At 29.9% G+C, this 144,179-nt stretch overlaps 9 protein-coding genes, 2 long non-coding RNA genes and 2 pseudogenes across 11 annotated transcripts; 3 read left to right on the top strand and 10 right to left on the bottom strand.

The window, feature by feature from the left end:
* Positions 1 to 2,499: 2,499 nt before the first annotated feature.
* LOC149890488 (uncharacterized) lies at positions 2,500 to 12,045 on the bottom strand. The gene is made up of 18 exons (XM_090081923.1): positions 11,863 to 12,045; positions 11,658 to 11,711; positions 11,280 to 11,376; positions 11,004 to 11,169; positions 10,716 to 10,908; positions 10,564 to 10,602; positions 9,953 to 10,102; positions 9,435 to 9,497; positions 9,211 to 9,276; positions 9,082 to 9,126; positions 8,792 to 8,863; positions 8,552 to 8,608; positions 7,367 to 8,447; positions 5,298 to 5,840; positions 5,013 to 5,150; positions 4,512 to 4,571; positions 3,843 to 3,929; positions 2,500 to 3,507 (listed from the first exon to the last, which is right to left on the bottom strand). Exons 5-18 carry the CDS (start codon positions 10,833 to 10,835, stop codon positions 3,368 to 3,370), a joined length of 2,661 nt encoding a protein of 886 aa, XP_089938049.1. The 5' UTR covers positions 10,836 to 10,908; positions 11,004 to 11,169; positions 11,280 to 11,376; positions 11,658 to 11,711; positions 11,863 to 12,045; the 3' UTR covers positions 2,500 to 3,367.
* On the bottom strand, positions 10,903 to 14,177 carry LOC149890487 (uncharacterized). Its single transcript, XM_090081034.1, has 8 exons — positions 13,498 to 14,177; positions 12,314 to 13,186; positions 12,171 to 12,209; positions 11,863 to 11,907; positions 11,658 to 11,711; positions 11,280 to 11,376; positions 11,039 to 11,169; positions 10,903 to 10,908 (listed from the first exon to the last, which is right to left on the bottom strand). The coding sequence occupies exons 1-8, from the start codon at positions 13,507 to 13,509 to the stop codon at positions 10,903 to 10,905; spliced, it is 1,257 nt and encodes a 418-aa protein (XP_089937160.1). The 5' UTR covers positions 13,510 to 14,177.
* Positions 14,178 to 36,293: 22,116 nt separating this feature from the next.
* On the bottom strand, positions 36,294 to 40,271 carry LOC149890486 (uncharacterized). Its single transcript, XM_090082753.1, has 6 exons — positions 40,152 to 40,271; positions 39,787 to 40,048; positions 39,539 to 39,567; positions 39,416 to 39,461; positions 39,114 to 39,306; positions 36,294 to 36,704 (listed from the first exon to the last, which is right to left on the bottom strand). The coding sequence occupies exons 1-6, from the start codon at positions 40,176 to 40,178 to the stop codon at positions 36,500 to 36,502; spliced, it is 762 nt and encodes a 253-aa protein (XP_089938879.1). The 5' UTR covers positions 40,179 to 40,271; the 3' UTR covers positions 36,294 to 36,499.
* A 2,019-nt stretch (positions 40,272 to 42,290) lies between these two features.
* Positions 42,291 to 47,936, top strand: LOC149890485 (uncharacterized). The gene is made up of 3 exons (XR_016451026.1): positions 42,291 to 43,084; positions 43,192 to 44,629; positions 46,001 to 47,936. It is a non-coding gene; the product is annotated as an uncharacterized LOC149890485 (long non-coding RNA).
* Positions 47,937 to 51,858: 3,922 nt separating this feature from the next.
* Positions 51,859 to 60,595, bottom strand: LOC149890484 (uncharacterized). The gene is made up of 6 exons (XM_090082631.1): positions 60,525 to 60,595; positions 56,067 to 56,420; positions 55,819 to 55,847; positions 55,696 to 55,741; positions 55,394 to 55,586; positions 51,859 to 52,146 (listed from the first exon to the last, which is right to left on the bottom strand). Exons 2-6 carry the CDS (start codon positions 56,308 to 56,310, stop codon positions 51,942 to 51,944), a joined length of 717 nt encoding a protein of 238 aa, XP_089938757.1. The 5' UTR covers positions 56,311 to 56,420; positions 60,525 to 60,595; the 3' UTR covers positions 51,859 to 51,941.
* Positions 60,596 to 77,728: 17,133 nt separating this feature from the next.
* Positions 77,729 to 79,226, bottom strand: LOC149890483 (uncharacterized; annotated as a pseudogene).
* A 2,695-nt stretch (positions 79,227 to 81,921) lies between these two features.
* LOC149890482 (uncharacterized) lies at positions 81,922 to 83,093 on the bottom strand (annotated as a pseudogene).
* An 11,252-nt stretch (positions 83,094 to 94,345) lies between these two features.
* Positions 94,346 to 104,673, bottom strand: LOC149890481 (uncharacterized). Its single transcript, XR_016451173.1, has 4 exons — positions 104,616 to 104,673; positions 104,406 to 104,462; positions 100,266 to 100,322; positions 94,346 to 94,456 (listed from the first exon to the last, which is right to left on the bottom strand). It is a non-coding gene; the product is annotated as an uncharacterized LOC149890481 (long non-coding RNA).
* Positions 104,674 to 105,554: 881 nt separating this feature from the next.
* Positions 105,555 to 108,545, bottom strand: LOC149890480 (uncharacterized). Its single transcript, XM_090081027.1, has one exon. It carries the CDS (start codon positions 108,543 to 108,545, stop codon positions 105,555 to 105,557), a length of 2,991 nt encoding a protein of 996 aa, XP_089937153.1.
* LOC149890479 (uncharacterized) lies at positions 107,627 to 109,437 on the bottom strand. Its single transcript, XM_090083362.1, has one exon. The coding sequence runs from the start codon at positions 109,380 to 109,382 to the stop codon at positions 108,642 to 108,644; it is 741 nt and encodes a 246-aa protein (XP_089939488.1). The 5' UTR covers positions 109,383 to 109,437; the 3' UTR covers positions 107,627 to 108,641.
* Positions 109,438 to 113,127: 3,690 nt separating this feature from the next.
* LOC149890478 (uncharacterized) lies at positions 113,128 to 115,657 on the top strand. Its single transcript, XM_090082929.1, has one exon. It carries the CDS (start codon positions 114,225 to 114,227, stop codon positions 114,858 to 114,860), a length of 636 nt encoding a protein of 211 aa, XP_089939055.1. The 5' UTR covers positions 113,128 to 114,224; the 3' UTR covers positions 114,861 to 115,657.
* Positions 115,658 to 126,508: 10,851 nt separating this feature from the next.
* LOC149890477 (uncharacterized) lies at positions 126,509 to 127,822 on the bottom strand. The gene is made up of 3 exons (XM_090082752.1): positions 127,613 to 127,822; positions 127,188 to 127,377; positions 126,509 to 126,716 (listed from the first exon to the last, which is right to left on the bottom strand). The coding sequence occupies exons 1-3, from the start codon at positions 127,802 to 127,804 to the stop codon at positions 126,646 to 126,648; spliced, it is 453 nt and encodes a 150-aa protein (XP_089938878.1). The 5' UTR covers positions 127,805 to 127,822; the 3' UTR covers positions 126,509 to 126,645.
* Positions 127,823 to 131,615: 3,793 nt separating this feature from the next.
* LOC149890476 (uncharacterized) lies at positions 131,616 to 132,511 on the top strand. Its single transcript, XM_090081026.1, has 2 exons — positions 131,616 to 131,702; positions 131,888 to 132,511. The coding sequence occupies exons 1-2, from the start codon at positions 131,616 to 131,618 to the stop codon at positions 132,509 to 132,511; spliced, it is 711 nt and encodes a 236-aa protein (XP_089937152.1).
* Positions 132,512 to 144,179: the final 11,668 nt, after the last annotated feature.

Genomic DNA, 144,179 nt, shown 5'->3' with positions numbered 1-144,179 from the left:
TTGGCGCCAAATTTAAGCGCACTAATTTTAACCGTTTTCTGTTTTGTTACGTTAAGTTTTTGAAGACAATGACTTTGGAAAAAAAATTTCAGTTAATAACTTTTTATGAATGAAAAGCTTTATTATGTTCAAAAAAAGGACATTGCAGCGCTTCTATTTAACAAATTAACTTTATAAACAATTTATTTAGATAAACAGAGAACTGGATACAAATATTTTGTTTTACCTATCCTTCATATGTAGTAATAATAAAATATTATTTATCGTAAACCTAATTATATCTACGCTTTCCCATATTTTTCTAAAGTATATATAAAAGGTGATCAGTGTCCTTCTATTTTTGTAGGAGAGCGCCACGAAAATATAAATTTTAATTACATTTGGCGCGAACTCTCCTTCTTAAATAGGAGGACATGGGTCAGCTTAAGATATCGTCAGCTGAGAATATATATATATATATATATATATATATATATATATATATATATATATATATATATATATATATATATATATATATACTTCTAAGAGCGCTATTAGGTCTACATGGTAAAAAAACCGCGTTAAGGGCGACACTGTGTTTTAGCTAAAATATTCATTAAATTTTAATTTTGGCCTATTTACGTCTTTGATTATAGCTTTTATGTAAACTTGATATAAAAAAAAAGTTTTAATAATATTTTCTAAAAACTTCGTGTAGCCCTTAATTTTTCTGATTTTTTTATGTAGACCTTAATAAAAAATATCTTTAAAAGCTATACTAGGACTACACGTATATAAAAGTTCATTTTTATGCGTCCCATGTTTCCGACTGCAAAACAACTTCCTTTATAAAATTAATTAATAAGAATTAATGAAACCGCATTTTTTTGATTTTTTTTGTTTGTTTGTTTGGTTATTATCAAAAGAATTACTAAATAAAAAAAAATAGATAAATAAATACACGGAATTGTCTGATTATGTTCATGTTGTCTCCTGGTCGATATTTTTTGCAAAAAAAACAAAATAAAAAAAATGTTATACGACTCATTATTTATAAACCTTTATAACTTTTATACACTTTGTTTATACTGTTTGGAATAAATTAATTTTTTTTTTAAAGTTTGAAAACAGTTCTGCAAACAGTAAATGGACGTCAATAAACACGAAGCCGTAAGTAGCTTATTTTTTTATTAAATTGCTTGAATGTTCATCATACGAGAAAAAAATTGTCTCGAAAGTATTTCTGAAAGTTATATCTTTACTCGATTAAAATTGAATATCTTTATAATATCTTAATCAGCTTTATTTATTTATTTATTTAGGCAACATGTAAAAAGTAAAAAGTAAAAATAAAATTTGTTAGGAAAGGATAGCATTTAAGATGATCATTGAAATAAATGATGATGAAAAGAAGAAGAGAAAGAAAAAAATTAAAACAATTAATAGTTAATAGCTTTCAAAATTTGAATACGTGCTCACTTTACCCTAGTTGTGGAATTAAACGGTGGTGTAGATTATGGCTGTTAGTGCTGTAGTCTCTTCGAAACCCCACTGTGACACAATTATGGCTGAGGACATATATTTATTACAAAGCACAGATGTTTTTCTTTTTCCCCATCTCATCCCCTACAATTTATTATTAGCATAAAATTTAGTGTAAAAAAAAATTTTTGTGTATATTATTTCGTAAGTGTTGTCTAGTCTTCTTTGTTAGCAGTAATACAGTGAAGGAAGTTTTTGTTTGGAAAATGCGTATATATTTAAAATAACAACAACTTATCCTGAAGTTCGCGTGGCATAGTGGATGGTTCTAATACTGATCAAACCGCGTTTAAGATTCGAATTAAACCTTAAACGCGGTTTGATCAGTATTAGAACCATAGAAACCATTTTGTAAACCTGCGTTATACAAAAATGTTTCTTTAGGGTTATTTAAATTTTAAATTCTTTTAACCGCGCTCATCAAACTTTAGTACGTGTTAACATTGTAAAAAGACAAGCATATATAAAACAATCCGGTGTTTTGTTGTGTATGTTTGTCAACTATGCGTAGCAATTAAACTTATTCATCTTCGTGAGTCTAGACATCTCCCCAAAAACATTTTTACTATTTCTAATCTTAAAACTTATTTTATTTCTTCCGAGAGGCAGCTACTCCTCGGTCTCAACTAGTATATGCAAATACAAAGGAAATAGAATTTCTGATATTATGAAATGATGTTTAAGAAAATCATAGGATAATGACGATAAAAGGTAAAAGAGAAAGAAAACAGTTTACTGCAATAATTAAAAAATGTTTAAACACAATTTGGGATGTTTTTAAAAATGAGCAAATAGCTTATGTTGCAGTCAGTTTTAGTTTTCTTTTAAATGTTGTTCAAATTCTGGCGTGTTTGAAAAAATGTAAAAATTATCACCAACATGCAAAATTTTACTTTTAAATAGATAAAGTTCGCTTCTAATCTTAAATTTAAATTTAATAAAGAAATATTTTCACTCAAAGCACGATTTCCTAATTAGAAAATTATTTTACGGATAGATGTGTAAAGTTAAAAAAGTTGCACTAAGTTTTATAACTTAGGTCAATTAATGAATTATTATGATATTACATTTGAACTTTACTTTGTGTCACAAGTCATGAAAGATTACCAAGTAATGAAAAAAGGAGCCACTATCAAAAGATTAATAGAAAAAGTTTAAAGCGACCATGTAAAAAAACAATAGCATGTCAGCTTTCTTTTTTGAATCTTGATCAAAAATTTTTATTTTGTCATTTTGAAAAAAATTTAAGCCAATTTGCAAAACACTTTGTTTGCATAAGCCTACATAAATTTGAAATCGTTTGACTTAGAAATTAAAAATTAGAAGAACAAGTTTTTATTTGAGGAAAAAGGTACGTGGCACGAAAAAAAAAACTTGAATATGAAAATTAAGTTTTTTATGAGCCCGACTTTTAATATCTAACGAATTTTAAAATCCGCCACCAGATTTGTAGGCTTTTTGTAACAACTTTTATGCTTCAAAAACATCTTTCCCTATTACAAGAAAAAGACCTCTCCGTTCAAATGTTTAAAAAATTTCGGTTGCCGTGAAATAAAAAACAAAGTACTTTGAGAACTTTTATAATAAATTCAACAGCATTACAAGGAAAGAAATTAGCACGATGCGATAATCTTTGACGCGCTTTTGTTTGTTAGCAGTTCAAGTTAATACACATATTTTCCAATTCTGATTATTTGCTGCTGTAGCATTAATTAAAGCATCTGTTAGACAAAGGCAAAGTGTTAAAGCAAATCTAGGTGACTAAACTCAAATACAAGCAAGTAATTCATTTTTAGGATCCCTAATAGAATCAAAAAGCGCAAGAAAGGAAAAATAACTATGATTATAAAATGGTAATATCTTTTAAACGTTCTTTCTTTTTATTTAAACTTTTCATTCGTTCATTTGTAAGTTTGGTTCGAGCTGTTTTATATGGAATTTCCTTCAAAAACTCTTCCAAAAACTCAAGCAACTCTTGTTTACCTAAAAAAAAAAAAAAAGTTAGAGATCATCTTTGCTAGCACATCCAAATGAAAAAACAGTTAGTGTTCTAAATCTTTTTTTTTTCATGATGTAGTTTGAAATATTGCCTTTTTATATCTCTTATTTGTTTATTTTATATTTTTTATTAGTTAAGCAGAAATTAAGATTATCAATAATTATTTATAAATGAATATCTATAATTTATATAGAACTATGGTTTTAAAATATTTATTTGTTATTTTTTATGCTCATGATTATGTTTCAGATTGTAAAACATAATCAAAAGCATAGTTCTTAGCGTAAAAGATTTCATAGTTTTTAAAAATGGAGATTACTTGGCATTTTGTTGTCATCAATGCAACTTTGAAATTTGTCCAGCAGTATTTTTTCATCTCTTTGCACCCAAACATGATACTCTCTTTCTAAAATATAAAATGAAAAAAATGATAATAATAATTAGAGCATTTGTGCAAAATAAAAAAGAAATATTTTTCAAAAAAAAGATACACACACATATATATATGTATTTATACTCTACACCACTATCATGTTTACATGATACTTGTGTAGAGTATATATATAACTATTAGGAGAAGTTTAGTCATGTTAAATCTGGTTTATTTGTTATGACTTTTTTAAAATGTTTAATATATTTTAATTTTTTCATTTATTCTGTATGTTTTGTTTTTGTTTTTTTTATTTTAGCAAATAAAAATGTGATGAATAACACTGGAGCGCCATGTGTCTTGAGGTATTTCTCTTTTATTTCAGTCATTTGTTTTTTAGTTTTGTTTTGTTTGTTTAATCTTTAAAAAGCTTTAAAATATTTGTTTTTTTTCTAAGCCAATAATTGTTGGCTGCCAAATTTTATGGAAACATTATTTATTATAAATATGATTCTCTAGTTTACAGATAGTTTTATTTATATCTCAGAAACATTCAAACAGTTAACCATTTCAAAAAAACTAATTAAAAATTATATTTGTTACTAAATAATTAGATACCTGCCAAATCTTTTTGTGGTTCTTCCACTTTTTGTCTCTTTTTGTTTCTTTTCACAATTTCTAAGAGAACAAATGATACAAGTTACAAAAAACCATACTTTTCAACAATACTAAAATCTGACAGTCAAATTAAGAACAGTGTTTAAAATTTTGAATGTAGATCATTCAGTTACACTGAGGTAATTTTTGACCTTTTATATGATTTCAAAAGGTAGCTAAAATTTAAATAAGAATGCGAAACTTTTGAAACAAAGTACTTTTATTTATTAAAAGCTGAATTAAATGAAAAAGTTTTAGCCAAAATATAAGATAAAATTTATGGGATATTATGGAAACTAAAGTAAAAACAGTAAATTTAGAAACATTAGAACAGCTCTTAAATGTTTAAATTTCTGCATAAGTTTGGACTTTTTGTGCAAATTTATGCAAAAAGACTTTTTCTTATATTATTAAGAAAACATAAAATACTTTACCACAAATTTAACAAAAACTGTAAACTACCTTTTTGACTTTCAGCTGATGAATCTGCATAAGCTTTATCTATGTCATTTTTAGGTTCAACATCAGCTTTGTTAGATACAAGATTAATAGTTTGAGGGAAACTTGAGCTCTCATTAAGTGTCTTGGAACAACTTCCATCTTTTTAAGAAAATAAAATCAAAAAGATATAAGTTAAAATTTTTTTTTTTTTCTAGTTTTTTCTAAGAGCTGAGCTTAAGTGCTCTTTTTCCTACATCAAACATCTGTATGATAAATTCTCAAATTATAATAAAAAGTTAAACCTACTTGAGTCAAAATTAAGAAGATGTCTTCCAACTTTAGTTATCTCCATCAAGGCAAGTGGTACTTGGTAGGTGTTTTCATTTATTTCTTTTGAATGGCCCATATGCTTAAAAAATACTGCTCTATCCTTTTCAGGTAAATCAAGGGCAGAAAATAATGTACTCACTCTATGTCGATTTGTAGTGGCTTTCAAGTTTTCTGGTTTTTTTAGATTTAATTTTTGAATGACACTATGAACAGCATTCCAACCAGATGTATGTCCTTCAGAATTTCTTGTACATGCAAATAAAAACTTATTTCCTTCTGGTATATTTACCTCTCTTCTTATATCGCTATTAGCTATAATTTTTAATGCTGGAAGGGTATCTGGAGGAATAAGAACAGGAACTAGATGATTGTTTCCTTTTCCAGACATAAAAGTTATTTTTAAAGTTTCAACTAGCTTTTGATCAATCTCATCTAGATCAAGCAAGCGTTGTTTGTCTATCCATGTGTTTTCAATAGCTTGTTGGTATTCATCAAGATGAAGCCTGGCTGGTTCACCACCTTATATGTAAAATGCAAATATAAAATTTAAAGTTTGTTTTATATAACTACTTTTATATAAAAAAAAAAAGCTTCAAAATTTTAATTTTTTCTACTTGGATTATCCTTTTATTTGTTTTTCTAATATATACCACATTTTGTATATATAAACACTAAATATAATATTAAGACATTTGAATAAGGACAATAATGATAATAATAGAAGTAATAATGATGATAATAATAATAGTAATGATGATAATAATAATAATAATAATAATAATAATAATAATAATAATAATAATAATAATAATAATAATAATAATAATAATAATAATAATAATAATAATAATAATAATAATAATAATAATAATAATAACAATAATAACAATAATAGTAATAATAGTATCGATAAAAATAATAAAAATAATAATAATAATAATAATAATAATAATAATAATAATAATAATAATAATAATAATAATAATAACAAAAATAATAATAATAATAATAATAATAATAATACTAATAATAATAATACTAATACTAATAATAATAATAATAATAATAATAATAATAATAATAATAATAATAATAATAATAATAATAATAATAATAATAATAATAATAATAATAATAATAATAATAATGATAATAATAATAATAATAGTAATAATAGTAATAATAAAGATAATAATAGTAGTAATAATAAATAGTAATATTAAAAATAATATTATTAAATAAAATATATAAAGTTATAATGATATTATTAAATAAAATAAATTAAAAGATAAATAATAATAATAATTATTATTATTACTATTACTGTTATTATTATTATAAAAGAAAAAAAAAAAAAAGATATTTATTGACACTTAGCCTTTATATTTTTGCCATATATTTATAATAATGATCAACCATTTCATATGTTTATTCTACTAGGTTTGTTTAGTTTACCAATATAATTAATTATTTGTATTATTTAAATCTGTTAATATTCTATTCGAAGAACAATTTTACTTTAATCAAAGAAAAATCTCAAATACTGTTTTATGAGGATTCTTGTTTTATTTTTTTTTTATTTTTTTAGCAGAAACTATTGATTTATTAATCATGTGTTATAATTCTTGACCTTGTTATATCACTTAAAAAGTAGGCATAGATTTTAAAAAAAGATCTTGTATACAATTAACATAAAAAATGAAGTAAACAGACTTTAAAGCCACAAAGCTTGTGAGAACAACAAGCTTTTATGTCAATCTCATAAATATTAGTTGAAAACCTTTATGTTTTACAAAATATCTTTTATAGTAAAAAACCACAAGGTTATGTTGCTAAATTAACACTATTTAAAATTACATTAAATCAGTTACAAGCTCTAATTTTTTTTTTCTTAAGCTTAGATAAAATTGTATTTGTAATTATAACAAACTAAGATTATGCAAGTTATATGGAAGTAGTTCATCCTGAAATGATATGATGTTAATAGCTGGTATTATTTTAGAATTTGTTAAATAGTATAAAAAACAATAGTTGTAATTCCATACCTCTTCTAGCATTTAGCAATGTAAGTCTTGCACATGCGCAATCCCGAAGCTCAACAAAACATTCAGAGTCAAACCATTGGTAGGAATCTTTTGCTAAATCTGCCATTTTTGTAATTACAAAATTGCGAAAAGCAATCACATCTTCTTCAACTGGAAGTTCAGATGGTTTACGGGATTTTACGTTTTTGTTTTTATTTAGTTGGTAAGTGGCATCTCCAAAGATAAAGTCCTCCCACATTTCTAAAACACTAACAAACTTGTCAGTTTCACTAGCATCATTGTCATTTGCTTCTGATAAATATAATGCTTTAAGAACTTTTGCAGCACGTTTTATTAAATAAAATAAATTTTGTTTTAAACCAGCTTTGATGCCTGAATCTGCCTTTTTTGTAAAAATATCTATTGCTTCTCTTAAGGCAAAGAAGTTAGAGCGCAAAAACATACTACTAGAATCTTTACTTTGTGTTGGTAAGTTTTTGAAGTGTAAAAATAGGTTGTAAAGATGTGCCAATTGTCTCATGGCGTTTCTGACAGAGCTTCTTGCTTCCATAACTTTATCAAGTTTCCTCTTTTCTTTATCATAAAAGACTGAACCAATTTTAAGAATTGTTATGTCTTTTAGGCAAATCTGACCAATTTTATCTGTTCGAAAATGTGATAAAATGTTTTTTTTAAATTCATCACTTAATCTTGCTTCTTCAGGTAATCTTAGAAGCCCCACTGGAACAGGAAGAACTTTTTGACATGAGTGTTTTTGACACGACTTCACATGATTGTGCCAGAATCGTTTTGAAACAAACACAAGGCATTGACTGCAATAACTAATTTCTTTATATTTTTGAGCCTCTCGTTCTCTTTCATATTTTGGTTCCGCTTTTCCAGCTTCAGCTACATTGACTTCCAAAATCCCTTTTCTTTTAAACATTCCAAAAGCTTCATCTCTTTCTTTTTTTGATTTAATTGATGATGCAACTTCAACTTCTGGATGACTTTTGTGCATAAGCTTTATGTGTCTTGTTAAATATGATGTAAACTTTTTACAAAAAATGCAAAATCGATGTGGCTTCTTTTTTCTTACATTCTAAAGTTTAGAATTTTAAATTTCAATTTCTGAAAATTTTGGGATTTAACTTTATTCAGATTGATTTATAAATTGTGTAAAAAAAATGTATTTTTCAAAGGTACCTTAACTTTTTTAGGCATTTCTTCATCAGGCAATGTTGGTTGGCTGTTTTGACCTACCTAGAATATTTAACAATAGTATGAAGTAAGAGATGTTTTCTTTTTTAATAGTTTTTCTTGATTTTATTTCATATAATGCTAAGAAAGATTTATTATGTTTAGTATAAAATCAGTGTTTTTCTTAGTTTTTAAAATGTTAAGTATTTAAAATATTTTTTATTAAAAAGTCAACTTAATTTTTACCTGAGATTTGTCTGTCACATCATCTATCATAAAAGTGCTTGAAGCTATTTTGGCATTTTTAATATCGGATATCTGCAAAGAAATGTGATTAAGATATTTGCTACATTAATCAAAAATAAATCAAACAGCAATAAACTTAACTTGATTTTGATCACTTTAAACATGGAAAAGTTATTCATAATCAAATAACATTTAAAAAATTAAATTAAATAACACATTTTGTGTATTTAAAAAAACATTTTGTGTATTTAAAACTGTTTTCAGCTTAACAAATAAAATAATAAATTTACCTCTAAAACTAAGTTGTAGTTAAGAGCTTCAAAATCAATGTCATCCTAAAAAATCATTAGCATTTTGTTTAAATCAAATCATATCATAAATGCAAAGTGGTAGTAAATTAAAGTTAAAACTTCACATACCTCACTGGAATCTGATCTTGATGTGCTTTCATTTTCTAGAGTATCAATTCTTTCTTCATCACAGGACTTTAAATTAAATTTTTAAAAATCTATATCATTTGTTGCACATAAAATATTTCCATTAAAGTTTGAAATGCTGAATATTTTTGCTCTCAAATGATCAATTAGTTTTAATCAATCTTCAAATATTAAAAAGCATGAATTTGTTTACAAAAGCAGTATACCTGTGGAGTTTGGGGTAAAGACTCTCTTTCACTTTGATGTTCTTGGGTGATTGATGAAAAAATCTATTGTAAATAAAATAAAAAGATGTTTCTTTTTTCTTTTTTTTTTTTTTGATAATTGATAAAGTCACTAACCAAAACCAATGATGAAAAAAGTATAATAACAATTGAAAAAGAAATAGAATTAACAGAATCAAAGTAGAAATCTAGTCAAATATCTTTTGAATTTTCATTATGAGTTTGAGTTTGCTTATAAATACTAGGTTTTAAAAAATATTACTCCCTATATTTAAAATATCCTTACTTTATTAAGAATATTTTTAGGGTTAGAGTACATCAGATGAACCTTTAAGATTAAATACAAGAAGTAATATAATTAAAATAATGAATCTGTTATAAGTATGTTGCAAAACATGTGAAGGAAGTTTTTTTTTTTTGCCAAAAAAATTTTGCTTTTAAATAATAATATCATGTATGTTTGTTATATATTCATTTAGTCTTTTTTTAGAAATATTTACTTGAATATTGTCTTTTTCATCACAATCTGTAGCTGCCAATTTTGTGACTTTATTAAACTGTACATCACTTCTGACTTCTTTGTCTTTATCTAACTGTGCACTTTTCTCAACTGGTTCTATGCCATTTTTCGGTCTTTGTAATTTTTCAATCTAAATGTTTGTTGTTTTTTTTTCAATAAAAAAAAAAAGATCAATTTTCTCATATAAAATAAACACTTTTTGATTATACTTTTTTAGTAACAAGAGTGAATATAACATAAATATAAAAAAAATTTCAAAAATATCTTGTTTTTTTAAATTGACTTTGAGATAACAAGAAAATAATGCTTCAAAATCAAAAATTAACTTTAGAACTAAAAAAATCAGTAAATTGTTCTCAAAAATAAATCTTTCTCACTTAAGTTATTATTCATCCTTGTGAAGAAAAAAAAAAGTGTAATTTATGATAGCCCGAAAAACAGAACGGCTCTAACAATGTGAAAATGATTTTAGAGGTAGGGTGCAGCAAACTTTGTTTATTACAAAACAATTTATTTGGGTATTATTAAATAGTTGTGCACACAGTTATTATCTTATAAAGTGTGGATAAAATTTTTAAAAGGTTTTTTTACCTTTGATATTCTTTTTTGCTCTGTCTTCATTTGAAATTCCTGAGTTAAAAAAAGGTTTTTTTGTAACATTTTAAGTAAATCACCAGGGAATGCAAATAATTGGCAAAATATAAAAATAAGTAGGTAAAACTTGAGAAGAAAATAAAAAAAACCTCAGCATGCCACTTTAGATTATCAACTCCATAAAAGTAGAGAATTTCATCACCAACACAAATGTCTTTCAAAGCAAATAAACATAAATGAGGAACATCACAATGCAAAATCTTTTTCATGTATGCATTTGCAAAGTATTTTGAGTCATTAACATAGCGTCCTAAGTATTCATTGTATGGAGTTGCATCAATGCTAAATAAAAATTTTTGTTTTAAAAGAATATCAATATAAATAAAGAAAACATTATAAAATTTAGATGAATTTTAGAATAAAATTTAGTTTAGTACCAGTATTCAATATTTTTGTGTAAAAAGTCATAAACATAACTGCCAGCATTTGTTTCTTCGTATAACTTTTCTTTATTTTCCAGTGTGCTTTTTGCAACGAAATCCCCCCTATATTCTACTATGAATTCTCCTTTTTTTAAGCTTTTGCATGCAAACACTCCAAAACCTATACAAGTAAAACCATATTTGATATCTGTTATGTAAAATTTCATTCTGATATAATTTTTTTTACATTAGAAAGTTTGTAGAAATATATTTTCTGACAAGTTTTCTGACCTTTTGTTTGGTTAATAAATTCTCTTTTTAAATAACTTGGATCTTCCTTTAATGAAATATAGTGCTTTGCTGCCTCAATTGGAGAAAGTCGTTTTCTCTAAAATTATAATTTTTAATCACTGAGTTTCTCCTAAAAAATTGGCTTGCTATTTACAATATAAAAACATAGGACAGTCAAAATGTTTTTTTTTTTTCCCTCTGGATTTATATGAATAAAATTCTGCAGCAAAAGTAAATTTTAATATAAAGTTTATTATAATTATTACAATATATATTTTAATTATTATAAATATTATAATGATAATTACTAAAGTCTAAGTTATATGAATGCTCTTTGTTGTTATCATTGTTGAGTTAGTAACCTAATGGGTTTGTTACCTGACTTTTATTTACTATCTTCTCTTCATGATATGGCTGAATGCTACTTGATACCTATAATTGTATTTTTGATATAGTTAGGAAAAAAGTTGTGTGCTATTGAAGGGTTATTTTCAGAACTACTTCTTTAAAAGTGAATTACTCAAAAGTCTGTAGAAGTTGCAAGTTTTCTTGCTTGCATGTTCTATTTAAAAAAAAAACAAACCTGCAATGTTGATGTATTTATGTCACATGCTTGAATTGGTGCACCCTAATTTAATATAAGTATTTATAATGAACTGTGTTAAATAACATTTGGAATATTGTACTACTCTTGTTACTCTCACATTGCATGAAATAAATTTTCAGAAGTTTTATTTTTAGCCTAGTATAAAGGTGGGCGTGGTAGTCAATTTTTAACGAATAGGTATGTGAGGATGCATATTAAAAAAACAACTTTTGAATTAAATAAATTACAAGTTTGCAATAAAAATGTTTGTTAATTCTATAGCTAAAACATGAAAGGTCACCTACCACGTCAGATGTTATTATACTTGACACTGTTTCTCTCCACTAAAAAAATTGTTTTTAATGAGCTTGTTATATATATCTTTAGTATATTTTTATATCTAAATTTCAAAGTCAAAGTGAAATTAAAGCTTTTCTTTTTTTATTACCTCAGATATGGTTGGTCTAGCCGTTGGATTGTCTTGCCATGTAGTCTCGATCAGGTTAGTAACTTTAACCACATTAATTGTATTTTCCGTATATAAACCGGTAATGTGGCTTATGTTTGGTCGTTTTCCAGATTTGATTGCATCAAGCAAAAGTATATCTTTAAACAATGGTATAACACCATGCCATGCTGTGGAAAAACTGCTAAAAAGCTCGAATGCAGTTATTGCAAGAGCGTACATATCGGATTTTTTGTTTGGAGATTCCACCTCACAATTACACAGTTCAGGACTTGTGTAGGCAAGGGTCATTCCTTGATTGTTGGGCTTCGTCATATTACATGTAACTGTTGCTTTTATATCAACAAAGTCATCAAAGTCGCTGACTTTTAAAGTTACATTGTACTGATGCCCTGTCACTAAAATGTTTGAAAGCTTGATATCTCTATGAACTATATTGTGTTCGTGCAAATATTCAATTCCTTCTGACATTTGTAAAAGAAAATCTAATCTTTGTTGAAATAAAAAAATTTTCTCTTCATTTAGGAGATCAATGAGCTGAGACAGATTATTGACTTCCATTTGTTCAATATTAGTGGCGCATAATTCAAAAAACAAAGCGGTTGGCCTTACAGAATAACCTAGAAAGTTTACAACATTTTTATGTTGTAGTTTTTTTAATTTTGTTGCAATTAGCATTGTTTTTCTTTGAGAAAATTGGGTTTTAATCAACTTCACGGCCGTTTGTTTGTTTCCTAAGCTATACTTGAAGACTGAAGCTGATGTTCCTTCACCTATTTTGGAAACCAAGTTTATAGGCATATCAAATACTTCATAGTTTTTTATGCAGTCCGTTTCAGCAACATCTTTTACAAGCTGTAATATAAATCAGTAATAATAACGTTTAAAGTTTAATTATGCTAAATTTATAAATTAGTGACGTAACAACTTATGATGAGATAGTAGTGAATGCTGCGCTGAATTTTTGAAAATATTAGTGATCCAAAACCTTTATTATCTTAGATTTTCTTGTCAGATATTACCAGATTTATAATTACTCAGTTGATTATTAATCAGTTAAGTAATGTTAAAAATTTGATAAGTAAGTAATGAAATTTAATAATATCTGATTATCCAAGAAATTTTATCTATATAATAATACTATATTAAAAAGTAAATTTGCTTACCGTAGAACTCATTTTCAATAGTCCTCAGAACTTCGGAAAACAGTTAAAAATATTTCTAAATATAAAGTTTTAAGTTAATGTTGCTTTTGATGTGGCATGTATAATTTTAAAGTAGAAAAAACATTAATTTCTCTACTTCTTAATGTAAAACCATGTTAAGCAGATGTTTAGTTGTTTATTATACTTTATTTTAATTTTGTTCACTGTACTAATAAACCAAGAGAGCGTGTTTATGACAGTAATGATAAATAAAATTTTTTGTTAGTTTTATTTATTTTTGTAAGTAATCCAGTCAACTACGTTAAATTACAGGTGAATAAAAGATTTTACATCTCTTTAAAAAATTTTCCAAAGTTTGAAACTTATAAGAAATTCAAATTATATGCCATGAAATTCGGTTTCCAAATTTGCACATTACAGTAGCTAATGTAGAAATTAGGCAAAATTTATAATGAGATCCATAAACATTTTTTAAAAACTCAACAAGTGTTTTTTTTAACGCTCAAGCTTCAATGTTTAACTGAAATCCACGTCTATTTTTTATTATAAACACTTGTTTTTGAAAACATTTCCAATTATTTGAAAGATGATAGTAAATATAGAATAAACATAACTTAAAAATGGGTTTCATTTATAACCAGGTAATCTCAACTTGGGTTACCTTTATTACTGTTCTAAGATTCTTGATATTAGGTTACAGTAATTTTGAAATACTTTATAAAAAATCAAGAAACAATTCGCGAGGTTAGAATTGTTTTGTTCCATCTCCCGTTTTAAAAGTTGGGAGAAAATGAGTTGTTAATTTTAGTTAGCGATAATAACTTTTAAAACACGCTTTATTTTACACATTTTTTTCTAAATAATTTGCTTAAACAAATTATTTAAAGCATAAGTTGTTGTTGTTTTTTTTTAAATTACAGCTAAAACTTTAAACAATTATTACTTTAAGAAAAAATCAAAAACTTTCTCCCAACGTTTAAACATGGAGATAGAGCAAAATTATTATAACCTCGCGAATTGTCTAACACAAAACTTTTAAAAATAAGAAATACCTTTCTATCACTTACTCTTCACAGTCTTCTTCGGTCACATATGCCTCATGATATCTCCTAAAGGCTATTTAAACGTTTTCAAGGAGTCAATTTCACGTTTTTAAAATGAGAATTAAAGTAAATCGGAAACATTTTGAAAAGAATGAAGTCAAATTCCAGTGATGGATAGAAACCAACTTCTAAGTTTACCGACTTATTAAGCAGATGAATTATTAAATTAACGACTTTTAAATTTCATAACAGCTTTTTAACAGTAAAAGGTTACTCGAAAGGTATTAGAGTCTTTGTTTGCTTTTCTTTTGTTAACCCGTTCTTAATTTATTTACTTCTACTTAATTGTTCTTAAATCCAATTTCCACTTTCACTCTTAATTAGGTTAAAAATCTGATTTCACTTCCTCAAACTGTTATGCAAAATATCACTAGTTAAATTTAAGTTTTCTGGTTCGGAAACTAAGTGTTACTAACAACTGCCTCATTTTTAATATCGCAAATATTATTCCTTTGTGAGCTTTTTTAAAAGTGTTGTTAATCTTCAATAGTATCTTTGAGAAGTCATTTGATATCTCAATTTAAAATTCTTTCTTGAACTTTACTAGTTAGTTTACTGTTACAAGAATCAACAGTTTAGAAAATCTTGAAGCAAGTACTAAAAGATGATAATTTACCCACAACATTTTCACTACTCAAAAATATATAATACTGCATTCATTTCTTATAGATGACTTTAAGTCAGCGAAGTTCTTTACTTTTTAGTAAAATTGCGGAACAGCCATAAATTAACTGTTCTTGTCATTCATAATTATGAGGCAGACTTTTACTTCAGTTTCTGAAATAAAAGCGTTTTATATTTTTAAATTACGAATAATTGCATCTTTTTTAGTTCGTTGTAATTTATCTAGTCACAATTATGTAAGAACAAATAGAAAAACGCACACAATATTTCAATTGTTTAACAGTTGGTTTATACATAATCGTAACACTTTGCAACTTGTAATTTAATCGTTGGTTACAGGAGTGTAACAATTTATCTCGCTGCGCATGTTTACGAGTGAACGCCGACTACTAAAACTCATAAATTATTGTCAAAAAACTATTCTTCTTTAAACCCTTATATATTCGTCGAATTGATTGGTCTTCGTTAATTCTACCGAAAATCGAAATAGGTTTTTTTCCATAATTTGTAACAAGTTATTAGGTTTCATCAATAGTAACTCGTTCTTTCGAGAAATGTTTCTTATTAATCACAAGAATTACAGATGACGAATGAAATTTTTTAGCGTTTCTCTCCTTGTAAAAAAACTGCTGCTAAAGTTGAACTCGGCACTGATATTGGGTCACACTTTGAAACTATATTTTTAAACAAATGCAAATAAAAATCAAATAGCACAAGAAGTTTGGAAACCCATGGAAAATACTGAAGGTTATATTCACTGTTTTAAGTTTGGCAAATTAGCAAATTCGAGTTCACGTTGAGCACACGAACACTGAGAACAAACTATTTTTGCAAAGATTTTTTTAGTTCATTACAAAATTTTTTTAGTTCATTACAAAAGCTGTAAAAAGTTTCATTTTAGTAATTAAATTTATCTTTAATTTAATTTTTTAATATGAACTAGAAATATAAAAGTTCTTGGAATCTTTTCCATTTTATATTTTTAGTTTTAAAAAAAGATTGAAGGTATTGATATTCTATAGAAGGTATTGATATTCTATAGAAGGTATTGATATTCTACTGTAGGAGCGCGACACGAAAAGACATAGCTGCTTATACAGTAGCAAATAAAATCCTGGAATTGATAGTTAGCTTTTTCTATACATAAATAAAAAAAATCCGAAAGAGGAAATTAGCTTCCCGTAAAAATAAAAATTTAATAAATCTGGAAATCTCTATGTGCGGAAGCCGCTGTAATCAATTCTGATGGAATATTAATAAAAATTTAGCATAGTTAAATGTATAAAAGCATTCACTTAAACTATTACGGCTACAAACAAAACAAAACTTAAGTTTTTTGTTGTGAAAAGTAAAACTTAAATATAAAAAACTCATTTATCATAAAAATGTGACCTATGGAAAATACTGAAGGTTACATTCACTGTTTTAAGTTTGGCAAATTAGCAAATTCAAATTCACGTTGAGTACACGAACACTGAGAACAAACTATTTTTGCAAAGATTTTTAGTTCATTATAAAAGCTGTAAAAAGTTTCATTTTAGTAATTAAATTTATTTGTAATTTAATTTTTTAATATGAATTAGGAATATAAAAGTTCTTGGGATGTTTTCCATTTTATATTTTTAGTTTTAAAAAAGTTATGTTAACTCGACTTAGATGTTTTTTTTATGACAGCGCTAAAAAAGTTGACACAAGCGCCTTATTAGTATTGCTGTACCTATTTTTGTTTAAGTTGTTCCTATTGTTAGTATTACTGTTTCTAAAATTTATTAATATTATTTTGTTATTATTATTATTTTTATTATTTTTATTATGATTATTATTATTATTATTATTATTATTATTATTATTATTATTATTATTATTATTATTATTATTATTATTATTATTATTATTATTATTATTATTATTATTATTACTATTATTATTGTTCTTATTCTTATTATTATTATTATTATTATTATTATTATTATTATTATTATTATTATTATTATTATTATTATTATTATTAATATTATTATTATTATTATTATTATTATTATTATTATTATTATTATTATTATTATTATTATTATTATTATTATTATTATTATTATTATTATTATTATTATTATTATTATTATTATTAATATTATTATTATTATTATTATTATTATTATTATTATTATTATTATTATTATTATTATTATTATTATTATTATTATTATTATTATTATTATTATTATTATTATTATTATTATTATTATTATTATTATTACATTTATTATCAGCGTTATAACATAGCATAATACTCATGACAAAACACATAACTCATAACAAAACAACATTAATTTGTTAATAACGTTTTAGTGATTTAATTTACCTAAGAGTTTTGTTAAGTGTATTGTAAACTCTGGAAAACTTAAATTTTTTAGCTATAAGAAATATGGAAGCATTAAATTAAATTTTTTTCCTTCTTTTTTTGAAGCTTAGCATAATTTTGAGTCCATTTTAGGGAGTATATTACAGATACCGTTATTTTTTTCTCTTAATGTCTTTTCGAAAGATAATAGAATATATTGAAGTTAGCATTCATGGGCGCCGGCAGGCAAGGGCAAGAGGGGGCATTTGCCCCCTCCTGGAAAAACAAAATAACAAACTTAATATTCATAAAATTTCTTTTAACTGTTAAAAGATTTTATTTCGATATCTCATCAATTTAACTCATTTATAGTTTACTCATTTTAATGTAAACTACTACCGTTTAAAATCAAATATTACCATCAAATGCAATGACTTCCACGATGGCCGAAGCTTTTTTATAAAGGCATATTTTATGAATACAATAGATAAAGGAGAAGTATAGAAAACAAAAAAAAGAGAGGAAGAAAAATAAAGGAAAATATAGGAAATAATAATAATAATAAAAAGAAATCGAATTACAATAACAAAGAAAAATAAAGGAAAATATAGGAAATAATAATAATAATAAAAAGAAATCGAATTACAATAACAAAGTTCTTATACAAACAAATAAACTTCGAACTAACGAAGAAAGATGTCAATGTGTCAGTTTCATTTACTTTTTTATGCTGTTGTTTTTTTGTTTGTTGGCAAAATGTTTCTTGTTTGTATTGTATTTCTATTTATTTATTTTTTCCAATTTATTGTGCTATATTCATTTTAATAATACTATTACCTTGTGTTTTTTGCTTGCTAAATGTTGATTATTATAATTATATATATTTAATTTGATTAACTTGCATTAACCTGCGTATTTTAATTTTTGTTTTGTTTTTTGGAATATGTCTAATTTGTATGTAATAAATCATTTAATGTTTTTTAACTAATCATTATATTAATATAAAATTTAGCATTATTAGGTATAATTTAGCATTATTAGCAATCTGAGCGTTTGTCTGGCCTTTGCATGATGAGCGTGCATTGTGAAAAAATACGCTCCAGAAAATCTGAATTTATGGAACAAATTGTAAATAAGTTTGGAAGTGAACGCAGACGACTACAATTTCTATTTACTGAATAACAATGATTTAATTCTTGTGTTTTTATTTTTATATTTTCTTTAATTTTTTGTTGTCACTGGTCTTATAAAATGACTTGACAAATTGATACATTTATGTAGTTTTTGAAATATCACATTTTGTTTTGCCCCCCCCCCCCCCCTTGTAAAAAATCCTGCCGGCGCCCATGTTAGCATTCATAAGTAACATATTCCAGGTAGCTGTTTCCCAATTCTTTTTACCTTGAACTTGACATTGTAACTATGGATTTTAATTAAACTTCTCTATTACGGAGATGTTTAATAACTACGTGATTTTCCATATATTCATAATTATTATTTTTCGTGTGAACTCTATATTTCGCGTGAACTCTATTTTCGTGTGAACTCTGTTTCGCCATTAAGCTTATCATTTACACTCTCATTTTTTTGATTGTCTTAAAATACGGGGGCAGGTAGGGAGAGAATGAAAGCATTAATTAAATAATAATACTCATAGAAGTTGGAGCGCGACACGAAAAAGCATAGTTGCTTATACAGAAGCAAATAAAATCCTGGAATTGATAGTTAGCTTTTTCTATACATAAGTAAAAACTTCTGTAAGAGGAAATTAGCTTCCCGTAAAAATAAAAATTTAATAAACCTGGAAATCTTTATGTGCGGAAGCCGCTGTAATCAATTCTGATGGAATATTGATAAAAATTTAGCATAGCTAAATGTATAAAAGTATTCATTTAAACTATTACGGCTACAAACAAAACAAAACTTAGTTTTTTTTTATTGTGAAAAGTAAAACTTAAATATAAAAAACTCATCATAAAAATGCTACGTTTTTGGGTTTGTTCATTTGAACGCGCAATTTATCTAAATCTATTTAAGAACTCATGAGAGAAAGAGAGAGAGAGAGAGAGAGAGAGAGAGAGAGAGAGAGAGAGAGAGAGAGAGAGAGAGAGAGAGAGTTAAAGTTGTTATGTTCAACTGAACGCCTTGTTTTCACATTTGATATTACATTTTTTATCCACAGCAAAATTTCAAGCTTGACATTCTGCTTTACTTTCTAAATTTTTCTTGATAAAAATTAAATAAAAGCTTTATTGTTTTTTCTTTATTAGAATAGATTTTTTTTATAATGCAGCTGCTACTACATTATAATTCAAATCTATTCAAAATGTATTCAACTAAAAAACTGAAATACTATCCCTTATGAAATAGTTTCTGAAATTAAGTTTTCCATGTTTCACTAAATTGTCTAAAACTCTTTCTTTCTCTAGAATATTTTTTACCGAGGTATAATTATATTTAGTAACATTTATGTATTGAATACTAAGTGCAACAGTTGCGCCTTAAGTATTGCAAATTTCTGAAACAGGTTTGATAACATCTTCATGATTAAGTTTAAAATTATTTTTTCGCATTAAAGAATATTTTAGTGTAATTCCCGTCACTTGTTTTTGAAAATGATAAATTGTCCTTTCTTATTGGAAATTATAGATTTTTTAACTTGACTTATAAGAAAAGTTTTCGTTTGAAATTTGTCGTGATTTTGTTTCGTTATAGGCTTTCTACATTTGGAGTCTAAAAACACTTTCTGCACGTATTTGTACCAATTTAAATTAAATAATATTTACAAACGGATATTATTTATAAAAAAAGACGCCATTTATAACTTGACATTCTCTATATAGTTCACCGAAGTCACACTATTTTTTGTATATAATAATAAATTAACGAAATTGCCTTTTCTTTGTCATCTGTAATTGCATTACTGAAATTCAGTATCATCTGTAATTGCATCATTGTACATCAGTACGCAGATTACTACTAAAAAAATAAACTATACTCTTCTAAAAAAATACAGATTATTAATGAAAATTAGAACATAAATATCTTATCGGAACAAATGATTACAAAAGTGTTTCAATAAAACTTCAAAAGGTAATTTCATTCTTAGTTCATTCGAAGTTTTTTTTTTGAAATCTCATTATGATTAAGTTTCTTCCTTTACAATAACAACGATATTTTTTTTATTATTTTTTTAAGTAGCTAGCTACTTTAGAGTGGAATTTTATAAAATGTTTCGCAGTTTGAAAATTTTTAGAACACCATTAAAAAGTAGAACAGTTAAATAAATCCCATCATCATTATAAATATAATTAATAGTAAAAAATTTTCAAAAATTAAAATTGTGAGCATATTACTAATACCATTATATTAGCTATACCATTATGTTACTTATTGCTATACTGTTTAAATAAAAACCAATGCAAGTTTTATTTTAATCACTATCCATTAATAATCCCATTCTGAACAACTTTTTAAAATGAAATTAAGCACATTTTTTAAATATAATTAGTAAGTCTGAATACATATATGGATCCACCATTTATCTAATGAGATTAGCCTTAGCTCTGATTCAGTTTTCCATATAAAACCTAGCATATAAAAATGTCTTTGTTTTCGATGAGTTTTTCATGTAGTTTTGTTTCGTTTGTTAATATGCGTGATTCTTTAAATTTAGATTGATTTTATCATTTCTTATTTAAAGTCAGCTAAGAAATTACTTCGATTATCGCTGTAGGATATTACAAACTCATTTCGTGTAGCCCTTATCTGCAACTTGAAACACTCAAAATATATATGCAATTTAAGGACGAGTCGCTTTAAAATTTTATTTATATTGTGTGACGTTAATCTCCAATTTCAATTGCTCAAAAGTGTATATGCCTTTGAAGACAACACCGTGTAAAAATTTACAAAATTCGTGTAGACCTTATATTTTTAAGTACTCGAAAGTATATATGCAGTTTAAGGCGACAACCTGTAAAATATTGTTAGTTTCGTGTAGATCTAATCTCCAATTTTAAACATTTTTTTTATTGTATTATATTTGGATTGTATATCTTTATTTCATTAGTAATTATAATATATAGCATTTGGTATATTTACTTACATCTAATTTAATCCATAAAATATGCTTGTTTATATATATAGTATATTTATTATATATTTATATATTAAATTTTTCATTGAGTTTTCCTTATATTTATTTATCATTTATTATATTTGTATTTATTATACTTTATTTATTATACATTATTTAGGGTGGCCATCTGCGAGTATTGTGAGGTGGGACTTTTTATAATTTACTTATGGGTATATTTCAGGGAATGGGGATGGGGTTTTGGTATTTCGCATAGGTTAGGAGGTTCGGGTTAAAAATGTGTGGGGATATGGGGAAGCCTCTTGGTTCTGTGTAGCACTCTGACTTATTCTTGTTAACACGCGTACTTTTCTTTACGTGCAAACTTTTGTTTTAACTCTAATAATAACAGTCCTTTTTCTTTAATATACCGTAATCGTTATTGAAATCTCTACACTTGAAAATTATATAAATACTTATTCTTCTAAACTCCTTTTATAAAATCAAACCTCCGGTCTACTTATATTCCGAAGAACCTAAAACTTTGTACCAACTCTTCTCTTCGTAATTCTTGAAGTTGAGTCTTGTATCCCCTCCATACGTATCTCTTAACTAACTCCTGACTGACCACTGACTGACTCTCATTTACCGACTAAACCCAACTAAATCTCCCTTTTTATATTGGTTCCAATGCTTCGGGCGTTGGCGTCTTTTCATTTTTTATTCGTTATTGTGTAAATTATTAATTAATGGCTTTAGGTGGTTTTATTTTTATTAACGACACCTTGTTTTACTTAGAATTAGCTTCCTCACAGTATTTAGCCAGGACAGTCTCGTATTTTTAAAAAATGTCCCGCGTCCTTTATTTGACCACATTTGTCCCGTATTTTTAAATTAATTAGTACAAATTTCACTTTTGAATTTTTAATGAAAATTTTAACGTTTTTTTTAAAATCAATTTGCAAATAATGATGTCGTCAATCATTTCTATTTGAAAAACTAAGTTTGTCATTTTATTAAATCAAAATATTGTTTTATAAATTAAACTTCTTTTGTCTTACTAAAATAATGTTTTCATCAAATAAATTAGTCAAGGAACAGTTTTGATGTTGTATCAAAGTAGCAAATGTAAAAATCGACTTGATATTAGACAATTGATTCATTGACAACAATTAATTACAAATCTAAATTAAAATGCTTACATTTTCATAATCCAATTAAGGAAAATGTTTCCTTCCTTAATAATGTTATTTCAAAAGAAAAATATATAAAGTAAAAGTAAATTTATTTTTAAAACCTAATTTATTTGAAAAAATATCTCACAGTTATTATTGAGTTTCTCAGCCATTAAATTAAATTTTAAATTAGACAAAAAAATTTTTTTTTGAAGCACAATAACGTTGTACTTGAGATTGCATTCTCAATTTTTTTTACTTAAACGCACTTTTGTCATTCATTAAGAAATAAATTATATCTGAAAATGTTAAGGAACTTTTTAAAAATAACTACAAAATTTAAAATATTTTGAAAAACAAATTAAAAACTACTTTTTGCTTCAATATATTTACAATTAAGTTTTTTTAGCTAATGTCCCGTATTTTTAGCAAAAATCCCGTATTTTTTGCCAATTTTCCCGTTTTTTTTGAAAAAAATCGAAGGCCACCCTAACTTTATATATTGTTTATTGTATTTTATTTATACTTTATCTTTTATTTCTTTAGAATAATTACTTGAAAATATATAAGTTGTTCAATTGATTTCGTGTAGACCTAATCTGCAATATTAGATACTCGAAAGTATATATGCAGTTTAAGGCGACACGCTGTAAAATGTATAAAATTCGTGTAGACCTTATCTCCATTTTTAAGTACTCGAAAGTATATATGCAGTTTAAGGCGACAAGCTGTAAATAATTTGTTAGTTCCGTGTAGACCTAATCTTCAATTTTAAACTTTTTTTTTTTAAATTGTTTTATGTTTGTAATATACATTTTTTTTTTTATTTGTGTCTATAATATATAGCATATAGTATAATTATTTGCATCTAATTTAATTCACAAAATAATTTGTTTTTATATGGCATATTTATTATATATTTCTATATTATATTATTTTTCTTTGAGTTTTCATCATATTTTTTTATCATTTACTATATTTATCATTTGTTATATGTATTCATTATACTTTATTTGTTATACTTTATTTATTGTTTATTGTATTTTATTTATACTTTTTCTTTTATTTCTTTCGAATAATTACTTGAAAATATATAAGTTGTTCAATTGATTTCGTGTAGACCTAATCTGCAATATTAGATACTCGAAAGTATATATGCAGTTTAAGGCGACACGCTGTAAAATATTGTTAGTTCCGTGTAGACCTAATCTCCAATTTTAAACATTTTTTTTTTAATTGTTTTATATTCGTAATATATATATTTATTTGATTTGTATTGACGATATACATCATGTATTCATTATGATTTGCATACATATATCGTATTTTATAAATTTATACTTCTTACTATTTTGCATATTGTGCATTTATTTTTACATAGTATATTTAATATATTTATTCTATATTTATTATTTATTCCTATTGTAATTTATCTATTATTCATCATTTTTTATTTATATATATTACTTTTCATTCATCAAAAATTTCGACTATCTAATCGAATGAATATTAGTAGCGTAATCTCAAATTTGAAGTATTCAAAATTATATGCAGTTTAAGGCGACATCATTGCAAAATAATATCGATATCGCAGCTTTATATTCTTATTGAAGTACAATAGAACAAATATGTAGCATTGGATGAAGTTATTGCATTATTTTGTTCAGAAATAACAGGTTGGTGTTAAGTTAAACACAGTTTTTAAGTATACAAGGAAGTGTCCATTGCAAGCATCATTTCTTGTTAAGCACGGTAAAAATGTAAAGAAACTATGATGATGTGGATAGATTTATATAGAAACCTTGATAATTATTGAATTGGTATAACTAATATTGTTTACATTGATATAACATAATATTGTTTAAAAAAACTAATTTAAAAAAGATTTTCATTACTTAAAAATCTACGCATTACTTTTAAATTATGAAATGACGTAACTTTGATTCCGTGCCAAATTGAATTTTTTTTGGCGTAAGAAAATGTATATCTTGTTTATTTCGATACACACTCGTTTTCAAGACAAAACAAAATATTTTTTAGATAATTATTCTAAAAGTCTTTATTAAACAGTTTTTATTTTTTTGATATAGACTTAAATAACATAAATAATTGTTATAAATATTCGTGTAGGCCTAATCTTCACTTTTAAGGATTTGTACGATATACATGCTTAATAATAAATCGCTGGTTTTTAGCGAAATTTTAAATAAAAAACAAAAATATTAAATGGAAACTCTATAAATGATCAAAGAAAACCACACAGATTGTGAAAAAAGTATCAGCTAAAAAAAATTAGTCAGAAAAATTATGCTTGAATTAAGGTCTACACGAAATATGTCGCCCTTAGTTATATGTAGACCTAATATAGCAAACTTTCACATTTCGTGTAGACGTAAACTGCTCTTATATATATATATATATATATATATATATATATATATATATATATATATATATATATATATATATATATATATATATATATATACAGCAGTGGCCAAAAATTAAAGACCACTCTTTTTTTTTTCAAAATTTATTTTTAACCTTAGTATAATTTTATTTTGGAAAAAGGTATCAAAAAAAGAAAAACATTTTTAGAAAGAATTTTTATTGTATTTTATATTTATTATAAAAGAATTTATAATTTTTTTACAAAATAATGTTAAAAAATTAAAAAACTGACTAGTAAAAAATATAAATGGGAAAAAAAATTGGACAAAATTTTAAGACCAGTTTCAAAAATATTTCAAAAAGCAATAAAAAAATAATTTAGAAACGTGTTGTTCCTCCATTTGTTTTCAAGCACTCTTGTACTCGCTCTGGCATTGAATTCATTAAAGTTTTGATTACTTCATCAGGCACATTTTTCAAATGATGAGAGATAGAAGATTTCAAATCTTCCAAATTGTAAAGTTGTTCTTTACCAAGCTTTTGATCAAGCCATGACCATAAATTCTCTATTGGATTCAAGTCTGGTCTATTGGCAGGCCATGGAAGCACTTGAATTTTATTAGAATTGAACCAATCGCTAACAACATGTGCTTTATGACAGGACGCATTATCTTGCTGGAAAATAAATCCAACTTGCAACTGCCATAAATCAATGCTAGGAATAAGCGAGTTTTCCAAAATTTTGATTTACCTTTCTTTGTTGAGTCTACTATCGAATAAATGAAAAATGCCAACTCCATAGGCACTCATACAGGCCCAAATGCCTATTGAACCACTGCCTTGTTTTGTTCGTTTCAAAATGCATGATTCATCGAACCGTTCGCTTGGAAGTCTACACAACATTACGCGACCTTTTCTGTTGTCTACCTCCACGTTCATTTCATCACTAAAGACCACACTGCTCCACGGATTTGTTGACCAATTTTTATGTAGTTTGCACCACTCTTTCCTGGCAAATTTTTGTTTTTTATTTAAGCGTGGTTTTTTTGCAGCAGCACGCCATAAATAATTTAAATTGTGGAGGACCCTTTGCACAGTTCTAGGGCTTGCTTTCAAACCATTTGACAGTGTCCATTTCGTAGACAAGTCTGTAGATGATGCTTGTCTGTTTTCTTTCATTAATCTCACTAACAAGCGAACATCACGGTCATTTGAAATTCTATTGCATCCAGTCCTATGACGATCATTAATTGACCGGGTCTCTTTGTATCGTTGAATTATGTTAATAATGCAAGGGTGAGACCTTCCGAGCTTTTCTGCTATTTGTCTGATGCTATAGCCTTCTTCTTTTAATACAAGAGCCACGTATCTGTCTTTTTCTTTGATCTTTACACACATTTTTGCAATATTTTTATATCCTTATTGCAATTCAAAAAATAAATGTTTATTTGATATCGAAACTCAGGTTTCAATATTTTATTTTATAGCCAACGTAATAAGCAATTAAGACAGTTAAAAAAAATAATGGATTATTATTTTTAATAAGTGAAAATTAAAGATTTGAAAGTGGTCGTTAAATTTTGTCCAATTTATTTAAAGAAGATTTATAAGTACTCATCAGTTTTTTAATAAATTTAACGCTATTTAATTAGAATTAGATTTAAAAAATTACACCACTTTAATCCGTATGTTTTAATTAACAAGATATTAAAAAAAAAAAAAATTAATATGTCAATTAGAATTTTCTTACTTTTAATTTAAAGATTAAGAAACCAACTAAAAAATGAGTGGTCTTTAACTTTTGGCAACTGCTGTATATATATATATATATATATATATATATATATATATATATATATATATATATATATATATATATATATATATATTAATTTTTTTATTTTTTTTTATTTGCATAATTGCATTTTTTTTTATTTTATGCATTTTGATCGGAATTCAAACTCAGAATTCAATTCTACATAAGAAAAAGTCTATCCGCAGGTGTGATATTCAACTTTAAAAAATCTCTGCATTTTAGGGACTACCTAAAAAGGTATATATAACTATTTTATATACTCACTTCAATTATAATATGATCTTAACGATTATCATTTCTCTTAATATGATTCTTTATGTAATATCTAAACTAATGTAATATCTTAATGTAATATCTTAATGTAATATCTTAATGTAATATCTAAACTAATAATTAAATTCCAAAAGGAAAAAAGTTTCAACTCGCTTAAGAGATCTTTCTCCAATGGCCGCGTGCATCTAGAGAACGCGCTTTTTTAAAGCCTAGTAACTAATGACGAAACGACGTTGAGCATTAAACATTACACATTAAACGTTTCTGTACTAATTATATTATAAATGTAAGATGTATTACTTATATCTCATACTGCAATGGTATAATAGAGTAAGTAAAGTCTCAAGAATGTTTTTATATTGTTTTTATATTTTTATATTGTTAATTTTCACAATACACATTTACTAAAAAGATAGTAGATACAAAAGCTAGGGCAAAAGAAGATAATAGATACAGATAAAAACTTAAAAAAACTGTTCACTCTCGAAATCCGAATCCATCTCTAATGGTTCAGGAACCACATTCCTCACAGTTTCCGAGACTGGTAAATTTTGATACCAGCTATACCAATCCATAATCAACAGGAATGGATCAAAGCGGGAGAATACGAAAATGCTACTTCTCCAGCAACAAAGGAAAAAGCATTTTAAAAACAGACTATTAGAAGCAAAATTCAAGTTAAATTTCATAGAAAACCACACAGATTTAACGTCGGAAAACTCCAATTCCTTTGAAAATTTAAACAAACCCAAAGTTTTAAATAAGGAAAAAAAAAGCAACTGATAATATTACTCAAAACCCAATAGAAACGATAAAAATTTGTAAAAAACTATTTTATGATAGCGCTTTAACACTGATCAAAGATATGCAAAATATGCAAAAAGAAGTCATAGGAGAAAAAAAGGCAGATACTGTAATTATTAAACAATTTGTTGTTAGATGCTTATGTAAAAAACAACTTTATGACGACGCTGAAAACGAGTTCAGAGATGAAGAAAACCAGCAAAAAGAGATTTTAGGTACAAAACATGCAGATACACTAATTAACAAATACTGGATAGCTAGGGGTAATAGGAAAAATAACAATATGAAAACGCTAAAAAACTGCTAAGATGTGTGAAAGTAACCAAAAAGAAATATTAGGAAAGAAACATACAGACACATTAAATGCAAAATATTGGGTTGCTAGGTGCTTATATGAAAAACAACAATTTTGTAACGGAGAGGATTTTTGTTGAATTTATTTTATTTTAAGATTAATGTGTGACAATGGTTGTATTGAGTGTATAAAGTTGTGTTATGATGGACGGAGTTTATAATTGATTTTCTTTCGGGTGAGGTTGGTTCTATGTAAGTCTAATGGCAGTGTAACGCAGAATAGTCTAATGGGAACTGTCATGTGAGAATGAAAAAATAAAAATGCATGTAATAACGCAGATTGAAAGTTACTCAAATATCTTTCCATACCAATTCTTCTCATAAGTTTCTCTTGATTATCTTGATAAATTCTTTTCATGAAATTCTCTTTAAATCTTTAAAAATCCTTTTCTCATAAAACCTCTTTACAATTTCTTAAAATTCTTTTCTCTTAAAATCCTCTTCTAAAATCTTCAAAATTACTTTCTCCTCAGATTCTTTGATAAGGAGAATCTCTCAAAATCTCTTGAAACTTTTTTCTCATAAAGTCCTCTTCTATTCAATCTCTTCTCCTCCTTCTCCTCTTCCTTAACCATGTCCTCTTTTTTGAGCTTTTTATAGTGTTCGGTTGTTTACAGTTGCGTTACTATTCATCAATTACTTACATGCATGGTTGAATAAGTCTCCTTGTGTATGTATTTTCTTACTTGTTGTTTTTAACTTTTCTTCTTTTAGCTTTATCATCTATTTATATGACAAGTTCAATAAGTCTGCGTGTGTCCACCAGGTGTTTTGGCTTACTCGCTCTTTTCTTCGTTCGAATGTTGTATATTTGAGTCGGGTAAAACTTAATGATAATGTTTACAATTTTCTCATCTTCTCTCCTCACAATATGATAAAGCTGAGGAACTGTTTAGAGAGGGGGAAAATATGCAAAATGATGATTTCGAAGCGAAATATGCAGATACACTAAATTCTAAAGACCAGAATGCAATAAGCATATATGAGAGCAACGTTATGGAAATGCTGAAAAACTGTTTAGAGATGAAAAAAATACAGAGAAAAAAATTTCAGGGGAAAAACATGCAGATCCACTTAAAACACTAAATACTAGATTGCTAGGTGATTACATAAAAACAGCAATATGATAATACTGAAAAACTGTTCAGAGATGTTGAAACTATGCTAAGGATGTTTTAGGGTAGAAACATGTATACACGTTAGATACTGAGTACTGGATTGCTAATTGCTTTTTTAAAAAACAACATTATCATAACACAGATATTCCGTTTAGAGATGAAGAAATTAAGCAAAACGAAGTTTTAGGAGAAAAACATGCTGATACATTAGCTACAAAATACTGGATTGCAAGATGATTGCATAGAAAAAAACAATTTTATAATGCTGAAAAACTTTTAATAAATGTGGCGAGTATGCAAAAAGATGTTTTAGGTGAAAAAGCTCCAGATACACTAAATACAAAACACTGGATTGCTAGCTGCTGAAAAACTGTGACACATGCAGATACACTAAATACAAAGCACTGCATTGCAGGGTGCTTTCATGATAAACAGCAATATCAGAAAGCTGAAATGCAGTTTTTAAATGTGGAAGTTATGCATAGAGAGGTTTTAAGTGAGAAACATGCTGATTCACTAAATACAAAGCGCTGGATTACGAGGTGCTTACATAGAAAAAAACAATTTAACAACGTCGAAAACCTGTTAAGAGATATGGCAAAAATGTGGAAAGAGGTTTTAGCAGAGAACCATACAGATACACTAGCTACTAAATACTGGATTGCAAGTTGTCTAAACAAAAAGAAACTTTATGACAGTGCTGAAGCGCTCTTCAGAAATGTGGAAAGTATGCAAAAAAATGTTTTTGGTGAGAAACTTGCGTATACACTAGATGCTAGGTACTGGATTGCAAGTTGCTTGTATAATAAACGGCAGTTTGATAAGGCCGGAAAACTGTTTAGCGATGTTGAAAGTATGCAAAAGGAAGCATTAGGAAAGAAGCATGCAGATACTTTAAATACTAAACAGTGGATTGCTTGTTGCTTACATAAAAAGCAGTATTTTAATAGGGTATTAAAACATTTTTGAGAAGTAAAAATTATGCGAAAGGAAGTGTTAGTAGAAGAACATGCAGATACACTGAATTGCAAATACTGGATTGCTAGCTGTTTATACAAAAAATAACTGTATGATATTGCTGAAAAACTGCTTAGAGATGTAGAACGTTTGTATTAAGTTTATTTAGGAGAGAAATAAGCATCAACGCTAAACAATAAATACTGGATTGCGAGCTGTCTACATGGAAAACACCAATGTGATATAGCTGAAATCCTTTTTAGAGATGCAGAAGTTATGCAAAAGGAGGTTTTAGGAAAAAGACATGTAAATACAGTAAGTACTAAATACTGGATTGCTCGGTACTTTTTTGAAAGACGTCAGTATGATAACACTGAAAAAATCTCAACAGATGTAGAGATAATGCGAATAGAGGTTTTAGGAGATAATCATGCAGATACGCATAAAATGAAAAGTTGGATGTCACGTTGTCAAAAGAGAATGCAGCATTTCAAATCGTTAAAACGTTTATTTTGATGTAGAAATAATGGTAAAATATTAGTTTGAAAGACAAACATTTTCATACACTCTATAAGTTAAACAATTGAAAAGGTATTTAAAGATTTAAAATTTTACTAAGAAAATTGTTTTCGGAAGAAAGTAAATCATTCTCTTTAATCTGTTTGTTTGGTTGCTATTTGCTTGTACGAAAATGTTTTATTTTATATCTCTAAAAAAGCATTTCTGAGGCAGAAATTGCTGAATTATCTAATGCATAAATTTTTGCTGTTTAAAATGGTGAAACAATGTTTAGAGATGATGAAACTATGGAAAACGTTTTTTTTACGAGATGAACATGCAGTTACATTTATTGCTATGTTTTATATTGCATATTGCTATATTAAAAAAAAAAACAGTAATATAATGCTGAATAAGTATTTTAAAATTCAGAAAGGATGCGAGAAATATATTTAGTTTATGAAAGTTTTCATACGTTACATACTTTTGAATGATGTAAAATAGTGTAAGAGATTTAGGGACTATGTAAAAAGAAGAAGAATGATATTGTTAAACCAAAACACTAATGATAATTCCGGATTACAAACAATTAATATGAAGACATCAAATTAACAAAGCTGAATCAATGTTTAATTAAGTAGGAAATGTTCTATTCGGAAATTGACATGAAAAAAAAAAAATGCTTATTGACGAGCTTTTACATCCTGGTTGGTTAATAAGGTTGGCATTCCTGTTAACACCCCATTTAAGTATTGAATTTCTTTCTTTTACGCCACACTTCCTCCAATATCTCGGTGTAACTTTGGTACCTTACAGTATTAAACGACTTAATGTGGTTTGCGTAACGCAACTTAAAAGGTGGATCACTAATCCTAATACATACTTTATCTAAGACATGTACCAGAAAAAATCTGCGCGGACATTTGTTTAAATATTGTATTTCGATGTTAAATGTTATATATAATTTGAAAGTACAAATGTTAATGTTATTAAATTTCACTTAAGAAGGTTTGTGAAGTTTCGTACTTGAGAACGTTTTACACTCGACATCAGCTTTTGCACAGTCTTCGACTGGACTTTCTTGGTAACTCTAATCCATTTATTTTTGAAGCCTTTAATTAATTTTGAAGCCTATAAAGTTTTTGGTTTCTTTTACTTTGAACCTTAGTTTTCTTTTGACAAGAGCCCAATATCTTTCGATACGACGTAGTTCGGGACAATTCGGTGGATTGCAGTGTTTTTCAACGCAATCTACTTTATGTTCTCTAAGCCAGTTTAAAGTTGTCCCAGAGTAATGACATGATGCTAAATCGGGCCAAAATAACGTGTTACCCGTGTGTGTTCTTAAAAACGGCAAAAGACGTTTCTTGAGGCATTCTTTTATGTATAGTTTGGTGTTAATTGTTCCCGTAGTCACAAAATAAGAGCTTCTTTCACCACATTCACAAATTGCTTGCCAAACTAATAATTTTTTAGCGAATTTTTGCATTCCAATACAATTGGAATTCAGCTTCTTGCAACTAATTGCTGAATAATATTGGTGTCCTGGAGGAGATCAGAAATATGATGCACAATAAGTTTTATCGTCCATAATCAAACAAGGTTTTTTACCACATCGTTTTTTATAGAACAGCTTTGAACATCGAATTGCAACATTTTCTTGCTTTTCTTCACGACGAGGAGCTTTTTTCTTTTTATAAGATCTAAAGCACAATTTCTCTTTACTCTTTGTATAGTATAGTTCTCAAAGGAATGTGCAGCTCTTTAGAAAGTGTTTTGTGTGATACATTAGGATTTTCAACGAGAAAATGTAAAAATTTTTCTCTCTTCTTATCTTGATTTGATGACACTTCAATTAAAACTAATTGTTTTAATAACAGAGCTGTTAAAATTTTGAATAACATTAACACGATGACATTTTAAAAATTAGCTATTTAAATTGATAGACGGTTTCCTTAAACACCACATCAGAACACGCGCAGATTTTTTTTTGGTAAATTTCTTAATTAGTTGGGAAGGTCGGAAGGTCGAAAGAAATAACAATTCGGTAAATTCGGTCTAGGGGACAATGCAAATTGCTGATACAATTATGGATTATATAACGGCATGCAGCTATAACTAACTTTTTTATTTAGCCCTGCGCCCACTTGATTTCTTTTAAAAACAGTTTTGTCAATGTTTTAGTAGGACACTTTTCGCTTCTAACATACTGTGGCACCGAAACGCCGCAATTTACAAAGCGTCACTGTTCATTAGGAGATTTTAAAACTAATAAAGCTTTAACAGAGCAAGAGACGGGAGTTGTGGAGGTTTGCCTGACGACACGAAAACACGATTTGCAGTCTGATGGTGGAGCAAAAAAAAAATCTCTTCGACAGTCTGCAAGAAACTCCACTTGAAAAATAAAAACATCTTAACATCTGGAAGTTTTACCAAAACAACAAAACAACTCAAGCTATAACTCCGAGTGGCCACAGAGAAGTCAACGCCTGAAAAACCTGTTGATCATACTGCCTACAAAGCAATTATTATCGATGCTATTAATTCACTTTTAGAAAACAAAAGGTAGTCAAGACAAGAACTTCAAGGTCAACAACAAGGTGGGTGAAAACGTCGATTCGCAAGACAAGATTAAGCTAAAACTTTTGGAGGCTGTAAAATAAAGTTTTCTGCCAATTGTACTGCAACATTTTCGCCAAAAATATTTATGCCACAAAACTAGTTGAGAACAATCTTAAAAGATGTCTAGAGTTAGAATTATGTTAAAGCTCGTAAAGGATTTTGCATGATTCTAGCGGAAATTGTCTTATAGCTGCATCAAGTAACGTAAAATTAGTTAGTAACAAAAAACAAGGGCTATTACGTCGATTTAAGGTATTGATTTCAAACAAATCGTTTCCCAACCAAAACATTTGTAGTAATCTCTAATAAATGTATAATGTATGTGGGTGGACAGTTTTTTTCTGATGAGTTAGAAAATGCCCGTTAAATGGATAGCTTCTAAGGTATCTTTGAGCGGTAACTCCTAGCAGGTTGATTAAAGTTGACTCAAGTACTATGGAGCGCCCCAAAACCAATCAAGCACCAAAAAGTGAGAGGGAGAGCATTCCATAACCTGTGGGGATATGACGGTCATATCATCATGCAAGGTCCTTAGATGAGTGTCTAAAACACCAAAAAGTGATGAGACATACGCAAGTCACAATCCGGAATGAAGGGCATCAGATTTCCTACGAGAAGGGCATCAGGTTTCTACGAGAAAATGAAAAACCCCTAAACCCGAACGACACCAAAAAATGGGTAGAGCCATATCAAATCATAACCCATGGCTACGGCCTAGCGCTATACGTTGAGTGATCTTATCCGGTGGTAACCCATCAGGAAATATGTATAGCTCTTTTCCGACGAAGCCTCTGGCTGGTCCTTCAGTAAGACTATAATGTGCGAGCCACCCCTCCAATCTAAGGACTGAATCTATAGTGTTTGTAGTCATAGACAAGATAGGGTTGGTAGTGCTCGATGCCCACCTTCCAGTTCGCCTGGCACGTACATATAACGCACGAGAGACCCAGATGATATTATTTGTTTCTCTAGACCAATTACTCTCCAAGCAGGCTGTAAGGGTGCCTGAGAGACCTTCAAAGAATTGATTTGCGTCTTTGGGTTTCACACCTAACAATCTGGTTGGCTTGTTGCTGAGGGAGACTAGCATTGATGGCAGTGACCTCAGCCACTTAACGATCTTTCGGAAGAGCCATTTCCCGTCAGCAGCATCTCCTTTGTGTACTGCGTGCTGTCTCTCAGCAAGAGTGCTATGGAAGCGTCCAACTATCCCTTTAAGGTCCAGGGCGGGACTGGGGTTTAAACCACAGATTGCTGGCATGGGAGGCAAAAGGTTTAACCACAAGACCACAATGCCTCCTAAACAAAAAAGACTCTGGAAAAAAGAAGGTGTACAAAGCTTGCATAACAACAGCAAGCTCTGGATATCTTCCGAAAGACAGCAAGCGATGTCCAGCAAGTGTGTTCTTAAATATCGAGCTGATTTGGTCTGCCACGCAGGTAACCTTTTCACTCTCTTCACAGCGACAATCGCTAAATTCAAAGCTACCGCATCTTTCATCACCACAACCGCAGCCAATACTATTATGATCCAAATCAAAGCTAGTGCAATGATAGCCACCATCATCAAAACTTTAACCGAACTCATAGTTAATGCTGCAGCAGCTGTCACTGCTATTGCAGGAATTAGAGACCTCTCTTGTCGATTTCTTCTTTGATTTACTCTTTTGCTCCTCATTTTGCTGACGGACCATGCCCTTTCTCTAGATGGCATCAATTATTTCCTGGCTTATACCAAGCTCAACTAGGTGTCACCGAAACGTATTCAGCATGTTAATGCAGGTATGCATAATTTTATAGCGAGCAACGATTGCCTCAATTACAGCTCTGACTTTGCCGCTATCCTATTTAACATAAAAATCTACGCCTGTCATCTCCTTTATTTAAGCAATTGATTTTAAAAGGATTGATGATAAATTATGGTCTACTGACGCGAGGTCAGTAGACCATAGTTTCTCAGACGTTTTTTTAACAGACCACGTGTCAATCCTTGTAGTCCAGCAACATATTTTTTAAACCTCTCTCTATTAGATTACCTCTTGGTCAAAACTACAACAAACATGTTATGCCGTTGACCACTTGCCATCTTTTTTGTAAAAGCTTAAAGTTGATTTTTCTTGCTCAATAAAATCAAAACACTTTTTCAGTATCGTGAGAAGAAAAAATGAAAGTATCTTTTAAAATCATCTTTAGGTTTCGGTTGATTCAAATTAAAACACACAACCGTAAAAAAAAGTGCGAGCCAATCGAGTCCCCAGATGGACATACACACCAGATGAGACAAAAGCTTAGCGTTAAAAAACTTCATCTTTAAAATTTCAAGCTGAAGCTCAACTTACTAAAAGAGGAAAAAATATCTACAACGCTTCAGAGTTACATTCAGATGGTATAGATTGTCGATTTGTTTACAATTTAACTATTTTCTTTGGTAAATACATTATAGATATAGAGTCAAATAGAACAACTAACAAAAAGAAAATTTTCACACTTAAAGTTGGTGCTAAAAGATATTTACAAACTGAACCTCTACATGTAACACACAAAAAGTAAGATAAATTCAAAATATTTAAGTATGAAAAAATTCTTGATTTCTAATTTGTAATACTTCGTTATTTTTTAATGATACTTTTTTTTTTTTTTACTTATTATGTTATTATTGTGTCTTGCTTGTTATTACACTTATTATTACTGAATTTATCATTGCACAAACATGCTATACTTATGCCTCTAAGTATTTCTAAAACAATTTAAGTGCACTGAATTCTTACTTAAAGCTAAACAATAGTTAAATGGTAAATAGGTTTCTTAAGATAATAATAAAAAAAAACTATATATAGTCTGCAAAAACCTAAATAAAGTTCGCAAAAATCGAATCTCTTTTAATCTCGCACGAACAAGATCTTCCAAGTAGTAACGTGAATTGCTGATTTGTATTAGTATTTATCACTGTGACAGCAGCCATATTTGTTGTGCAAGAACCTTCCCCTGAGAAGCAGGATTCATAAAAGTTATCGTCTTGACAAGTGATGTAAAAATGCTGACGAGGTGTGAAACTAAACATATACTTAAAATTAATTATTCAAATAGCATTTGGTATTTTTCAAAAACTTTTTAAAATTTATATTAAAAGTTCAAAAGGTGGTTAGGGTTTCTTTACTATAAATACTGACGCTTTAACTGTTATAAAAGCTTCAGCAACCGAAAAAGGCGAACATATTTTTTTCTCTCCTGTAACTTTTTGGTTCACTTTTGAATAAACAATCCATTGCTTGCTTAATTTAACTAACTGATCTGATAATCCAACCCAACGGTGATCCAATCCAAAGGTGATTGGTTTTATCGAAGAAGATTTCGAAAAGGTTTTTTCTACTGATTACAAGATATTAAGTCTTAAGTATTTATTTTTTAAACTTGAAATGACCAAGAATAGATGTTGATTGTATAAATTCCTTTGCATCAACTCTAACTTTTACGATTCCAACATATCGTTGCTACCTTCACTCATTTCTGAAACTCTTCCTATTGGCTATTTTTTTCTGGGCTTATCTGAAAAAATAACTAATATGATGTCATCTTTTTTAATCTCTGAATATTGACAATTCCGTTTATACCGTTGTAATAGCTAAGGAAGCAACTTTTACACCCATCTTTTCCAAAAGTAGCAAAACAAAAGCTTCTTCGGATGGTAGTCTTAAGTTATCAATTGAATCTGGAGCAAATTGTCTTTCAATTTTTCCCGTCAAAAAATGATTAATAGTCAGTGGTTAATCATCTCCAATATTAGCACTTTGATTTGTTAGTGGTGTAGAGCTTAAAAAACGTTTGGTACCTGTAAAGGTTATACGAAATTCTATACTTGTCAAATCAGCTTTTCTAGGTACTGCAGTAATCGCTCGTTTTGCAGCTTTTATGATTATTTCAAATGCATCAACGAGGCGTGATTCTGAAAGAGGGTTGAAACTCTATTTTATTCCTTTATTGTTTGTTGAGCAATTAGTTTTAGTTTTATCTAAGTTTTAAGAAGTACTTTGATTTACTTCTTCCTTTTGAAAAAAATGCCTGGTATTATAAAAAATAGTGAAACAGTAAATTTATACGAAAAAGTCTTGATTGATTGTATCAAAATAAGAGCAAAATAAATTTAGTCAATGCTACCTTTTTGTTCCAACAAATGGCGCGCTTAACCAACATGTCAGCTATATTGCTATCTTCAAATGCTATTAAGCTTTTTGACGCCTTTTTTTTTCTTAATCGCATCGCTTTGAATCTCGTTCGCCTAAGTGGATTGGTGAAAACTTTGTTCTACTGAACCGCTTTTGTTGGTTACTTGATTTATCAATATAGTGGTTAAACATCTATTCAATGACTAACTCCAAAGCATCTGAAGAGTCGTTATTTATCTTTTCAATTTCTTCATTGAGGTTTCGTGTTCTTTATCGTCTAGGAGCTCATAATTGTTTGACAATTCAACTCAAGGACTTCTTCTTGAGAATTATAACTCGGACTTTGTCTTTACTCGAGGTTTATCATTGCCAGGCACTTGAATGAACTGGTAACTTGTTTGATTTAAAGGAAGATTTTAAAATAATTTTTTTTTTGGTTTCAATGTCGATACTCCTTTTGAACAGCTGTTTGATCTTCAATTTTGTGTTTTAAAGATTTTTTATTTCTTATTTCTTTTGCGTTCTTCCTTTAAAGAAACTTCCCTCTGCTGCCAGCTTTTAATTCAATGGTGATCAAAGAATAATATCAATTGTGTACAGTTTGTTGACTTTGTCGAAGATGTTAACGAAGGAATGTTTTTATCTGCATTTTATAGCTTTTATTAAAAAAAAAGGGATTAAGTGTAAATTAAGCTTATTTATAATGTCTGCACGCTCTCATTTAAAGGCTGTTGCTGTGAAGGCGTTTTTAAATTTAGAATAATGCTATTTTTATGATAGCAAGCACTTACCACAAAAAAAACACAGGTTTTTGTTGAAATCTCTTCTGATCTATCAATGCTAGTTGTATGTAAATTAAATTACGTTTACGTAAAACCTATAAGTTTCTTTTTTCTTCTGCTTTAATTTAAAGGATATCAATCTTTAAAAACTCAGGGAGCATTAACATGCTGTTGCCAACAGCTTTTTTACAAGCTGATTACAATAACTTTATGTATTGTTATATAAATTTATCGTTATGTAATCGCATTTATTCAATATATCCATTTCCGTATTTTCTTAATACTTTACTTTTTTTCTCTATGTAACTACTCTTTATGCTGTCATTTGTTTTTCAAGCATTAAAGAAGATAATGGGTTTTAGAACTCTTTATTTTGCTATTTCTCTTTTTTAGATTTTGGAAATGACAACAAATTAGAAAAATGGTATGAATACAAGCGCATTACAAATCCCGAGTTAAAAGATTCACGTCTCATGATTTGTAGTGCACCTTCGTTATTAGTTTGCTATTTATTTACCTCGATGGAAGTGTGATTTGGTGGACACATTCCTTGCATAGGTTGTAGGTGGTTCCACCCGTATTCAACGTTTTTTTAGGTGTACAACAAGAATTATCGTTACAAAAAGCAATTGTTGTGCCGGTCGGCAATCCGTCAGGTACTCTCCACGTAAGTGTACTTCTCTTTTTTCGAAATACTTTCAAATTCCCAACTTTTTATTGAAACAAAAAAACAAAAAAACAAAAAAACAAGAGTGGCATAGAAAGCGTTTCTAATAATTTAAATCTAATTTTTTTATATTAACAATAATCATGACTCACGCATTATAGTTTGTGTTGTTCCTTCTACATCCTGTAGTACATTAAGCTGTAAAAATGTAAGTGTTTGTGAGTAGTTGAAGAAACAGAAATGTTTTAAAAACTATCCGACGTGCAAAGGTTTACCTGAGTATCTCTCTTTTTTCTTGACAATGCTAAAATTAGATTTGCATAGCTAACAATTATATTAAAAGTTCATTTATTTAAAAAACACTAAAACCTCTATAACCACTAGAATTCTTAGAAATGCAAAAGCATTTCTTTGAACTTTATGCAACAACTGTGAACATAATTTTCTGCCTAAACATGAATGGTACAAGCATGTTGCAGGGGAATTATTTAAGATACGTGCAATAAACGTTTGGGTGGCTTACTTGGACAGTAAAGCGTGTTCTGAAACATCTCATTTTTAAGCAATGTCGACATGGAGAGCACTGTTCCCAAGGTGGCGTAGGCTCGAAAGCAACTATATTCAGCATAGTCTTTATATATCTTTTCGATGCTATTATCATATTTGGTGGTATTCAAGGAACCTTCTACAAACAATGTTTCCTGTGAAACTATTAAACCAAAAAACCAGCCAAACAATCCAAACCAAATAGCAATTGATCTTGACATTTCCTCACTCTTCTTTAACTTTGAAATTTTAGAAACAGAAAGTTGAACGAAATTTGAAAGCTATGGTTGACTGTTTATAGCTCAATTGATTGAAAAAAAAAATTAAAACAACAAAAGTTACTTTATTTTCCTGAAATATTACCAACATGTTTTATTCTATAAAGACTATAATCTAAATAAGATTTATTTTCTCATATCAAAAAGATTTTGCTAAACTAAAAATAGGTATCCAAACCAAATCCCATGTCATTTTTAAAATACAACTTTAAACCTTTATTTAAGCCGAGTTTTAGAAGGATTTTTTTCCGCTATTGTTAACGGAAAATTTCTAGAGTTATGAAATAGAATAAGAGGCTTTTAATACAGACTCTTTCAGACTATGTTCGTTATTAAAAGGGTAAGTTTTTACTGGCGCGGCACTTAAGCTAGACTAAAAAAGCTGGCTTTGTAACTTATATGAAAAACCTGACGATGCACAAAAACGTTGCATCAATAAAAAAAAGTTGGTCTTCAAGAATTGCATTGAGATATTACTCATACTTTAAAAATTTTAAAAGACATTTTCAGAGCATATTTAAAATTTCAAAGACTTTTCAATACCCCCTTGTTTAAGACTTTTTGAAATGCTTTTGCATAACGTACTTTCTGCAATACTCTCGTTTAAAGTACTTTTCGCAATGCTCATGCTTCAAAAAACGTTTACCTTACATTTAACAGTGCTTCACGGTTAAAGCAAGAGAAAATTGCAGGCTGTCTGGTTCTGGCAGTTGTCAAATAATAAAAGTTAAGACCCAGACACCAAAACTTGAATTTCCTGTTTCACACTATGAGCATGGGATACATATGAAAGAGTTTGAAATGCTTGAAAATGCAAGACCAGGTAAGTATGATTAAGTTCTTATATAAACTAAAAGTTTAAACTATTTGTCTCATATGAGTTTAGTAGTTGATAAGCGTTATCTTTTTGATTAAGAGAGTTTGGCCTCTTTAAACAACTAAAAACAATCTTAAAAACAAACTTTTCTGAAAGATAAGTGCTACATTTGATGATAAATAGTGAATCATTCAATATCTGTTGTCAAATTTGCAATATGTGTAAATAAAAATGAGAACTTTACTCAATTCACCAAGTGAAGTTTTCAGGGTTTCGTTTTTTACTTCTTTTATCGATTTAGTGGTTTAAAAAGTTACAGGAAGAAATTATTCAATAAAAAAAGTTACAAGAAAAAACCTCATAGAATTTTGATTCAAGAGACGTTCGTTTGATGTCGATGAAATATTAACAATTATAATCAATTTTAAAGTATTAAAAACTTATAGTATAAAGTCCTTAATTAAAACACTTAATAACTTTGACATTTAAAAGAAATATTGATTAAATTAAAAAAAAAACCTTTCATTGTAACTTATAAAAAGCTGCAGTAAAGTTTGCGATGAGTTTTTTGAAAATATGTAAACGACTAATTGCTAACTTTGAAAATAAAAAACTTTCATAAGATTTGCTTCTTAGTATGTTACTTATCTGGCCTACAAATTGCAAATCCCAGTTTCCAGTTTTAAATTTAAAAACTTTTAAAACTGTTTCAAATTTTTTTTCGAATAATTAAAGAATCTTGAATACGGAAATAAGTAAAATGAGGAAGTTTGGGAAAATAAACACAATCGATCTTTCTTTATATATTCAAAATGAATAATAAAAGCTCTCCTAATAATGGTAATCCGCTGAAATGAAATGTTTTCTTTAAAAAGAAAATAAAGTCTATAATAAAAAAATAAATGAAAACTTGCTCATTTAAAGTAATAAGCTTTCATTTTTGGTTACTTTGGTTTAAAAAAAGATTTTGAATTGATTCTTTTTTAAGAAAATAAACAGAGTTTTGTAGTTAAATGGTTTATGTATATATATATCTAACACACACACACACACATACACACACACACACACACACTCACACACAAACACACTGTACTTATATATAGACAAATAAATATATGTAAATATGCACATTTGTATATATGTATATATATGTATGTATGTATGTATGTATGTATGTATGTATGTATGTATGTATGTATGTATGTATGTATGTATGTATGTATGTATGTATGTATGTATGTATGTATGTATGTATGTATGTATGTATGTATGTATGTATGTATGTATGTATGTATGTATGTATGTATGTATGTATGTATGTATGTATGTATGTATGTATGTATGTATGTATGTATGTATGTATGTATGTATGTATGTATGTATGTATGTATGTATGTATGTATGTATGTATGTATGTATGTATGTATGTATGTATGTATGTATGTATGTATGTATGTATGTATGTATGTATGTATGTATGTATGTATGTATGTATATATTTTCAATGACTGATGAAGCTACATCAATTTACAATTACATTTTCGTTTACACAATTTGCTTAAGCAATTATGCCTTGTGAAATTTATTTAAATGTTTTATTTTATACTAATACATTTATAAAATACATTCAAAGTATAGATTTGAAAAAGACTTAGATTATATTGATTGAAAAATGTATGCATGAAATTATATATTTTTTAATGAAATTGGAAAATTGAGTTGTGCAATGAAAGTTGTTGTTTGAGTGTATAAAAAGGTATGTAACAAATACCGTTATGTAATAAAATTGACACAACTTGTGTACAAATTTTGTATCCTATGTTGATTAGGTTTGAATACTGGTTTTGTCAACAGATTTAAGTTTATTATTAAATTGAAAAAGTAAATTTTAAAATGTTGACGGTTGAGTGCTGAATGAAGCATAAAAAATTACAAAAAAGATGCATTCAAACTTTTAATTTAGATTTGATTCAATTTAAAATGGAAAACAAATTTCATTTAGATGATATAGTTAAGTTGCTGGTGGAAGTCAGAAATAGAATGATGTCATAAAGCCTCAAATTCAATGTATTTGACAGCAACGAAGTGCTATTTTAAAGCGTTTTGATTTATAGATCGCAACAGTTAATCCCAAATTGGCTGAAAATGTAATTTTGCAATTGCAAACATTTGAACAGGTGCAAAATTTTGAAAAGAAATTTTGACAGTCCATGCTGGACAAGTTGTAGATAAGGAATATTTTGTTCCAATGACAAACTTAAACTATTTTTTCTTTAAGTTTCAGATACACAATATCTTGGTCTTCAAGGAGGTGTTACTTTGAAAAAGATTGTCAGACAAATAATGAAAATGGTCATTACTAATGATTTGGTAAACAGTTTTAATTTCATGGGCTAATATCGGACAAGATAAGCGATATTGCGCCGACATTTGTAAACAACAATGCGCCATTCTTATCATACTTATTTTGGCAAGTATTAGCATGTCAATAATGCGCTAATATTGTTTGTCTTACATTGGAATACAAATATTGTCATATATTGACATTTTCATATTTGTACACATGCTTAACTTTATTGAATATCGATAATGGCCTTCAGTATACATTTTGAAGTTATTAACTTTGACAACTATACCGTAGATTTCCCTAATTCCGAACAGTCCCTAATTCCGAACAGCTTATTGCTACATCTTTATTTTTGTGGGATTTTTAAAAGGAAGCTGATTAATAACTTGAAAGACTAGGGTAATGAGAATATAAACAAATATTTTCAAAATACATATTGGTACCATTAAACTTTTTAATTGCAAGCAAAACACTTTTTAAAACCCCGAAAAACCAACAATATAAAACCGACTTAAAAAGAAACAGGCAATTTAAATTGCGAACTGTTCGATGTAAAATTTGAAGGTGATTATTTATCTGAAAAAAAAAAGCCAAAAAATAGCAATACTTTGTAAGATATCTAAAAAACAGTACTTTTCTGCATAATTTAAACGTTTACCAAATTCTGAACAGATTTTGGAATGCACTTTTTTTTTGCAAAAGTTAGCGTTTTCACGCGCAAGTAATTAACAACAATATTTAACAATAGTAACGACACCAACTTAGAAACTTATAAACGCTTTTAACCTTTTTATTGAATTTCTAAACGTCTTTTTTATCTTAACATTTGTTAACAAAAAAGCTTCCTATTTAATTAATGGGGAAGCATTCGCTAAGGATGCAACCAACTTAATACTTATAACTGAGACTTTTTCTGGTTAACTGACAGAAACAGGCAGTGACTGGAAGGTTTTTTTTTTAACGGATTACAAAAAGCTAATGGAAGACAGGATCTAATAAATAGATAATGGACACTCTGCACCAACACAATGTTATACCCTCACATTAAAATAAAAGTAATTTTAGATTTTAAAAATCTTTTTACCTAACTCGAATCTAGAGGTGTACGCAAGTATAAACTAGTTATTTTTTTAACTTGAATGTCATTTGTGGGATTTGATACGTACGTTAAGAAAAAGGAACACGGGTACCCAATCCCGAACGATAACTTTACTTTTTAAATTTAAAAATTAACAACATTTTTATAATAAATATATTTGTTGCTTAATTTGGTTCGATTCAGTTTAGATTCCAGTTTATTTATTTAAAAAAATTGATATGAAATTCATAAAGCAGGCGGAGTTATTCAACTTGTTCGAAATTAGGGAAATATACGGTAAGTAGTTTCTACATTATGTATCTATAGCTTAACTTGTGATGTTATTTTTAAGTTAATAATTTTAAGGTTTTTTCAAATGTCATTGTATAAAAAAATATACAAGAAATGTCATTTACTTTTTTTTGTTGATAAATTATATTTATTTATCATAATATAAAAAAGATCAGGAACTTTAAATGATTTTTGAAAAGTGTGCTTTAGATGTTAATTGCGATTCCTAAAAAAGTCTGCAATAGTTAAATAACATTTACTTAAAACTTCAGTTAAGGTTGAAGCTGTATTATTATACATCTATTTATAGACACAAAGTAATCATTGAAAATAATAAACTATAACAATTTATGTCATATATTTTACTATAGTTTATAATTTTGTTTCCATATATAAACATACATATATATATACATACATACATATATATATATATATATATGTATATATATATATATATATATATATATATATATATATATATATATGTATATATATATATATATATATATACATATATATATACATACATATATATATATACATATATATATATATATATATATATACATATATATATATATATATGCATATGGCGCTACTCGACTTTTGCACCCACCCACTCACCCCCACCCCCTAAACTATAACAATTTATGTCATGTATTATACTATAGTTTATAATTTTGTTTCCATATATAAACATACATATATATATACATACATATATATATATATATATATATATATATATATATATATATATATATATATATATATATATATATATATACATATATATATATATATATATATATATATATATATATATATATATATATATATATATATATATATATATATATATATATATTTATGCGGATTAAGAATCGTATAAAAACATAGCTCTCAAAATCAACGGAAAGTGCTCTTATCTGAAGCTGAAAGTACAAAAATATACGACAAATCCCTAATATTCGCCATCTTGAATAAACTATCTTAATGGTTTGTTTTGTTTTCTAAAGCAAAACATTTCTAACCTGATTTTTACTATAAAAAAGTGTTTTTTGACGCGAATGCTCTTTCAAGTGTAATCAGGCATACAGGCGATATATAAAACATGTTACTCTTGTAAAACATATAATTCCTTCTTGTGAATTATAGTTTTACAACTGAATTTTAAACTATTTTTTCAGTAGAAATTGTTACCTACAGTGTCCGACAAAAAAAAAGCTTAGTTAAACTCTCAAAAACTTACAACATAAAGGAATGACAATGAAATATTCTTCACAATATATATATATATATATATATATATATATTTTAACACTATTTCAGGAAGAAATAACTCATTTCAATAGTGTATCTTTAATATTCTAGAAATATCATTGGGCAATCTACAACCACATGTGTACGTCATTTTATAATTTGTCAATTAGAGCTTGACATGTCGAATTCCGGATGAATTTTAGGCGAGTTGTGAAAAAAAGTATTTATTGTGAGCGAAAACGTAATCCTAAATTATTTTTCTTGCTTCAATTGTCGCTTTTTCTATCAAAGCACCCAAGTCGAACATGGCGCCAGACAACTCAAAAAAATATAATAAAACAATTCACTGAGTTTGAAAAGGGTCAAATTGTGGCATGGCATGAAAGTGGATACACTGACCATGAAATTGGAAAAAAATTGAATAGATGATGCACTTGAATTCGAAGATTTTTATTAAGTATTATTTGACGGGAAGCTTTAAACGCAAAGAAGGGAGCGTAAGAAGGCGTAAAACAGCTGCCAGAGAGGGCAGATTGATTATAAGAGAGATTCGAAAGAATATAGTAGTATATATAGTAATATATATTTGTTACAACAAAAATAATAATAATTGACAAAATACAAATTATAGGTTGTCAGATTACAGTTAGTTTTTGTGAAGCTCATATTGCAACTTTTTCTAAGGAAAGCTGCGAGCTGTAGTAACATTAAAGCTTATCGAGGTTCGCTTTTAAACTGTTGACAGTTGGAGAACTAATTACTTTATCTGGTAACATGTTCCATGCCTTGGCAATGCGGTTGTTAAAAAAGTGGAAACGAGCTAAATTGTTGCTGTACTTCTCACGGTGATGAATTTCTCTGTGATTTGCTCTTGGTGGAATTGTGATGAGGGGAAAGTGCCAGTTGACTATGTCGATGTTATTAGTAAGTTTATATTTTTGAATGAGGTCACCTCTTTTACGACGTTCAACTAGAGAAGATAGGCCAAGATGTAAACATCTGGACATGTAGTCTAACTTTTTCAGTTTGTCTGGTACTTTTGTTGTTCTACGCTGTATTTACTCAAATGTTGACGAACGGACGGTTTTTCGAAGGATCCATTCTATTGGGAAATTTAAATCTTCCTGGAGCGTTAAATAACCATTTATTTCTGAAAGTAATCGGAAAAAAAGAGTTCAATAGGCAAAGCAATATCAGAATTGGACAATCGAACAATGGAAAAATGTTTTATGGAGTGATGAATCACCATTTTTGTTTGTACTTCAGTGCACGGTCGTGTGTTTGGCGGATACATAATGAACGTTACGTTCCATTAGTAACACAGCCAACAGTAAAGCACTATAAAAAGGCGAATGTATGGGGATGTTTTACTTCATCGGGTGTTGGTCATTTGTATAAAATTCCTGGCATTATGGACAGTAAAATGTACAAACAAATCTTAATTCATCAACTGATACCTAGTGCAAATGAGCTCTTTAAAGATAAAAGTTGGGTCTTTCAGCAAGATAATGACCAGAGACATACGGCAAACAATGTGAAAAATTATTTGAAGAACAAAAAAGTAGTGGTTCTTTTTTGGCGAGCTCAAAGTCCAGATTTGAACCCTATCGAGAATCTCTGGAGTATATTGGATCATGGAATCAAGACAAGAGCTCCAAAAAATGACAAAGAGTTGTTTCAAATTCTTCAAAATCAATGGAAGAGCATTTCTGGGCAACTCTTACAATCACTTGTTGACAGTATGCCTCGTCGATGCAAGGCAGTGATCAAAAACCGTGGCTTCACTACAAAGTATTATTTTGGTCTATTTCGTTATTTCCATAAAAATTCTCAAATTTTCGTCATTTTTTTCTTGTTTTTTTTCTATCTAGAATTTTCACATATATTTTTTTGGGAGTTAAAATTTTAAAAGTTATAAAAAATCAAAATTATATAAACTTCTTTGTTATGTTTTCTGGATTTTATTCAATTCAATTTATACAAACATAGTAGATTATTATGTTGTTGGTTTTTTATGCAACCTAACATTTATTTCACCAATATTTTATTTTACGATTAACTTTTATTTTACCTTGTCTTTGTGAGTTTTGTGTTTTGCGATGTCAAACTACATAAGTTAAACTTAAAAGAGGAAAGCTACGCTAACCTTTATTTGAAAAACTATTCACAAACTACCGTAGACATAAGCTAGATTTAAAAGAGGAAAACTACGCTAACCTTTCTTTGAAAAACTATTCAAAAACAACCTTTAACAAAACAGCGAGGCTTTTTTATAAACTCCTACTCTCTAACTACCCTAACTTATCAAATATTTACGCTAAGGATTTTATTTAGTTCAATGTAAACATACATAGAAGTATATTATGTTGTGACTTTCTTTTTTATGCAGCCTATCTTTTGTTTCACTTCTATTTTATTTTACGTTTATCTTGTATTTTATCATGCCTTATTGGTTTTTACGTCTTGTGATGCCAAGCTACATAAGCTAGACTTAAAAGAAGAAAGCTACGCTATCCTTTCTTTGAAAAACTATTCAAAAACTACCTTAGACATAAGCTAGATTTAAAAGAGGAAAACTATGCTAACTTTTCTTTGAAAAAAACTTTCGAAAATTACCTTAATCGAAAGAGATAGCACACGAATATAAAAAGTTGTATCTAATCATCCACTGCTTTTGCAGCAAAGTTACAATATTCTATGTAATGATATACAAAAGTGTATTTTATTAAAGATTATGCTACAGGAGCTGCGTAAAAAAAACTCTGGTGATCATTCTTTAAGAAAAAGGCAACTAAGAGACATGCGCGCCTTAGAAAATCCAAATCGCGATTCACTAAATTAAAAGACGAAAAGAACGAACTTCAAAAGCTCTTTCTAGACATTTGCGTTCATGATAGGCAATGCAGTTTTTGATTTTATGCAGCCTAATTTTTCATTCATCTATACTTTATTGTACGTTTATCTTATACTTTATCTTGCCTTTTTGAGTTTAGTATTTTGTGATGTCATACTAAATAAGCTAAACTTTGCTAAGTTTTCTTTGAAAAACAATTCAAAAACTGCCTTATACATAAGCTAGATCTAAAAGAGGAATACTACGCTAACTTTTCTTTGAAAAAACATTCAAAAGCTACCTTTAAACATGATTTAGATTTAAAAGATGAAAACTACTCTAACTTTTCTTCGAAAAGATTTTTAAAAACTTCCTTTAAACATGATTTAAATTTAAAAGAGGAAAACTACGCTAACCTTTCTTTGAAAAAATTTTCAAAAAGTACCTTAATCGAAAGAGATAGCACGCGAATCAAAAAATTTGCATCTAGTCATCCATTTCTTCTTCATCAAAGTAGCGAGGCGTTTATGCACTTTTATTCTATAATTTATCTCTATTTACGCAAACGGCTTTTGTTTAATTAAACATAAAAATGTTTAAAAGAGTATTTTGTTAAAGATTATGCTGCAGGAGCTGTGTAAAAAAACTCTGGTGATCTTTCCTAAAGAAAAAGCAACTATAATAGGTGTGCGCCTAAGAAAATCCAATTTGCGATTCACTAAATTAAAAGACTAAAACAGCGAACTTTAAAAGTTGCGCCCAGCGATGATGCACTAAAATAAAAGATCTTAGATGCTTATTTCCTTGAATGAAAAGTTAAACTGACCCACTACTAAGGTTGTTCCTAGCCTTCCGTTCTCAAACTAGGCAATTCTGAGAAGCTGTTTGATTAAGTACCGTTGATAGTAGTATCGCACGTGAGACACTTTTAAAACTCTGATTGTTAATTCCTTGAATGAAGAGATGAATTCATACTCACTAACGAAGTTGTACTTAGCCATCCGTTCTCAAACTAAGCAAAACAGTGAAGTTGTTTGATTAAGTATCGTAGTTTGCTGATTTGCACGTGCACCATTGCCAAAACTGTGATGCTTGGTTCCTTGATTGGGTTGAAGAAGCTTACTCATCAGAATGCTTTTTCCTTGCTGTCCGTTATTATGTTTTGCATTTCAGTGGTTCTGTTTTGCAATTCATTTTCTGTTTGTTTAAGTATCATCGATGATGGTGTCGTGCATGCAAACTTTCCGAAACTCTGATGCTTGTTTTTCTTGAATGGAGAGATGAGCTTTTACTTTAGGTGACTTTTAAAACTGTGGCAATTAGTGCCTTGAATGGAAAGACGAACTAACTCATTACAGACCATGGTTGTTCCTGGCCATCCGTTAACATATCAGTTAGCAGTACAGCGAAGCTGTTTGTTTAGGCTTTATTTAGCTGGTGTTTTTTCAAGGTTTATAAGCTTTTGTTGTTTCGAGAAATCACTACATTAAGCATTCGATGGTGATACACGACTGATGGCCAGGTTCTGATTTTCGAATGAAAAGGAGAGTTGCATCCGGCCACCGGTCGGCTTTCGACGCAAAACAGCTGTACAACTCGTCCAACGTCCAGTGACTAACTGTTGCAACGAGAAAGTTGGCTTTAATGGTCGTGCAGATTGTCCGCTCTGATGTAAAATGCTACAAAATTGCTGAACGCTCGGTTTGCGCCGCAAAAGAGTCATTCTGTTTCTGCGTTGCCAGGGTCTGTCGGCTAAATACGACTGTAGAACTCCGCGCAACCTTTTTCACCGCAAAAGTTGTACAGAGCCACACCGAAGGCTAACATCGTCTTTATGGTCGAAGGCTAAAATTGACCCCAGAGCTTTGAAAGTGACGTCACGAAATTTGCAAGGTATCATCGAAGAAAATTACGGCGGCCAGATGCGACACTTTGTACTAACTCTCCAAATCTTAGCCGGTTAAGCGTTCGAGTCGAGAGATCAGACGTTTTTTCGTCACCTAAGAGTCCGGCCGATCCGTTTGCGACGCTGCGGAAAGAAAAAAGACGGCAAACAACAGGGTTGTTACCGTAACAAACCTCCGTTAGTACCTCCATCTTTAGTGGCTTTTGGGGAAACGTTCGCTTTAAACTCAAAGGGAAGGTTGTTAAAGCTCACAAACGCCTGGTTAACAATTTTCTAACGGCAGAGACCGTGTTTACGATGGATGCAGGCCGTTTAACCGTGCCCAAAGCGCAAAACCTTTTGGAAAACTCTTCTATTCAATGCAACGAAACTACTAGTCGCGTGCACCTAGCGGCACGTTACAATCAAAGGACGCTCCTCGTGGACACTAATGCGTTTCGATCCTCGTAGTCTGGTAATATTTTTTTTAAACCTCTCTCTCTATTAGATTACGTCTTTGTCAAAACTACAACAAACATGTTGTCCCGTTGACCACTTTCTATCTTTTTTGTAAAAGCTGTAAGTTGATTTTTCTTGCTCGATAAAGTTAAAGCACTTTGTCAGAATCGTGAGAAGAGAAAACCTTGTCAGAATCGTGAGAAGAGTTTTTTAAAATCATCTTTAAGATTTGGTTAATTCTAACATAAAACACACAACGTTAAAAAAAATTGAGACAATCAAATTACCAGTTTGACATACACACCAGATGAGACAAAAGTTTAGCGTCAAAAAAGTTCATCTTTAAAAGTTCTAGCTGAAGCTCAACTTACAAAAAGTGTAAAAAGTATCTATAACGAATCAGAGTTACATTCATAGGGTTCAGTTTGTGGATTTGTGAACAGTTTAACTATTTTCTTTGGTAAATACATTACAGCTATAGAATCAAATATAACAACTAAAAATAAAGTTAACATACTTAAAGTTGGTGCTAAAAGATATTTACTAACTAAATCTCCATATGTATGTAACACACAAAAAGAAAGTAAATTTTAAGTATTGAAGTATCAAGCGCATAATTTCTAATTTGCAATATTTTGTTTCTTCTTAGTGATCTTTTTTTTTTTTTTTACTTATTATCTTATTATTGTGTCTTGCTTGTTATTACACTTATTATTACTGAATTTATCATTGCACAAACATGCTATACTTATGCCTCTAAGTATTTCTAAAACAATTTAAGTGCAATGAATTCTTATTTAAAGCTAAATAATAGTTAAATGGCAAATAGGTTTCTTAAGATAATAATAAAATATCTGTATATTGTCTGCAAAAACCTAAATGTAGTCCGCAAAAATCGAATCTCTTTTAATCTCGCACGAACATGATCTTCCAAGTGGTAACGTGAATTGCTGATTTGTATTCGTATTTATCACTGTGACCGCAACCATATTTGTTGTGCAAGAATCTTCCCCTGAGAAGCAGGATTCATAAAAGTTATCGTCTTGACATGTGATGTAAAAATGCTGACGAGGTGTGAAACTAAACACATATACTTAAAATTAATTATTCAAATAGCATTTGGTATTTTTCAAAAACTTTTTAAAGCTTATATTCAAAGATTATGCAAGTGAGTTTTGGATCCTGATAAAGAACTTATTTTTAAATTTCAAACTCTTTTTATGTTTACAAATGATTGAATTTTGAAAATTGAAAATTAAAAATATTAACGCTTTAACTTTCATAAAATCAAATGAAAAAGGCGAACAACTTTTATTCTTATTTTTTTTATTTACACTGTTGGTTTTATCAAAGAAGATATCGAAAAAGTATTTTCTACTAAGTACAAGATATTAAGTCTTAAGTATTTATTCTTGAAATTTGAAATGACCAAGGTTTGATATTGATTTTATAAACTCCTTTGTATCAACAAAACTTTTACGATTCTAACATGCCGTTGCTACCTTCATACAGTTCTGAAATTCTTCCTTTTAACTATTTTTTTCTGGCCATATCAGAAGAAATAACTAATATGATATCATCTTTTTTTAATATCTGAATATTCACAATTCCATTTATACCGTTGTGATAGCGAGGGAAGCAGCTTTTGCATCCGTCATTTCCAAAAACAGCGAAACAACTCTTGCAGTCTATGCTAATGCTTCTTCGGATGGTAGCCTTAACTATCAACTGAATCTGGAGCAAATTGTCATTCAATTTTTTCGGTCAAAGCATGATAAAGAGTCAGTGTTTTATTTTCTCCAATATTAGCACTTTTACTTGTAAGTGGTGTAGAGCTTAAAAAACTTTTGGTACCTGCAAAGTTTCTACGAATCCTTCACTAGTCAAACAAGCTTTTCTAGGTGCTGCAGTAATCGCTCGTTTTTCAGCTTTTATGATTATTTCAAATGCATCACCGAGGCGTGGTTCTGAAAGGGGGTTGAAACTCCATTTAATTCCTTTATTGTTTGTTGAGCTATAAGTTTTAGTTTTATCTAAATTTTAAGAAGTACTTTGATTTACTTTTTCCTTTTGAAAAAAATGCCCGGTTATATAAAAAATAGTGAAACAGTAAATTTATACGAAAAAGAAGGAATTGCTCGAAATACAATCTGCATTTAAAGGTTCTCTAAATCGGATGAATGATTTTATTTAATGTAACATTTACCTCAAGGGCTTACGAGGGAGGTTGATAAGCTTCAATTAAGCAAGTCTTGATTGATTTTAATAAAATAAAACTAAAATAAAATAATTTGAACTTTATACAATTGCTTTTTTTAAACTTTCAAAATTAGATTATTTGTTTAAAAATAATGTCAATATTTTTTTTCTGTATATTTGTAATAAAGATAATAACGTTTTTATTTCGTATAATAACTTAAGCCTCACCGGTATGTTCTTTAACCATGACTACTCGTATTCTTCATTAGCTATTTAAAGGCTGCATCACTATCATCCACCTAAATTCGCTATCATCTTTTTCAGCAATATAGTTTTCTAAATCAGTGCTACTTTCTTGTTCCATTAATTGGCGCTCTAAACTAAAATTTACCAGCCAAATAGCTATCTTCTAATTTCTATTAAGCTTTTCGACGCCTTTTTTTTTCTAAGTCGCATCGCTTTGAATCTCATTCGCCAAAGCGGATTGGTGAAAACTTTGTTCTACTGAACCGCTTTTGTTGGTTACTTCTAATCAATATGGTTGTTAAACATCCATCTAGTAAATAACTCCAAAGTATCTGCAAAGTCCTCATTTATCTTCTCAACTTCTTCATTGAGGTTTCGTGCTCTTTATCATCTAGGAGCTCATAATTATTGGACAATTCAAGTCAAGGGCCTCTTCTTGAGACTTTTACTTAAAACTCGCACTTTGTCTTTACTTGAGGTTCATCATTGCCAGGCAGTTGAATGAACTGTTATCTCAATTCAGTTGAAGGAAGATGTTAAAATAATCTTTTTTTTTGGTTTCTATGTAGATATTCCTTTCGAGCAGCTAATCGATCTTCAATTTGGTGTTTTGAAAAAGTCTTCTTTTTGGCATTCTTCCTTTGAATAAACTTCCCTCTGCTGCAAGATTATAATCCAATGGTGATCAAAGAATAATGTCAATAACGTACAGCTTAAAAGCTTTTAATATTTTTACTTGTTTTTCATTTAATTTGTTGGTTTTGTCGAAGAAGTTTCCGAAGGATAGTTTTTATTTACATTTTATAGCTATTTATATTAAGAAAAAAAAAAGGGTTAAGTCTAAACTAAGATTACTTATAATGTGTGCACGCTATCATTTAAAGACTGTTGCTGTGAACCCGTTTGTAAATTTCAAATAATACTGTTTTTATGATAGCAAGCAACTACCACAAAAAAACGCAGGTTTTTGTTGAAATTACTTCTGATCTATCATTCTTAGCTGTATGTAAATTAAATTACGTTTACTTAAAACCTATAATTTTCTTATTTTCTCCTGCTTTAAATTAAAGGATTTTAATCTTTAAAACTCAGGGGTTATAAGCATGCTGTAATCAACAGCCTTTTTTTGAGTTGAATATAATAACTATATGCATTGTTATATATATTTATATGGTTATGTAATCGCATTTATTCAGCATATACATTTCCGTATTTTATTAATACTTCATCTTTTTTCCCTATGTAACTTTTCCACATGCTGTCATTTGTTTTTTTCTAGCATTAAAGAGGAATATGGGCTTTAGAATTCACTATTATGTTATTTAGGGAGGTCAACAACATGTTTTTAAAAAAAAAATTTTTGAATGATTTAGATTTAAGACTTAGATTTATTTGTTTAGATTACAAATTACACTTCATATTTTAGATACATATAAGTAACTTTTTAAATAATCACTATTCATCATTTTAAGCATACAACAGATTTACCGCTGTATTTCTTTAATGTATATTTTGGAAAAGCATAAAGTGCAATTCAAAAACTACGAAAAGCTGATCTGTAAACCTAGAGAAAACTTTCAAATGTCAAAAATCAAAGTCTTAAGGTTTTTTGAGTAATATCAACAAAAACTGTATGTTGTGATGCTGCAACTGATAATTAAAACTTATAGCTCTTAAAGGAATATAGATGGAAAAGCAAAAAGAACTTCCAAAAAAGGTGTTTTTTCCACTTGCTCAGCGCTCCTTTCTCTTTTTTAGATTTTGGAAATGACAACAAATTAGAAAAATGGTATGAATACAAGCGCATTACAAATCCCGAGTTAAAAGATTCACGTCTCATGATTTGTAGTGCACCTTCGTTATTAGTTTGCTATTTATTTACCTCGATGGAAGTGTGATTTGGTGGACACATTCCTTGCATAGGTTGTAGGTGGTTCCACCCGTATTCAACGTTTTTTTAGGTGTACAACAAGAATTATCGTTACAAAAAGCAATTGTTGTGCCGGTCGGCAATCCGTCAGGTACTCTCCACGTAAGTGTACTTCTCTTTTTTCGAAATACTTTCAAATTCCCAACTTTTTATTGAAACAAAAAAACAAAAAAACAAAAAAACAAGAGTGGCATAGAAAGCGTTTCTAATAATTTAAATCTAATTTTTTTATATTAACAATAATCATGACTCACGCATTATAGTTTGTGTTGTTCCTTCTACATCCTGTAGTACATTAAGCTGTAAAAATGTAAGTGTTTGTGAGTAGTTGAAGAAACAGAAATGTTTTAAAAACTATCCGACGTGCAAAGGTTTACCTGAGTATCTCTCTTTTTTCTTGACAATGCTAAAATTAGATTTGCATAGCTAACAATTATATTAAAAGTTCATTTATTTAAAAAACACTAAAACCTCTATAACCACTAGAATTCTTAGAAATGCAAAAGCATTTCTTTGAACTTTATGCAACAACTGTGAACATAATTTTCTGCCTAAACATGAATGGTACAAGCATGTTGCAGGGGAATTATTTAAGATACGTGCAATAAACGTTTGGGTGGCTTACTTGGACAGTAAAGCGTGTTCTGAAACATCTCATTTTTAAGCAATGTCGACATGGAGAGCACTGTTCCCAAGGTGGCGTAGGCTCGAAAGCAACTATATTCAGCATAGTCTTTATATATCTTTTCGATGCTATTATCATATTTGGTGGTATTCAAGGAACCTTCTACAAACAATGTTTCCTGTGAAACTATTAAACCAAAAAACCAGCCAAACAATCCAAACCAAATAGCAATTGATCTTGACATTTCCTCACTTTTCTTTAACTTTGAAATTTTAGAAACAGAAAGTTGAACGAAATTTGAAAGCTATGGTTGACTGTTTATAGCTCAATTGATTGAAGAAGTAAAATGTTTAACTAAAGTAAAAAGTTTAGAAAAAAAAAACTTTTTTTATTCCAAAAAAAATTTAAATACAAAAAAAGTTACTTTGATTTTCTGTATTATACACCAACAAGTTTTATTCGAGAGTGACTTTATGTAAATAAGATTTTTATTTTATCATGTAAGAAAGATTTCGATAAGCTAAAAATAGGTACCAACCCAAATCCGATGTTATTTTAAAAATACAATTTTAAACCCTTCTTTAAGCTGAATTTAAGAAAGATTTTTTTCCGCTATTATTAACGAAAAATTTCTAGATTTATGAAATAGAATAAGAGGATTTTAAGGCAGTATCTTTTGGAATATGTTCGTTATTAAAAGGGTAAGTTTATTTCTGGCGCGACACTTGAGCTAGACTAAAAAAGCTGGCTTTGTAACTTATATGAAAAACCTGACGATGCACAAAAAGTTGCATCAATAAAAAAAAGTTGCTGTTCAAGAATTGCATTGAGATATTACTCACAATTTAAAAATTTTGATAAACATTTTCAGAGTATATTACAAAATTCTCAGACTTTTCATTACCCCCTTGTTTAAGACTTTTTGAAATGCTTTCGCTTAAAGTATTTTCTGCAATTCTTTCGTTTAAAGCACTTTTCTCAATGCTCATGCTTCAGAAACGTTTACCTTGCATTTTAACAGTTCTTCACGGTAAAAGCAAGAGAAAATTGCAGATTATCGAATTCTGGCAGTTGTCAAATAATAAAAGTTAAGACCCAGACACCAAAAGTTGAGTTTCCTGTTTCACACCATTTTCACGCCATCACCATAGCATGGGATACATTTGAAAGAGCTTGAAACGCTTGAAGAAATGAGACCAGGTAAGTATGATTAAGTTGTTATACAAACTAAAAGTTAAAACTATTTATCTCATATGAGTTTAGTATTTAGTATTTTATTTTTTGGATTATGAGAGTTCAGCCTGTTTAAAAACTAAAAACAATCTTAAAAACAAACTTTCTAAAAGATAATTGCTACATTTGATAATAAATAGTGGATCATTCAATTATATATTGTCAAATTTGCAATATTCGTAAATAATAATCAGAACTTTACTCAATTCAGTGGACCTAAAGTTTTCAGGGTTTCGTTTCTTACTTCTTTACCTAGTTAGAGATAAAAAAAAAAATTACAAGAAGAAATTATTCAAAGTTACAAGAAAAAACTTCATAAAATTTTGATTCGAGAGACGTTCGTTTATTGTCGACTTCAAAAATTTATAACTAAATTTAAAGTAATCAGAACTTGAAGAATAAAGTCCTTAATTAAAACACTTAATAACTGAGATATTTAAATTTAATGGTTGATTAAATAAAAAAAAACCCTTTCATCATAACTTAAAATAAGCGCTAGTAAACGTTGTGTTGATTTTTTTGAAAATATGTAACCAAAAACTTTGAAAACAAAAAACTCTTCAAAAGATTTGCTGCTTGTTATGTTACTTATTTGGCCTACAAATAGCGAATCCCAGTTTCCAGTTTTACATTTAGAATTTAATTTTGAAAGCTGTTTCAAATTTTTTTTCGAATAATCAAAGAATGTTGAATACGGAATTATAAAAAAAGAAGCTTGGGAAAATAACCACCATCGATCTTTATTTAATTATTCTAAATGAATTATGAAATCTCTCCTGATAATGTTTGCTTTAAAAAGAAAATCTATAATGAAAAAATTAATAAAAAACTAGCTCATTTAAAGTATTTAGCTTTCATTTTTGGTTACTTTGGTTTAAAAAAAGGTTTTTAAAATGGTTATATATATATATATATATGTGTGTGTAGATAAATAGATAGATAGATAGATAGGTGAATATATAGATAGATAAATAGAGAGATAAATAGATAAACAATTAATTATATTTTTTAAAATCTATATTGATGAAATAAAAACTGTTTAATGAAGACTTTTAGAATACTTATTTAATAATCATTTTGTTTTGTCTAGAATGAACGTTTTCTTACGCCAAGACTAGTTAAGTTTGGCACGCAAAGTCACGTAATTTTATAGTATAATAGTAATGGGATGACTCTTAAATAATGAAAATTTACTGTAGATTTATTTTTCTAAACCTAAACCATATTAGTTATGTCAATTCAATAACTATAAAGTTTCTTTCCAAATCTATGCACCCCATCAAAGTTTCTTAATATTTTTTCCGTGCTCCACACAAACTGATGCTTGTGAAGCACACTTTCCTGTAGAGTTTACTAAAAAAACTGTGTTTAAAGTCGATACCTACTGGTTATTTTTCTTTAAAATAATAAAATGAAATCATTTTATACTTCGAATTTATTCTCTTATACTTCAAAAAGAAAGTATAGCTGTGATATCGATAGCATTTTACAATTATGCATGCTTAAACTACGTATATATTTTCGAATTCTTCAAACTTGAAAAAAGACCTACAAGAAATCAATTCAACTATTTAAGCAAATTCGAGTGAATCCACTAAAATATTGATAAATGAAAGTTAATATATAAGTAAGATATGATAAACAGATAAAGTAAAATTAACAAAACAAATAGTAAATATAGAGTATATATATTAAATATACTGTAGAAAAATAAAATTATAATATGCAAAATGGAAAGAAATACAAATATATTTAATTATACATATATTTATATCATAGCTTATATACAATGTATGTCGTAAATACTTATCAAATAAAAACTTATAATTCTAACACAAAACAATAAATTTTAAAAAAAGATTCTTAAAATTGGAGATTAGGTCTACACGGAACAAATAATATTTCGCAGCGTGTTCTGTTAAGCTCCAAATATAGAATATCTAATATTGGAGATTAGGTCTACAACAAATCTATTAAATTACAAGCTTTCGAGTTAATTTTATTACTTCTCAAAATAAATAATAAATTTCAAAAAGGATTTGGCTAAAAAAGGAGAAATAACAAATAAAATGTGAAAAATGAAGTTTTGTAAATAAAATAATAAATACAGAATAAATGTAAAAATTATGGCATACAAACGCTAATTCATAACAAATATCATAGAGGATTAAATAATTACAAATATATTGTGCAATATACATATTGTATATTATACATTACAAATATTTAGCAAATTAATATATTTAGCATAAATATATAAAGCAATACACAAAAATGAGATACTTTTGAAGTTGGAGTTTAGGTCAATATGGAGTTTATACTACTTTAAAGCGCATCATCTTAAACTGTAAAGATACTTTTGATATTTAAAAATAGAGATTTGCTCTCAAAGCAACTTTGTAAAATTTTACACCGTGTTGTTTTAAACTGCATATTCACATTTCAGTACTTAATATTGGAATTTAGATCTATACAACATTAGGAAAATTTAAAAGCAATATACCCTTATATTGCACCTTCAGTTTTGAAAGTTTTAAACTGCTGAAAAGGGCAACAAAATGAATTTATGACATTTTAAAGCGATATTCCAAATATCACTACAATATGTTATCGGAAATGCCACATTTTCAGTTAATTTTATAAAAGAAATGATAAAATTAATGTAAGTTTAAAGAATCACGCATATAAAGAAACGAAACAAAACTAAATTAAAAATTCAGCGAAAAAAATGTTTTCATATGACAGCTTACAAGTGGAAAACTAAATGAAAGCTAAGGCTAATCCCATTATGAAAATGGTAGATCCGAAATATTTTCAGACTTGTCATATTCAATTCGTTTAATTTCTATTTAAAGTGTAATTAGTTACGGATTTTTTACAGATGGTGATTGAAAAAAATCTTGCACAGGTTTTATTTAAACAGTATTGTGTTAAGTAACATAATGGTATAGCTAATGTAATAGAATTAGTAACGAGCTCACAGTTTAGTTTTTGGGAAGTTTTTACTATTATTACTTGAGTTAATTTTATTGGATTTTTTAAGCTGTGTCATTTTTCAATGGCATTCTAATATTTTACAAACTACCAAACATTTTATAAAGTTACCCTAAAGTAGTTTGCTACTTAAAAAAAAAAAAGTAATAAGAAAAAATATGCTTGTTACTGTAAAGTACGCTGGAAGGAAACTTAATCATAATGAGATTTCAATAAAAAAAAATAACTTACAAAAAAATAAGAATGAAATCATGCTCCGAAGTTTTATTGAAACATTTGTGTAATATTTCCGATAAGATATTTACGTATGTATTAACATTATTAACCTGTATTTTTTTTATAAAGTATAGTTCATTTTTTAAGTAGCATTGTAATCTGGGCACTGATGTAATTACAGATGACGCAATTACAGATGACAAAGAAAGGCAATTTCGTTAATACAAAAAGCAGTGTGATTTCGGTGATTTATTTGAGGAATCTGTCGAGCTATAAATAGCGTCTTTTATTATAAACAATATCCGTTTACAAATATCATTTAATTTGAAATGACACAAATATGCGCAAAGTATTTTTAGATTCCAAAGTACTCTATAAATTTGAATAAGAAAGAACAGTTTTTAGCTTTCAAAAACAAGTGGTGGGTAATTCACAAAAGTATTCTTTAATGCGAAATAATACTGAATTTAATCATAAAGATTGATAATATTCCAGAGAATGAAAGCATTTTAGATAATGTAGTGAAACAGAGAAACTATTTCACACAAAAAAAAAAAGTGTTTCAGTTTTTTAGATATATAAGAGTTCGAATATATTTGGTTTATAAAGCATTGGCAACTGCATTATAAGAAAAACCTATTCGAGTTTTAAAAAAATAACAATAATGCAATAAATTTGTTTACTATTTTTCCTCAGACTCTCTTTTTATTTTTATCCATAAAAATTCAGAAAGTTAAGCATAGTTTTAAGCTTAAGGTTATGCTGTGAATAAGAATGTAATACCGATGATAAAAACAATGCGTTCAGATTGTCAAGCTACAAAAGTTAAATTTAAAATAGGAAAACTATGCTAATTATTCTTTGAAAAAGTTTTGAAAAAGTGTCTTAAACGAAAGTGATAGCCCACAAATTTAAAAAGTTCCATCTAGCTATCCATTTCTTCTTCAACAAAGTTGCGTGTAGTTTAGGGTTTGGGGCTAGGGTTAGGGTTAGGGCCAGCGTCTGTTGGCTAAACAAGACTGTAGATTCCGCGTAACTTTTTTCACCGTAAAAGTCGCACGAGCCACACCGAAAGCTAAAATCGATTTTTTCATTTTTTGACGATGCAGCGGACAGCGTCGTTGTACAGCCACCAAATAGACGCTCTACGGCACCAACCCCTTTGCAGCCATTTGGAATCTATCGGTACGCTGGAGACACTTGACACAAAGACGTCAGCAAGCTATCAACGCTTGTCAAAAATCCAATAGGCAGCTAGATGCGACGTTAAACCCGATTCAGACGCTACAGAGCCTAGAGTTTTGAAAGTGACGTCACAAAATTCGCAAGACTTCTTTAATGAAAATTACGGCGGCCAGACGCGACTCTTTGTACTAATTCTGCGATTCTTAGACAGTTAAGCATTCGAGTCGAGAGATCAGACATTTTTTTCGCAACTTAAGAGACCGACCGATCCGTTTGCGACACTGCGAAAAGAAAGAAGACGGCAAGCGACAGGATTGTTACTGTTACAAACCTCCTTACGTTCTTCTATCTCGAATTGCTTTTTGGGAAGCGTTTACTTTAAACCAGGGGTGGCCACAGGTTTTTTGATAAGGGCCAAAGTTAGGGTTAGGGTTAGGGTTAGGGTTAGGGTTAGGGCTGTAGTTGCGGAAAAAAAACTGGTTTCGGGGGTATCAAGACTGGTATCTGGGGTACGGGGTGATTCGAGACTGGGATCGGGGTTGACAACACTGGTATCGAGGGTGCGTTTTGTTAAAAGTGGTATCCAGGGTGACAATCATGTAACCCTATGAACCAGTTTTGTCACCCTGTGATTTTGTTTTGCAAATCTTCGTTACGTTATGCTCTTTTTGGTTTTTGAGTTCTTATTATGGGTTTAGATGCTATGTTTGTCCTTATTTTTGTATTATTACTGTCATTTTATGGTTATATATGTCATTTAAATGCTACTTTTTAGTTTTTTGTATAAATGTTTGGTTTTTTATTGTTTTGTAGTTAGTTTTACTTAGTATTTTATGATTCTACTTGTTATTATTCGGCATTATTTGTGTTTTTGTATAGTTATTTGGTTTGTAATTGTATTTTAATTTATTCTACTTAGTGGTTTTAGGTCATATACGTTTTTCTTTTGCTTTTTTTGTTTATTTGGTACTGATATTCGGTTTAAATTGTTTTTTAATTGATTTTACTTGGTTGTTTATAGTTACATTCATTATACAGCGAATTTCTGAGAAGTAAAAATATAAATAAAAAACTTGAGCTAAAAATCAGCACAAATTAGAAAGTATAGACTTCATAAAAAAAATTTAATTTTAGTTAAAAATTAGTTCTCCTTTTAAAAATCTCTTCATAGATTATTAACATTTACAATGTTTTCTCTAGAGTAAAAAATTGTGGGCAGTTCATCTTCCTGCTTTAGTTACAACAATAAGTGTTCTAAACCATAAAGCACGAGGATACAGAGCATGTAAGTAATTCCAAGTATTCTTTAATTATATTACTGTTCTTATTTTAGCTGTTGTTGTTGTTATACATGCAATGATGGTTGTTACTGTTCAGCCACTTTGCTTGTTTTTTAATCTATTTTATTTTGTCAACATGATGTCTTTTAATCAACATGTCGACATGATGTTTTTTAATCTATTTTACTTTGTCAACATGATGCTGATGCTGTTGTTGTTATTTTGCTTGGAATGAGAGTTGTTACTGTTACAGTCATTACTCCGAATTTTTTGCGTTTTTGTTATAGTAATTCGGCTTTAAAGTGTTTGGTGATTGATTATAGTTTGTGGGTAATGGGTGTAATTGCCATTATTCCGCACTTTTCGTGTTTTTGGTTTAGAATTTAAGTCGAAATTCTAAACTCTAACCCTAAACCTAAAAATAAGGTAATAGTTACAAACTCGATACCAAACATTAATTACTGTAATAAAACTAGACGTCATCGCGTGAGAAAATAAATTTTTATGACACATAACCTATTTCGAGTTTTTTTTTTTCTTTTTTTTCGTTTTTGTTTATTTTTCTCTTTTTCTTTAATCTTCTTTCTTTCCTCCAAAAAACGTATTGATTTCCTCGCCACAAGCGAAGAAATCGGTAAAAAAAACCCAGTCGGACATTCTCATCGTTGTAACGAAGAAAAATCAAAGTTCGAGCTCTCGAGCCCGTGCGCTGATCGGTTGATAAAACCGTCCGAATGAGCTAGATATGCTGTTAGACGTTAGAAAAAAAAAAAACAAAAACAAAAAAGAGACTCCTTTAGAACGTTTAAAATTTATAAAATAGTTTCCTCTATGTTTCTAACAATTAAAACTGTCGTTAAGTTTTTGGCGAGGCAGTTCATTTGCAACTAAACTTACAACTTGATTTAAAACTTTTGAGGTGGTAACCCTAGAAATAAATGTTGATTTTTGATAAAGTTTTCAAAAAAATTATTTCTATTATATTTATTTAAGAAATTTATTACCTTTTCAAAAATGTATAACATGAATAAGTTTTATTAATATGATTGTCAACAAATTGATATGATTGTGAATTGGTTGTTGTTACTTTCCCTAGCAACGCCCTAGCAACAAGTAAATGCCCTTAAAAATGCAGCAGAAAACTATTTTTTAAACATTTTTATGGCTATACTTTAAAGCTATATAGTGACTATTAGCTATACTTTTAAACCTAAAACACTTTTTGAAGTTAAAAGGATAGGCATGAAGTGTGTCTGGTGACATGAATTGCTTATCGAATGCTAATTTCTTTTTTGTTTTGAAGTCTATTTATCTAAATTTTTTAATTTTTTAGATTTTAGTTATTAAAAATGATTTCAACAAAACAAAATTTGCAAAGAAAAAAAAAAAAAAAATACCACCAAAGAATCGCCACATGGTTAAAACCAAAGAAAAAAACTCTGCAAACGCGTTACAATAGATGTTTCTTGGCAGAAGAGAGGTCATGCATCATTGAATGGTGTAGTTACAGCTGTTGTTGGTGATAAAGTTTGAGATTATCAGGCTTTCTCAAAACACTGTAAAGGTTGTACAATGTGGAGATCCAAGGAAGGTACATCTGAACATGATAGATGGAAAGTAAATCAAGATTGTCATATAAACCATACTAAATCCTCTGGTGCCATGGAAGCTGCCGGTGCTATTCAAATGTTTGCATGTTCCATTCAGAAAAACAATATAATTTATTCCCAATATTTAGGAGATGGAGATACTTCTTCTTTTAAAGAAGTTGTTGAATCTAATCCTCACAAAGAGAATGAAATTAACATTGAGAAATTAGAGTGTATTGGCCATGTACAAAAGCGACTTGGTACTAGAATTTGAAATTTAGTGAAAAACTTTAAAGGGACAAAAACTCCAATACATGGTAAAGGGAAACTTACTGATACTATTATTAATTCCATGCAAAACTACTATGGTCTTGCTATTCGGAGAATCTCTGATAATGTATACGCGATGAAGAAAGCTATTGGAGCCATTCTCTACCATTGCACCGCACTTAAAGATCCTGCATGTCGCCATGCTATGTGTCCCAGAGATAAAAATTCTTGGTGTAAGTGGCAACTTGATCAACTAAATGGTACTAAGTTTCATAAAGATAAAACTAATTTACCAATATGGATCTATTTAAAGCTGAAGCCAATTTTTCAAGACTTATCTGATGATAAATTGCTAACCAAATGCCTCAATGGACAAACGCAAAATGCAAATGAAGCATTTAACGCAATTATATGAACTCGCTGTCCTAAAAATGTATTCTTATCCAGAAGAACGTTTGAATTGGCAATTAATTCTACAGTTCTTCATTTCAATGATGGTGGGGAAGGAGTAAAATCTGTTTTGGAAAGTTTTGGAATTAAAGGACAAATAACTTCCAAGAAACTAATGGAGGCTGATAATAAACGTGTTAAACACATGAAGCACAAATCTTCTAATATGGTGTTAAAACAGCGTAAAAGACTAAGAAAAATTAAAAAAGGTACAGTGGATGTTGAGGTTTCAAATGAAAAACAAACTTCATATATACCTGGTGGTTTTTAAGCATTATTTTTGAAATACTTTATTAAAAGTCTCATTTCCCAGATTTAATAATTTTTGAGACATTCCACATTTCAAAACATGGTTTTTTAAAAATGGTATGGATTTATGAACTGAAATTTTCAGGACATTTTGTAAGACATTGATAAATAATTTCTCATAGGATTTTGTAATATAAAGGGCAAACTTCAGATTTATATGAAATTTCGTACTAATTTGAGTGACAAAATAAATAAACTCTGAAATATTTTGTATAACTTTGGAGTTATCGAGGCAAATCAAAAAACCCTATGACAAATGAAAATATTATATATAATAAACATTTCTGCAAAATTTCAAAGCTGTAGAGTTATTATATAGTGAGATGTTATGTTTTCAAATACACCCCATTGTTTGAAGTTTAACTATTTTATTTTTGGATAATCAAGGCAAAAAAATTTTTGAAAGATTTTTTTTTTTTTAATTTTTTGAAATAGAATCAAGTTTTACTAAAAAATATCAATAAATAGCTTAAACTCAAAAAATAAATTATTTCTAGGGTTACCACCTTAAACGTTTATGACTTCTCGTTTAAGGCAGTTAAGCGACTTGAAAGTTCGACTAAACGTTTGCTTCTGTTTTATATTTGTGTTTTTTAATTTTGTTTTCTTTGTTTGCCTTCGTTTGAACCGAAAAGGATACGAAAGGGAAAGTTCGGCCTGAAGGTTGTTGCTTTGTTTGCTTTTTGAGACTTAGCTTTTTTTTGGTGAACTTGTGATAAAGTCAGGTTCTAGTCTTTAAAATTGAAAAACTTGCGGCCAATCTGGTGGCTGGAGTGATGACACGTGAATGCTGAAAATTCCAGACTTTGAGCGGATCCAGCGTACATAGAAAGATATATTAACATTCACGTGGGTCTCTCCAGATTATACCATTGGTCGGTCTGCGCCCCTTAAATATGACCCCCCTCTAGTTCAGAGTTGTCCCACTTTTTCTAACTTTAAGAAAGCGCCAAAAGAAAGCTCGAGGAAGGCCAAAATGGCGAGGTTTCGGTAGATATTTTTTCGGTTTGTTTGTTTTGCTTGTTTCTTTTTGTTTGTTTGTTTTGCTTATTTCTTTTGGTTTTTTTGTTTTGCATATTTTTTTTCGTTTGTTTGTTTTTTCGTTTGTTTTTGTTTGTTTGTTTCGTTTGTTTTGTTTTGTTTTCCCATCTTGATGGCACAAAACAGAAGCAAACAAAACTTTCGGTCATATTCGGTTATATTCGGTTTCTGCACAACAACAACAACATTGACAAAAGTCCCTCTGTCCCTCAAAAGTAGTTGCTCCTCTGTCCAAAAGAAGGCCCTCTTTGTAATCGATCTTGTCTGAATGCAGCTCTCAAAACGACTCATTTTGCCTATAGGTTTTTATTCCTACCCTTGCTATCCCTTTTGCTGTTGTTAGTGCCATTGACACTTGTGTCAGTAATATTGTTGTTGTTGTTGTCAAAACAGAAGAACAGCTCCCAATAATTTTAAAAATTTATAAAAGTTTAATTTTCTGTTTATTTATAATAGAAGCATACAAAAAAAAAAAAAAAAAAAAAACAACATACATTTATAAATAAGCCTACAAAAACGTAATAAAATAATTGTTATGCTATTCTGTCATTACAGTTCAGCCGTTTTGCTTGCTTTTTAATTTCTTCTATTTTATCAACACCCTGTGAGTCAGTGAAGCCGTTGCTGTTGTTTTTATTATAGTTGCAATGAGTGTTGATAATGTTCACCTGCTTTGCTTGTTTTGTTTTTTGTTTCTGTTATGTTTTGTTTTTTTATCAACACCCTCTGGTTCAGTGGTGCTGTTGCTGTTGTTGTTTTTAAGTTGCAATGAGTGTTGTTAATGTTCACCCACTTAGCTTCTTTTTTGTTTTATTATCAACACACCCTGTGAGTCAGTGATGCCGTTGCTGTTGTTTTTATTATAGTTGCAATGAGTGTTGATAATGTTCACCTGCTTTGCTTGTTTTGTTTTTTGTTTCTGTTTTGTTTTGTTTTTTTATCAACACTCTCTGATTCAGTGCTGCTGTTGCTGTTGTTAATTTTTAAGTTGCAATGAGAGTTTTTAATGTTCACCCACTTTGCTTGTTTTGTTTTTTGTTTTGTTCTTTTTATCAATACACCCTCTGAGTCAGTGATGCTGTTGCTGTTGGTGTTGTTAAACATGCAATGGTAGTTGTTACTGTTCAGCCAATTTGCTTGTTTTTTAATCTATTTTGTTTTATCAAAACTCTGAGTCAGTGATGCTCTTGTTGTTGTTGTTGTTGCTGTTGTTGTTATTGTTGTTATGCTTGAAATGATGGGAGTTGTTAATGTTCACCCACTTTGCTTGTTTTGTATGTTTTTTTTTTTTATTTTTATTTTTTTATCAACAGCCTGTGAGTCAGTGATGCTGTTTCTGTTGTTGTTATTGTAGTTGCAATGAGTTTTGATATTGTTCACCTTCTTTGCTTGTTTTGTTTTTTGTTTCTGTTATGTTTTGTTTTTTTATCAACACCCTTCTGGTTCAGAGGTGCTGTTGCTGTTGTTGTTTTTAAGTTGCAATGAGTGTTGTTAATGTTCACCCACTTAGCTTCTTTTTTGTTTTATTATCAACACACCCTGTGAGTCAGTGATGCTGTTGCTGTTTTTGTAATTTTACTTGCAAAGGTAGTTGTTACTGTTCAGCCATTTTGCTTGCTTTTTAATTTCTTCTATTTTACCAACACCCTCTGAGTTAGTGATGCTGTTGCTGTTGTTATTATTATGCTTGCAATGATGAGAGTTGTTAATGTTCACCACCTTTGCTTGTTTTGTTTGTGTTTTGTTTTTTTGTTTTTGTTTAACAACACCCTGTGAGTCAGTGGTGCTGCTGCTGTTGTTGTTATTATAGTTGCAATGAGTGTTGTTAATGTTCACCCATTTTGCTTGTTTTGAATGTTTTGTTTTTTTATTTTAATTTTTTTATCAACACCCTCTGAGTCAGTCATGCTGTTGCTGATGTTGTTGTTATAGTTGCAATGAGTTTTGATATTGTTCACCTACTTTGCTTGTTTTGTTTTTCGTTTTTGTATTTTTTTATCAACACCCTGTGAGTCAGTGGTGCTGCTGCTGTTGTTGTTATTATAGTTGCAATCAGTGTTGATAATGCTCACCCACTTTGCCTGTTTTGTTTGTGGTTTTTTGTTTTTGTTTTATCAACACTCTCTAAGTCAGTGATGTTGTTGCTGTTGTTGTTGTTATACATGCAATGATGGTTGTTACTGTTCAGCCACTTTGCTTGTTTTTTAATCTATTTTATTTTGTCAACATGATGTCTTTTAATCAACATGTCAACATGATGTTTTTTAATCTATTTTACTTTGTCAACATGATGCTGATGCTGTTGTTGTTATTTTGCTTGCAATGAGAGTTGTTACTGTTGCAGTTAATGCTTGTAATTTGTCCTTGTTAGCAGGTTCTAATCGCTCTCTCTTGCCTTTTTTCAACACAGTTTCTTCCTTTGAGTCATATGGTTGCTCTAAAACTGTTGCCACCATGCATGCAACGCTAGTTGTTCTCGTTCTTCTTCTTTTGCTAGTGCAAGCTTTGTTTGTTCTTGTTGCTCTCGATACTTTCTTCTTGCTCTTTTGCAGAGGATTCGAAAAAAAAAACACAGCTCTTCACTGTAATTGTGTTTCTCATCAATGCATGCAACATTCCAGGATTGCATGCAGCCAGAAGAAAAAAACTCTCACTAACTGTTTTGTTTCTTTTTTAGCTTAAACCGTTGCATACAAACACCTGAACATGTCTTCTTTACAAGAAAACAACACTGTTGTTGCCCCTTCTCTGAACTCTAAAGCAAAAAAAAAAAAAGAAAGCAGTCACAAAAACAGAGAGACTCAAAGCTCAAAAACAGAGTTAGGGCCGCATTAGTTGCAGCGTGTGGGTCCGTAAACAGGGTTGTACCTTTCTATGGTACCAAGAAGAGGTACAGTGTTAGTTGTCCGATGCCTTTGTGCAAACATTCCTCCACAAGCATTAAAAGATACTTGACTAAAAAAGTTCATTCTTGGACTTTGAATGAAGCTTCCATCTTTTACTCTGCAATGGTCAGGAAGTTTCAGCATGCTCGTCTGGAACGCAAGTCCAGCTGTCCAAGACCTTACCCCTGTTTGCTATGTTGGAAATATTACGACCGACTGGACATACACTTGAAAGAGACTCATTTCTACGATTCCAAGATGATCAAACAAAAGATTGCAGAGGCAAAGCGATACGACAACGAGAAGCTCTATGTCACTCAATTTATTCGACCTGCCTTTTTTGGTATTAAGCCAGTAGCTGAACAAGCGTCTGCATCAGGTTTTGCATCCTCTGCTCCTGGGCCTTCCTCCTCTTTTTCTTCTCCGGTTCTTTCCTCTGATCCTCTTTTAAGCTTGCCCTTACAAGTTGCTGGTTCGTCTGTGGCTCCTTCTGCAAAACGAATGCACCTCTGTTGAAAGCAAAGAGCTGAACACCGAATCCGTCCTAGAGTCTGATTTTAATTCCTTAAAGGACTTGGTTTCCAACTCCTCTGTCTTGACTGAAGATAAGTGACCCTTGTTTCGGCTGGACAAAGATGCTTTTCATTTTTATTACCATTCAGCAGATGAGCTCTTCAGAGATTTTGAAAAGTGGCTTGTGGTAGCCAACAACAACACTTTGTCACAAGCAAAGATCTACAAAAAAGCAGTTGTGGAAATATTGACTTGCTGTGACAGCACGCTGACGCTGCACCCAAACGTCCACACCAATTCCAACGTTTTTGAGGATAGATACTTTTCCTTGCAGTTTAAGAAAATTCAGCACAATTCCAAGCTGAGTGAGCTTGACCAAACAAAAGCCATGCCTTGTCACACGTTGTACAACCGCCTCGTCTGCCTTTGTCTTCTGTTTCGTTTCAGTGAAGCCAGATACTTCTATTTCGGACTTTCTCATGAGGCCATCCGGCGTTTGCGCTGCAAGGTGGAGGAGTTGCAAAAAGTGCTGAGGCCCTATTGTTCTTTGAGGAGAAGCCTTGTGAAAAGAAAAAAAGGCACCAACATCATCAGTGTCAGTTTGCTGACCGAATATGGCAAGTCTGCATAAGTAAGAGAGTTAGTGGAATCCATTAGAAAGGCGTCTCTTGCAGCGAATAGAGACAATGCTGTGTCTTTACGAAACCATCTTCTTCTCTCTGTCACTGTAATTAACAGTTTAAGAAAATCTAACATTGCTCTTTTAAACATTAGAGACTATATGGCTGCTGAGAAGAGTGAGTGTGGATATTGAATTGTGCAAGAGCGCTACAAAACGGCATACAAGTACGGAGCCAAAAACATTCTAGTGCCGAACGACATGAAAGTGTTGATCGATATTTATTTGCTGAGATACAGAGACCATCTTGTCAGTGACTCTCACTACATGGCTGCAGACACCAAGACTGTTTTGGAGTTGAGCGACTGCTACAGGCCCCTTTTTCCTTTGGTGAGTGCCAACAAAGACGAATGTGTAACACTCGGTGCAACTAGGGTGCCTATTTACCAGATGGGTTCCTCTGCTATCGCCTCTTGCCTGACGTCCTGCTTCAGAAAAAGCCAAGTAAACATTCCCATGAAGCGTCTTACTCCCACTTGCATTCGTGGTTCGATTGCCACTTACTTTATCAACAACAGCGAAGAAGACCGCGAGCGGTTTGCTACACTCTACATGAAGCACAGCAGGAACACAATGGACAGCTTTTATGTGTCCCAGTGGAACGCTGCAGAGGAGTTGCGCTTTGCCTTGGGCATCGGACAGTCTTTCGGAGTCATAGAGTCTTTGACTGTTGAAAAGTCTGAGAGACCACCAAAGAAGGAGGAGGATGTGATGGACTGGCTCCGAACTAATGCAGAGGAGTACGGTTTTCATGATGTTGAGGGCATCTTTGAGGAAGATTCTGACTCCGGTTCTGACTCTGAACAATGTGCTGCTACTTTCAGCTGTACCACAGCGGTTCCATTTTCTCCAGCTGTAGAAAACAGTTTTCCTTTAGAGGACAGCAATCAACATGTTTTAGATTTCTCGTGTGAACCTAGCTCAACTGCTGTTTCGTCTGTTCCATCTGAACAAACAATCGCTGGTCCAGTTCTTGAACTATCCCCTGCTCTAGCACAACTAGTTCCTAATGAACAAGCTCTTTGTATGGGTGTAGATCAGACTTTAGCTGTTCCTGTTGACACAGGTTGTTCTCCTCTTGCATTAACATTATTTCCTGATGAACCAGATTTTATTGAACACCATGCACAACTTTCTCCAGTTTACTTTAGTGACCAATTGGTTGCCAAACCTGTTTCTGCGGCTCCTGCTCAACAAGTTGCTTTCAGTCCTTCAAAAGAGATCATTTCTGTTCCTCTGGAAACAGTGTATAATGTTGCTTCACAGCAAGATAATCTTATGGCTGTCACACGTGTTTTCCATGCTCCTCCTGAACCTGCTCTTCTTGAACCTTCTCATCAGCAAGTGGTTGCCAAACCTGTTCCTGTTGCTCCTTCTCTGCAAGTGGTTTTGCAATCCTTCAAAAGATGTCTTTTCTGTTCCTCTGGCTCCTAATCTTGTTGCTCGTCAGCACACGATAGCCAAACCCAGTTTGTTTCTTTTAGCTGTTCCATTTTAACAGGCTGGTACTGTTCTTGAAAAACAGCCTTCACCTGGTGCTGTTCAATCTGTTGGTAGTCTATTTAGCCAACGTCTTGCTTGTAAATCCAGAGGTGAATTCTTTTTGATTTTTGATTTTTATGCAAATCTCAACCCTCTTTCAAAAAATGAAAATGCCCAAAGCTACTCCTTGCCCTATTGTTATTGTTAAAACTGTAAAATAAAAAAAAAAAAAAAAATTAACACAGAAGTGTGTATGTATTTGTTGCAGGACTAATTCTGTGATAGCTTAAATGTTTATACAAGTAAATGATACTTAAACTTATTATGTTTTAGAAGTAAAAGTTCCAAGAACAAAAAATATCAAGTTGGAAATGCCATCTTTCACTCAAGAACACATCGGTAATGTAAAACCTAATTTATACAAAGATATATAAACACAAACCTCTTCTTGCACAATTTCACTTGGTTAACTGTTAATAAAAACTAGCCATCATTGCTAAGTGGACTTTTAGAATGATGTGTCTACCCGATTTCTAATGATGAAGTTAGAAACATCACCATTAGAAATCATGCACAGCTTGTTATCATCTCTAACACTTAGAAACTGTTGATGGTTATTATGAATTAGAAAAATGAACATGGTTGTATTTTATTTCAGGATCAACTCAGCCAAGAACAAAGGAAAACAAAGCAGAAGTTAGTTAGTTATTGCTATCAGTGCAAACAATAAGGTCAACAAAAAAAAATTATAAATAAATAAGTAATCAAAATAAATCTTGTCATGCTTCAGAACCAATTGAATATTCGATTCAATCTCTTTGTGTTATGACTTGAACTTGTTAAATTTTAGATGAAATAGTTGAAAAGCTGAATGCTTGCCCAGGCCACAACGAATGGTTCAACACCAGATGTTTTCCTCGATGTGCAGCTTTGGTGTTGGCTTACATCTTGCAAGACGTGTTTACAGATGTAAGCTCAAGTTGCTCGTAAAAAGATTACTTTGGCATCTTGGCAAATCATAGCAGTGACAAGCTCATTCATGTCTTGCAAAAGTACTACTACCGAAGCCATATTAAAGACAAAATTAAAAACATGAAGCTAAAAAATCAAAAAGACGGTTGTTTAGAAAAGTTTGTTCAATATGGCAATACAGTGAGACCTTTTATATAGTTAAGAGAAGTTTGTTCAGTTTGGCAATAAAGATGGGCCTTTTGTGTAGTTTGTTTTATCTATGTTTTGCAAATATTTTTATCTGTTTCGCTAAATACACAATAAACAAGAAGTTCTGTTAAACTGTTCTCACATTTCTTACTTAAAGATAGTTCAAACTTTTTTTATCTTAAAAAAAAAAAAAAGAAGTCATTTTGTTATTCTGTTAAAACTTTTAATAGAGTTGCATTTAGAATTACTTCTGATATTTTAAGAGTTTGTTAAAAAGCACACTAATTTAAAAAGTTGTATCTTGCCATCCAATTATTCTTCTTCAAAGTAGCGAGGCTTTTTAATACTTTTGCTCTCTAATTTATTCCTATTTACGCAAAGGGTTTTTTTTTCAATGTAAACACGTATAAAAGAATAGTTTTTTAAAAATAATGTTAAAGGAGTTGAGTAAAAAATATGTCTGAATGAACTTTCTTTACAAAAAAATACAACTAAGAAACAAGCGCGCCTAAGAAAAACCAGATCACGATTCACTAAGTCAAAAGACGAAAGAAACGAACTTTAAAAGCTCTTTCTAGACAACAAATTCTATTTTTGGCTATGCAGATTTTGTATTTAAGCAACCTAACTTTTGTTTCACTTCTATTTTATTTTACGTTTATCTTGTATTTTGCCTTGCCTTTTTGTGTTTTGTGATGTCAAGCTGCATAATCTAAACTTAAAAGAGGAAAACTATGCTAACTTTTCTTTGAAAAATTGTCCAAAAAGTACCTTAAACCGATAGAGATAGCTCACGAATTTTTTTTATGCACTTTTACTTTCTAACTTATCAATATTTGCGCAAATGATTTTAATTAATTCAGTTCAAACATGGTTTGTAGATTATTATATTGTTGGTTTTTTATGCAGTCTAAACTTTTTTTCATCTATATTTTACGATTATCTTACATTTTATGTTGCCTTTTTGAGCTTTGTGTTTAGTGATGTCAATTTACATAATCTAAACGTGAAAGAGGAAAACTACGCTAACCTTTCTTTGAAAAATTATTCAAAAACTAGCTTTGACAAAGTAGCGAGGCTTTTTCTGCACTTTTACTCTCTAACATACATATTTTGGCGCAAAGGACTTTATTTAATCGAATTTAAACATACCCAGTAGATTATTATGTTGCTAGTTTTATATGCAGCCTAAATTTAGTTTCATCTATAGTTTATTTAACGTTTACCTTATGTTTTATCTTGTCTTTTTGAGTTTTGTGTTTTGGATGTCAAGCTACATAAGCTAAACTTTAAAGAGCAAAACTACGCTAACCTTTCTTTGAAAAACTATTCAAAAACTACCTTAGACAAAAGCTAGATTTAAAAGAGAAAAACTGCGCTATTTTTACTTTGAAAAAACTTTCGAAAACTAACTTAATCGATAGAGATGGCACACGATTTTAAAAAGTTGTATCTAGTCATCCACTTCTTCTACAGCAAAGTAGCGAGGCTTTTTATGCACTTTTGCGTTCTAATTTATCTCTGTTTACGCAAATGGTTTTTGTTTATTTCAATGTAATGATATACAAAAGAGTATTTTGTTAAAGATTATGCTGCAGGAGCTGCGTAAAAAAACTCTGGTGACCTTTCCCTAAGAAAAAAGCAACTGAGAGGCATGTGCGCCTTAAAAAATCCAAATCGCGATTTACTAAATAAAAAGACGAAAAGAACGAACTTTAAAAGCTCTTTCTATACATTTGTGTTTATGATAGGCAATGCAGATTTTGATTTTATGCAGCTTAACATTTGTTTCATATATATCTTATTTTACGTTTATCCTATACTTTATCTTGCCTTTATGAGTTTAGTGTTTTGTGATCTCATGCTAAATAAGCTAAACTTTGCTAATTTTTCTTTGAAAAAATTTTCAAAAACTACCTGAATTATAGGCTTGATTTAAAAGAGGAAAACTGCGCTAATTTTTCTTTGAAAATATATTTAAAGACTACCTTAAACATAAGCTAGATCTAAAAGAGGAAAACAACGCTAACTTTTCTTTGAAAAAATATTCAAATAGTACCTTAATCGAAAGAGATAGCACACGAATTAAAAAGTTGCATTTAGTCATCCGTTTCTTCTTCATCAAAGTAGCGAGGCGTTTATGCACTTTTATTCTCTAATTTATCTCTATTTACGCAAATGACTTTTGTTTATTTCAATGTAAAAGTTTTCAAAAGAGTATTTTGTTAGAGATTATGCTGCAGGAGCTGTGTAAAAAAACTCTAGTGACCTTTCCTAAAGAAAAAGCAACTAAAATAGATGTGCGCCTAAGAAAATCCAAATTGCGATTCACTCAATTAAAAGACAAAAACAGCAAACTTTAAAAGTGAAACTATTTTTACAAGCGTATTTTGTAAAGATGAAATGTTCTTTTTACATTTTAACGTTTCGAAAAGGATTTTTTTCTATTCAAATAATTATTACAATTTAAAGTGTTAAATAATATTTCGGAGTTAGTTACAGAAACGACCTAACACGCCTGTTATATTAAGTTAAACGAACAATATAGATAAAAAAAATGAAAAACCATCATTTAGAAAAAAAAGAAAAAGTAGAAAGGAAATAGATATTGAGGAAAAATGAAAATAAGAACTTCTAACAAAGAGCTCTTGTTTTTATTTTTCAGATTTTAGATGCTTAATTCCTTGAATGAAAACTGATGACCCACTATTAAGGTTGTTCCTAGCCTTCCGTTCTCAAACTAAGCAAAACGGTGAAGTTGTTTGATTAAGTATCGTAGTTTGCTGATTTGCACGTGCACCATTGCCAAAACTGTGATGCTTGGTTCCTTGATTGGATTGAAGAAGCTTACTCATCACCATGCTTTTTCCTAGCTGTCCGTCATTATGTTTTGCAATTCACTGGTTCTGTTTTGCATATTCATTTTCTGTTTAAGTATCATCGATGGTGGTGTCGTGCATGCAAACTTTCCGAAACTCTGATGCTTGTTTTTCTTGAATGGAAAGATGAGCTTATACTTTAGGTGACTTTTAAAACTGCAGTAATTAGTGCCTCGAATGGAAAAACGAACTCATTCATTACAGACCAAGGTTGTTCCAGGCCATCCGTTAACATATTAGGCAGCAGTACAGCGAAGCTGTTTGTTTTAGGTTTTATTTAGCTGGTGTGTTTTCAAGGTTTATATTTTAACTGCCTAGTCTCATCAAATTAAAAGAAATCATTTTTAAACGGATTTTCTTGTTTCGTATGTGCACTCTAAGCGTTTATAAGCTTTTGTTGTTTCGAGAAATAACTACATGAAGCTTTTTCACCGCGTAAGTTGTACAGAGCCACACTGAAAGCTAAAATCGACTTTAAGGTCGAAGGTGAAAATCGACCCTAGAGCTTTGAAAACGACGTCACGAAATTTGCAAGACATCATCGAAGAAAATTACAGCGGCCAGATGCGACTCTTTGTACTAAGTCTCCAAATCTTAGCCGGTTAAGCGTTCGAGTCGAGAGATCAGACGTTTTTTCGTAACCTAAGAGACCGACCGATCCGTTTGCGACGCTGCAGAGAGAAAGAAGACGGCAAACGACAGGGTTGTTACCGTAACAAACATCCGTGGGTACCTCCATCTCGAATGGCTTTTGGGGAAACGTTCGCTTTAAACTCAAAGGGAAGGTTGTTGAAGCTCACAAACGCCTGGTTGACGATTTTCTAACGGCAGAGACCGTGTTTACAATGGATGCAGGCCGTTTAACTGAGCCCAAAGCGCAAGATCTTTCGGAAAACTCTTCTTAGGTCGATGCAACAAGACTACTAAACCCGTGCACCTAGCGGCACGTTACAATTAAAGGACGCTAAACCCTAACCTTAACCCTAACCCTAACTCTAACCCTAACCCTAACCGTAACCCTAACCCTAACCCTAACCCTAACCCTACCGGTAAAAATATGAAGAAAGAGTTGTGATTAATTAATCAGCTAAGCGAATTAGTTATTTGTTAATGGTAACTTTTTTTAAGATATACGTTTAGATTTAATTAAAACTGATTTTCAGTTTTCTTGATCGTTTTTTGATTGTTAACAACAATTGTTGATAAACGGTTTTTATTGATTCATTCACCGAGGTCTCAATCTGAAAAGGCCATAAAGTTGTAATTAAAGTCATTCATACTATATATATATATATATATATATATATATATATATATATATATATATATATATATATATATATATATATATATATGCATATATATATATATATGCATATATATATATATAGATATATATATATATATATATATATATATATATATATATATATATATATATATATATATATATATATATATATATATATATATATATATATATATATATATAATTGTTAACTTTCTTTTCTTAATCTCATTATGTCTAATCTTGCCAATAAACGTAGAGCACGAACGTTGGCCGTTAATTCGGTCAGGCGGATTTTCGACCAAGCTAACAATCTTATGGTTAGGGGTTTGTACGAGGGTTGCTTGAATGAGTTGACGAGTCTGAAAAATACAGCCTTTGTTTTTCTGTCAAAATTATTTGCTTTAAGAGCAGTCGTGCAGAACTCCATTGTTTCATTTGCAAGATTGTAAAAGAGGGTTCCAGAAGCAAATCAGGTCTGTTCCAACCAAATTTCTCAATGTTGGCCAATGTATTCACGTCTTTTTCAATCTTAGACCAAAGATCTTGATATTTTTTGTATAAAGATCGACTGGGTCCCTTTTTTTCTCCCTGTAATTCCATCATAACATGATGAACATGCCTTTCCATTATATGGTGCCTAAATTTATTATTATTATCATTTTTTGTCATTACTCTCAGAAAAAAAAAAAAGAAAAAAAAAGCCCGTAATTTATATAGTAAAGCATCATACCTGCACATTAGCCAAAGAATTGGACAAGGTAGAGAATAAACTGCAATATTTCTAATTGCACCATTATGTTTTCCAGTGTTTGAGCGAGTTATGTCAGCACAACAAGCTATGATCTGGTCTTTTAAGTCATAATATTCCACAAGGCTTTGGATAGCCAGTGCTTGATACTTCCCTATGGAGGAGGGTACTTCAAGTATTTCCAGAAGAAAGTCAAGTGAGCGGGTCTCTGGAGAGGAAACACTAATTGCCAACCTTTCTACTGTTTCCGAAATCTTTACCTCTGTCCTGTACTGCTTGACCAACTTTGTGTCAAAGTGAAGAACAAGTTTTAAGCCCTTTACCTTATCCAGGTTCTGCTCTCTCAATATAAGTGCTTCATTCTCTATAATTTAATGGTTTTTTCTTGCCATCTGTGACTTAGAAATGTTCAAAATGTCAGTATCTACTCCCCCAGCTTGGAACAGGGAAGACAACATTGCTGTTTCAGATATAAAATAATAAATACCTAAAAAAAAATACAGAGCATTGTCATTTTTTAAATTATGTAACATTTAAGTTGTTTAAACTTGAAGTTTTATATATACTTTAAATATACTTAACTTTTTTATATATAAACTTATTTACCTTGTCATAAATGGAATTCACTTATCCAAAACATCATTCAGACTGAGTTGAAGACAAATCTTGGTTGAATCACACAACTTTTTTTTTTTACAGTAGGAGTTTCAAAGTCTGAACCATAATCTGTTCCACTACACCCACTGGAGAATTCCTGCTCAAAATTTCTCAAAGCTTCTTCTTCTGCTGCTTTTTCCAGTAATTGACTTTTTTTTTTTTGTTCAACAATTGCTTTCAGTCTCTCCTGCTGTTGCTCTTCTGCTTCCATCTTCCTCAGCAGATTTTTCATTATTTCCTCACCTTCAGCAACTATTTCAGCAAATATTTTGTCATTTTTGTAGGACACTTTCACCATGTCTCCTCTCAAACATCTTTTCAAAAAAATTGAATCCTCCTTTACAGCCTCTTTACTCCTTCTAGGATCCTGGCTAATTAACTTGAAAATGTTTTCCTTATGTATAGGAAACAAAACATTGGCTTTGTCTAAGAACTCTTGAGTATGTTAGCTCATGGTTTCTTGCTCATCTCTAAGGTTCTCATCTTTAAAATTTTAATATACTGGGTATACAGAGCAATGATTCTATTCCTTAATTAAAAGTTACAACATTTAAAAAATGTCAACGTTTTAAAATATAGTATAAAGCTTATGTAATTATATTTCACAGATAAATGTTTCACAGAATACTTAATTTTTATCAGAGATTTTTATTAGAGAAAATTACTCTAGGATATTTAGTAACTTACTTAATCGATCGTTCACTGATGATAAAATTTTCATCAAAGCCTGCCTTGTTCCAAATGTTAATCAGTTCCCTTATGATGCACACATTTGTTATTTCGTTTCTGCAATCAGCATAACACATACCACCACTGCATCTAAGTTTGCCTGTACTCTCCAGAGGACATCCAATTTTAGATGACAATGTTTTGATTGCAGTTGCATGACTCTGGTTAATCCAGTAAATTCTGCGACAAACTTCCCCACCAGTTGGAAGTCTATTTGGAGAAAATATCTGGAGAGGGTACCCCAACAGATAAAGAATTCTTCTTCTACTAGCTTTTCCAACATGCCCTGCACTTGCCATATTTAATACTATTTTCTATATTATAAAATACAAGAGAATTGATCACAATTAAATGTCATATTACAGAAATGATCACAATGTTTATATATATATTTTACATATATGTAAAAATTGTTACAATTAAATTTATATTACTCAAATTATAATTAAGTAGCAGTATGCAATATATACTGCTAATGTTTTTCAACATCCTAATAACTGATATTTTATTACTTAATATATTTGCAGAGTTTTAATCATAAAATGCAAAAAAAATTCTGTAAACTTATTAAAATTTATATGAAACATTTTTTTAAATTACCTTCTTCAGCTTAACAATCATTTTTAGCCCAGATATTTTTATAGTGGTCTACTGGGACCAAATAAGGAGGATTGACATAGTGCACAATATTAAAATCAAAAATTTTTTTTTCTGGGACACCCTATGTTGCATATATTTGAGATGTATTTTTAATGAGAACGAACAGTGTTCCCCTCTAGTCACTTCAAAATCTTGAATAGCCTCCCTTAGTAAATGTACAATACCTCGATTAGAATTAAAAGGTTGCTTACTGCCTGCAACACTTATGTCAAAAGTAGTTAAGCAACTTTCATCGATCATTCTTATTTCTAAAATTAAATTAAATTCAGATTCTTATAATTGCTAAAAAATTCTAATAAAATATATGAAACATTTATTCAAAGCCGTCTTGAAAAAATTAGAGATTTATTTGACTTTTCCTTTTGGGATTACGTCGAAACAGATCGTAATCCTGCGGATATTATATCACGAGGTGCTAGTATTGAAAATTTAACTAATAATCAGTTATGGTTTAATGGACCCAAATTTCTTTATACTCCAGAGATTTAGCCTTCCTTTGATCAAAATAAATTAATAAACCCTCCAGAGGAAACAAAAGTATTACTTATAACTAATGAATTGCTCATAGATTTAAAATTTATTGATATAACTAAATTTAATTCATATTCCCGTTTAATACGAGTAACAGCTTATATTATAAAATTCGTATCTTGCTTAAAAAATACGCAAGTACGAAAAGACAATCTTTTACTTTCTTCTTTTGAATAAAAAAACGCCAAAATAATTTGGATTAAATTTATCCAACAAAACATATATAGTTCTAAGAATTATAAACAGCTCAAAAATTATTTAGGATTTTTCTTTGATAGCGAAGGAATGATAAGATGTAGGGGGCAATTGGGGAATGTTCAAATTAGTTACAATATTAAATTTCCGATATTTCTTCCAAAGGAAAGTCTCTTTACTGAATTAATTATTTTACATTGTCATGAAATTGTTATGCACAACGGCGTAAAAGAAACGCTCAACCAATTAAGAATGGAATTTTGGATTCCAAAAGTTAGAAATTTGATTCAAAAATTAAATGTGAAAAATATATATTCTGAAGGAGAAATATTTAAGTGTTGGATTTTGTTAGCTTCTTGTGCTAGTACACGTTTTATGCATTTAAACTTAGTTCCTTGATTTTTCAGCTTTGGCATGTATTTGAGGGTTGCGAAGACTCATTAGCAAACTTGGCGCACCTTACGAAATTATTAGCGTAATGGATCTTGTTTTACAGCCGATGAAACACAACAATTTGCATCCTCAAAAGGTATTTTATGGCACTTCAATGTTGCAGCCGCTCCGTGGTGGGGAGGATTCTTTGAATAAATGGTATGTTCAATCAAGAGATTTCTCAGAAAAGTATTGAAAGCTGCAAGATTATCTTACGAAGAAGTTCTCAGAATTCTTGAAGAAATTGAAGTCGTTACAAATAATCGTCCCTTAACTTTTTTTTATGAAAAACAAGAGACTCGAGCACTTCATGTACAAGCTGTGATCTACAATCTCTTCTTTGTGTTTAACAATATTGTATATTAAAATTTAAAATAAATTGAACTCGTTTTACAAGTCCATTCTTGAGTAAAACAATAAGGTGCAACGTTGTTTTCAAATATGTTTCACACATTATTATGGCTAGAAAGGTTCGTTTTATTGTTATCAGTTTTAGAATTCAATTTAACACGTTGAATTAATTTTTTATAATCAATATTGTTCGCATTAAATGGGAATATTCCGGTCGACCGAAATCCGTTAATAATATTTTTTTCCATATTTGGATTCATAACAAAACTATTCAACAACATTTGTACATTTTTTCTGAGAATTTCATTAAAATCGTTATCCAATTTAAATTGACGACAAATGTTTTGCCTTTTCTTTTCCATTGGTACGAAAACTGACACATCTATTGGTTGTAAGATGAGTGTAGCATTACGAAACAACGAAATCAAATGAATTCTTTCCGAAGAGCAATAAATGCTGAGCTCTTTAGACAGATGCGAGCAATGTCCATCCGTGAACATATATATTCGTAACTGTGATTAATAGATTTCAAATATGGTACTAACACATTTGTGTAGCACTCATAAAAGCATTCGGCAGTCATCCAGCCGCTGTCACTTTTACCGAGACCCTTACCTGGTGGTGCAGCACCAACAATAGTTTTTGCCATTCGAGCATACTTGTACAATGTTAATGATGGTGCAAACTTACCTTTTGCATTTACGCAAATTAGAGTTGTAAGATTTTCCTTATTGCTGTTGTTGCATTCTTCATAAACATTTCTTCCTCTAAAGCCAATTACTTTTCCAGTTTTTGGAGCTTACTAAAAACTAGTTTCGGATAGTTTGGGAAATCATCTTTAAATGATAGTTTGGGATATCATCTTTACATGGTGTTTTTACACCTTGCCCTTTAACTATTTTTTGTACTGCCCTAATTAATAACTTTTTTGTTGTCGCAAATCCCATGCTATTAACCAACCAACCAATTCATTCTCTATTTCTTCTCCAAGATATGATTTAATACCAGAGTTTTGCCGTTTGGGTTGGCTTTCACCAGATAATTTGTTGCGTAAGGTACTTTCAAGAACATTAAACTTTTTGCTGACACATAAAATTTTTTCACCTTTATTTAAAGTTCTAACTGCTGCATACAGTTGTTCTTCTGAATACAATAGCTTTTTTTGAATATTTTTATTCTTTTTTGAACCTTGCATCTTTCTAATCGAATTCGTTTCACATAATAAATAAAGTATAAAAAACATGTCAAATAAATGCTCCCTTGGGTTGAATTACCTTTAATTGGTAATTTAGTTTAACTTAAATGGTTTTTTTTAGAGAGAAAACTTCACAAAATAAAACACGTCCGAAAAAATATTTTTATAAACGGTTTCTGATAACAATTATCATTTTCGTAATCACCTACCGTGTAAATGATTAAATAATGTTATGCAAAAAAGACTTATACTTTTTGATAAGAGTTAAAATATTCAATGTTTTTACAACTATTTTAAACTTTTATCGAAAAAATTATATAAATTTTAAGCTACAAAAAAAACAAGAAAAACTTTTTTTTACTGTTAAAGATTTTCTTAAGAAAGCAATAAAAAATCATTTGAGGGTGAAAAAACATCTCAAAGCTTTAAAAATAATTCTTTTTAAAAATATATTGTTGGTGAAATAAGTTAGTTTTGTATAAACAGTACTAAAAAAATAAATTTAAAAAAAAAAATGGAATTTACCGGTTTTTTCAAAAACCACGTTAGGTACTTCTTCACGGTAGGGGGTGCCATGACCATATATCAATACCAATCAATATCAATATATTTTGAGCTAAAGATGTTGCAAAAAACACAGATCATTGCAAATAGTAATTCACTAATAAAACGTAATGACCTAAATGAGATAAAAAAAGCAATAAGAGAAAAACATAAAAAGTAAACTAGTCACAATAAAAGTAGGCCTTTACAAAAATCAAAAGATTCACTTATAAAACAAACTTTTAAAAGAGTTATAATATAGGTCAAATAGTTATTATAGTGTATTCACATATACATAGCATATACACATATGCACAAAGAAGAAATAATAAAATGTACATAAACACAAAGATAACAGTCATTGAGGTAAAGAATAAAGTTAAGCGTAACTTTTTATGTAGAGATGATGGAGTGACTTTAAGAACAGATTCTTGGACCTAAGGATAAAATTTATTTTTAAGGTGTATGGAAGGGTATTCCAAGAAAGGAGACACTGGTATGCAATGTAGTTTGTTCCATGCTCAGTTGTCCGTTTTAGTGGTATGGTTATGTTATTATAAGTGACTGATCTTAGGTTATGCCCACACGTTGGCCTATTGTCCCCAAACCTGCCATGCATATTGTAAATGTGAACCAAAAATTGAGTGGTATATAGATGGCAATGTTTCAAAATTAACGTAATGTCGAATATTTGCTAACATGCCGTTGGAACGGTTTAATTTGAGAGTTAGTCCATTTATGTGTGTTTTAAATGAAAGTTTCTTATTGATAACAACACCAAGATAAGTTTTGTTACAAGACAAAGGCAGCATTAGGCTACTTATTCTAAAGTTCAAGTATTTTGGAAGATTCTTGTTAGATTTTTTTAGAAAAGTTAGTATAGTGCAAAAACCGTAGATCCTGTTTTTGTGGACTGGAATATCTTGGGCCAGCTTGAAGACATCAGGAAATATTCCTTTGCAAAATGACTTATTTAAAATGGTACTTAGTGGTTTGCATGGAATTTTTGCTACCAGTTTAAAAAGTTTTGTTGAAAGGCTGTTCGGTCCAACGCTCTTACCTTCAATGACAGTGACAAGTGAAATTTATATAGTCGAGGGTTTTCTCTTTCCTTAATGCGCGCACATAAAAGGACTTGCTATTAGGATTCATAAAATACTTTTGAAAGCTGAATCTAGAATTTGGAATTCAATTAGATAATTTTGAAGCAATCGTAGTAAAGAAATTGTTAAAATGATTATGGATTGCTTTAGGATTAGTTTCGCATTTGTTGTTGATCAGTATGCTTGTCGGGGAGTAACTTTTATTTGACTTTACATTTACATTTATCACCTCTTTTATACTTTTCCAAGTGTTTTTTATATTATTTATATTGTGGTTAAAAAAGTTTAAGTCATTTTTCCTTTTTGCTAAACTTCATAAGATTGTTTTCACTATTACAATATTGTTTAAACTTGAAAAAAAATGAATTTTTCTTTTTACAGTTTTTTGGTTTTTATTGTTTTTTTATGAAGTTTTGGTTGTTATTAAGTTAAGAATGCCTATCGTTAACCAAGGTTTATCTTTAACAAAGTACATTTAGTAAGCCAATAATATATTTGACTTTTTTAATTTCGATATATTTATAAAGTGCATTATGGATGCAGGTATTTTGCTCAATGCAAACATGAATAATATTAAAGCAACTTAAACTGTGTGACACATATTTCATTTTTAAGTAGTTCATATTTATGAGAGTTATGACTCAGTAATTTCTTGTTTTACTCCATTCTAAAATTGATAATAAACATTGGAGTATATACATTATTTGATAAATTTAAAAAATAGGTAATAAAGTTGATTGAATTTTGTATAGCAGAGTATTCCAGATATATTTTTTATGTACGATTATACAAAAATATTACAAAAATATTACAAAAATAGTAATATTTTAAAAGTCAAAGTGGCATCAAAATGGAAATTTTTTTGACATTAATTTTATTGATTTGGATGGTGTTGCTAATCAAATAGATAATGATGTGGATGTTGCTTTTGATCCAAAAGATCATGACCATTCTGATCAACTGCAACATCCACATCTTAATCACAAGAGATAGGTCTAAATTCAAAATTTTCTTAAAGAATTTTTATCAAAAATGTCCAAATAATTTCAGAAGTTGCATTCAGACTTCTCTAAAAGTTATGAGAAGAGTGTTGTACTAAAAGATTTAACTTGTATTACATCAGTCATTCTTATAATTAACCCTATATTTTGGTTAGTTTCTAGAAGTTTTTATTGTTCTTTCTTCAGGTAATTGAAATTTGGAAATGAAAACCTCAAAAAGAAGCCCTTTTGCAAAAACCCAACAACCAGGTGGTTTGGAATTTTGCCAACCCTGTCTGTCTTCATCATAAAACTCTTCATCTAGTTAATTTTGATATAGTATTATTTATGTTGAGGGAAGTTTACTTGAAGTTTCATTTATTCAATCTCATCAAATGTTAGTGTTATCCCATTTCAGGGGGTTTCATTAAAACATCTATAGTTTTAATTGTAACTAGCTGTAATTAAGTGATAATGTCTAATCTGCAAGCATGGCGGTACAGTCACAGCAACGATTTGCATGCTCTTCACAAATTGAAAATAACACAGGCACTAAAATGCTAGATAAGTTCAAAGTATAAAATATAACAGAGACAATCAGTCTTGTACTAATACTTTACTTTATTCACCAAAATGATAAAAGATAAAGAAAAATGCACGCTTAATCTTTGAAAATTAATCAAGTTAATACTTGAAATATTGAGATTAGCGATTGCAATCCCGGGATCCCGGCCTTTTTTATGATCCCGAAATCCCGGGATTGTCTAACATCAATCCCGAGATTCCCTGAAAGATCGAACAAAATAAAGCGTAATGAAAAAATATATAAAAACAACAATAATTTTGTGTATCAATAAAATAATTTTTATTTAGCATAAAATTGTACAAAGTATTTTATTTTCAATTGTACAATAAAATACGATATCGAAATGGATTGATTTAAAGAAAAACAAAAGTGAAAATCTCCGCACTACGTCATGTTGGTTAGCATAATAATAGATTTTTAACCAATGAAAAAAATTATTATAATATGCCTGCTTGCGATACCCAGACTTTGTATCATTAAATATTACGATTTATACTTATTTTATAATAGTTTGTTAAAAACTTTTAGAATATTCGCGTTAAATTGGTTAGATTCTTTAATACCTTAGTTACTATAGTTAATAATTTTTAATAGCTTTTTTACTATTGTCAGTTGTCAGTGGGAACTAATTGAAGGAACGACTTTCATAATGTAATAGTTTTTTGAAACACAAATAATCTAAAAGAGTTGGGGAAATAAATATTCCTGTTTATCCTCAACCTTTTGACTGAAAGATAAGGTTTCACCAAAAACAGCATAACTTTGGAAAAGGTCTTATAAACTTAAAAATAAAGACTTATCACCTTACATTTTAGCGTTAAAACTAACGGTTTTAATTTTCAACTCATAAACTTATACTCTAGTTGGGAGGAATGGTGCGTCAAAGAATTGAAAACACAGGCATTAAACTGCATCAAAATACAAAACATTACTTTTAATGCCATAGGTGTCCACAGTATGACTTTGTTTACTTTTTTTTATTTAATACTGTTCTAACTAATATAGTTTTTGATATATTAGCAGGATATACTTTTCAAAAAAAAATATTTTTATCAAATTTTCATAACTATTTTTTTAATTATCTTTATTCTCATAAAGTTTCTCATGAGAAATTTTTCACGGAGAAATTTTTGGACGCAGGATTCAAGTTGGATAAATTAATTACTCATCATTGTATTAAAGAACAAATTCGAAGGTTTTGTCTTCTCTATAATTTGACTTGCTGAACAATTACGTCTTTATCGCAATGACGACACGGACTTTATCGACAGTTGTAAGTGGCTTCGTGGTTCGAATTACAAGAGGATGTGGATTATCACAACTTCTTGAAGTTCGAACCACGGATTTTAAAATATCGAAGAGTTTAAAAAGTTGAAATACAAAAATATGTTTTTTTAGTTGAAATACAAAAATTGAATGAGTAAAAATAAATATGCAAAATGTAGAAATAATACAAAAAATGTTTATGAAATGAGTTATTGAGAGATTATAGGAAGAAAAGATTTTTGAAAAGTTTTCTTTTTGAAAATTATTTGAAGTGTTTTTAATTTTTATTTTCGAGTTGTTTTTTTTTTATCGGAGCAAAAATTTGCTTAAAAATACTTTGAAAATTTTTTAAATAACGTTAAAAAAACACTGTTACTAAATCCAAATTATAATGAAAATATGAAAGATTTATGTTCTCGATGTCAATGGCCACAGTTATAAATAAATTCTTTACTTTTAATTTTTTTTTGATGTTGGTGAAACTACAAAAAAAAAAAAAAAAAAGAAAGAAAAAAATTTGGTTAGTGAAAATTGAAAAAAGTCTTTTAAATTCGATATTCATTTTAAATTCTAGCGAATTTTTAAATTATAGCAGTCTATTTTCTTCCGACCTCAAGAATCGCCGGTTTAAAGGCAAAAACTCAGTACCAATTTTTCATTTTGAAGAAAACAAGGTATTTTATGTCAGTAAATCTGAAAAAAAAAAGAACCCAAAATATTTTACTTTTTGTTTAAACACTATATAAGCACGAGTTTTTATATATCATCAAACTTCAAAAAATAATCACTTTTAACTCAAATTTTATTAAAACTGTACTCCATGACTTTTAACTCCAAACCGATGATACCATACCTAGTGTCTTGAGACAAATATTTGATGAACCAATGCTTTCCATTTCCATAACAATAAAAATAACTTTTAGTTTGTTAAATAGTTTTGAAGAGATTAACTTTTCCTTTGAGCTCTTTTCAAATAAACGATAAAGCAGTCTCCGCTCAGAATGATAGTTCTTCTCTTTATATGAATCTCTAAAATGAATACCGAGCATTAGATTAACACTAACAAGGTCAAAAAATAAACCTCCTTGTGGGATGTGAGAACAACATTTTTAATCATTTTCTAGATGATAATTTATCATCTGCTTTTAAATGAACTTAGTGATACTACAATTTAAGGAGAAAAATACAATAAGTATTTACTCATGTCTTTTTCGAAGTGAGTTACCATCTTCATAATTCTATTCTATTTGAACTGTTTTTGCAATAACGTTTGGCATTTGAGTTATTGAGAACGCCATGTAGTACTTTGCTGTACTTTTTCGTTTGGACATAAGTGACGTCACAGCGTCAATTAATTTTATGTTTTGCTGAAGCTATAACTTTTTGACTATATTGCCAAAAATTTTATACTTTTTTGAGAAAATGGTGATAAGCGAAACTTTTATTTAAGACATGTAATTTTTTAATTTTCTTATGATAAATTAGTCTTAACCATATGCATTATTTGCTCAACCGTATTTAAAACCGTTGTTTAAATGCACAAATTTGTTTCAATTGTCACTTTTACAGGTCATAGAGTTATGCAAAAGATTGGTTTTTTGTTAAAACAAACATTAAACAAAGTTTGGAATCACTCTACTCACGAGTAGATTAGAACTTACGTCATTACAATTTGTCATAATTATCAAGCGTCAGTTAATACTCTCTGGCTTTTATATTTAATTAGCATTACAGAAGGAACCACTAAACTTAATGACATAATTCATATAGGTTATCAGCATTACATTTCTCAGACTATAACTTTGTATGGTTAAGTTATTATGATATCTATAAGTAAATACTTAAATGTAATTTTGTCTGAGTCTTCTTGAGTTAGGATTCTTTGAAGACTACTAATCTCATTTAGTCCATTTCTTTGTGAATACTTTTGCTTTGCAAAAGATCATTACATCATTTTCTATGTTAAATGGTGATAGCTGGATCGAGAACGGAATAACACTATATTTCTACGGGACTATTTGATGTTTTTTTTTAAATGTACTTGATTAAAATCCTTGAAGCATTTTTATTGGTGATCTGGACTCCATTAAAGTTTTCATAAGTTATATTTAGCCACAAATGTTTAAGTGTCATTATATTATTTTATTACTATTTATTCATTCGGTAGAATATCGTCATGCCCTTTAGTGTGTTTGTTTTTTTTTGCCATACACTGTTATATTAACTATTTTTCTAGTAAACAACTCTGTCGTGAATTACAAGCAAACTGAATGAATAATTGATAAAATCTTGGTTAAATTTGGTCTTGCATAACATCAACACACTTTCTCTTTGATCTTAAAACAGAAAACAGCGCTCAGAGAACTTGCTCCATTCAAAAGCAAGCCAGACATCTAACAATCGTAATATTTTGAGAAAATTTCGTTTTCTTTTCGGAAGTTATTTATGTGCTTCATTTTCGTTTTCTTGTTAAGAGTTTTTTTTGTGCATTCTTTTCTTGCAAGTCTGTCTTTTCTTTGAATATTTAAAAAGAAATCAAATGAGAAGTAATCCTATCAAATAGATTTAAAGCGCCTTTTGAAGTTAAAAAAAAATGTTGATGGAAACCAAATGCTGAATATTGCTGTAATAATAAAAGTACATAGCAGATGTCTTAAAATAACTCTAACCCTAATCCTAACCCTAACCCTAAACAGCTGCTCATTGGTTTTATTCAGATGTTTACAATTGCGTCTATATATTCTTCCAAAATATCTACAACGTTGTAGGACCTGTATAAAGTCAATTTTTTTGAACTCTGACTTTTTTCGAGACTCCATCCTTTTTCATTCGAGGAACCGACTTTGCTAGTTTGCGAGTATGTTTTGAAATGTTGAACTGCTTTAAAATAAAAGATCTCTTTGCAGTTGGTTTGATAACTTTTTTTATCTTTCAGAACGATTGCTTCATCTTAATTATTTACCCCTAAATTTTTATGATTGATAATGAAGGAGAACTTTATGCTGATTAAGAATCATATAAAAACATAGATTATTATTACTTACTAAAAGAAAACTTTTATACAAAAATAAACCATGATGGCGAATAGTAGCAATTTGTTGAACACTTTTGTTCTTTCAACTTCAGATTAGAGAACTTTAGATTAATTTTGAGACCTAAAACTTATTAATAGTCTCTTTATTGTAATAATCAGCTAAAAGTTCCCTTATTATCAATCGTAAAATTAGGAAACGAGGAAGGGGGGAAAAAGTGTAGTAGCGCCGCGATTAAATGGTCACCAAATTTTTTTTTTCAAGTTTAGGCTCTGTTCAAATATATTAGATGCATGCATCCATCTAATTTGGATGCATGAATGTGGTTTGAATTTTTGGATGCTCATAATTTTACCCATTTGCATGTCTTTTTCAGCTAGTCAGTTTATAGGATAAAGCAAATTAAGTATTCCTTTTCAATCTTTTAAATATAAATGTTTGATACTGATATAATTATATTAAAAGTTTTATTTAAGTAATTCAATAATCTAACTGATACTTGAATAAACTTTGTTATGTGTTAGTGTTCTGAGTTAGTCTTCTAAAAATAATAAATAATTAAATAAAATAGAAACAGCTTACTAACACGATACATAATGATATGTATAGTGTGAGTATGTTTCTATTTTACAAATATATGTATAATATGAAAAAGGATTTGTTTTACTAATATCAAAAGCGATATGATTGTGTAGCTAATAACTCTAAGCTTATAATAATCTTAAAGTACAGTTCTTGTAATAACCTTATATACTAGCTTTTTTACTAACTTGATATTCTTGAAAGAAAGTGATAATATTTTTTTATTGGTTTTCTTTCAATAATATTGAGTTTATAATAGTTATAAAAGAAAGATAACAAACGAAAGCGTTTAAGTGAAGCATGGAAAATATGCACTTAAAAACGCAATAAAATGACCTCTTTCAAATATCAATAAAAATGAGTCTTGCCGTCTCACGATTTAGGACGTCAATGTACTTGTTAGCAACTTAATTTAAGTAAATAAGTAAAATTGTTAACTAGAAATATAAAAGTACATCGACGTTTAAAATACCAAAAGAAAACCTCTTTTAGACCTCTTTTAGACACCTTATGCCGGTTGAGAAATCTTCTTCCCTAATAATTTAAATATGGTAAACTCTTTTCTGAAAAAGAAAAGGATCAAATCTTTATATATCAAAATGTTATTAATTGGGTTTTAATTGTTTGATGACTTCATTTAATCATTTCTCACCTTTTATGTTTGGAGTTTTTCAGAAATCAAATTTCCTCTGAATGTGTTATTAAACTGCTATTCTTTTTGTATCAACTTTTATACAGTATGTAAGTTTTTTCCGCCCATTGTGATTAACTAGAATAATTACCAGATCAAAACTGGCAGCTTTTAATAACTAAAAAAGTTGTAAAAGAATATCCATTTTTCAATATGTCAGTAACTGATAATTGTAAAATACATTTTTTACAGATACCAAAAATTCTTTAAAGAGAATGATAAGAAAGGTCTTTTTAATGTCATATCTTGGAGTTAAAAAAAAGGTATTTGATAATATCTACTGGAGCAAAAACAACCAGAAATTGAATAGTTTTTGTCTGAATAGTAATTTTTCAAGAAAATTATCAATGAAAATAGAGCATCAGCTAAATTTCTTATATATTTTGTAGCGATGAAAATCAGGGAACAATTAATATCATTTTGAATTAGTTAAACAATTGCATACTGCTTGCTTCCAGTTATTTCTAAGAACTACCATCTGCTTGAATTACATTTTTTGACTATATTGTTTCCATGGGCGTGCACCATGCGAGTATTACGTGGGTTAGTTACTTTTAAACCGTAAACTTTATGTGTAACTATGTGATGTGGACAATTAAAATGTAATTTGTATACTTTCTATAGTTAACATATGTAGCACATTATTCATTTATAATAATATATTTATATAACTTAATTTTTGATGTAATTTTTAATCGTAAACAAACGATATAATAAGGGGTAAGCCTACTAAGACGAAACTTATGGTCCGGCACTAGTTCAGGACCTCGCACAAAGACCATATAACACAATAATGCAGTATAAACTGAATGTATTTACAATAAGGAATAAAAAATCAATTGAATATTTGTTTCCCGTAGTTTATTATATTTTACATTCAATAAGTGAAACCTAAAACTGTTTGAAAAAGTCAAACAGTCTGAAAATGAAAAAGTCTTAAATTGCAATTAGCAAAGTTGCTTAGCGTCAAATGAACTCAATTTTTAAATTGGTTTCAGGTGATCTAGTGACTTGCAAAAACATAGTAAAGATAAATTAAGAAAAAAATCTCCAACTCTTTAGTTTTACTTAAAGGCAATAAAATTAGTAAAATTTGTTCCAGTTTCATAATCTTACAATATACCATCACACTTAATAGTCTATTTACATGTCTTAATTTGAAAAAAAATTTCTTAAAACATTATTTGTTATTTAATGTCTAAATCACCGCGTTATAGATTTTAAAATAATTATAAGGGTGGATTCTCTCAATTAAAACAATATTGAAGCGGAAGGAAATGTATTCCAGTGTCATTTTGTATATTTTCTTCGTGCTCTACAGCAACAAGTTGTATTTTTTCTTCGTGCTCTACTGTTACATGCTGTGTTTTTTCATCGTGCTCTACTGCTACATAATGTAATTTCTCATTGTGCTCTTCAGTGACATTTTTCATTTTTTCATCTTGCTCTACTGCAATAAATTGTAGTTTTTCTTCGCATTCTGCTGATACATGTTGTATTTTTTCTTCGTGCTCTTCTTTAACTAGTTGTACTTTTTCTTCGTGCTCTACTGCAACAAGAAGTATTTTTTCTTCGTGCTCTTCTTCAACTAGTTGCACTTTTTCTTCGTGCTCTACTGCAACAAGAAGTATTTTTTCTTCGTGCTCTTCATCAACTAGTTGTACTTTTTCTTCGTGCTCTACTGCAACAAGAAGTATTTTTTCTTTGTGCTCTTCTTCAACTAGTTGTACTTTTTCTTCGTGCTCTACTGCAACAAGAAGTATTTTTTCTTCGTGCTCTTCTTCAACTAGTTGTACTTTTTCTTCGTGCTCTACTGCAACAAGAAGTATTTTTTCTTCGTGCTCTTCTTCAACTAGTTGTACTTTTTCTTCGTGCTCTACTGCAACAAGAAGTATTTTTTCTTCGTGCTCTTCTTCAACTAGTTGTACTTTTTCTTCGTGCTCTACTGCAACAAGAAGTATTTTTTCTTCGTGCTCTTCTTCAACTAGTTGTACTTTTTCTTCGTGCTGTACTGCAACAAGAAGTATTTTATCTTCGCGCTCTACTGCAACAAGTTTTCTTTTATCTTCGTGCTTTACTGCAACAAGTTGTATTTTATCTTCGTGCTCTACTGCAACAAGTTGTATTTTATCTTCGTGCTCTACTGCAACAAGTTGTATTTTATCTTCGTGCTCTACTGCAACAAGTTGTATTTTATCTTCGTGCTCTACTGCAACAAGTTGTATTTTATCTTCGTGCTCTACTGCAACAAGTTGTATTTTATCTTTGTGCTCTACTGCAATTTGTAGTGATTTCTCATAGCATTCTTCAGCAACATTTTGTATTTTTTCATCGTGCTCTACTGCAACACGTTGTATTTTTTCTTCGCGCTCAACTGCTACTTTTTGTGTTTTATCTTCGTGCTTTTCTGCAACATATATTTTTTCATCGTGCTGTACTGCAACAAGTAGTATTTTATCTTCGCGCTCTTCTGCAACATTTATTATTTCTTCCTCATGCTCAACTGCAGCATGCAAATATTTAAAGTTTGAAACTATATTTGGCAGATCTTCCTTTTCATATATAGGTTTTAAATACTCAGTGTGACTGTTTACTTTCTCTTGGACACTTTTAGCCATCCTTTTTTTCTTTACAATTGTGGGTACTTTTTATCTGTAATTATAAATGTTATTCATATTACATAATTATTTATATACAGTGCTGTAATCACCTGAACAGTGCCGGATTAACCCTTAGGCAAATAAGGCACATGCCTTAAGGCCAGCAAAATATCCAGGCCACAAAAAATTTATACATAAATTTATGTTTATGTCTTATCTTTATTGATGAAATTACTATAATTGTTCCAATTATGATACAAATTTTGTTCATATATCTATTTTACGATGTCAAAAATTGTAACTAATTCATTCTTATAAGTGATAATTTTTTTCTTCTAAAGTATCGATTTAAAATATTTCGAATAAAATATTCGAAAAATATTGTGTTTTTTTATATTCTTGAAACTCGATAACATTTGTTTTAAACAGTGGAACTCTTTCGTAAACAATTACAAAGCGTAGTAATAAAATTAATGGTTTTAGCAAATGAATATACATTTAGATACAACTATTGTTATAAAATTGTAATCCTTTAAATTCATTAGTAGGTTTACAGAAGAAAAAAGCATCATATTTACTGCAGAAAGAACTGGGTATTACTTTTTTGTTCAACATGCCATGTTTTAAATGTTTCTATCAAAACATATTTGTCACATATTTTAATTTTTGTTGATATTAATATAATAAAGTTCACTAATATAATATGGATTAGATCCATGTATCTCAACTATACTGAGTGAATTTCATTTTGACTTTCACTATCATACATTATTATCTATATATATATATATGTATGATTTTTTATCATATATATATAAAACAATATGTTTAATCATTATTATATCATATATCCATTTTACATATTCTAATTAACATTATTTTAATTTATAAATTAGTTCTTGCTATAACATAGAAAACGTATATACACTATACATCTTCTGTGACCTAGGGGTGTAAGAAGCAGATCATTAATAAGTCAAACAATCAATCCCAGTGAGTAATTTGCATGAATTTTTGAACACCATGCTCCTGAAATATATAAAAATAAAATCCTTCACTTTTAGGAATCTATAATTTTTAATGAATTATGTTGACGCTGTCATCAGTATTGTTAGATTTCTGTTGTAATTATTATTTTAATTCAACAACATATAAATTCTGATCTTTCCAAGTTGAGTCTTTGTCTATTTATTGATGGATTACCTCTCTTTAACAGCACAGTGAAATGTTTTTGGGTTATATGTGGGTACATTCTAGAAATCTCATCATCTGAATTCATAATTGGTGTTTATTCTGGTAGTTCAAAACCAAAATCATCAAATGATTTTCTTCTGGTATACTGGTAGTTTGATTTTAAATTATTATTTCGAATATTAAAATCTACATTATATGTAGGTTTTGTATGTTCTTATCATGCAGTTAACAAGAAATCAATTTTTAAAATTTTACATCATTTTATGATATGACTTTATGAATCAATTATTTTTAAGTCGAATAATTATGCTATTGAATAAATAAAAATACGCTTTTAAAGATCACTTTTACGTTTTAATTTTAGATTAATGTCGATACGTAAAGGTGATTGGGAGCGAGCGAAGGAGTTAGAGGAGAAAATGCATAATGAAGATAAACTGTTAAAGAAAATACTCAAAATCAATTCATTTTTCACTGCCACGAACAAGGTTGATGCTACTGATAATATTACTCTCAATTCCCCACCATCCTCATCAACATCTCAGGTAGGTATTGATCACAAGGAAGAGGCTGCAAAAATTGCATTTGATCTTGGACATACTGAAAAATTTGAAGACAGAGCTGATGCTGGTTCAGGAACCATTCCCAATGATGTTGGGAGTTTTGGTAACATAACAGATCATGTGCGTAACATATGCATTAGCCTTGGAACAATCCATTTTCGAAACTTGGCAGACAGTTATCCAGTAACAAAGCGGGAATACAGTAGAGTGAATCGCTTTCTAAATTCTAGTGTCTTCAAACGGGTTTTGCCAAATGCTGACATCGTTGATCGTGACTGGATTGTTTATTCTCCAGCCAAGACATGTGTCTTCTGTTTTCCCTGCATTCTGTTTTTATCTGACCGGTCAAAGTTGTCTGGCTCAGAATTTAAGGATTGAAAGAATATGACACAATACTTAAAATTCCATGAAATCAGTGCAAAGCACATACAATCAGTTCTCACTTTATGTCAAAGAAGTGTTGCTGTTGGGAGAGTTGACGAGCAATTGCACAACAATATGTTGGAGCAGCGCAATTACTGGAGAAATGTCCTGTCACGCTGTGTTGCAACTTATACTTTTCTTTGTGAGAGAGGTCTCCCTCTTCGAGGTAGCAATCAAGTTGTTGGCTCCAGAGAAAACGGGAATTAATCGGGCATCTTGGAGCTGATTGGTCAATTCGATCCATTTTTGTCCCAGCACATCTGTGCTCATGGCAATCGCGGACGCGGTCACACATCATATTTATCAAAAACAATCTGTGAAAAATTAATTGCAATAATGGGTGAACAAGTTATGGGTTTCATAAAGGATGAGATTTCAAAGTCGCGGTATTTTTCAGTTTCAGTAGATTCCACTCCTGATATTACCCATTGTGACCAGCTGACCATCATTCTTCGTTATATTAATATGGTGGATTACCAGCCTGTGGAGCGTTTTTTGACATTTATCAATATATCCAGTCACACAGGGCAGAATCTTGCTGACACACTGCTTCAGTAATTGTCAAAATTGCCGTGGTCAGACATATGATAATGCCAGCAATATGTCTGGTAAATATATTGGCATGCAACAAATCCTAAAAAACAAAAACAGTTTAGAGGACTACATTCCTTGTGCTACCCACTCGTTGAACCTAGTTGGCCAGTCAGCTGTGGATTGTTGCGTTGAAGCAGTTTCATTTTTTAACATATTGAATCGCCTGTATACTTTCTTTGTAGCATCAACACATCGTTGGGATGTCATGATGACCCATGTTAAAAACCAACCAGAATGCCTTGTTCCAAAATACCCATCAGATACCTGGTGGTCTGCTCGAGCTGATGCTGCAAAAGCAGTGTTCATGGGGTACCACCAATTACAAAGTGCTCTTCTGGAGATCTCAGGGGATTGTAATCAGAATGGTAGCACAAGGAATGAAGCGGGTTCGTTGGCCAAACACATGGATACTATTGAAGTTGCCCTATTGTGTGAACTTTGGAATGACATTCTGCAGAGGTTCAACATTAGTAGCAAGTTATTGCAAAGTTCCACAATCGAATTAACTACAGCTATTGGTCTGCTGAAGAGTATGCATATACTTTTGGATGAATGCTGAGAGAAGTTTGATGATTATAATCAGTAGGCAGGTGATCGCTGTGGCAACAGCACATACAAATCTGAAAGCCAAAGAAAAACAAAGCGTAAGAGACAAATCAATGATGGAGATGCCGCAGATGTTATGGAAGGGATGTCAAGCCAGCAAAACTTCAAGGTCAATACAATCTATGTCATCATCGATCAGCTGAAAAATGCATTAAAGAAACGCATTAAAGCTTACTCAATTGTGCTGCAGAGATTTGGAGTTCTGACTGAGTATGACTCCATGACCGATGAATAGGGCTATCATAGTCCTGATTTTCATCAGGACTGTCCTGATTTGAAGGGTCTGTCCTGACTGTCCTGATCAGGGGCCAAAATGTCCTGATTTTAAAAAACCATAACAAAAAAGAAAAAAATATCATTTTGACAAAAACTAAAAAATAAAGCAAAGAGAAAAATGTTGACTTGGCAACTCCAACATCTCCATTCAATTTTTACTATTTTCTTGCAATTTTTGGCAGTGCTGGCAGAAATGGCAGTGGAAGCAGACATGATAAGGCAGTACTTTACTTTTGTTTTTGCTGATTTGGTACTTTCCACTTTTACGAAGTTTCTACTTCGTGACAGAGGGTTTTTTAGAGTTTTTTGTCCTGATTTAGACTTTCTGCTTATTTATATTTGTCCTGATTTGACAGGTTAAAAAAGACATGATGTCCTGATTTTTCCTAAATTTCATAGAAGCCCTACCGATGAAGATATTGACATTGCTATTAAAGGAATGGTTACAGTGTACTCGAAAGACATTTGTTCTGATTTTCCAACAGAATTTCAACAATTTATTTGCTGGTAAAAAGAACAGAGAAACTGTTAAGAAGGATCAAGTGCACAGAATCAAGTTGATTCAAGTGCTCAGAAGATGTTTAAAATGCTGCGCAATTCTGGTGTATATCAAGCATTTCCAAATACTAAAATAGCACTCCGGATCTACTTATGTCTGATGTCAACCAATTGTTCAGGAGAACGTTCGTTTTCTCAATTGAAAAGTATTTAAGATACAAAACGATCAACAATGGCTCAACGGCGTCTTTCTGTACTTTCACTTCTGTGTATTGAAAGTGATTTGCTCAATAAGGTCAACTTCAAAGAACTAATTGACAAATTTGCAGTTATAAAAGCGCGAAAATTTTAAATTATGTCGTTTTTGCCTAATAAATATTATTTTTTAAATTTTACTTTTCTTCTTTTTGTGGGAAAGTCCGTATTAACTGTATTTTAAGGCCACTTATTAAAATGTGGCCCTAAGGCCAATTTAATAAGTGGCCTGAAAATACAGTTAACACGAACTTTCCCACAAAAAAAGCCTATACAGTTAATACGGACTTTCCCACAAACAAAGCCTTAATCCGGAACTGCACCTGAGGAAGCCGAAGAAAATTTTAAAAAGATGATTTTTTAAGAAAATTTTTGTAAAAATTATTAAATGATTTCCTTTATTTTAGAATTAATGCCAACATATTTTGATTTTCTCCCGCTTCAAAGTAAAAGTATGAATTATCCGTTATTAGATTTCAAGAATGAGTTTATAGATATGTGCTAGTATTAAATGACACGAAACAGAAACTGCCAAGGAGAATAATATTGAGAAGAGAGAAGATGAAATGGAAGCAGTTGACACTGGTAACATAATTAAAGTACACATGTAACAATGAAACGTTACAAGTTAATAACTTTAAGTCAAACTTAGTTGAGTTTTACTTGGTTTAAATGGAGGAATGCGGGAATTACTATATAAGTTTCTACTTAATGAGATCAGAATATTATAATGATGAGTAATTCGCTCAGTAATTGATTTAAATAATGAATTAGATTAATATTCATTTAAGTAAATAGTTCTATTATGATTAGCTAGGTATAGAGTTGTAGTATACTTTAAAATTTTACTTTTGATATAGATATAGAGCAAGCAACGTCATATCCTTTAATGTAGTGTAAAGAGAGTTATATTAACTTACTACGATTTAAAGTTAAATTAACACCTTTAATAGATGTAAACGAAGTCTACCAAGTTTAAATAAATGCTAAATAATAAATGGCTCTACAAACTCCTAAGGAACCAGGTAATAAAATTGGTTTCTGCGAACAAGCTAATAAATAAATGTTTAAAACAAATTATCACTTACGCTTATTTTTTATAAACTATTTTTAGAGATGAAAACCTTTTAAAGAAGTTATTGTGTTTTACGTTTAAACTATTTATTATATCATATATACTGTTTAAAGCATATGGTGTTTGATAGTCTTCAAATTTTGGACTTTTATTTAAAGAATATCTTTTAGCCCTCCTGAGTCTAGAAACTCGCCTTTCTCTATATATATATATACACATACATACATTAATATGACTGCTAAATTTAAATATGCTTTTCCAGTGTTATAAACATAGGAGAAAACATAGGATTAAAACTTAGGAGACACTTAATAGAATAGTGTATAATCAGAACAACAACAGATTTGTGCAGTAGCTAGAAAACAAAACAAACTTACCTCAAATCATCAAGCAATTAGATAAACTGGTTTAATTTTCAAACTATAGATTATTTTCTAAAATAAATTATATAAATTAAGCACAGTAAAAATCCTACTCTACTAAAGATTTACGGTAACTGACACAAAACAAGAGTTAAAGTACTAGGCGAGATAAATACCAATCACAAACTTAATCCGACGTTCTTGATTTGTTTCCGGGTGGCTTTCGCAAACTGATTGAAATTTAAACTCTTTTAAAGTTTAATTAACTTAATTAAAGTTTAATTGTTTTAGATGTTGCTCGTTTAATCGTTTTAGATGTTGCTCGTTTAATCATTTTAGATGTTGCTCGTTTAATCGTTTTAGATGTTGCTCGTTTAATCGTTTTAGATGTTGCTCGTTTAATCGTTTTAGATGTTGCTCCTTTAATAGTTTTAGATGTTGCTCGTTTAATCGTTTTAGATGTTGCTGATTTCGAGTTCTAAACTTGCCTACTTATTTTTTTGAGCAGTTGCGTTGAATTAAATAAGTTGAATTAAGACCTAATCTTCAATTTTAAACTTTTTTTTTTAAAATTGTTTTATGTTCGTAAAATACATTTTTATTTGATTTGTGTCTATAATATATAGCATTTAGTATAATTATTTGCATCTAATTTAATTCACAAAATAATTTGTTTTTATGTGGCATATTTATTACATATTTCTATATTATATTATTTTTCTTTGAGTTTTCATCATATTTTTTTATCATTTACTATATTTATCATTTGTTATATGTATTCATTATACTTTATTTATTATACTTTATTTATTGTTTATTGTATTTTATTTATACTTTTTCTTTTATTTCTTTCAAATAATTACTTGAAAGTATGTAAGTTGTTCAAATGATTTCGTGTAGACCTTATCTGCAATATTAGATACTCGAAAGTATATATGCAGTTTAAGGCGACATGCTGTAAAATATTGTTAGTTCCGTGTAGACCTAATCTCCAATTTTTAACATTTTTTTAAAATTGTTTTATATTCGTAATATATATATTTATTTGATTTGTATTGACGATATACATCATGTATTCATTATGATTTGCATACATATATCGTATTTTATAAATTTATACTTCTTACCATTTTGCATATTGTGCATTTATTTTTACATAGTATATTTAATATATTTATTCTATATTTATTATTTATTCCTATTGTAATTTATCTATTATTCATCATGTTTTATTTATATATATTACTTTTCATTCATCAAAAATTTCGACTATCTAATCGAATGAATATTAGTAGCCTAATCTCAAATTTGAAGTATTCAAAATTATATGCAGTTTAAGGCGACATCATTGCAAAATATTATCGATATCGCAGCTTTATATTCTTATTGAAGTACAATAGAACAAATATGTAGCATTGGATGAAGTTATTGCATTATTTTGTTCAGAAATAACAGGTTGGTGTTAAGTTAAACACAGTTTTTAAGTATACAAGGAAGTGTCCATTGCAAGCATCATTTCTTGTTAAGCGCGGTAAAAATGTAAAGAAACTATGATGATGTGGATAGATTTATATAGAAACCTTGATAATTATTGAATTGGTATAACTAATATTGTTTACATTGATATAACATAATATTGTTTAAAAAAACTAATTTAAAAAAGATTTTCATTACTTAAAAATCTACGCATTACTTTTAAATTATGAAATGACGTAACTTTGATTCCGCGCCAAATTGAATTTTTTTTGGCGTAAGAAAATGTATATCTTGTTTATTTCGATACACACTCGTTTTCAAGACAAAACAAAATATTTTTTAAATAATTATTCTAAAAGTCTTTATTAAACAGTTTTTATTTTTTTTCATATAGACTTAAATAACATAAATAATTGTTATAAATATTCGTGCAGGCCTAATCTTCACTTTTAAGGATTTGTACGATATACATGCTTAATAATAAAACGCTGGTTTTTAGCGAAATTTTAAATAAAAAACAAAAATATTAAATGGAAACTCTATAAATGATCAAAGAAAACCACGCAGATTGTGAAAAAAGTATCAGCGAAAAAAAAATAGTCAGAAAAAGTATGCTTGAATTAAGGTCTACACGAAATATGTCGCCCTTAGTTATATGTAGACCTAATATAGCAAACTTTCACATTTCGTGTAGACGAAAACTGCTCTTTATATATATATATATATATATATATATATATATATATATATATATATATATATATATATATATATATATATATATATATATACACTGTCCTCCAAAACATTAGCAACCAAATAAAATAAAAACATTTTCTACTTTGATTACTTATTACAGCAATTTTGTTTTTTTAATTACGCTTTAAATGAAAAAAATGGTTAATGTTACATATAAGAAAAAAGATTTTAACATAACAAGACAACTTGAAAAAAAATAAACGTGAATTTTTGTTTGTATTGGTATTTTAACGCAAAAACGTGGTCCTCCAAAACATTAGCAACTTTTTTAAAACTACCCTAAAAAATGTTAATATCAATAGTTAATGGCATATCCTTTACTTTTTAGGATCAAGGAACATCTTCTCGGCATAGACTCTACGAGTTTAATAATTTTTTCTTGTGTAATCTCATTCCACGTGGTTTCAATAGCATTATATAGCTCATCGGCGTTTTTGAAGGGTCCTTTGTGTTTTAGAGAGAGTTCAACTTGGTACCATAAATTTTCAATCGGGTTGAGATCAGGTGATTGAGCTGGCCATTTCATTACTTTAATTTGATTTGTTTCAAACCATTCTTTAACGAGTTTAGAGGTGTGTTTGGGGTCGTTGTCTTGTTGAGATGTCCATAAAAGAGGCATATTATTATCAGTATGAGGAACCACTTTTTCTTTGAGAATATCACGATAAACATATTGATCCATAATGCCATTTATTCGGTAAATAGGTCCAACTCCACTAAAACGAGAAAAACAACCCCAAACCATTGCACTTTTTCCACCACCGTGCATGGTTGTTCCTCTTGTGTATTTAGGGTCTAAGCGTTTACCTTTAGGTCTACGTACCTTTAAATTTCCATCAGGACCTTTCAAATTGTACTTTGATTCATCGCTCCAGAGTACTCTATTCCAATCATTTATAGTCCAGTCTCTATGAAAATTTGCAAACTCAATTCTAGCTTTTCTATTCTTCTGAGAAATGAAAGGTTTTTTTGCTGCTCTAAAGCTCAAAAGTCCTGAAAGTTGTAACCGTCTACAAACTGTATTTTGAGACACGGAAAGTTTCAGTTTTTTAATAGTATCATTAGCGCTGTCAAAAGGATTTTTTTTAACATGACGAATAATTTTTCGATCGGTGAAACGACATGTTTTGAGTGGTCTTCCGCCCTTATGTTCTGTTTCTAAAGGACTACCTTTATTAAATCGTTTAATTATTCGACATACAATTGACTTGTTAATGGAGTATTTCGTTGCGATTTCCTTTTGTTTGACTCCTTTCTTGTAATCTTTTACGATACGTTCTCGAAAAGCTAAATTATACTTGTTTCCTGCCATTATAATCCAAAACAGCATACATACGCGATCTTAAATTAATATTGTAATAATTGCAACACTCCGTATTCATCTCTGGACAAAAATTAACAATTAGTTGATTCTCATTGGTTAAGTACTAATAATTACAACACAACAGTTCCCTTGGGCATTATTTTCACACTTGTGCTGCTGATTTTCCGTGAGTTTTTGTGAGTAATTATAAAAAGTTGCTAATGTTTTGGAGGACCACGTTTTTGCGTTAAAATACCAATAAAAACAAAAAAACAAGTTTATTCATTTTCAAGTGGTCTTATTATGTACAAATCTTTTTTCTTATATGTAATATTAAGCATTTTTTGTATTCAAAGCGTTATTAAAAAAATAAACTTGCTGTAATTAGTATTCAAAGTAGAAAAAAAAGCATTTTTTTATTTGGTTGCTAATGTTTTGGAGGACAGTGTATATACACATACATACATTAATATGAACGCTAAATTTAAATATGCTTTTCCAGTGTTATAAACATAGGAGAAAACATAGGATTAAAACTTAGGAGACACTTAATAGAATAGTGTATAATCAGAACAACAACAGATTTGTGCAGTAGCTAGAAAATAATACAAACTTACCTCAAAATATCAAGCAATTGGATAAACTGGTTTAATTTTCAAAATATGAATTATTTTCTAAAATAAATTTTATAAATTAAGCACTGTAAAAAACCTACTCTACTTAAGATTTACGGTAACTGACACAAAACAAGAGTTAAAATAAGCGTAAGTGATAATTTGTTTTAAACATTTATTTATTAGCTTGTTCGCAGAAACCAATTTTATTACCTGGTTCCTTAGGAGTTTGAAGAGCCATTTATTATTTAGCATTTATTTAAACTTGATAAACTTTGTTAACATCTATTAAAAGTGTAAATTTAACGTAATATAACTCTTTATACTACATTAAAGGATATGACGTTGCTTGCTCTATATTTTTTTTTTTTTTTTTTTTTTTTTTTTTTTTTTTTTTTTTGTTCTTTAATCTTTATAAACTCGTAATATATAATACAATCTTTACAGTTTAAGTATAGTTAAAAAAAAAAAAAAAAAAAAAAAAAAAAAAAATCACAAGATTACGTTATAACAAATATTATATGAAATAAAACTGTAAAGTGTTAGATTACTTCAAAGAACGCGGGAAACTTGCAGAAGACCGATGGTCTTGTCATCAAGAAACCTCTTTGCGTTATTAATATTTTTGGATACTTCAATTTAAAATAAATTTATATTTAAAAAATCATGTCATCAGTTTCGACAGAATGAAAGTAAAAATGCAAAAAACAAAGAATGCAGACAAAACAAAAAAAAAAAAAAAAGAAAAAAAAAAAAGAAAAAAATTTTTTTTTTTTTTTTTTTTTTTTTTAATTTTTTAATTTTATTACAATACACATAAATATAAGTAGGTACACGACTTTCTAAATAGGTAATATAAAGTCGTTTTTTAATATATAGTGTTGATAAATAAAAATTTATTTATTTATTAGTGTTGATAAATAATATAATTTATTACTGTTGTTGTTGTTGTTTGTTTTTGAGTTATTTACAGTTTTTAGAGTTATTAGAATTGATATTGGTTTCGGAACAAAGTTAGTTTTATATATAGTTTTGAATGTTTTAGGCTTAATAAAAGTTCATAAAGTTGTTAGTGTTTAAAATAAGATCTTTTAATAATGTTTTCAGAGTATTTAAGTTATTCGATTTTTCCAGTTGGGTATTTTTGGATACTTATTTGTTATATAGACAAGGACCACGGTACGAAATAGAAAAGCGCGAGAGAGTAGTGTTTTGGAAAGGTACTTTGAAGTTTCCCGTTCCTCTGGTATGGTATCTATTGTTGCTATTTTGAAAGAAATTCTTTGAAAAGTGAGAAGGAACAAGTCCAAGTTTATATTTGAGCATAAATAACAAATTTTGGAATATATTGATTTGATATACATTTAATGCTTTCAAATTTTTTAATAGTGGCTCAGCATGCGAGAGTCTATCCTTATTAAAAACTATTCTTGCAGCATGTTTTTGTTTTCGATATAGTGTGGTTAGTTTGGATCTATGTGTACTCGCCCATGCAACATTAGCGTATATGTAGTAGCTTTGTATGAACGAGAAGTATAAGAACTTTAAATTATCAGGAGACAGTATAGAACTTGCTTTGTAAAGGATACCAATGTTTTTTGATATTTTAGTATTTAAAATATCTATATGTGATTTCCAAGAGATGTTCTCATCAATAAGTATCCCTAGAAATTTAGTTGCTCGGGTTCTCTCTATTTCTTTATTATCTATATTTAACGAAGGTAAATCGGAAGGTATTTTTATAAAGTTAGGATGAAAAAGAATGTATTTGGTTTTTTCTGTGTTTAGCGATAATTTGTTAGATTTTAACCAACTGTTTATTTTTTCAAGTTCAGTATTTGTAGTTTCATAAAGTTCTGTAATAGATGAGGATGCATAAAATAAATTAGTGTCGTCTGCGAACATTATGACATCCAATTTACTCGAGGCTTTAGGAAGATCGTTTATGTATATTAAAAACAAAAGAGGTGCAAGAATGGAACCTTGGGGGACACCGTATTTTATTTTGAGTAATTTTGAAGCTTTTTTTTTATGAGCAATAACGCATTGTTTTTTGTCTAGTAAAAAATTTTTGAACCAGTTTAGTGCAACACCTTTTATCCCATATTTTTCCATTTTCCTAATTAAAATAGCGTGATCTACTGTGTCAAACGCCTTAGATAAATCAACAAAGACTCCAAGGACGTATTTTTTGTTTTCAAAGGAGTTATTTATATTATTAATAAGATCTAGAATTGCGTGTTCGGTTGAATGTTGCTTTTGGAAGCCAAACTGTTTTTCATTTAGGATTTTGTTATTTGTTAGATATTTATACAGTTTATTGTATATTACTCTCTCCAAAAGTTTTGAAAATACAGGTAGAACTGAGATTGGTCTGTAGTTATTTAGTGTAAATGAATCTCCGGTTTTTAATATTGGTATTACCTTAGCTATTTTTAATTTATTCGGTACAGATCCTGTAATAATTGAAGATTTAAATATTTCATATATTGGTTGTTTTATCACTGAAAACACATTTACAACTATATAGCTACAAATGTCGTCTAACCCAGGAGCCTTATACGTCTTAAGTGAGTTTTTTGCAATTTCTAGTTCTTCATGGTTTAGTCCAGAGAAAATATTTAAACAGTGATGTTGGTTTGTGATATAGGTTTCGAAGGAGATATCAGGGCATTGAATATTTGAAGCCATGTTAGGGCCTATGTTTGCAAAAAAGCTATTAAAGTTTTCAGCGATAAAATTTTTGTCGATATATTCAGTTTCATTAACGATAATTTTATCAGGTAAATCATTTGATTTTGTATGGTTTTTACCTATTATTTCTTTCAATATGTTCCAGGTTTTTTTAATATCACCTTTGCTTTTTTGTAGTTGTTTTGAATAATATATTTTTTTAGAATTCTTTCTAATTTTTTCAAACAGATTTTTGTATTCCTTGTATGTAGTTAAGTTAGTTTCATTTCTGTTTTTTAAAAACTTGATATATAATTTTTGTTTTGTTTTTGATGATTTTCTAATCCCGTTAGTTATCCATGGGCAGTTTAAATGTTTTAACTTTATTTCTTTCTCTTCAACAGGGAAATGTTTATTGTAGTGGTCTAGAAAAATATTAATAAACAAATTGTATGCGGAGTTTGTGTGTCCAAGGTTACATTCTTGATATACTCCATCCCAATTTACTATAGATAGCGAGTCTTTAAAATTTTTGATAGAGATTTGATTGATTTTTCTTTTATAAATTTTGGTTTTGGTATTGTTAAAGGTTTTTAGATCTTGAGATAATGAAAAATAAATAGGAAAATGATCTGATATATCGGTTTTGATAATTCCTGCTTTTAAAGAGGTTTCTAGAAATGTATTTGTTAATATATTGTCTATAGCAGAAACGGAGGTTGGGGTTACTCGGGTAGGTTTGTTGATGATTGGGAGGATACACAATTGAAACAGATTATCAAAAAAGAGTTTAGTATCAGCGTTTTCTTTGTAGTTTAAACTGTTAATATTTAAATCCCCTATAAAGAAAATATTTTTTCCCTTATCATTTATTTTGAGAAAGATTTCATTAAAAAAATTTGTAAATTTATTTATATCACCTTCTGGAGGTCTATAGCAAGTGGAAATTATAATACTTTTTGATTTATTACCCGTTATCTCAATAGTAAAGACTTCACTATCAGTATCAGAGATAGAGAGGTCTTGTCTTACTTTAAACACTTGATTATTTCGGATATACGTTGAGATCCCTCCTCCCCTTTTATTTGTTTTTCTTTCAAAAGATATTAGTTTATAATTTGGAATTTGAAAATTTGTGTTCGTTTGAAGTAATTCATCAGAACACCACGTTTCGGTTATGCAAATCATACTAAATGAGTAATTGCAATCTATTAGAAAGTGTTTTAGTTTATCAAAATTTTTATTTATACTTCTTATATTTATGTGTATTGCAGTAAAATTATTTTTTAAAGTTTCGAGTTCAATTTTAAAAGTTTCAGTTTCAAAATATTTCGAATCAAAATTATTTCTGTGAAAAATTTGTGCATCAGAGTCGTAAAAATCGTTTAGTAAAATATTATTAGCAGTTTCGAAGGCATTGAAACGCAGCGTTTCAAAATCTATTGTTTTGTTTATGTTTGCGTCAGTCATAGCGTAAAGTGCGATAAATCAAAAACGTGCTAGCATAATAAAAAATGTACAGAACTATTTCACATATCTCGATTAAGTACTTTTTTAAAATTAAAGTTATTTACGAAAATCTCTGACGAATATTTTATCATATTTGATTATAGCAAATTTACCTTCCTTTCGGAATCTTTTAACATCTTCCCATAGCTTTTTTCTTATTTCCATCGTTTCGTTCGCGTAGTCTTCATTAATGAATATTCCGGTTCCTTTGAGTTTTTTTGATAGCGTTAAGATTTTATTTTTATTTTGGAAGTCTAGTAGTTTAATTATTATAGTTCTTGGAGAGTTATCTTCATTTATTTTTCCAATGCGGTGAGCTCTTTCAATTATTACGTCTTCAGAGATTTCCAGTTTATTTCTAAATAGATCTTTAACTTTCTTTGTACAGTCATTCCAAGATTCCATGGGCAGCTCAGATAAGCCATCAATCCTTAGGTTATTACGGCGTGAACGATTTTCAAGGTCAATATTTTTTTTTTTTAAATTGTTAATTTCGCTAGCCATCAGACTGTTTGTTTCCGATAATTTTTTTAAGAAATTTTCTTCCTGAAAGTTGATGCTTTCCTTTATATCGTTGATGTCTTTTTCAATTATTTTAACCTTCGATTTGCTTTTATTAAACTCGTTTTCAAGTTTGTCAAGCCGATCTGTTAATATTTTTAGATTTGCACTTATGATATCGCTAAATATCTTTTCCTGTTTTTTTAAAAGGTTGATAGTTTCACTAAGAATACCTTTTTTTTGTTCTTCCAGTTTGTTGGTTATTAGTTTTTCAATATTTTTCATTGTAACTTCCATATTGAAAATTTTTTCAAAAACACGTCTTGCTCTTACGATGCCGCAAAAAAAAAAAAAAAAAAAAAAAAAAAAAAAAAAATCTAAATATATATCTAAATCTAATATATATCTAATCTAATATATATCTAATATATATCTAATATATATCTAATATATATCTAATATATATCTAATATATATCTAATATATATCTAATATATATCTAATATATATCTAATATATATCTAATATATATCTAATATATATCTAATATATATCTAATATATATCTAATATATATCTAATATATATCTAATATATATCTAATAAAAAATCTAATATATATCTAAATCAAGAGCAAAGTTTTAAAGTATAATACAACTCTATACCTAGCTAATCATAATAGAACTATTTATTTAAATGAATATTAATCTAATTCATTATTTAAATCAATTACTGAGCGAATTAATCATCATTATAAACTTTTAGCCCTCCTTAGTCTAGAAACTCGCCTTTCTCCTCCATATAAAAGTTGTGGTTATATATATAAATACATATACATTTATACATATACATATACATATATACATATATATATATATATATATATATATATATATATATATATATATATATATATATACACATACATACATTAATATGACTGCTAAATTTAAATATGCTTTTCCAGTGTTATAAACATAGGAGAAAACATAGGATTAAAACTTAGGAGACACTTAATAGAATAGTGTATAATCAGAACAACAACAGATTTGTGCAGTAGCTAGAAAACAAAACAAACTTACCTCAAAATATCAAGCAATTGGATAAATTGGTTTAATTCTCAAAATATGAATTATTTTCTAAAATAAATTATATAAATTAAGCACTGTAAAAAACCTTGTGTTGAAAACTAACACTTGATTTTGTGTTGCTTTCACAATTAAATTACGGAAATGTGAAATTTTATTACCATCGTTCTAACGAATGCGTTAAATGCAAAGTCCACATTCGGTTTGGCAGAAGATATGTATTAAAAGTTGTTCAAAAAACGCATGCGTTAAAACTAAAAAATTAGAATTTTGAGAAGTAGTAAAATTTTGAATAAGTCTAAAACTGTGTATATTTTTAAGTTTTTCATTTGTATTTTTTTGCATTTAACATTTTTATCAATATTAGAATAAACAATGGGTTACTTTTATGTATTTTGTGACTCAAATTTAGAATCATTAAAGACTGTCAGTGATCTTTTAAAACATTTTCATTACCGCCATGGTATTTCTTCAACACAAAATTGTAAAATTCCTTGCAGACAAGTTGGTTGTTGCAGAACGTATGACAGTGTCCATGCCCTTAAAATTCATTCATATAGAAAGCATATAAGTGATCCTTATACGGAATATGAAAGCATAAATATTTCTCCTATTGAAAGGAATGGTCATCTAATAGATCAGCAAGGTATTTATACAGCAACACATGCTGATAAAGATAACACTAGTAATATTTATTTAAGTGCATTATTTGGGGAAAACTTAAAAGAAATGATTTTAGATGTTTTAATGACTCTTAGATGTTCATAACATAAATGAAGTTTTAATTCAGTATGTAGGAAAAAGTGTTCAAAATATTTTATCCACATCAGGAAGAAAAATCGTTCACAATCCATAATTCAAAATCCCATATCAGGAAGAAAAATTGTTCACTGCCTAAGAGTTTGAGAGATTATGTACCCAACGTTGAACTTATAGACAGAATTCTGAGCGATGATTCTTCAATTGACTCTGAATTCGATCCAGGTGATTGGTATCATTTAGAAGTCTCTGAAAACCCAAACACAGTAAATGCAAAAAATCCGCTTACTTCTACAGCCTGTGATATATCACCAAATATTTTACAGAAGGTAAAAAATGCAAATCTATATCAATCAGGTGTTGATCTTAAAGAAACTTAAAGCAGTCAGTCTACCGCATATAGCGAAATAAAAAAAGTAAATGAAAAGCTTAGAAACCATTTCAAAAGAAGATGTTAAAGCAGCCACAGACGCATCTCCATATCCATGTATAATTCATTTTGATGGCAAGACCTTGTTTGAGCTAAACAAAGGAAAATTATTAACGAGGGATAGAATGGCTTTTTTAGTTAACATTAATGGAGAGACTTACCTACTTGGAGACTTACCTACTCGGAGTACTTACCTACTTGGAGTATGGTTAAGATCAAAGGAATTAATTTTTCTCTCAATAGTTGAATAGGACAGAAATCAAGGAGTTAGCTCTTAAATCCTTGATGACTTTTTAAAATAAATTCCTGCAATTTAAAATTGTAAAGAATAATTCCTAAACAGTTTAAATTTGAAAATTATAAGAGGCTTATTCCTTTTTAGGCAAATAAGGCTTTGGCAGCAGCTGCTAAATTAGAGAAGATTCTAAAACAAATATGCAGCTGACTTGCATTTGCTCAATTGACTTAATAATTGACCTAAAGTTTTAACAATTCCAAATATTCCACATCGCTATTTATCCTTTCTCATAATAAGAAAATTTGTGTTCAAAAAAAATTTGATCAATAATAACCAAATGCTTTATCTCATTGTGCACTTTGAAATGAAATCATTCTGGACGGAAAGCTGGAGCGCCAACAAAATTGAATTGATAAGAACAGATATGTTAAAGGCTTTTTATATTAATAGTAATAGCAAAAAAAAAGAACATTATACACAGCATTGTTATGCTACCAACATTCTTACAAATTAAACTACTGATGTGGTCGGTAATATTAAAAGAAAAATTAAATAAGTTCGTGATAGATTTTAAAATAAATTGTAACAAAGAATTTTTAAAAACTCTTTTGGAAACCTGGACTTTAATGATGAATTAAAAACCTTCGAATTCAAACAAGCCTCAATCATTTTTGCTTCAGAGACAACTATGTGAGTTATAATCATAAAGTTTCACTTTGTTGCTTTTTATTTTTCTTTCGAATCGTTTTTTTTTCTCATAATATTCAAATGAATTGTATAATAGGACTAAAGGTAATCTTTTTTTTTATGTTAACAGAAAGAAAACACTACTTACGTAAACTAGCATAGAGTTCTAGAGAAAATAATAATAAAGAAAATAAAGTCAGAATGCTGGCCTTTGTAAAACCCTAGCTTCTCTTTACACTTGAGTTCTATGCTAATTTAGAGTGATAGATATATAAAATGATTAAACATGCTATTCGACAAGGCATGCCTTAATTTCAAGCAAATGTTTTAGCTTCCGCAAGACTTTTAAATTATTCAATTGCTGATGTTTCGTTTGCATGAAGACATTTAAGCAATATAAAAGCCTAGCGGAAGCTGATTGAAAGCATTTTTGATGTAGGGAGAATTTAATTACTAATCTGTTGTTTTAAGTGAAAAGTATAAGTATGGTAAATCTAGAAAATTAACATTCTTGAGGATGTATTATGCACTTAAATGAGTGTTTTTTGCAACCATTGTTCAAGATGCCTATATGTTAAAAATATTAATTTTTTAGACCTCAATATAAAATTTTCCTATTAAAAAAATTCTGTTTCTTACAAGCTATTGTTTATTTTACCTGTAACGACAACTTTAAAATTACAAAAGAACTTTAAAGTTAATTTCAGCCAGAACAAACATCTCAAATTCAACAAAGCATTCAAGCACCATAAAGTGAAATATGATGGAAAAACGCGATAAGAGAATAATAGCTATTGTGTTCTTTTAAAAAATTTCGCATTTTAATTCCAAAACTTCCGTATGTTGTAAGAAAAAGAAAATGTTGACGCCCCACAATGAGTCCAAATTGCGAAAAAGCGGCCAAAACTTTTTTCCGATTTTTTTATTTTAACAGAAAGTGAACTTTGTGCAATCTTTTTAGTTTAAACAGATGTAAACTGTATTTAAACTCAAGATAGAGTCGTTTTCTGTAAAGAAAATTTATAGCTTTGTTTTCATAAAACATTTCTTGCAAAGAGTGCATCTAGAAGATTATACAGGTGTTTTTTCTTTGTTGTTGATTAAATATGAAAAGATTAGAACTTATAAACATAATTCAAGAAGTTGGTGTTAATCATGCGAATTTGTAAGCCGTTTTAGAAACTGAAGCAAGAAATAAATTGCTAACCAATGAAGAACTGTCTGATGTAGAACTGTCAGAAAAAAATTAGACTTTTTATTTATAAATTTAGGGTTATATATGCAAAGCATAATCGTAATTTTAAAAGATTAGTTAAACAAGAAGTGCCCTGGTTAGAGGGTAATTTGTTTCAGAATCAAAATACTAAACTTGATTCAACTTTAAAAACTGGACGACCAGAAAAAGAATGGATAGAGTATTCATTACGAACAAAAAGGAGGAAAGTTTCAAGATTGTTTCTAGCTTAAAATTGTTATTTTTGTTTTTAAAGCCACTGATTAAAAAGATAAGTTTCAATAAAAATATATATATATATAGCAGGGCAGGTGAGACATCTTAGTTGTGATGGAGCAGGAAAACTCTTATATAAAATAAGAGGTAAGAGGAGCTCTTAAACCTTGGATAGTAATCTTCCTAGTGATGGTGTCACAATAAAAATAATCAATCCTGTTCTAGAAGTCTATTTTTCATTATAATCAAACACAGTTTTTTTGTGGTTGAAAAATATACACCCACAGTTCCACACTTGTTTGGTTAAGGCAGTTTTCCATAGTATCAATTTTTAAAATTATTATAATGGAAATAGTTTATCAAATGATGATGTTGTTTATTTTTATTTTAGTTTGGCTAAAACTGATACAACTGAAGAATTAGCAGAAGCTGCAGTTGTACGTGCAAAGTCAAGTCCTGGAAAATCTGATTTGGGAAAAAATATTAAAATGTTTTCTAAAGATCTATCAGGCCAAACTTACCAATCTGATAATTATCAGCCAACTATGATGTCTGCTGATCAAGCTTTATCACTTAAAATTCAATGTCATTTGAGTGATTTACAATACCAGATTATTCGAAACTCATCTCTGATGCAAAATGCTGACATTTATCCCCCATTAAAGGCAATCCTAAAATCAAAAGCAGATTGTTATCCAGAGGGTTTGCATATTACAGAAACGTCTGCAAAGTGTAGTTTGCAGAACATGGTTAACCATACCTTGCTTCGAATTTTGAAACTATATTCTGAGCAGCTTCAAAATTTAGATGAAACAGTTACACATGGAGTATTCAATTTGAAATGTGGCATGGATGGTGCATCTTCACAAAGTATTTATAATCAAAGGTTTGATGATACTGATCTTACTACTGGAGTGCAGAATGAACAGTCAGTATTTCAAACTGCAATAGTTCCTTTGAAATTAAAAATAGGGGGTTCAAACATCTGGAATAATTCTAAACCATCCAGCCCTCATTTTTGTAGACCTCTTGAACTACAATACCTAAAGGAAACAAATGAACTCATTGCAGCAGAAGAAAAAATCTTAGAAGACAAATCAAAAATTTGCAAGACTATATTTTAGATCTAGATCTTCTCAATAGTAAAAAGCACTGCTCCATAACAATTAAAATTGTTGTTGACTTGACTATGTTGGATGGCAAGTCGGTAAATGCTATCATGTTTTCGAATTCATCACAATCGTGCAATATTTGTTTTGTGAAACCGAGTGAGATGAACAATCTAGTAAAAATGAGAATGCTTACTCCAAATAAAAAATTTCTTACTATGGGACTATCTACTTTACATTGTTGGATTAGACATTTTGAGTATGTGCTACACTTAGGATATAAAATGAAAATTAAAAAGTATCAGGCAAGATCAAAAGAACATAAGCTTTCTGTTATTGAGCAAAAAAAATGAAATTCAGAATAGGTTTAGAAGCGAGCTCCGCCTTGTTGTCGATATGCCAAAGCATGGCTATGGTTCCTCAAACACAGGTAACACAGCCAGAAGAGCATTTGACAATGCAGATACTTTTGCAGACATTACAGGAGTTGATGTTAAAATAATTGTTAGATTGAGAAAAATAATGAAAGCTGTGTGCAGTGGATACCACCTTGATTTGGGGGCCTTCAAAAAATATTGTTTAGCTACTTCTGAAATAATAATTGAAAAATATAACTGGTACATAATGCCACCTACATTACACAAGCTATTAGAGCATGGTTATCAAATTTCTGATTGCTTTGAACTCCCAATAGGTATATACTCAGAAGAGACACAGGAAGCACAAAATAAATACATTCGAAATGCAAGACTAAACCATACATGTAAAATTTCTAGAAAAAATTCAATGGAAAACCAATATCATTATCTGCTGTTACGTAGTGATCCAATAGTATTATCATTCATCTTCAAAAAAACTAAATCTATTAGTGCTGTTAACTTAGATTCTGAAGTTTTAAACCTTTTGCTTGATAAACAATAAACATTTTTTAAATAATATTTTTACTATATTACGAAATGTTGCAAATATTGGTTTATACGTGTGTGTATATATATATATATTTTAGATCTTTTAAAGTATATATATAAACTTTAAAAGATCTCAAGTTATAAAAATGCTGAAATGAAGTCTTGCATTTGTTGTTCTCATCCCTTTTCCCCCCCCCCGGGCTTTTTCTGCCTTTTTTTGAAACAATTGACATAAAACCAAAATGGAGCAAATTTGAGCAGCTAAAAAATTATTTGTTTTATACCCAATACATTCAAATTAATGTGATAGATATTTAGGAGAAGTGAAAAGTGGACATTTTAAGCTTTATCACTTTTTGTAACCGGGAAAATACATAATTTAAAAATTTTTCTTCTTTCTTCAAAAACCCAAAATCGAAAGCTAAAAAATCGAGTTATTACCATATTAACAATAATATAAGAAAATGAACTTTTAAAAAAGTTTACAAATGTTTAACAATTATATAAAAATTCTCTTATTTAAAAAAATACAAAAATTCGTGAATTATTCTGGGAATTTTTATTTTATTTTTTAAGCGCAATAAATCACTCCCAAAACATATAAAGGGCGTATTAAAACTTCTGCAAAATATTTTTTTCAGCTCTTGGGTAAATATTCTTTCTAAATTATAAAAAATATATATATATTGGAATACTTTTGAAAAACGACTTTTGGCCACATTTTTGTGATTTGGATTCATAGTACGCCCTCTTCTTAATATCTTTATTAGGAGCAGTAGAGGTGGTATAATATTATTGGTAGGAGAGGAAGGTTTTTTCACTATCTCATATTTTTTGCTCATGTGTAAAATATTGATTTTTGGTTTGGGTCGATAAACAGCTATGAATGATGTATGCTTAGATTTTGAATGAGAATCTTCCTAGTATATTAAAAAATCAAAAAACATTTAAAGAAATAGTTAAAAGAATTAAATATGAAATAAAATGAAATAAAAATGTAACAATTTTAATTAGCACCTAATAACAAAATTTAGTTAATATTTAAGAACAGACCTAGTAAAATACATATAAATACATAGTTAGAAAAGCCATTTTCGATAAAACAATCAATTCTTTTTTTTTTTTTTTTTTTTTAAAAAAAAATCTTTTCTCAGTTATAAACGAAATCTTGAAACCTTTTGTTAAATAATGGTTTTCAATAACTAATCTCACTAAAAATGCAAGAAGTTTAAATTTAGGGTACTGCAAACTTTGAATATATTCTAATTTACTACTTTACAGTACCCCTATATAGGTTTTGGCAGTCTTTTGAACTTTTTTCAATAGTTACCTTATAGAAGCTTAAGTTAAAAATTTTTTCTAAAATCAAATTATTAGCCTAATTAAAATATTAAAATTTTCAAACTTTAAATACTTATCAGCCTATGCCATAGCTTATTTCAGAAGAAAAAAAAAACAGAAAAATATAGTATCATTTATGTTCACAATGAAGAAAGCAGTTTCACTCAAGACCGATCAGTTCAGTAACTCATCACAATAAAATAATAAGAACTTTCACGCTTTGACTTTATTACAAACTTTACAGAAAATTCATAAAGTGTTATACAAAAAAAGTTATTTGATCACAGACTCAAAATGGAGAACAACGCCCGAAAAATGATACAGAAGCACAATGGTTTCCACGTAACAATTACTGTTTTGTATCCATAAAGTTTGATTGCTTCGTTTAAAACTTACGTATACCAATTTAAGTGAACTCCGATTTACATCTCTGGAACGTTTGTATCGAATGTTAAAATAACTGGCTGCAAACGTTGACATAATGTTCACTGCAAACGCTATGCTTAAGATATTTTGACAGCTCTTAAACGTTCCTATCAAACGTTCAATAACAATTGGAAGATGTTTACCTAACCTTATATATATATATATATATATATATATATATATATATATATATATATATATATATATATATATATATACATTTATTACACTTACTGGACTGAACTGGCTGGAAAACTTGTATAAATAGCATTAGATGTTGAATTAACTACATAAGATTTTGAAATGTTATTCATGTAAACTTGAATACTATTTGCTTTTATAATTTGAGCACGATTTTCAGATTCTTGACAAATCTGAGTATATTTGATGTTGTTAAAACCCAATCATGATGAAATGGATCTTGTATCTGTAAAATTAACTTAATTTTTTTTCTTCCTATAGAATACAGGTTTCAACGTACTTTGATTTTGTTCTCTAAAAATGTACTGAAAAAAATGAAAAGATTTTTGTTTCTGGTGATAATCGTCACAGATCTGGAATATCTAAATCTGGCTCAAAAACTTTCATTCAATGTCCAATAGTTGTTTGCTTTTTTTCTGTTGCCTCAATCAGTGAAGAAACGGATCCACCAATTTGAATTATTGCTTAATTGTTATTGAAAGTTCTTGATATCGTTTCCTTATGTAACTTTTCTTCAAAAGTTCTCTACAATGCTATACTCTGGCTGAAAAAGAGGTTTTCCAAATACCATAGTCAATTATAATCAAGCCATCCTCGATTAATGAGAAGATTAAGTGATATTATTGTTTACCAAATCCAGATATATCAATACTTAAATCTCTAATATTTCTAGATAACAATTTTTTACTTTGACTTTGTTTAAAGAGTCATTTAATTAATATTTCTAAATCTTCATTTATTTCGTAGACAGAAAAAGTTATAACGTTTACATTGCTTATATGACAAGAAAAATTGATCAAGCTCTGTTAGATAACAAACCACTATCTTACATTGATCTTTCAAACGCAGCTAAATAGCTATGGTTTACCATCTTCAAAATAGCTGAAAAAATATCTAAATTATCCAATATGCTACAACTCAGGACAAATACAAAGTGGTGATTAAGTATTTTGAGCATGTTTGTGTTTACACATTTTAATAAAGATGGGTGAAAAAATGGATTTGATAGACAGGTTGTGAATTAAGGACTTTTTTATTTTATACGGACTTTTTTTGCTTTTCCTCAATTGAATTTATTAGATTCTGACATGTCTCTGAAAATAGTTGTTTAATACTGTAGTGTATTTTGTACGTGAATTTTTATATAATAAAGTTGTTTAGAAATCTTTTTAATGTATTTAGTGATAAATACAGAAAAGCTGCCTGAAATTATATTTGCAACAGAACTTTGAAACATAGAATAATGTTTTGATTGAAAGTTATAAGAAATGCCTTAGCATATTTGTAAGTATTCTTTGTTCATTGGATATTACAAATACCAATCAGGTAATCTTAATTACCTGGTTGGTATTTATAATACCTAATAAACATGAGCATTACATCAGGAATGAATGGCCAGCACGAGGCAATGCGACCCTTGGTGTTCACAATATTCGCTATGAGCCACTTGTTCAGTCTGACAAAGTTATTATACCTCCATTGCACATAAAGCTTGGTCTGCTTAAGAACTTTGTTAAGGCATTACACTCTGTCGGCGAACCGATGAAAATCATAAAGGAGACCTTTCCGAAACTGTCACTTGCAAAAGTTAAGGAAGGAGTATTCGTTGGACCAGACACTCAAAAACTTTTGAAAAGCCAACAGTTTACTGATTCCTTGTCCCCGATTTAGCTCAGAGCGTGGAAGGCTATGAAAGACTGTGTGGAGAACTTTTTGAGTAGGTATCTGAAAATTTTAGGAATTAAGTACATAATACTTGTATTCTATCAAAGATTTCTTCTTTGAACTCATTTATTCAGGCAAGCACCGGTCGGACGGCTATTAAGACATCATCTCAGAACTGTTATCAGCCTTCAACGAAATGAATGTGCACATGTCCCCAAGATTCACTTTTCGCATAGCCATTTGAACTTTTTCCCCAAGCATTTTGAGAGAAACATTACAGACGAGCATGGAGAACGTTTCCACCAAACAATTTCAACTATTGAGCATCGCTACCAGGGGCGCGCCGATGAGAGAATGATGGCTGACTTCTGCTGGCTGACTTACAATCCTGCTTCTCAGGTCGCACCAAGTTTCCCATTAAATTAGGTGTTTGGTAAGCATTGTGTGATCATAGTGTTTTTGATTACTTTATCTGGAACTAGGAAATGGCCATTGATGCCCAGATGTACAAATTTGAATGTCTTCAACGAAGACATTGAGAATCCCTACATTGAGAATCACTGCCCTGATAAAGCTTGCATCTTTTTGCCAGACAAAGCTTCATCACATTATTCTTCAAAAGTAGTTATGTATTTAAACAAAAAACACGTTCCATTTGTTTTGAAACAAAATAAACCCACCATTGTCCTTCAATGTTGGCCTATCGAACTCCTTCATGCTGAAATCAAAAGACAAGTGTTTGCTGATTCCTTTCAATCAGAAGATGTTGATCAATTAAAATCAAGATAATGTCAAATCATGAATGAACTTGTAAAGCATGCTCCAAAAGTGTGTACTAACTTTTCAACTCGGGTCCAACTCTTGTTGACAAAGCTTATAGCAATGGATTATTATCTGTTTAAAAGTAACTTGTAAACTTGTATAATGAAAATAAATCTTTTATTGGAATGAATACTTTGTCTTTCTTTTACGAGTTTTTCAAAATTTCTTAAAAATAACAAGATTTTAAAAAAATACTACGAATCAATTACACACACGTTACTATTTCTTTTTTTTCCAAATGCTAAAAATATACACCAAGATCAGCATTTACAGTAAACATATGATTAGATGCGTCTAAGAATCAACTTTACAGGTTAAAAAAAGCAATTAACTGCATAAACCTTATGGTTAACTCCTGGTCAATTAGGAGCATGCTTCAACACCTCTCTATTTTTGTCTTTGATCTCTTGTTCATTCGCTCCCTTGATAATCTTTTTACAACCTAAATGCTTTTAAATCATTTATTTACAATAGCTAATAGAAGTACCCAACATATTAACTGTTTAACCAATTACCATAATAAAAGCTAGTGGGAAACTATTGTTTCAAACGACTACTATGTATTTCAATCAGAAATGGGGAACCCCAAAAAGGACTCCAAGTTTGATGGTCACAAAACCACTGTGTACTCCTAGACTTTGGTGTTCAGAAATTCCAAATATGACGCGACTTATGCACTGCATTAGCAAAAAAATTAGGTCATTTAGGTAACGACCAGATTTAAATTCGAGGTCCCTATATATAATGAGGAAACAGAGGTGCCACTGCAACTTTAAAAACCTTTTTAAACTCCTTTCCCTTTTACGTATTAAACAGAACTTTTATTTGAAAAGCTAAATTCGTCTTTACAATTTTGGCTACCAAGACTGCCAATGTTATTAATCTCAAAAAGAAATTCTTGAAGCTACGCAAAAAATAATTTTCATAAATTTCTCGTAAAAATCGAAAATACACTAAACCCCAAAATTAACACACTATTTCTGCATTTCCATTTCCTTTAATTGCTGTCAATATTATCATATACTTTGACAAACATATTAAGAATAGAACACATTTATTTCCATGAAAGTAATAAAATTTACTTTGAGGATGGTGAAAAAAGTTACTAAAACCAAAAATATGGTTTGTTTAACAAAATAAAGTAAAATGAATATTATTGTTATGCACACTAATACAGTTCAAATTGAAACATTTTTTACTTATCAATAAGTAGTGTTACCACCTCTTGATGATATTACCGCCTGATAGCACCGTGGCATACTTTCAATTAGATTTCTAATCGTTTCTGGAGGGGTATCATCTCACACGCAGATAAGACTTTGTCACAGCTTGTTTAGGCTGTTAGTTGGTGAATGTTGGCTTCTAATTCAGCGTCCCATTACGTCCCAAAGATGTCCTATTGGGTTCTTATCTTTACTGCAAGCTGGCCACTCCAAAACTTGAATATTGTTATAAAGTATTCAGTAACAATATAGGGCGTATGTAGTCTAGCATTATCTTGCATAAGAAGGAATTCATCTCCATAGTACGGTGCAAAAGGTACTAGAAGTCAGACGTTCACCATCAGTAATAAAAAGCTCTGTGCGAACTGTTAAAGGTTTTCCACCTCATACCATTAACGAGCTGCTACCATATAAAGTGGTTTCTCGAGTGTTACTAGCAAAATATCTTTCATTTGGTCTTCTGTACTCTCTTGGGCGACGATCAGAACTTAAAAGACAAAACCTTGACTCATCTGTAAATTAGACCTGTCAGCAATCAAGTATTTCCTAATTCATTCTTGTATTTCCCCATTCGGACATTTATGAAACTGAAATCTTGGAATAATTACTTTTTTGACTGCCAAAAAGTTTCAAAACTCTTGGAACATATATATCTGAGAGGGCTATTCCTGCAGTCAGGATGGAATTATTTTGAGTTTATTAAATTTATTTTCGAAGCTTGGATATTGGAGACATGCAACCAGATGCTTCAATTTCAAACAGAAGATGAGTCAGAATATCAAGTTTCATTTTTTTAAATGATTATTTATATGACAATTTTTCATCATAAAAAAGTTGTGTGTAAATAATTTCTATGTATCAACAATTAGAAAATTAAAAAAAAAATTGGGCAACTAGTCAAGAGCTAGACTTCATTTTTCATTCTAATGAACCTAAGAGTAGTGGATTTTCTCATAAGCTAAGTGGTAAATATTCAAATAGAGGTGATGAAGAAAATTTATTTCAAGAAGTTCCAGATATATACATGTTTAATTTTTCTTTTAAAGAAATGACAAATAACCATTACTTTTGTATTGATTTGTATATATTTTATCAATATTATATTACAGAGTTTATGAAAACTGCTTCTTACTTATTTTTTTGTATTATATTGTTAATAATATAAAATTTTCAATTGCATGATTTAATTTTAGTTTTAGAATAAAGAATTTATTGAATTTAAAAAAGCTAATTAAATCTAAATAAAAAGTTACACGTTTAGTCGTTTTTTACAAATGAATATATAAAAAGTTTATTGAAAATCTCAGCTTTTGTTTTCAGAATTGCAATACGCTATTTTTATGGAACTGAAAAGTCAGTTTTATTAAATTTATGATAATCAAAAGAAAATCCTTGATCGCCTTGAACTTCTTGGAAATAATGAGGCAGGACCTAATGGATTCCACGGTCGTTCAAACTCAGTTAATAAGCGACAGGTTATTGTGCGCAAGCGCAGTTGGATTATGAAAATTTTAGAACTTTCAAAATTGCTACGGACCTTCGTTACAGAATGAATTTTTACTTAGCGACCATTTTTTCATTACTTATTGCGTTATTTAAAATCGTATACGTTGATAACCAGCTTTTAGGTTGTTAGAAGTGTTTCGGTAACTTAATTTTATTAAGAAGTAAGAAAATGAAAGGAGAATATTATTTTATGATTGAAGAGGATCTTCCTAAAAAAAACTCTTTCTTTGATTTGTTTACAAATTTGGAAGTCTTTTTACATTTTTTTTGAGCGGTAAAACTTAAATGTTTTTCTACTGTTACTTAAATGAATCTTTAACTTTTTGTTATTTATAAAAAATCTTAGCACTTAATTTTTTTTCTTGTTCAAAATTTACATCTAACCATTGTCCTAATTTGATAACATTTTCTTTACATCGTTTGTGAAATAAAAATTCTTCTTATGTAAAAAATTGGACTAATTGTTTCTAATAATCTTAAATAAAATCTTTTACTCTATATGCAGTTTTTTATTGATTTATTAGCTTAATTTATTTCATGAACATAAACACTACATAATGCATGTGGTTATGTTTGATGGTTATTCACAAGAACTATCCAAAAAGTTTTATTATTTTTAGATGAAAATCCATTACAAAAATTTGAATCAAATTTACAGGATTTGTGGATATTTGGTTGGGAAAAAAAAAGTTTGCTATTGGAATAAATCAAGAAAATAACATTGAAATATGTATTCCATGTCATGTTGTCAGATTTAGAGAATGTACACTCATCTAAAAGTTTTCAAAACGTTATGATACCATAAAGAATATGATCAAAAGAATGAAATCAATAACAATTCTTTTAAATATGAACTGGAAAACTCATCGATGAATGCTATTGTCTGCAGATAGAAAAACTCAGTAAAGTTTAAATGTTACTAAATCACTAAAACAAAAATGAAAAGCTTATTGGTTGCCCTGGTATTGGTAAAAAACAGTGGTCATCTTCCATGATTGCTACCATTAAAAAAAAGTATTGTCACAGCACATGACTTGAAAATAAATGTTAAAGAACTAAAAAAAGAAATCAATCCTCATTTACAGCTTTACCAGAGTAATTTTATGGTAAAATACCAAAACAACCAGCAACTCTAAAAAAAGTGTGAACACTTATTTTGTTTTTTATGTCTTTGGAAAATATAAAGGTTAACCAACTAAATGAAATAATATGTCCAAAATATAATCAGCTTATTTTACCTGAAGATATCATTTCCAGTATTAAAACAAATTCTCTTTTAATTTTGTTGACTGTTGCATGTATATGTAAAAGAAAGTTTAATTCAATCAAAGAACATGATTTTGATATTTATCTTTTTTTTTTAATGAAGAAAACTCATTTGTTTTTCCTCCACTATATTTTTGTTTGCACTTGAATTTTTTTAACTAAATTCTTTGTTTTCTTTAGATTACGCAGGTTAAAGGTGTTAGTGGTTCAACGCGGCGTAGTATAGTTAAAAATGTGTTGGACAGCAAAACGACACAGCCTGTTTTAGTAAAGATGGATAAAAGGAAAACAGAAATTTGTAGTCACAACATTATACAAATGTTTAAAAGTAAGTTAGTTTACATATCAAATTATGTTGTAAGGTTTCTACTGAGTTTTGCTGTGAGGAACAAAAAAGTTACAACAAAGTTTAAGTATGTATTTAATTAAATATAAAAATTTAAGTTTGTTTTGGAAGCGCTGAGTTCAGAAAAAGATGTTTTTAACGTAGGCAATAACAAAGCACTTGTTAGCGACTTGTTAAAACGAGCAATGCCTATATTGCAAAAAGAAGAAGTTAAATAATGTAAAAGTTCTTTTCTTTTGTTACAGCATTTAAATTATCTAATATGCATTTAAACTAGTAAATATATTTCTAATTAAGAAAAAGTAATTATTTCTAGATTTAAGTGTCATTAATGCGCGAGTACAACAACCATAAATTTAATTCGGACGTCCGGCAGACGTCGTAATTCGTCCTAAAAATGTCTAAAAAGGTCGTCCGTAAAGGTCGTACATTTTCAACTTTACCACAATACAACACTTTATGAAAATTAATTGGCCAATGGCCATATTTATTTTAACTGGCCAATTACCAACTGTTTGCCTGCTGTCAACTAGACCAATTAATGTAAAAGTAGAAAAAAACTAAAACAAGCTTTTCTCCCAAATCACCTTTTATTGCTATATACTTAACATAAAAATGACAGCATTATTTACCAACTTTTTGCGTAAACTAGAGTCCTCTAACTTTCTTTACAGATGTCGGAATTCTTCCTCATTTTTCATCTTTTGGGCAAACACGTCTGCGGAAACATTATCTCTGGTAACAGCTTCAATACCTCTCATTATTGCTTTTATTTCTTCTTGGTTTTCAATTGTTTGTCCAGTTTCGTAGCAGAAGAAAAAATCTGTTTTACAAGTTTAAGTTATACAACAGAGTAAGCTCTGCAAACAGTAAGTAAAATAAGCATGTTTTTGTTACTTTAGCATGTTTTTCTCCATTTAATACACATCAAAATGTGTATGCAAATACACATTTTGATGTATATATTATATATATATATATATATATATATATATATATATATATATATATATATATATATATATATATATATATACACGCTGCCAGTTTCTCTTTTCTCAGAATCGTCAAGAAGTCTTTCTATTTTCTTGTTCTTTAAGAACATTTAGCACTCTCTATTTTCTATATTCTGTTCTGAACATTGAGCACTAATTTTGTAAATTACACTAACACAATTTGCAAAAAATCTATTGCAAATAATAAGTATTCAAGATTTGAATAATAAATAATGTGGTGTGTCATAAATCATTATATTATATACTAATTCATAACTACCCAGTAAACATCGAACAATTGGTAAGTAGTTGGCCCGATCCTAATAACCAACTATTAGCTACAGTTGGGCCAACAGTCGGCTATTTAGTTGGTACCGTGAAAAAACCGTAACGCTTTTACCAACACTTAGCCAACTGTTTTTAAACTATTGGTTGCCGTTAACGGCCCAACAGTAATAAAACAGTTGGCTAACAGTTGGTACCATTACCGGCCCAACTATATGATTTTTTTTCGCGATTTTTTAAATTCGCTTTTGCGCTTAAATTAAAAGTGCAAAAGTTATAAATCATGTTTTGAATATTGCTTAATAACAAAGTATAACTTTGCTTTTTAATATTTAATTTTCTATCTAATAGTGATTGTTTGTATATCAGATTTTACCAGTCAAACAGTACTACTGTCCACACAAAATATTGTATTATTTATTGATAACTTAGTTGAATACACAAAATAAACAAATTTTTAATCATTACACTTTTATTTCCAGATCATTAAAGAAAAATATTTACAAATAAAAAACTGAAAATATTCTATTATTGTAGTTAATATTATTAAAGGTTTGAAATTAATATTGGCAGCTTTAATTAAAAACAATATTTTAAAACGCTAGTATTTAAAAACGTGGCGATTTATTAGATAATTATTTATAATAATTAAGAAAAATTAGAATTATAAATAAAATCAAGATAAATAAGCTTTTATAAATTTGCAAATGAAAATAATAACTAAATATTCTTTTCATTGATTAACTGCAACTGATTTTTTATAACCTTGCTTTTCATCTTTCTATTTATTCGCCCATCTCCTTGATCAATTGCGCCCTAAAACCATCTTGAAACTATGGGGTAAATATCTTTATCCTTGGAATTCAGATACTGAATTCTTACTGTTGCTAAAAGAATAAAATGAAAATAAATTTAAAAACTCACTTTATTTTTTGTTTAAATATAAATTATTTTTAAGTTATTTTTAAGTTTTTACACGTATACTTTGCAAATCAAGAATTACATTAACTGGTTAGCAGTTTTAAAAATAAGTGCATATGATAACCGAGAGCAATAAGCTTATAGGTTCAAGACAAACTTCTATATGCTCTTTAAGAATCATATAGTTGAATACTAATAAATCATGGTCTACAATGGCAATTAACGTCTCTAGTTAACAATAAAATACGGCATTAATAAGTTCAAGACACCAAGGGAGAATACAATATCTTACAATGTCACAACTAATAACACCACTGGTAATTGTCATAAGTACTAACATATTATATTCTTTCTTAGTGTTGTAAACATATTTTTGTAAATATAATAATACAGTTGACTTTAACAGACTAAAAATTTACATAATTAGTAATACTTACATAATAAGCACTTTAACACAAAATGATAAAATTGCAACTTAATCTTGCTCATTCCAGTAGCTATCATCTTACTTGAAGATCTGTTTAGATTAGAAAAAACGCTAAAGTTTTTGGAAAACATGGCTCCCAACACACGTCGTATGTATTTTGGACATTCAACTTTACTGCCAATAGAATGCAGATATTCGACCTAAAAACAAATAATGCTACATATTACAACTTTTTTTATTTAAATTATTTTTTCAAAGGTAAATGAAAATGTAATGGGGTATAATATAACTAAAGTATTATTAAATTACCTTTGATAATTTACAATTATAAGATTTATAAAAAAATTATCTTTGATCTTATAAAATAATAGTTACTAGTTTAAACTCAACCTGTAGACTGGTAGAAACATAATATAATAAATAATTTCAAATAACATAGAGAGCCATCTCAGATTTCATCTGTAGCATAAAGTTAAGCCTCTCCAAATCTTCCTTACTTTCCATTGGAAGGCCAAGGGGAACAACAATGTCTTCATTATCCAAAAAACTTTGAACTTCTAAAAACTTATTTTTTTGCTCCAGTTCTTTTAATCTTAACTCCAAAGCTGCTAACTTCTCAACAAACATACATAAATAATTAAATAATATTTCATTGCATTTGAATCTTATTGGAAAACTGGTTTCAAAAACACAATCTAGTTATTAAATTGAAGACACACATAGATGAAGGTGTTATGGAACTCAAATATTTGGAGTTACAGTTTTAAACATTCATGTTATTTATCCCTGTAGGTGAATTGATTGCTGTGAAAATGGTATTCTAGCACATTTTTGTGCTGTGTTATTAAGGTCACGCGAAAGAGCATTACTTAAAACCTTTATCTGCATAAAAAAGTAGAAATGTGTATTTTTGTAACATGAAATATGTAATTTTTTAAAGCCTTCATCCATTTATGACTTAAATTAAAAAACAAATTTTTTTTTTACATAAAATATAAATAGTTTTCTTTTGTCAATATATGTCAGCATCATAATCAATGTATGTATGCATAACACATTTACAATGTATAACAAGTAGTAAAACAAAAAAACAAAAAAAACAAATAGTTTATCCAAAACCTTACTTTCCTGATCCCCAAAATTTTGAACAGTTTTCTCATAGTTTTTAGAAGTCGATGCCCCTTTTAATGAAATGCTATAATTATATGCATTATATGAATATATATATATACACACACATATATACATATAAATATATATATACATATAAATGTATATACATATAAATAAATATCAGGGTGTTAGCCAGCCTGACAACATCACATACAACAAAATTCCCAATCATTACAAAACTCCCAAAAGGTCAAAAAGCAAAAGATAAAAACAAACAAAAAATAAAAAACAAAAAACATACCATGTCTTTAATGTGTTAAGTTATTTTATGTTATAAAACATTATAAAATGTGCATTATATACGAACTACTTAGTAAAAATACGTAGTGGGTACGCCCAAATACTCTGTTTATACTGACAATAAAGCACATTTTATTTGTATGTATCTATGTGTATATATATATATATATATGTATATGTATATGTATATGTATATGTATATGTATATGTATATGTATATATATATATATATATATATATATATATATATATATATATATATATATATATATATATATATATATACATAGATACATACAGAAATATACACGTAAACATACTACTTTACACGCACATATACATTTTAGCTGTATTTTAACTTTTAATAATAGTTATAATAGAGCTAAAATGTCTAATACAAATACAACAATGGTGTCATCATAAAAATAAATTAAAAAACTCAACCAATGTCAAAAATTATATCTGAATGTGTAACTAATGGATAAATGTAAAATATTTGTACTTACCAGCGTAAAGGTTATATTAAGAAGTGTAGTAGAGTTTGAGTTTAAAAGTTTAATTAAACGGTAAAAAAAGCGTTTGAAAGAAAAAAAAAAGATAAATAGCTTCAAACTAAACTAACTCTATTGAATAGTTTTAATTATTGAATGAATCTATTTGGATAATTTTAATTATTAGTCGCATGGTCTCAGTGAATATATTCACTTAGACCATAAGACTTATTTTTAAAATACATTTATAAAACTTACGGGAAACTTTAACAATTCAAAAACACGCGGTACACAGTCGGTTAATGGTTGGCACGAAATGCCAATAGTTAGCCAACTATAGCCGATACTGGCCCATCAGTTGGACCAACTAAAGCTTGTTTACTGGGTAACTAATTTATGTTATGAACTCATGATATATACTCAAAAAATTAGAAAACTTTCTTGTCGGACTTTTTTAGTTACCGCTTTATTATAAACGTTTAGAAAAATCCCTCGGGATCTGAACGGCACAATTTTACGTCACCCTCAGATAAACGAAACAAACCCGAAATTTACGGAGACTGGCCTTAAACTACATGAGCAGTGTTTTCTAATGGGAGATACGAGATATTAGCACAAAACGACATCAAGCTGAACAATCTGTCTCATCAGAAAATAGCTTTAAGGTTTGGTCTTCGAGTAGCTAGAGATGTAGCCTTAATGAATTTAAGGAAAGGCATAAAGTCAAAAATAAATTACTACCAGCAATACCATGTGATATCAGAGTCAGTTGATAATATTATAATGGAAATTCACAACAACAGCAAGTCTGACATGATCGTTAAAAAAGAAGAGAGTTTACGCTTCGTTAATTTTATAAATTAAATTTTTTTTCTTTACTTTATAAAATGGAGTATAATTGTGAAATAAGCTGTAATAAACTGTCTCCAGTTCTTCCGAACGCACCGGTGGAAGATGATTCTTATGGATCCACAATAAGTGGGTCTGGGCATAGCTATAGGCTTCAAAAAATAAGCGAAATAAAGAAAGAGATAGAGGGTGAGAAGGACAAGAGGCTAATGCTGAGCAAAAAGTATCACAGAGCTGTAAGAATCTGATCCGTTGACAGCGCATTGCAAGCAGGTGGAATTGCACTTGGTACTAATGGATTGGAAATTTTAACAACTATAACTGCAGCTCCAGTCGTTAATGAGCAAAGCTTTTGTCGATCATCGGAGCAAAATTTGTCGATCATTGGAGGACAAGTTAACAAAGCTGAGCTTAAAAGCAGAAAAGCACGAAAAGATGAAAGTGCCAGCCGATTCAAAGCTAAATACAATAAGTGATTATATTTAAAAGTTATTAAAAGATAGAAACATAAGCGACAGCAAGTACTAGCTGATACTGAGTGAGCTTCAAAAGTTTAAATCAACGCTTGAAAATATGAGAACAAAAGTGAGCGGTCAGATAGGCGATATAACTAAGGAGTCGCCCAAGAGAGAGAAGAGGCTATTAAGACGTTTGAAAATACGTTCAGCAAAAAATAAATTTTTTATATAATCACAGAACGTGAACATAAAACATATATGTTTTATGTTTTTTACTTTTTCAAAATTATGAAAATGTTGCTTTTAAAAATAAATGACGCTGAAAAAAGGGAAAAAATTGTTAAAAAGCTAATGGAGACCAAGAAAAGAATACAGCAGAATAGCATAAGTGATAATATGTTGACGCCAGCTTTCGAACAGTCCTGTCGAAGATATACTAGCCGCTGATTGACAGTCATTACATGATAAAAAAAAACTTGAAAAAACTGACTAACAAATTCAACGAAGGTCACTTAACTAACTACATCGCTCTACCGAGTGCTCCTATAGAGATGCTGTACTATGAAAAAAAGTTTATGAATATAGGTAAAATTGGGACGCATTACCTGACAATGTATACTTCTTACAAAAATCAGACAGACAAAACATTTGGAATTCATTCTATAGACGGAAAACTGTTTAAGTGGTGTAATTGATACTATTAAGAATTTCTTAAGAAGAGCAGCAGTGACAAAAGCGTCTAAATCATCAATAGCTTTTCTTAATAAAGCTGCTTCTACTGAGTCGGGAAGAGAGACAATCACTGCCGCAAAATCAGCAGGAAAAGAGCTAGCTTCTTCTGCTATTTCAACTTCTAATGACGTTGCCTTGAAAAAGGGAAAAAAGTGATCGAGAAAGTGTACTCATTTACTGGAACAAATAAACCGGAAAGCAAAAGTTCGAGCGTTCACGAGCCGATAAATCTCAATAAAAAAAGTAAAGACATACTTTTAGGAATGATTAACAGTGGACTTGCACAAGCAGTAAGCACACAAGCAGTAAGTGCACCGCTGGATCCAATGACGCTTATACACAAATTCTTGTTTAAAGGATCGTCAATAAAACCGGTAAAAAGGATGCCGAAGCAAAATGCCATTAGGATACAAGACCTTGAAAGAATGGGGAAGGGGATTATGAGACTGTGAAAAAAAAGTCATGAAAACTATTTTTATATTTCGTATATAAAAAATGTCAACTTCTGAAGTGGTAAAGTTTACAGAAATCCTGACTGTCGATGAGGGAATCGAAAGATTAGAATTTCATGAGTACGAGCCAGTCTTACAAACTTAAGTACTGCTGGAGAAATAAGATTTAACGTCGAGCTGCAAGACTTGTTCACGCTTTCATCCGAGGGATTTATAATGATTAAAGGAAGGCTTCTTAAATCCAATTGAAAATCCTATGCTGATGCAGATGCAGTTTCGCTTGCGCACAATGATATGATGCACTTGCTCATTTAGATATCATATCAATTGACAAATCAAGAAGTAGAAACAAAAAACAGTCCAGGACAAGCAACTACAATGCTAGGCGTTCTTAAAAATCCATTTGAGTTTCAATTGTCAGAAGGTCTGAATCATCTGTCGTATAAAGACACATCAACTAAAGCAGGTCTTGCTGGTAACCCTGGATTTGCAATAAGACAAGATTACATCATTAAGAAGTCTACCACAAAAGGATCATTTTCATACTGCATACCATTAAAGCACCTTTTTGGATTCTGCGATTTTAAACTTACGCTTACTCTTGTTAGAAAGAGTGATGTTGATGCTATTTATGGAAACAACACTGCAGCCGCAGGAAAAGTAGATATTAGCAAATTGTCATTGTTTATACCACATGTCATTCCATCTGATATGGAAAGAGTCAATCTTTACGAGGCAATTAAATCAAAAGTGACTGTATCTGTAGCATACAGATCGATACAGTGTAATACAACCATTGTACCTCCATCCAATACATTTAGTTGGAGGCTATGTGCTAGATCATCTAGTGAAAAACCAAGATACATTGTTGTTGGATTCAAAAAAATAAGGATGGAAATTAAGATTATAACCCGTCAATATTCGATCATTGCGACTTGAAAAACATGTATGTCACTCTAAATCAGAATAGATATCCTGCTGTTTACAACAACTTGTCATTCATTAACCACCAATTCTCAAGAGCAATTGAAATGCTGTCAAGTTTGATATGACGTGTTATGGTGCTACAGAGATAATCTCACAGCCTACCTTGTCAGCATTAGACTACAGATATATTAACCCACTTATGGTTTTTGATGTGAGCAAGCAGTCAGAGAGGCTAAAATCTTCTGTATTGGATGTGCATTTTAAAGCTACATTTAATACAGCCGCTCCTGCAAACACTCATGCCTTTGCCGTTGTAATCTCTAATAGAATGATGCAGTTTCAATCAGACGGAAACAAAACGAACATTGTTTATTAATTTTTTGAAATTTTGATAATTTTTTTTTTACATAGTAAAATGAGACATACAAAAAAGACTCTGAAAAATTTATTAAAAGAAAACAACGTTTCTAAACCAAAAGAATCGTTTTTCTTAAGACTAAATGATGAAGAGATAAACGATAGCGACTTTGCTGATGCACAAACAGTATGGGATGAGTTTAATTGCAAAACATTTGAAGATTACCACAATCTGTACAACTTTTCAGACGTGCTTCTTCTCGCCGACATACTTGAGAGTTTTAGAGACACTTGCATGGAGTATTACAAGCTAGATCTCGCTTGGTATTTCACCTCACCTGGATTGGCATGGGACGCTTTCTTGGAAAAGACAACAATGTATTTGAAGCTTTTAAGCAATAGGACATGATCTTGATAATAAAGAAGGCAATAAGGGGTGGAATTAGCCTGGTATCAAATAGATTAGGAACTTCTAACAACAAGTACATGGGAGATGAATACGACGAAAGCAAAGAATCGACTTACAGTATCTGGATGCGCATATTTTGTTCGGGTGGACAATGTGCAAGCCTCTCCCTAGTCACGGGTTTGAGTGGATGAGCGAAAGTAAGATGGCATTGTGGAGAACAAAACCTTGAATATTAGATGTTGATTTAGAATACCATGAAGTTTTACATAATGAGCGCAACAACTATCCGCTTGCTCCTTAAAGAATAAAGGTAGACAGGGTTGAAAAGCTAATATCCAGCTTGAACAATAAAAAAAACTATGTATGATAGACTTGGACTGAATATAAAAAAAAATAATAAGGGCATAAAGTTTAAAGAAAGAGCCTGGCTAAAAGAGCACATTGACATGAAATCAGGTTTAAGAACAAAGGCAACAAGCGATTTCGAGAAGGACTATTTTATGTGGATGAACAATTCTGTGTTTGGCAAAACAATGGAAAACATTGAGAAAAGAGTTGACACTAGATTGGTCACAAACAAGGAAGAAGCGGGTAAACTGGCGTCGAAGCCAAGACATTTCAGACGACATAGAAAGCAAGTTTGATACATGCGAGTTTGATTAAAACTATCCATCCATTAAATTTCGGATTTAAAGTCAAAGTCAACAAGAAAGTGATAGGAATGTTTAAAGACGATGCAGCTGAAGCGCAGATTTAAGAGTTTGTAGGTTTGAAGTCAAAGTTTTATTCATACGAAATGCATGGTAAGGATCACAAAAAATGTAATGGGGCAAAAAGGAATGTTGTTAAAAAAGGATTACACGAGGATTACAAAGACTGCTTGGAAAGTAAAAAATATCAGGTAAGGAAAATGAATGTCATCAAATCAGAAAGGCATGATATTTTTACAGAAGAAACTAACAAAGTGGCACTCAGTGCCACTTTGTTAGTTTCTTCTGTAAAAATATCATGCCTTTTTCACGATTTTGGAAGACGGAATACACTTATTGGCATACGGGCATTATAAATTAAAAAGCAACAAAATAAAATATGAGTGAGAAACAGATCCTGAGAATCAAACAAAAATTTATAAATGTAGAGGGTATTGTCTTGCCAAGCGAGCCTCTTACAAACTTTCAGCTGATAGAGGCAGCAAAAAAACTCAAAATAAAATACTTTAAAGGCGTTTTTGTCAGAGATGAGCCAACAAAAAAGTTAAGTAATTCTTATGGATCTAGAGGATCTAAAAAAGAATGCGGGATAGTCAATACAGGTAACAGTAGTAGAGAAATGAGAGTTCTGGCTTATTACTACTTTTTCCATAGTTATGGGTTCTAGGTTTTTAAATCTTGGAAAATTTTAAAGATGGTGTCACTTTTTATAAAGATGGGAGTTCTGGCTTATGAATATACGTTTTTTGTAATAATTTACTTAAAGAAGAAAGTTTCTAAGTAAATCATACCTTTTTCAATAATTAACTAATAATAATTAAATAATAATTAAAAAGTGGGAGTAAAAGTCCAGCCAAGTTTTTGAAAAAGGTAAGAGCAAACTTCATCATTCATCTTTTTCTTATCAATTGCTTTTGGAAATGAGAAGTTTTCAATTATGCAAGGATGATTTCTGTTTTGTAAAAGTTGAAATAAAATATATTGCACACTAATGAAGCTTTTTCTATTAATATCTTTCGACTTGTCTTTTCCATAATAAGCGTCATATAGAGAAGAGAATTTTATATAGTATTTAACGATTTGCTCCTCCAAGTATTCAATGTCATCAATTTTTTTACCAGTCAGCACGAAATAAATATAGTTTGGATCTTCATAGTGATTACTAAACCCAAGTTACTTTAAGAAGATGAGTATATGCTCTTTAGTGATTTTAGAATATTTGATGCTTTTTTTATTAGAGTCAACTAGAAGGTTTAATGCTTGAAATTTACTTTCTAGTTTCTCAAACACCTCCTTTTGAACTTTGCATTTTTGCTTTCCATTGTACTGTTCGATGCATTCTTGGAAATGAACAATTCTTGACGAACTTTGTCTATTTATGTTCAAGTGATAGTACTCTATTTTAATGTCTTGAGTATCTTGTTGACAAGAACATACAATGCAAAACTTTTTACCACTCTCATCTAATTCAAACTTGTTAAGGTCTTCATTAGAGCAGTATTTGCATTTATACAAGTAGATTGTCTTTTGCTTAATTTTAAAGAGTCCACTTTTTAGTGGACTCTTTAAAATTAAGTACATGGGAGATGAATACGACGAAAGGAGCAAGCGGATAGTTTTGACAAGTTTTATCGCCATTTGAAAGTATTTTCTTTGAATGTCTTCTTTTTCAGCATTAAATTGTCAATTTCTTCAAAGGGAATCTTTGTTTTCAAAATAACTTCATACCTTTGAACAAGATGAATGGTTTTTGCAATAAAGAATGCTTTTTCAACAGATATTTTTGTAAAGTTCTTCATGTCTTTTGCAGCATCAATGTCAAACGGCTTTAAAATTTTTTCATTTAACGAAGTGATATTCATTGTTATTAGTAGCTTGCAAATATCATAAGCTAATATATCAATTATCAGGACCAAAGACTTTCTCATAATCAATCAAGTTAAAACAAGGCTTGTCAATCAAATTAGGACAAGGTGTTTTTTTAAAATGTCCGTTAGCCAGAGTGCTAATTCTGTCTTCTAAAATAATTCTCTTATCATTTTCAGCGCTGAGATCAACTTTGTTAATCTCTTCACTGTAAATGTTGTGAAGATGAGATCGGATGACATTCATGGTTGCTAACTTTTCTTTTCCATTCATTAAGCAGTCTTTACAATCTTGATATATTTTATTTTTGACAACGCTTTTCTTCACGCCTTTGCACTTTTTGTGTCAGTCTTCTTCGTTAAGAATCTTGTAAGAATAGAGCTTAGGCCGAAGCCCGACAAACTCTTCAATTTGCTTTCCTGCAGTTTCATCTTTAAACATGCCTATGATCTTTTTGTTAGCGCCAACTTTGAACACAACGTTTTGAACGGCAGGATGGTTTTTGTTGAAATCGCTCGTGTCAAATCTTTCTAGTACATTACCAGCAATATCTTTATAAAAATCTTCAGTTTCAATTTCGTAAATGAGTGACTCAGTATCAGTCATGAGAAGTTTTGCGCGGTCATTGTATTTGTTTTGCATATTGATAATAGCCTTTTTGTTTTTCAATTCATCAGGCAGCTCGATGTAGGAAGAAGCGGTGAGAGGAGTGTATCTAATCATGTTAACACCTATTTTTAAAATTTTGGACACTTTCCAATTAGACCCCTCATTGCTGTAATTAACAATGTTTTCAAGAACTCTTTCTTCCCATGTTTCAAAGCTCTCTCTAGTATCTGTCGACTCGAGAATAACTTCATATTTAGAAGGAAAAGAAACAGTTCGAATTTTCTCTAATCCTATAACCATATTTACCTGTGTCATTTCACATGTTAAAACAAGGTTCGTTCTTGTGTTTATTTCTATGACTTTGATGGCTGCTTCTTTAACCTTGTTTAAATAGGCTGCAGGGTCTTGATAAATGACAGAAGGGCTGTATGAAAATTGCTTGGTGATATAATTTAGAACATGATTCGTTAATTTAAACTTTATTTAACGGGACGCGGTGCAGGAACCGGCTTTTGAACAGGAGTTCTTGGTGCAGGAACAGGTGTTTGAACGACATTTTTTACAGCTGTTACAAGCCTTGAAACTAACCCAGGTCTTGGTGCAGGAACCGGTCTAACAGGTCTGCTGAATAGGATTGCGTCTCTTGCATTTATTACTTTTTTCTTTACTGACTCTGGTACGTACGAATCAATGTAAGTAAGAACAATATTAAAACTGTTAACAGCAGCATTTCTTGCATCTGTCGTCAGACTTGAAACTAACCCAGCTGGTTTTGGAGCAATGGGAGGCTTTGTATCAGGACCGACGACAAACTTTATAGAAAATCTTTGTGTATGTTTAACTTTTATAACAGGTCTTACCAGTCTAACAACAGTAGGTCTCTCATTACGAGACTCTATAAGGTCAGCTTTCTTATTTTTGAGTAACCTTTGATGCCGCATTCTTTAGCGGATTTACACAACTCTTTAACGTTCATTCCATCCATTTTTAATAAGGGAAAAAAAATTTCTTAACTCAAAATCATTTTTTTAAATTCTAATAAAAGAATAAAAAACTATGCTTATTTTGCGTACAAATTATTAAATGATTTAATATCTTCAATGACTTTACGATACGCATTACGTAATTGAGAATTAAATTTATAGTGTTTTAAACAACTATGAAATTCAATAACCATTTTTAAAGCGCTCATCACTGTTTTAAAATCAGCGACTTGAATCATTTCTTTGAATGCAATTTGATGTTCCTTTGGAAGTTTTCTAACGTTTCTTAGAAATTTAATTAGGCCATTAGATTTTACTGCAGTCAATTCAGGTTTGTTGTCAAGAGCATCCAAAAGATCACTCTTTAGAATGACGAAGTGATATTCAATTTTTTGTTTATTAGCCACTTTTTTATTATGGCGAACAAGTCGATTATTGATTGAAAAGCTTGACTCTATCATATCTCCCATCTTTTTAAGATATGAATTCATTTAACTCACTTTTAAATTCTTCGAAAAGAATTGAAAAAAGATTTAATCAGCAGGAGAGTTTGCATAAATTTCACTTAATTCATCAAATACATGTGCACAACCCATTTCATCAAATCTAATCGTATACTTTCTTCCCCAGTCATCGTATGCAGTAAATTCAGATACAGCCGCATGAATTTCTACAGATCCATAAAATACATGTGCACAACCCATTTCATCAAATTCAATCACATACTTCCTTTCCATCTTTTATTATACCAAGAAATTTCTTAACTCAATTTTTTAACATGATAAAAGTTAAAAAATTTTAACCAAATATCATGAGATCAGCTTGAACATGCACCCATTTTAGAGTATAATTGTCATCAATCAACAGGTCTTGAATATTTAATCGGTCTCTTTGAATGAACATTTCTTTTTCAGAATGGTCTTTTATCATGAGGTTGTCACTCTTCAATATATATTCTATATATTTCTTGTCATCAAGCAACAGATTTTGAATCTTTAACCGGTATTATAAAAACTGATCCATTTGGGCGGGAATTTCCATTACCAGCTGCTTTCTGAGAAGGAAGATGTCTTTAATCATTTTGCTTCGCTGCTTGTAATGATCTTAAAAAATCATTTTTTTGGCTGATAGTCGCTCTTCTCCCAACACCCCCGTAAGCAACTATCCACGAAACGCATACCGCTTAGAAAACAACTTCCTTCTGAGAAGGAAGAGGTCTTAAATCATTTTGCTTTGCTCTTTGAATTTTACCGTTACGTCATCCATCTTTTTTCATTAGGAAATATTTTTCTTAACTTAAATTCAATTTTTTAGGTCGTCCCACCGGCCTATCCTCCTCCACACCCTTCATCAGTTCGCTCTTATCAATCAGATGGTTTTCTAAAGCAAGCATCAACAAAGACATTTTGCTTTTTGACGATTGAGTAATGCGATTTTCTCTCAGCAGCTTTTTAAGTTTTTTTTTCGAGTACCCCATTTTTTTAAGAGGTTTTAAATATTATTTCGAAAAATCAATAAACCACGTTCATCTTTTTGCCGTCGGATTTAATCCTGAGCATCTTATCAGAGATCACCACAGCAAAAACTTGAGTGTCTGCAGGAACGTTTGCATCAAAGGTGGCTTTGATTTGTACGTCCAACACGGTTGATTTTAACCTCTCTGCCTGCTTGCTCACATCAAAGAAGAAAAGAGGGAAAATGTATCTGTAATTTAAGCCGGTCATTTTAGGCTGAGCCACAATGTCGTCAATGCCGTAAAGCCTATTGTCAAACTTGCACGCATCTCTGTAAACCCTTGAGAATTTGTTGTTTTTAAAGTCCAAGGCGTAGTCCACGGCAAGGTCACGTTCATGTTTTTAATGTCGCAATGATCAAAGACGGATGGATTTTGGCCTTGACTTCCGTCTCTGTTGGTCTGGAATCCAATCACGACGTACCTCGGTCTTTCGCTAGCAGATCTCGCTCTCAGTCTCCAACTAAATATGTTTGCCACGGGAACGGAGATGGTGTCGCATTGTCTAGACTTGAACGACAGGGGAACGTCTACTTTAGACTCGATGATTTTATAAAAATTGTTGCTCTCCAAAAGAGAAGGAGTGACATAAGGCATAAACAAAGACAATTTAGTCAAATCGACTTTTTCTGCGCCTGTAGCTTCCGGGCTGCTTGATGATGTAAGCATGTCTGTTGATAAAACCAGCGTTTCCGGCAAGATCAGCATCCACGGTCGTGTCTCGTTGTCACAGTTGATTCATGCCTTCAGATATTTGAAACTCGACCGGATATTTAAGATAACGAAACATAGTGGTGGATTGACCTGGGCTATAGATGGTTTCTACCTCTTGATTGGACAAATAGAAGAAAATTTGACTAAACAAATGCATGATGCCATTGTTTGCAAAAGTAACCACATCTGTGTCTGCATAAGCCATCCCGTCTGCTTTGGTCAGTCTTCTTTCGACTAAAAGATAGGACTCAGAGGGAAGCGTAAACAAATCTTGCTGTTCAATATTAAATCTTGTCTCCCTAGTGTTATTTAAATCGGTGCTCACAGGCTCAACTCGTCTATTCCCTTTTTGGCTTTTGATTTTATCTCCTCCACCATCTCTTTAAACTTTCGAAGCTCTTTTAAAATCAACTGAAGCTTTCGAAATATGGTCGCTGATTGTATTCAATTTTGACTCGGCTAACACTTTAATCTTTTCATGCTTTTCCGCTTTTAACACCAACTTTTTATTCACTTGACCTCCGCCGATCTATAAAAAACCTACTCCAATAGCCACACCTTCACAAGCAATCGCAGCTGGACTTGCCGCAATCGTACTCAAAAGACTAATTCCAACCGTTCCAAGCGCTATGCATAACACTTGCATTGATTTGTCCACATTGGATATAATTCTAAAAGCGCGATGGTACTTTTTACTCAAATGAATTCTCTTTTTTCTCATTATCCATCTCCTTCTGAATTTCGCTTATTTTATGAAGCCGGTAAGCATGACCTTCTTCTTCAGTGGGAGCCGTGGGAAGACTCGGATATATTTCTTTATAACTCTTAAAGTCCATTTTTTAATATAACAAAAAAAAATAACTTTTTAAAGAAAATTTACCAAGCACAAACTTTCACCTTTTTTAATAATCACATCCTTATCCCTTCTGTTGCAAATTTCCATAAAGAGTTGATCTGCAGGCTCTGAAATCATCATGCTGTGAACAAGATAATTCAGCTTTACATTAAGACCATGTCTCAAATTCACCAACGCTATCTCCTTTTCAATTCCAAACCTGAACAGAATCTTTTGCTTAGACGATCGGACCAAATGAATATCTTTTTGAGCAAATATCTCATATCTCTCACCTACTTTTAACGGAGGGTGCTTTAAATACTTGTCAAAAACAATAACGCATTTTTTCCACTCTTTCTTTCTATCATAATGAACTCTTCGAACACACTGTATCTTCTTTTGTTTTAAAAAGATATTTTTTTTCGTGTGATTTTTTTCATAACATGAAAACGCGTAATGAAAAATTTTAAATTTTGTAAAGGTGTTTAAATATTGCACGAAATTTTTCTTTTTGTTTTTTTCTTTCATCTCATGGGATCCAGTATTTTAAAACTTCGAAGTTTTCCATCTTCATTTCGTAATATTCTAATTTTGCGATTCATTTTTAATGCGTCAAGAATTTACTTAAGTCAGGGGTAATAATACGCTTGTCCGAGGAGAAGGTAATAGCTTCCGGATTGACCGACTTGCGCGTCGCCAGAGTTGAGCGTGACAACGAGTCTTCTGCCAGCTGCGACGCTGGGGATGGAGTCTGCTTCTGTAAAATTTCTGTAAAAGGAGATGGTGGTGGTGGATCCGATGGAGGCGTTGGATTGGTACAGCAGTCCTATCGATATGTTGTTGAAAGAGGTTAAGTTTGCTCCGTTCCACGAAGACAAGTAAAAGTCTTCCAGTCCAGACGAGGAAAAAATGCATTTGCTGTCTCCATCATACCCAGGGAAAGTGTTGTAATTGTTTGCATTGTAGGGAGTCCATGGGCTGAGGACAGTTCCGTTGCCTGGAGGCAAATTTCCGTCGTACATTCTGACTCTAGACTCCCACCAGCTTCCAGAAGCGTCGATGACATGCATCTTGATGTATTTCATAAAAACGCCATTTCCTTTTCAATTGGTGTTCAGCAAAACATATTCGTTTCCGTAAGTGGTGTTTAGATATCTGAACGTCACCGAGTACAATTTAACAGAGGAGAGAAGAGGAGGGATGGAGGTGAATGTGGAAATAAAAGGTTGAATCCAGAAAGTGATTGCTGCAGCATTATTATTGACCAGTTTGATGGTTAAGTTTGTTGTAAACGGTAAGTCGAGCGCAAAATATCCTCCAAATGAATTGGTTTTGTAAACGTTGCATCTTTGCAGAGTTGGCGTAAACCGGTCCTCCGAGAGGGGAAAAGAGCAAGTCGCAAGCAAGGGCATTAGTGTTTACTCCTATTTCTTTCGTGGATGTTGAAGTATTTCTAAATACAATTTCTCCATCTGCCAATATTTGAATAAAGGTGCGTCCAGGAACTACTGTTCCGGTTCCATTTATGGCCAGCCATAACCTTCTCAGAACTCCAGGACCGTCTGCATAGCTGAAGACTAGTGCAATGGTTGATCCTGTTACAGTTTGCGACTTTAAACCCAAACTGGTGAATCCTGATCCTGGATCAAGTCCTAAAAAGTTGGATTTTTGTAACAAACCGTCTGCGTAACTTTTTGTCGCAGCGTCTTGCGCGTTTGATGGATTAAGCACATTGATTAGTTTATGGGAATTTAAATCCGAGTCCGCATCTCCAATCACCGTGCCAGCCCCTCCAGACGAATGCGTGTCCACATAATATTTCGTGGCGACGTCGTGTGAGTTGGTTGGTCCTGCCAAATTGATGATTTTTTGAGAAATAAAATCAATGTCTGCAGTGATGTTGCTGTTTCCGTCTGTTCTGACATAGAGCTCGCTTGATGCAGCTAAATAAGGGTTATAAAAATACTTCCCTAGTTCTGTCCCTCCAAACTTATCAATCATTTTACTCACCGCAAAAAAATTTGTACCAAAGGGTGTAAATGATGCTTTGAAAGTCAAACCCTTCGTCCATTTTCTTCAAGACGTAAAGACACAAATGACCGCAATAAGACGTGTCTCCAAACTAAACTCTCTCGCTGTTTTAAAGAACTGGACTTTTCAAATAATTAACCAGTTCGACGAGAGGGGGTTGGGCATAAGATTCAAAGCTATATTTTTTATCATCGTCTTTGAACCAACACACCCAATGAAAACCATTAGTTCTCGAATCTCCCATATTCACAATACCGCATTCTTTTCTTCTTGGCTTCTTTGGCAACTCGTCTCTCACATAGACACCTCGAAAGTTTTTTAATTTTTTACTGTTTAGCAGCCTTTATCAATTGAAAGTTGGTTAAAGCCTCATTAGGCAAAACAATTCCTTCAACTTTAATCATTTTTAAATTTGTTTAAAAATTTACAAATCACTTTGCACGTCTTCTTAATCAGTCAAGATGCTTTTAATAGGACAAGTCTTTACGACCAACACTTCTGAAACACTCTCTTGAATAGACTCCACCTTTGAACCAATAAACACTCCCTCTATTTTTAAAGAAGCAACCACCTCGCATTTTTGATTAAGATACTCTAGAGGACTTTTATTCACTTCCATTTTACCATTCTTCTTCAAATAAAACACAGAACTTATTTCTATGTCTGACCCTTTTTTCTTCGTCTACAATTTACCAAAAAGAATATGAGAACTGCCAGGCTTTGTTTTTAAAATGAACAAGTCGTCTTCTGTTACTATCTTCTTTGATCTTCCACCTTCTTTTAACAAAGGGCTCAACTTTTTCACTTGTTTGCGAAGGTATTTTGATATTTTTAAAGTCACCTCTGCAAATTTAGTCCCCTCCTCGCTTAACAGAGACATGGAATAACCTTTCAGATTCTTAGTCTCTAAATTCAAACTCTTAAACACTCCAAGAGAAAGTAAAACAGGAGTGCGCAATACAACTGGACCTTTTCCTGAAGGGTACTCATAATACAACGGAACCTTTTGAAACTGAATTGGACTTGTTGCTGAATATATCTCGCCCACTGATAATTTACTCTCATCAAAGTTTTCCACCGTGATATAATTCATCTTTTTATATAGAAAATAAATCTACTTAACTCATTTTTTATTCCGTGGAAAATTCTTCATATATTTTATTCTCCTTTTTGACTTTATTTATTTTTCTGCGAGCATACTCGAATATATCCTCTTTCACAATGCCGCTTTTTTTAAAACGAATCCTTACGCACGTTATTTTCAATTCAAATTCATCCTTTTGACAAATAATTGTAAAATCCAAATCATTTTCAAAACTGTAAATCTTGTAATGGTATCTCTCCTCATAAGGCGTATAAGAATACACTTCTTCGTAATCTTCCTTCCTAAGGTATTCATTTACAAAAGCCTTAAACAAAACCATCATCTTACTCATTTTTAATGGGAAGAAAATTATTTACTCGTATGAAATCTTTATTATCCACCCAAGAGTTAAACAAATCTGGATATCTTAACCATTTAACTAACGACTTGCTCTTTGTTTTGCGTATTATTTTTTCAATTCTAAATATGTCTTGATTGGTCTTTTGCATTTCCTGCACGTAAAAAGTACCTTGAATTTCTTATCCATTAGCGTCGGTGATTTTATTCGT

The sequence above is a fragment of the Hydra viridissima genome, unplaced genomic scaffold, assembly GCF_058129835.1.
Source record: "Hydra viridissima isolate aposymbiotic clone 2 unplaced genomic scaffold, HvirCarnegie_v1 scaffold_3, whole genome shotgun sequence".
Classification (NCBI taxonomy): Eukaryota; Metazoa; Cnidaria; class Hydrozoa; order Anthoathecata; family Hydridae; genus Hydra; species Hydra viridissima.
This window is presented reverse-complemented; position numbering and strand designations above follow the sequence as displayed.

What these genes read in the sequence shown, in the direction of transcription:
- LOC149890488 (XM_090081923.1), bottom strand. Translation starts at nt 10,835, where the DNA reads ATGAAAAAGATTTTGCATTGTGATGTTCCTCATTTATGTTTATTTGCT. An exon ending in AAATGCCTAAAAAAGTTAAG is followed by an intron (nt 8,448 to 8,551) that starts GTACCTTTGAAA and finishes TCTAAACTTTAG; the next exon opens with AATGTAAGAAAAAAGAAGCC. An exon ending in ACCACAAAAAGATTTGGCAG is followed by an intron (nt 3,930 to 4,511) that starts GTATCTAATTAT and finishes TTTATATTTTAG; the next exon opens with AAAGAGAGTATCATGTTTGG.
- LOC149890487 (XM_090081034.1), bottom strand. An exon ending in CTAGACCAACCATATCTGAG is followed by an intron (nt 12,210 to 12,313) that starts GTAATAAAAAAA and finishes CAATTTTTTTAG; the next exon opens with TGGAGAGAAACAGTGTCAAG. An exon ending in GTATAATAACATCTGACGTG is followed by an intron (nt 11,908 to 12,170) that starts GTAGGTGACCTT and finishes ATATTAAATTAG; the next exon opens with GGTGCACCAATTCAAGCATG.
- LOC149890486 (XM_090082753.1), bottom strand. Translation starts at nt 40,178, where the DNA reads ATGTTGGTAATATTTCAGGAAAATAAA. An exon ending in GAAAAAAGAGAGATACTCAG is followed by an intron (nt 39,462 to 39,538) that starts GTAAACCTTTGC and finishes ACATTTTTACAG; the next exon opens with CTTAATGTACTACAGGATGT. An exon ending in CAAATCACACTTCCATCGAG is followed by an intron (nt 36,705 to 39,113) that starts GTAAATAAATAG and finishes GTATATGTTTAG; the next exon opens with TTTCACACCTCGTCAGCATT.
- LOC149890484 (XM_090082631.1), bottom strand. Translation starts at nt 56,310, where the DNA reads ATGTCAAGATCAATTGCTATTTGGTTTGGATTGTTTGGCTGGTTTTTT. An exon ending in GAACACGCTTTACTGTCCAA is followed by an intron (nt 55,848 to 56,066) that starts GTAAGCCACCCA and finishes ATCTAATTTTAG; the next exon opens with CATTGTCAAGAAAAAAGAGA. An exon ending in AACAACACAAACTATAATGC is followed by an intron (nt 55,587 to 55,695) that starts GTGAGTCATGAT and finishes TTCAATAAAAAG; the next exon opens with TTGGGAATTTGAAAGTATTT.
- LOC149890480 (XM_090081027.1), bottom strand. Translation starts at nt 108,545, where the DNA reads ATGACTGACGCAAACATAAACAAAACAATAGATTTTGAAACGCTGCGT.
- LOC149890479 (XM_090083362.1), bottom strand. Translation starts at nt 109,382, where the DNA reads ATGGAAGTTACAATGAAAAATATTGAAAAACTAATAACCAACAAACTG.
- LOC149890478 (XM_090082929.1), top strand. Translation starts at nt 114,225, where the DNA reads ATGTTTTCTAAAGATCTATCAGGCCAAACTTACCAATCTGATAATTAT.
- LOC149890477 (XM_090082752.1), bottom strand. Translation starts at nt 127,804, where the DNA reads ATGTTTGTTGAGAAGTTAGCAGCTTTGGAGTTAAGATTAAAAGAACTG. An exon ending in AATCTGAGATGGCTCTCTAT is followed by an intron (nt 127,378 to 127,612) that starts GTTATTTGAAAT and finishes ATTTGTTTTTAG; the next exon opens with GTCGAATATCTGCATTCTAT. An exon ending in TGTGTTAAAGTGCTTATTAT is followed by an intron (nt 126,717 to 127,187) that starts GTAAGTATTACT and finishes TTATTCTTTTAG; the next exon opens with CAACAGTAAGAATTCAGTAT.
- LOC149890476 (XM_090081026.1), top strand. Translation starts at nt 131,616, where the DNA reads ATGTCAACTTCTGAAGTGGTAAAGTTTACAGAAATCCTGACTGTCGAT. An exon ending in AATTTCATGAGTACGAGCCA is followed by an intron (nt 131,703 to 131,887) that starts GTCTTACAAACT and finishes TTGCTCATTTAG; the next exon opens with ATATCATATCAATTGACAAA.